Source organism: Scardinius erythrophthalmus, assembly GCF_964197995.2.
Source record: "Scardinius erythrophthalmus genome assembly, chromosome: 4".
Lineage (NCBI taxonomy): Eukaryota > Metazoa > Chordata > Actinopteri > Cypriniformes > Leuciscidae > Scardinius > Scardinius erythrophthalmus.
Genome location: NC_138224.1, coordinates 52,469,505 through 52,611,477, shown reverse-complemented (window position 1 = coordinate 52,611,477; position 141,973 = coordinate 52,469,505). Strand labels below are relative to the sequence as shown.

At 39.0% G+C, this 141,973-nt stretch overlaps 1 protein-coding gene across 1 annotated transcript; it reads left to right on the top strand.

Annotated features, from left to right (window-relative positions):
- The first annotated feature begins 20,721 nt into the window (after positions 1-20,721).
- On the top strand, positions 20,722-115,711 carry LOC308689950 (protein NLRC3-like). Its single transcript, XM_081364084.1, has 9 exons — positions 20,722-20,818; positions 49,743-50,040; positions 55,843-55,986; positions 56,166-56,216; positions 61,350-63,147; positions 70,671-70,844; positions 70,946-71,119; positions 71,224-71,397; positions 114,954-115,711. The coding sequence occupies exons 2-9, from the start codon at positions 49,773-49,775 to the stop codon at positions 115,144-115,146; spliced, it is 2,976 nt and encodes a 991-aa protein (XP_081220210.1). The 5' UTR covers positions 20,722-20,818; positions 49,743-49,772; the 3' UTR covers positions 115,147-115,711.
- The last annotated feature ends 26,262 nt before the right edge of the window (positions 115,712-141,973 follow it).

Genomic DNA, 141,973 nt, shown 5'->3' with positions numbered 1-141,973 from the left:
GCATAACTATGATCCAGCATTATATTGTGCCGTACAGTTCAGCCTTTCAGATGTGCCGGGGCCGTGACCAGCGCCTCTCACTGATGTCCTTGTCCACTTCAGCTGGTCTCAGTCAGCCGGCTCTGCACGAACACGCGTTGATGATGACACGTGTTGAGGTAGGCTAGTGCTTTTGGTCCCTCTTTGCTATTATAGTTTTTCAAGATGGCGGAACGACATGGAAGCCTCCATGGACTTACCCGCCCCATGTAAATAAAGATAAGAAATTAAGTCAGATCATTGGCAGAGGTCATTTTACACCAATGAAAAGACAATGATTTTAGCTAATAAAATACATTTAAAAAACTACTGTACATTTAATTTCAGATGTTTAAATGACAAAATACCATTCAAAATACCATTCAATCAACTGAGTCAATCTACACATGAGAGACCTTCAAAAGTCATAACTTCAGGGGTCAACAGCTTAGGGTCAGTTGGCGAAAACACTACATGTGTAAAAATCAAATACTGTATTACACTTTTCAAAGGATAATCTAGCTTTAAAGTTAGAATAAAAAGTAAAAATCCAAACATATCTTCATACCTGCTGTGTTCTGACACAAGGCCATTCACTTGTTCTTTTTGTTTTATAAATGTATTTTATTAGCTAAAATCATTGTCTTTTCATTGGTGTAAAATGACCTCTGCCAATGATCAATTATACTTTAGGTCACCGTTAAACAAAATCATTACAGTAATCTTCTAAAAGATAAATAGAAGATGTGTATGTATTCAAACTTTAAAGATTTAATTTAAACAATGTTTTGATCATTGATTAAACTTTTACGATTATGATTTGAAATAAATTTAGTATGAACAAAATGTTGGCTCTGGAAAGGCGTTAGCAGACTAACATGACATACGCTCTGACACGATGCACAGAGGCTCGGTCTGTCACCCGATATCCTGAAGCTATCATTATTGTCAAGTAACTTCTTTCTCTGAAGACGTAGCGCTGATCGGAAGGGCCTTATAAGCAGCCTATCAGTGGGACAGTCTGAGGGTTTCTAAATGTTTTCATGGTTGCTCTCTCTGAAGATAGGCCTATGTGGTCATTTTCTCACAGATACAACTTAAGGAATTATTGAACATTTCACAGGCGTGAGATGACTTGTGACGCTTCAAATGTCAAATTATTTTACATACCCATAATAAAAAAAAAACATACTTTAAGTTCAAGTCAAGTTTTTCCACAGACCATCGTTGTAGAATATTTGTTTTTATTAAGACTTTTAATAATGTATTTAAAACATCTGTTATTTTTAAAAGATATCATTTAAACTTTTAAGATTTTACTTTGAAGTAAATTCAGCACAACATTCACAATGTCTCATCCCATCACTGAATACACTCCTCTGAGTCAGAGACGCTGGTGTGAGAGAGAACCACTCTGTGATTTATGTTAACTCTCTTAAGAGCTTCTTGAACATGTAAGTTCAAGAGTTGCAACTCTCTAAACATGTAAGATGAATTTTATGTATTCATCTAAAACTAAAATAATTCGTTTCAGTAGATTTTTTAGTAAGATATTTATTTTATATTATTGTATATTATATTATTTGTGTGAGATATACAACATTATTATCACTTTCACTGTGCTCAGGAATGTGGATGGGGGATCCTGTTTCAGATGTCAGAGCTCACATGTGAAGGGGGCGCACACACACACACACACACACACACACACACACACACGTCTATATTACTAACGGGACTATTGCTCTACACTGGCCAAGAGGGGACTAGTGTTTCTAGCTATTTTGAAGAAACAAAAATGACATACAAAATTTTCTTTTAAGCTCTTTTTTTCGTAATATAACTTCAAATAGGTTTTTTTTTTTTTTTTTTTTTTTTTACATGCCAAGTGGGGACCTGAAACTCTGAACGATCTCTACCTATACAAGAGGGGACTCTATAGCCTGCAATGGAAATGTGTGTGTGTGTGTGTGTGTGTGTGTGTGTGTGTGTGTGTGTGTGTGTGTGTGTGTGTGAACAGTGAAGTGAACTGGCAGTGAAGTCTGTCTTCATTATGTAACTATATATATATCAGTTATCAAAAATTTTCAAATTTGAATTTTTTTAGGAAAGACCATTTAAATCTACAACGGGGTAAAAAATACAGACGGCCCGGCAGCAACAGTTTAAAAGCAGAGGTGAGAATATCCTCTTATCATTCATAATATTATTTTTCTTATTTAACGCTCTCTCTTCATAGATACTTTCTATGCTTGGTTATGCAGTCCCTAACAATTTACTTGTTACTAATTTTCTTAATAATTTCTTCTGTACCTCAGTAGCAGTTCCATACCAACAAATAATACAGAATATCATAACACTTTCGATGAAATCACTATCAGACATCAGAAGCTTTATGTTGTGGACATTACAGGAAAGTTATTGCTTTAAGAAATTAATTCTCTGTTGTGGCCTATTAATTAAGTTTCCTTTGTCTCTAGGATGTTGATGTACAGAGATATTCAGTGTTTGAAATATCGCTCAATTTAAATGCAACCAAACATGTGTCGCTCGTTACCATCCAAAAGTGGACCTTTCTTGAAGATCTAATTCAAAACTGTTGAGTTGACTTGCTTCATCTGGTCATTTTGAAGAAACAAAAATGAAATACACAATTTTCTTTTAAGGTCTTTTTTCATAATATAACTTCAAATATGCAACAACGACAACAAAAAAACCTTAAACATGCCAAGATGGAATCTCAACTCTGAACGATCTCTCCCTATACAAGTGGGGACTCACAATAGGCTGCAATGGAACTGTGTGTGTGAACAGTTAAGTCTGTCTTTATTTTGTAACTATATATATATATATATATATATATATATATATATATATATATATATATATATATATATATATATACACACTGTAAAAAGGTTGCTGTAAATTTTACAGTAACTTACTGGCAGCTGGATGACAGTATCATTACTGTAATTTAATTTACCATAATAATAATGTATACTGTATTAATTTTTACAGTACGAGGACCGTATTTTTATTTACAGTATTAGAATTGATTTCATATTACAGAATTAGACTTTTTTGTAGATTTGAGTTTAGCTTAATTTACTTTATTATTACAAAATTAATTTAATTTTAATCTACATGTCACAGGTAAGGTTGCAATAAAGTTGATGAAATGGATCTAATCGCAGCAGTAAAAGTTTAATTTAACATAGAACTCAAAATACTCCGAAAACAAAACCAAACAAAGAGTTTAAAAAGACAAACCAATTAATGAAATTAACAACAGGTGTAACTGATGTTTAACGAATGAAAAACCACTACAGCACTGTAAACTATACGTTTTTTACCCCCCAAAAATTGTCATTAAAATATGCTGTTTCACTGTTTAACCGTTTCATTGTTTAACATTTACTTTAAAAAGTACATTCTACAAATGTGTTTGAATTCATCCCGTGTATTTGTAACATGGCTAAAACATGGCATGTCCAGCTGATCTGTGATTTTGATAGGGATTTGGTGCCATCAGCTTTATTCTCAGAATGCATGGAAGGCATTTTCTGCCAAATTTAAATAAATAAATTAAATGATTAAAATGAAAATTAAAACCAGATTAACAATTTCATTACAGAAAACAGTCCGCAAAAAATGTGATTGAGAATTGAGAATGAAATTAAATGATTTCATTTTCACAGCATTATCCCTGTCAAATTGAAAAATAAAATGCAATTGGTGATTTCACATTTCATTTCCACTACAGTCTCGAGGCAAGACTGCCAATATTAAAATGAAAAGCCAAACATGAAAAAGAAACTACAAATACAGTTTTTACAATGCTCTTTAGTAACGCTCACGCAATAATAGTGACACAATTCAAATACAAATGTAAATTTTCGTTTTCATTTTAATTCCTCTTTTATTTCACAGTTTTCATTTTCGTTTTCATTTTCAAAGACAACCTGCATGCAAATTATATGTTAATGAGTGGGTGTGGCTTATTCTAGCAACGGCGCTGAGACACGCCTTCTACAGCGTAGAGGCTTCGGCGTAGGTCCGACGCAGAAATGTAAAACAGGCTTAAGTCATCGTCCCGTGTGCATGAGTTGAATGTGTGAAACGAAATTATTTAAATGTGATTATATTGTAATCGAGACGACGAGATATGGCGAAATCTGTTAGTGTGCTTTTGCGGGAAGCTGCCGCAGCATTAGAACATGGAAACAACCAGCCTGACCATGTTAGTTATGATGTTAGACTAGACCATAATCGACGATAAGGTTCATTCATGTATTAGGCTGTTTTGGAAATTCAACTATTTGGGTGTACAGAAGTCTTAGTAACACAATTTCTACAACAATTATAGCCAGACATTAATACCCAATGGCTTTAACCGAGGACCTCGGCCAATGTTTCATATTCGCGTCGTGCCTAACAACGCCTTTCAGCCGTGACTTATTCAGAGACAGTATCAGGACAGCCTGTATCTGTCTGCTGTTTAACTGTTACGTGTCTTTTGGTTATTTTACGTTTGTGTACAAAAAGAATCACAATGCTGATTTTTCATTTCCAGTAACAACTTCTGGATGAGATCGAGAAAGTGAGTGTACCTGCATTTACAGTAGGCTAGCATTTTCCTTCAGGTCAGTCCTATATTCATAATAAAAAATCTGTTTGAATGTCAGGTGTGATATCTTGTACTTTTAACAGTTAATAGGGGCTGTCCGTGCCTGTAGTCATGTCAGTTGCGTCTTTCTTCTCCGTGATCACAAGTTTGAGTCATTTCAAAAGTCTTCTCTACTGACTGACTCACTCATTAAGACAGTCTTTGTCTCAATCTAATGGAGAACTAATGTAACTTCTTCTTTTGCTTTATGGTCAGGGACTATTTTTTTTCTCCAGCGGAAGGAATTGGCTTTTAGTGATTCATTTTACTTCATGAAAGTTGCATAGATACATATGTTTCGGGATTAATATTTGTATTGCGTGGTAACCGTTTTATAAAAGCAATAAGGTACTCTACGCTAGTGCTGTATCATCTGAATAAGTCACGGCTGAAGGGCGTTGTTAGGCACGACGCAAATATGAAACATTGGCCGAGGTCCTCGGTTAAAGCCATTGGGTATTAATGTCTGGCTATAATTGTTGTAGAAATTGTGTTACTAAGACTTCTGTACACCCAAATAGTTGAATTTCCAAAACAGCCTAATACATGAATGAACCTCATCGTCGATTATGGTCTAGTCTGAGTCTAACATCATAACTAACATGGTCAGGCTGGTTGTTTCCATGTTCTAATGCTGCGGCAGATTTCGCCATATCTCGTCGTCTCGATTACAATATAATCACATTTAAATAATTTTGTTTCACACATTCAACTCATGCACACGGGACGATGACTTAGCTTTACAGAAGGCATGTCTCAGCGCCGTTACTAGAATAAGCCACACCCACTCATTAAAATATAATTTGCATGCAGGTTGTCTTTGAAAATGAAAACGAAAATGAAAACTGTGAAATAAAAGAGGAATTAAAATGAAAACGAAAATTTACATTTGTATTTGAATTGTGTCACTATTATTGCGTGAGCGTTACTAAAGAGCATTGTAAAAACTGTATTTGTAGTTTCTTTTTCACGTTTGGCTTTTCATTTTAATATTGGCAGTCTTGCCTCGAGACTGTAGTGGAAATGAAATGTGAAATCACCAATTGCATTTTATTTTTCAATTTTACAGGGATAATGCTGTGAAAATGAAATCATTTAATTTCATTCTCAATTTTGTCACATTTTTTGCGGACTGTTTTCTGTAATGAAATTGTTAATCTGGTTTTAATTTTCATTTTAATCATTTAATTTATTTATTTAAATTTGGCAGAAAATGCCTTCCATAAGAATGAACCTGCAAGCACAAGAAAAAACACATTTATCAAACCACTGCTTTCCCAACAGTCATAACATGGTGCTGTATGCACTTTGATGTTAATAAAAGCAATATGTACTATATAAATAATTAATTAATTGTACATTGTAGACAGATTATAAATAGATTAGACAGATTATAATGGAACTTTGTGAGGTTGCAATTAAAACGAGGGACACTTTTTTAGTGATTATAAAGGGGCAGCTCTTTGCGTGTGTAACGGTCACCAGCTGGAGTGCCCTTGAGAGCCACCAGAGGGCACTCCACATAAGACTATTATCACTCACAAACTACATTTCCCATAACTCACTGCCCGGACTCATCATCACTTATCACTGATCACATTCACCTGTACCTCATTCACTGATTGCATTCACCTGTCTCATCATCCTGTTAGTCTCAGTCTATTTATACCATGTTCATTCATTCACTCACCGCGAAGTCTTGTTTAAAGGGGGGGTACCATGGTGTTTCATGTATTCAGAGTTGTTTACAGTGTTAAAGAGATGGATTCTCATGTAAAACATGGGCAAAGTTTAAAAAAAATATTTTGGACGAATAACAGAGAATTTCTGTGCTGAAAATCTTACTTCCGGGTTGGTACAAGTTTCGGCTGTGGGTTATTTTATCGTGGATCTAATGACGTAGATAAGAGTGGAACTCCTTATATGAGCATTTCTCTCGGAAAAGCTCGCCCGCGCGCACGTCGACCAGAGGAGAGCGAGACCGCGCACATCAACGCGCTTCAACAGGAAATCATCGGCAGCCAGCGCTGCATAGGATTTGTTCAAGAATGTCTCCAAAAAAGTGTGTATTTGGATGTGAGGGAAAGCTTACCGTGTCCAGCTTTCCAAAGAACCCAGTGTTACAAGAACAGTGGATGCCGTTTGTTTTTCCGGGGCAGCAACGGTGTAGGAAGTGCGGTTGTGTGTTCTGGCCATTTCAGTGACGAATGTTTTATTAACAAGGCTCAGGTCAACGCTGGATTTGCAAATCGTTTGCTATTAAAACGTGGAGTGGTCCCAGTGATAAAAGACCCCATTCATGTAAGTACAACTGGATCAGATTTCTGTCTTTTGCTGGAAATCAAGCACTACCGCTTGACTCTATAGCTCCGCCTCCAGGACTTCGGCTTTTTCCGGAGAGAATCGGAAAGCTGTATTTTTCTTTTATAAATATAATAAAACTAAACACTTTTTTGAGATATTAAGGATGCACTACTACTCTATAGGTACTCAAGATTAACATGAGATTAGGTGAAACTGTGCATGTTATGTACCCTTTAAGTGTTACACTGCATTTCTGAGCATTCTCCTGGTTTTCTTGTCTCTTGGTTTTGGATATCTTGCCCTGTTCCCTGGATTACTCTCTTGCCTCTGGTCCCTGCCTGTTTTGTTTGTTTGTTTCTTTGTTTTGACTGCCTGTCTGTGTATGACTCTTGCCTGTACATTGGATTATGCCTCTGGATTGCCCCACTCAATAAAGTTGCGTTTGGATCTAAACCTTTGTGTCTCGGAACAGATCGTGACAGCGTGCTTTCTGCCATGCCAAATCAAACATCCAGTACCCTATTCTTGCTTTTCTGTTAAAATTAACAGTGGTTTGTTAATTTAGATAATTTATTGGGAATGTTTATGCTGGGATGTGTTGTGTGTAGGCCACTGGTTCTCAAACTTTTTAGAGTTGTACCCCCTGAGGCTTTTAACATCCATCTGCGTAACCCCTCTCTGCAGTCACACCTTTTTCAGTAAGGGACAATATTTTCTCCTAATATTAGCTTTTATTACATTTACAAATACCTTTATAAAATAAATAACGCTTTAAATAAACAACAATAAAAAATTCAATAGAGAAATATGCAATGATGGTAAAAACGAAGTGATGCTTTAAATATTAAATTAAAACCGCCAGTAGGTGGCGAGGAGTCACTGTCTTTATGAGTGAGGCATTCATTCATTCAGTAAGGAAGCAAATGGCTCTAATTATGAATGATTATGAATCATTGAATTATTGGCTCATAATTTATTCAAAGCCGCAGATTCATTCTTTTTTCATTTTTTTTTTTACACATTTTAGCAATTTAAAAATGTTTAAATTGTAAATGTTGGCTCTCGCTAGATGCCGCGGCAACCCGGTTGGGAAACACAACTCAACATCATTGTTGGTCAATATCATAATGGATTTGAATTAGCCCCTCCTTGAACTGCCACCTTACCGTGGTGGAGGGGTTTGAGTACCCGAATGACCCTAGGAGCTATGTTGTCTGGGGCTATATGCCCCTGGTAGGGTCTCCCAAGGCAAACAGGTCCTAGGCGACGAGTCAGACTAAGAGCGGTTCAAAACCCCTTATGATGCCAAATAGAAAGAGGACCGTGACGTCGCCCGGTATGGCGCAGCCGGGGCCCCACTGTGGAGCCAGGCCCGGGGTTGGGGCTCGTATGCGAGCGGCTGGTGGTCGGGCCTCCCCCCATGGGGTCCGGCCGGGCTCAGCCCGAAGGAGCGACGTGGGGCCGCCCTAAGGGGCCGGTGCTAAGTGGATCGGGCGGCAGTCGAAGGTGGGGGCCTAGACAACCCGATCCCTGGACGCGGAATCTAGCTCTAGGGACATGGAATGTCACCTCTCTGGCGGGGAAGGAGCCTGAGGTTGTGCGTGAGGTTGAGAGATTCCGACTAGAGATAGTTGGGATCACCTCTACGCACGGCTTGGGCTCTGGAACCACACTCCTCGAGAGAGGATGGACTCTTCACCACTCTGGAGTTGCCCATGGTGAGAGGCGGCGGGCTGGTGTGGGTTTGCTTATAGCCCCCCAGCTCAGCCGCCATGTGTTGGAGTTCACCCCGGTGAACGAGAGGGTCGCTTCCCTGCGCCTTCGGGTCGGGGATAGGTCTCTCACTGTCGTTTGTGCTTACGGGCCGAACGGCAGTGCAGAGTACCCGGCCTTCTTGGAGTCTCTGGGAGGGGTGCTGGAAAGTGCTCCGACTGGGGACTCCATCGTTCTACTGGGGGACTTCAACGCCCACGTGGGCAGCGACAGTAACACCTGGAGGGGCGTGATTGGGAGGAACGGCCCCCCTGATCTGAACCCGAGTGGTGTTCTGTTATTGGACTTCTGTGCTAGTTACAGCTTGTCCATAACAAACACCATGTTCAAGCATAAGGGTGTCCATCAGTGCACATGGCACCAGGACACCCTAGGCCGGAGGTCGATGATCGACTTTGTAGTCGTTTTATCCGACCTCCGGCCGTATGTCTTGGACACTCGGGTGAAGAGAGGGGCGGAGCTGTCAACTGATCACCACCTGGTGGTGAGTTGGATCCGATGGCGGGGGAGGAAGCTGGACAGACTCGGCAGACCCAAACGTACTGTGAGGGTCTGTTGGGAACGCTTGGCCGAATCCCCTGTCAGAGAGATCTTCAACTCCCACCTCCGGCAGAGCTTCGACCAGATCCCGAGGGAGGCTGGAGATATTGAGTCCGAGTGGACCATGTTCTCCACCTCCATTGTCAACGCGGCCACTCGGAGCTGTGGCCGCAAGGTCTCCGGTGCCTGTCGAGGCGGCAATCCCCGAACCCGGTGGTGGACACCGGAAGTAAGGGATGCCGTCAAGCTGAAGAAGGAGTCCTATCGGGCCTGGTTGGCTTGTGGGACTCCTGAGGCAGCTGATGGGTACCGACGGACCAAGCGGACTGCAGCCCGGGTGGTTGTGGAGGCAAAAACTCGGGCCTGGGAGGAGTTCGGTGAGGCCATGGAGAAGGACTATCGGTCGGCCTCGAAGAGATTCTGGCAAACCGTCCGGCGCCTCAGGAGGGGGAAGCAGTGCCCTACCAATGCTGTTTACAGTGGAGGTGGGGAGCTGTTGACCTCGACTGGGGATATCACCGGACGGTGGAAGGAATACTTCGAGGATCTCCTCAATCCCGCCGTCACGTCTTCCATTGAGGAAGCAGAGGCTGAGGGCTCGGAGGCGGACTCGTCCATCACCCAAGCTGCAGTCACCGAGGTAGTCAAGAAACTCCTCGGTGGCAAGGCACCGGGGGTGGATGAGATCCGCCCTGAGTACCTCAAGTCTCTGGATGTTGTGGGGCTGTCTTGGCTGACACGCCTCTGCAGCATCGCGTGGCGGTCGGGGACAGTACCTTTGGACTGGCAGACCGGGGTTGTGGTCCCTCTTTTCAAGAAGGGGGATCGGAGGGTGTGCTCCAACTATAGGGGGATCACACTTCTCAGCCTCCCTGGGAAAGTCTATGCCAGGGTACTGGAGAGGAGAATCCGGCCGATGGTAGAACCTCGGATTCAGGAGGAACAGTGTGGTTTTCGTCCCGGTCGTGGAACACTGGACCAGCTCTATACCCTCTACAGGGTGCTGGAGGGTTCATGGGAGTTTGCCCAACCAATCCACATGTGTTTTGTGGATTTGGAGAAGGCATTCGACTGTGTCCCTCGCGGCGGCCTGTGGAGGGTGCTCCGGGAGTATGGGGTCCGGGGCCCTTTGCTAAGGGCTATCCGGTCCCTGTATGACCGGAGCAGGAGCTTGGTTCGTATTTCCAGCAGTAAGTCAGACTTGTTCCCGGTGCGTGTTGGACTCCGGCAGGGCTGCCCTTTGTCACCGGTTCTGTTCATAATTTTTATGGACAGAATTTCTAGGCGCAGCCAGGGGCCGGAGGGGGTCAGGTTTGGGGACCACACGATTTCATCTCTGCTCTTTGCGGATGATGTGGTCGTGTTGGCCTCATCAAACCAGGACCTCCAGCATGCACTGGGACGGTTTGCAGCCGAGTGTGAAGCGGCCGGGATGAGAATCAGCACCTCCAAATCCGAGGCCATGGTCCTCAGTCGGAAAAGGGTGGCTTGCCCGCTTCAGGTTGGTGGAGAGTTCCTGCCTCAAGTGGAGGAGTTCAAGTATCTCGGGGTCTTGTTCACGAGTGAGGGAAGGATGGAACGGGAGATTGACAGACGAATCGGTGCAGCTTCTGCAGTAATGCGGTCGCTGTACCGGTCTGTCGTGGTGAAGAAGGAGCTGAGCCGCAAGGCGAAGCTCTCGATTTACCGGTCAATCTACGTTCCTACTCTCACCTATGGTCATGAGCTTTGGGTCATGACCGAAAGGACAAGATCCCGGATACAAACGGCCGAAATGAGCTTTCTCCGCAGGGTGGCTGGGCGCTCCCTTAGAGATAGGGTGAGAAGCTCGGTTACTCGGGAGGAGCTCAGAGTAGAGCCGCTGCTCCTCCACATCGAGAGGGGTCAGTTGAGGTGGCTCGGGCATCTTTTCCGGATGCCTCCTGGACGCCTTCCTGGGAAGGTGTTCCGGGCATGTCCCACCGGGAGGAGACCCCGGGGAAGACCTAGGACACGCTGGAGAGACTATGTCTCCCGGCTGGCCTGGGAACGCCTCGGTGTCCCCCCGGAAGAGCTGGAGGAAGTGTCGAGGGAGAGGGAAGTCTGGGCATCCCTGCTTAGACTGCTGCCCCCGCGACCCGGCCCCGGATAAGCAGTAGAAGATGGATGGATGGATGGATGGATTTGAATTAATTTATGATTACCTCTGAATGAACTCCAGCGTATTCATTGCCTCTTCCTGGCACTGCACATTGAATACATAGTAGCAGCCAAACAAGATGGCTAATGCAGATTGAAAATCTGTCAGCTCTTGTTGCTCCATGATGACTCCTGCCCTCCATTGTCAGCATCCATGTTTTAGCAATGAAAACACAATCTCCTGTAACAGACACCATCATAGCAGCTTTTTTTTAGTAAGGGTAGGGGGAAATCTATTGTTTACAAATAATGATTCTTGAGGCAAAATGATTTTCTAATTGTCACCATTAATATATATATATATATATATATATATATATATATATATATATATATATATATATATATATATATATATATATATATTTAAATGCTTTAAAATAAAATAAAAAGTTCTTCTTCCGCAGTAGCAATCTGTATGGTGTGTTCAATTTAGTAGTGATTGCCCTTATTCACAGACTTTGGAACTTTTCACACAGAACATTTTTCATTCCACTGCACTTCTTTTCCACTGATTTTGTGAGAAAACGTGCTAGAGAAAGACATATTTGACTACTGCACTCACGTCCTTTGCAGTGTCTCACGTCCTTTGCGGTGTCTCACACACGTGTCAAATTAAAATTATTTTATTGAATTGATCAAAGGTGACAATAAAAACATTGCTATAAAAGATTATTTCAAATGCATACTGTTCTTTTGAATCTTAAAAAAACATCTATCACTTTCTCAACGCAAATAAAAAAGCAGCATAACTGTTTTCAACATCGATAATAATCAGAAATGTTGCTTGAGTAGCAAGTCAACATATTACAAAGATTTCTGAAGTATCAAGTGATACTGAAGAATGGAGTAATGATAAAAGGTATACATTACATTTTAAAATATATTTAAATACAAAACAGTTATTTTAAATTGCAATCATATTATATTCATATTATATATTATATCATATAGACTGTGTTTCTGATCAAATAAATGCAGCCTAAAAGATTTAGGATAAGAGCTTGTGATGTACAGCCTGGTTGGATTGGCTGCTGCCTAAAATAATTAAACATTATTTACCACTTTATTTACAAAATATTAATCTTCAACGTGTTCATGAGAGCACCGTGACGCATACATGTTGTGTTGATGATATTTCTCGTATCATTTATACGCCAAAAAGAGTTTTTGCGTACATATGATACGCAGTTTTAGCATGCATATGATACACACTTTATGGCGTGTAATACACACGCACTCCACACCCCTAATCCTACCCAAGGGGTTTACAGTGCATACCATTTGCACGCAAAAACTCTTTTTGGGCGTATAAATGATACGAGAAATATCATTCGTGCTATAGATATGCACTTTCATGAGATCGTGTTGGCATCTTCCTTCTCTTTGAAGTAATTGTAGATGCAACACCATAGTCGACATCTTCTTTACCAGCTTGGTTGATGTCTTTCAGGACTGTCCTGACATCCTTTTTCCACCTTGAAAGTTGACTTTCAAAAAAATGAAGCACCTTTTTTCCTTTTCTGTTGAGAGATTCTGTGAGCCTAGTGTTAACATCAATCCCAGTCAGAGTGTTGAAATGGGCACACAAAAATCTCTTCATGAACAGGAATGGCCACTGGTCTTTGAGTTCATCAGTGCTGGGTGGGGGGTTGTTATTGATGGCATATAGCGCTGAAAAGCATATGTTGTCTTCATCCATTCTTCCACCTGTCCACGCCAGGCCCGCAAAGGTTGTACCATGTGAGGGAGTTCTCCCCTCCCCTCCTATAGAGTTGGTTGGGTCCATAGTCCGTCTTTTCCAAAACGTTTTCTCAGGTAGGCTACTGCGGCACCGCCGGCGCCTACCGATAGCTGGGCCGGCCCTACCGTAACGCGTCAGGGAGGATGGATGGGAGGAAGAGGCCAGGAGGTATGGAAGCTTTTTTTAAGCCACAGAATAAAACATTTTAAAAGATAATTGCGACTTTTTGTCTCACAATTGTGAGTTTACATCTCGCAATTCTGACTTTATTTCTCAGAATTGCGAGATATAAAGTCAAAATTGCGTGAAATAAAGTCGCAATTGCGTGTTATAAAGTCAGAATTGCGAGATATAAAGTCAGAATTGCGTGATATAAAGTTGCAATTGTGTGTTATAAAGTCAGAATTGCGAGATATAAATTCAGAATTGTGTGAAATAAAGTCGCAATTGCTTCTTATAAAGTCAGAATTGCAAGATATAAAGTCAGAACTGCGTGAAATAAAGTCGCAATTGCTTATTAAGTCAGAACTGCAAGATATATAGTCAGAATTGTGTGATATAAATTCGCAATTGTGTGTTATAAATTCAGAATTGTGTGAAATAAAGTCGCAATTGCTTATAAAGTCAGAACTGCAAGATATATAGTCAGAATTGTGTGAAATAAAGTCGCAATTGTGTGTTATAAATTCAGAATTGTGTGAAATAAAGTCGCAATTGTGTGTTATAAATTCAGAATTGTGTGAAATAAAGTCGCAATTGCTTATTAAGTCAGAACTGCAAGATATATAGTCAGAATTGTGTGAAATAAAGTCGCAATTGCTTATAAAGTCAGAACTGCAAGATATATAGTCAGAATTGTGTGAAATAAAGTCGCAATTGCTTATTAAGTCAGAACTGCAAGATATATAGTCAGAATTGTGTGAAATAAAGTCGCAATTGCTTAAGTCAGAACTGCAAGATATATAGTCAGAATTGTGTGAAATAAAGTCAGAATTGCGAGATATAAAGTCAGAATTGTGTGAAATAAAGTCGCAATTGCTTCTTATAAAGTCAGAATTGCAAGATATAAATTCAGGACTGCGTGAAATAAAGTTGCAGTTGCTTATAAAGTCAGTTCAAGATATAGAGTCAGAATTGTGATATAAAGTCGCGTTATAAAGTCAGAATTGCGAAATATAAAGTCAGAATTGTGTGAAATAAAGTCGTAATTGCTTCTTATAAAGTCTAAGTGAATTATTATTTAACTTTTACATTATTTGTTAACCCATGGTATTAATACAAACTACACAATAATACGAGCTGAACTGTTGCTTCATTTATCCAATTTAGAAAAAGTGCTAATTTGGAATTCCACCATGGAAAAAGTGGGCCGGTCTTGGGCCTGAAACTCCCGGGCTGAAAAGTGGCCCCACTCCGGCCCTGGTCCACGCTCTGCTGCTCGGCAAGGATCCATAACCACAGCCAATCAGATCTCTTTCCATTGTTACATCCGCAAAGCTTTTAGGATATTTTTCCATGATTCTTCTTGCAATTTCTGAACACTGGCTTCTACTAGGGTTCAAGCATACCTTTTGAATTGAGTCTACAATAGTTCTCACCATAACTAAAAGCTCCTGCTTCCTGGGTCGCTTGCCTTGTGCAACACACTGGCGCAAATTTGGAGGCATCTTCTCCCACGGTACTTCATATGATGAGACCCAGTCAGAGACTTGAACAGGGACATGGGCTGCTTGGCCTGAAGATGAAGAACCTTTTGGACAGTTGGATAGCTGGCCAGATGTATAGTCTTCATGGCCTGTGTGATGAATTAAAACATCTTTATTGTATTATTGGAGACCATTGTTTGAGCCAAGTCACAATATGTAATCTTTAGAAACCCAAAGCTGAAAAACTATTTATTATCCACTACATATCTTTACAAAAAGTATACACTATACTGTCCACAGGTGCATGTGAATACATTACAAAAAAATGTCATTATGAAATGTTTTTAAAGTTGGCTAGATCAATATTTTTTTATATTAATAATGGATGATATAACTTGTGATTAAAAAATAATACACACATTTTTAATATTTATGTTTGTTTTGTTGTCAAACTCAACACATGCAATATATACAGGTGCTGGTCATGTAATTAGAATATCATCAAAAAGTTGATTTATTTAAGTAATTCCGTTAAAAAAGTGAAACTTGTATATTATATAGACTCATTACATGCAAAGTGAGATATCTCAAGCCTTTATTTGTTATAATTTTGATGATTATGACTTACAGCTTATGAAAACCACAAAATCAAAATCTCAGAAAATTTGAATATTACATGAAATCACACAGTAATTACACAGTAATCCCATGGTCATTGAACCAGGTTTTGGTTCTTTTGGCAGTGTGGGCTGGTACAAATCCTGCTGGAAAATGAAGGAAGCATGAAGTGCTCTGAACATGTCCTGGTAGACGGCTGCGTTGACTCTGGATTTAATAAAGCACAGTGGACCAAAGTCCTCTTTTCTGATGAGAGCAAATTTTGCATCTCATTTGGAAACCAAGGTCCCAGAGTCTGGAGGAAGAATGGAGAGGCACACAATCCAAGATGCTTGAAGTCCAGTGTGACGTTTCCACAGTCTGTGTTGGTTTGGGGAGCCATGTCATCGGCTGGTGTTGGTCCACTGTGCTGTCCACTCAACGCAGCCGTCTACCAGGACATTTCCAGAGCACTTCATGCTTCCTTCAGCAGACAAGCTTTACGGAGATGCTGACTTATTTCCAGCAGGATTTGCACCGGCCCACACTGCCAAAATAACCAAAACCTGGTTCAATGACCATGGGATTACTGTGTAATTACTGTGTGATTTCATGTGTAATATTCTAATTTTCTGAGATTTTGATTTTGTGGTTTTCACAAACTGTAAGCCATAATCATCAAAATTATAACAAATCAAGGCTTGAGATATCTCACTTTGCATGTAATGAGTCTATATAATATACAAGTTTCACTTTTTTAATGGAATTACTGAAATAAATCAACTTTTTGATGATATTCTAATTATATGACCAGCACCTGTATATATTTGTCTAATCACTGTTATCAACAAAATCCCCCAAAATATTGGGATACCATTTTGTGTCAATATCTAACACCACCACTACTTTATCCAAACTCCTAAAATACCTTTGTCAGAACTGAATATTAAAATATTACAGGGCTCAATGCTAAGGATTTTTTCTACTTTTCTATGGTGGGGCCAGTGTTTAAAATGTTACTTGCCCTGACAAAATTTTCACTGGTCCCACCACAAAAAAAAGTAACATAAATAAAATAGGCCTAGTTATTGTTTTAGTTGTTTTTGATCCATGTAACCTTAATAAATAAGGTTATGACACCAAAACTTGCTAGTCTAACTCTGCTAGTCTAAAATGTGAAAAATGGTTAAGGACAGTCAGTAATAAAATAAAATAAGAACAAATAATCAGATTATGAGCAATAGCACAAATAAATACACAAGATCAAACAGGAAAAAAACAGTTCTCTTCAGATTTTTCTTGTAGGTCTAAACTAGATTCTCAGGTACAGAAATAGTAATCAACTGTAAAATATCACTGCATAGTCTTCACTGTATAACTATAGATTAACCCTTATTAAAATGATTCAAGCAGTGAGCGATTTTATTGTCTTTTGTTTGATTAACATAAAAACAGACAACAGCAGGAATATTAGGCTACTGTCACTTTTTATGAGCTGCAAGGATCCAATATACTGTTACACATGCATTTCCCAAATGGGAGTCCTGGGTCACATACATGGAAGTGTTTTATGATATTAAACACAGAGTCAAATTAATGCCATGAACATCAGCTAACTGAGGACTCCTGGTAAGCTCAATAACAGAGTTCTTGTAACTGTGCGTGGAAGGCCTAATTCTGTTGGAGAATTTTTAAAAGTTTCTCTGTCTATAACACAGTAGCGACAGAAATGTTTACTTCTACTGAAGTTCTCTGTGAAGCCACCAATCATGTGTGACCCAAGATTATCTCCAGCTATTGCAAGCACTGCCCCTTGTATTATTTGACCACTGTCCAGCTCAACTCCTGCCTCTTCAAGATCCCTCAAATCTCTTACATGTGGACCAAACACTTTCTCCTGCCCCAAAAAACGCAAATCGTCCTCCTTACAAAGCAAAACAAGCTGTATGGGGTCTATAGATGACCTTGTATGAGGAGAGATTTCTGACAGCGACATGTAAACAGCGAGTTGCTTGTGCTTTTTTCTCCCTGATCCAAGGGGATTCACCACTTCAAATGAATCCTGGTAAAGGATAATGGAGAATGAGGACATACACTGCTGAAAAATTTCCTTTTCTTTAAAAATCCTGCCATGTCTTAACATCCTCCAGTAAATGTGGGTCATCTGATCTGTCATCTTTGCATCAATGTACTGTGCTTTGACTGACTCATGGCTCAAAAGTGCTTTGAGGGTCTCCTTTACTGGAACATACTGCAAAAAGCAGTCCTTTCCTTTGGAATTTTTACCTAGATACACCTGTTCAGGTGCCACATAATTAAAATTTCTCTTGAAATATGTCTTCCGAGTGTCATCAGACCTAAATACTCCCTCATTATACAACCTCAGAAGATTACTCTTATTAAGACCAGCTATGATGTTATCAATATCCGGTGATGGCATATTTTGCTTTCTTAATTCATCTCTCAGTTTTGAAAAAATATGTTGCATGTTGCATGTTGCTGTCATGCATCACCTGAAATTCATCAATTAAAATTTGGATAGTGGTGGCTGGTAGCAACATTTTAGCTTGCATCCTCAAATAGAAGAGTGGCAAATTTGTCAAAAATGTGTCTTTATCATTGCAATTATCATCAACCTCAAAATGCACAAGACTGTCATCATGGATGTCACGGTCATGTCTACAGTTTGATGCATCAGCATCTATTATTACAGGGTTCTCCAAAGATTCTCTGTGTTTTCTGCTAATGTGAGATGTGAAAGTTGATTTTACAAGAAAATGTTTTTCACAGTTGGGAAAGGGGCAGGTAACTTTTTTCCCATCTCGTATATGCCATTTTAAATGGTCGCAGAAGCTATATGAAAATTTGGGGATGTATGCTCGCATCCCGCAACCTGACAAATCACAGCATCCGTTTGAGCAGGTCTGCAGTGAACCTTATTTGGTTGTGTGTGCTTACGACACATGTGTGACTTTAGTGCAGACAGAGTCTGAAAACTACAAGGACAAGTCGGCAAACCACAGTTGAACCTAAAATTAGCCAGGTTCCTATGCATTATGATATGGTGGTAAAATCTGTAATGCATTCGCACAGATAACTTGCAGTGTTTGCATACAAACTGCACAACCATCTTGACTGCTGCTTTTTTAAACAGTCTGTTAAAGATAGAAATGCCAGTTTTCAGATAATGTTAACGTTTTAATATAAGAGTCAACGTTGGTATAATCACCAGCTTCTCCTCATTGAATTGATGTTAGCTTACCAGTTTTCTCGGTGTCACTAACTATTAGTCAATGTAAACTTTATTCACCCCGTTGAAGTCATCACAATGATGACGGCAGTCATGTAACATTACCTCACGCCTTGACAAACAGGCAGAAAAAAAGTCTCTTGACGACAGGAATATTGTCCTCGCATTTGCTTAACAACTCACTCAATTTGCAGCACTGGTTCGTGTTAGGTTGCTGTTAATAAGTGAATGCATTTGCAAATATCTCGGTTTTACATAAAATAATTACAGAAACAATACTAACCTTTTTGTTGAGTCTTTCCTCAGTTGTCCCAATCAATCGAAAAAAAAAACTTGAAAAGAAGTCTCCATTGTCATTGGTCAGTTTTTCGCGGGCATTGTCGCTACTGTAAATCGATTTACAGTAGAGAATAATTACAGTACTAAACATATATTTTCCCATAATACTTTGCTATTTACAGTATTATACTGTTGGCACATTTAACAGTATTATATTGTACATATTACAGTATAATACTGTTCAAATTACAAAAATCCATTACAGTGTATAGTTTAGTTTAATTACGGTTATAACGTATTTGTCATCTGCTTGTATGTATCCACTATTAATAGCCTACAAGTCTGCTGTTTCGGACCAGGTCCGAATGATGATCAAAAATATAGCGATGATTTTAATAAAGTTTATTGTACATCACACAAAAGATGAAGCGTCAGTTTTACTCCAGAAAATCACCGTAAGAGCTGAGTAAACACAGTATAAGAAGTCCGCAAGAACATATATGAATTTAGGTAGAGTTGAGGGAGCATTTCTTTGAAAACAAAATAATTCCACCTCGTCTTCAGCGGCTGCCTCAGATTTCAGGAGTAAATAGAGAGAGCTATGTGGATTAATACATCCAGCCACACAACACCTAAGCTTGGGAGACATTCTCGTCAGTGCAGCGATGGCGGATGTGTACAACTCGCTGTGAACTCGATCAGGGCGGGTCTATGTTGAAACGGCAGTGTCTGTCAACACTCGTGGGCGGGGCCTGTGCTGTAGTGATGTCACTAAAGCCGCATGCTGAAAACAGGTCGTTGGGAGACACTGCTGATGATTTATGGGGATTAATAAAAAAGGAGTGAGTGGATTTTTATCACTATTGGGTGGTTGTGTACACACACTGCCAACACACATGTCCAAACAGCATGCAAAAGTGAATTTTGCATAATAGGTCCTCTTTAACTTGACTTATAATATTATGGCTTATAATATTTCTGGATTTAATTGAAGTTTGAGAGTGCTACTTCTCTTGAGTTTATAGAAAGCAGAAGACTTTACTGACTGACTGAATTCACAATCTCTCTACTTGCTATAGGTGGGGATTTCAGTGTTGTGATTGACAGCGCTCTTGATAAATGTCCACAGGCCGACTCTCATCACTTAATTCAGAATATAAACCATTCCTGGAGAGACTTGATGTGACTGATGTCTGGAGATGGATGGGGTTTATTTGTTGTTGATATCTGAGGTAAAGCTGTGGTAAAGTATGCAAACATCACGTCAGCGTCACTACGGGAAGCAGAAAGTGTCTTCAGACTTCACGTCTCTGTTTTCAGCGACTCTCGCCGATCGGTTACATCAGCCGATGTCCAACACACCTAACATGACACATTCACAAGAGGAGCACATGGCAAGAACACATGAGGGAAAAGGGAATCACATGACAGGAACCTTAATTATAGGTAAATTACAAAATTAAAGACATGAAACGTGAAAGTGAAAACAAAACCCAAACCAGCGTGACTTTTTTTCTTCAATTATCTACAGTCTTCTGCAATGCCCTCCAAATCTCGTGAAGCCTGACACTGTGCACTTGGAGAACCAAATAAGAGACACAGAGACCAGATTGCTGCGGAGTTGTTTCTCAGTTTAATACAGTTGGACAGAGGATACATGTGTCAATACATGTGTTAGCCTGTTTTCTGCTTGTGTCAAAGTTGCAGGCAGGAAAACCATAAAGAGGAAGAGAAAGCGTAGACAGCGCACAGAATGCAAACTCAAACAGGGTGACAGAGAGCCAACACAGATTTAACACTGGCACAAATATCACATCACGGTAAGTCTTCAGGAATTAATCTTCAGGATTATAATGATATCGAGCTCTAGGGATTCTGCTTTTAGTTTAGATTAATTTACAGACTCTTTACAATCTGAAATATACAGAGGTGGAAAGTAAACATGTAAATGTTCAACACTTCCGCTCTTCTGTAGGCCAGGCGTTGGTTCACAGACGATCAGCTTTAGTGAGAAGATCGATTATGACAAACAGATGTATTTTTGATGGCTACAGAAAATCTATACTCTCCAATTAAAGTGTGTCTGGATTGTGATATTTAAAGGAAGAAATCCGAATAAATAATATGATCAATTATTTACTGTTTTTATTTCACCTCTGTGAAAATACTCAATAATAATAATAATAAACTAGATTAAAAAGTTCGTCGAGACAAACTTTAAGATGGCTTGAGAAAGTTTGGACCAGAAAGTTTGAAGAAGTTTATAGTTTGAAGTAGTTTAAAGTTTGAAGTTGTTAAGTTGGTGTTCTGGGTGGTTGCTATGGTGTTCTGGGTGGTTGCTATGGTGTTACTAGGCGGTTGCTATGGTGTTTTGGGTGGTTGCTATGGTATTACTAGGCAGTTGCTATGGTGTTCTGGGCGTTTGCTAAGGTATTTTGGGTGGTTGCAAGGGTGTTGCTATTGCTTGGGTGTCCCTATTTTCCTGAACTGCTTTTACATGCCCTTCACTCAAAGCATTCCTGATTTTGGATCCTCCTCCTTCCTAAAGTTATGTTCAGCCCACGCATCACACAGTGTTTGTGCCGCATTGACATTGAGCAGATGTTTTAAAAGAGTAATTAAATGTTGGTCAAACCGTGACTACAGTTGCTATGTCAGTGTTGTTTAATGAGGAAGAGGTTTTGTTGGACACTGACATTTCCAAATTTAAAAAATGTGTCAAAAAGTTACAAAAGTGTCAAAGACGAATCCCATGAGCTGTTCTTCTCAGTCAGATGATGGGTTGATGAACACGAAGAGTCTGAAAGTGATGTTAGTGGAAACGCACAGATGGATGTGGAGAGTGCTTACTCTTTCACCAAAATTCAGTCCTTTTTACAAAGAGCCAAAGGCTTGAGATCAGTTAAAGTTGAGTTTTTCTCAGATCTAAAGTTGTTCCTTGATTGAATGCATGCCAATCAAAAACAGACGTGACACAAATAACACGTTTGAAAAATGATTACTGACTTTAATGCATTTAATTGATATATTAAATATCCCAAAATTAGGCTATTTATTTAGGATTTTGTGTCTCGATTAATCTGTCAGACACTAAACATGGCATCTCCTTTCATAGTTATGCTGACGATACCCAAGTCTATTTGCCTCTGGGATCAAATAACATGGGTTTAGATACTCTGCTGGCTTGTCTAGCAGAGGTAAAGGCCTGGATGTCCCTAAATTTTCTTCACCTTAATAAAGGCAAAACTGATATCATAGTTTTTGAACCATCAGAAGCTGCTAGCTCCCTTTGCTCAAATTTTGGCTCCTTATCTCCATGTGTGAAATCATTAGTGAAGAATCTGGGCGTGGTTTTCGATAGTGCTCTCAAATTTGACAAACAGATTAGTACGGTAGTCAAAACCAGTTTTTTTCATCCCAGAGTCCAGGCCAAAGTTAAATAATTTCTTTCTTTTAAGGACTTTGAAAGAGTGATTCATGCTTTTATTTCGACAAGGCTTGACTATTGTAATTCCCTGTATTTGGGCACTAACCAAGCAACTCTTAACCGTCTGCAAATGGTGCAGAATGCAGTTGCTAGGCTCCTTACTGGTGTGTGCAAACGAGAGCACATTACCCCTGTTCTTAAATCTCTGCATTGGCTCCCAATCCGTTACAGAATTGATTTTAAAGTTTTGATGCTGGTTTTTAAATCCTTGAATGGATTGGCTCCTGTATAAGTTTCTGATTTACTTTCCATCCACAATCCTGGAAGGTCTCTTAGGTCATCCAACCAGAGACTGTTAAATGTTCCGCGGGTCAGATTAAAAACGAGAGGAGATCGAGCTTTTGCCGTTGCTGTACCAAAACTTTGGAACAGCATACCTGTTTTTATTAGAAATGCCACTACACTACATGAGTTTAAAGCTAAACTCAAAACCTATCATTTTTTTTTGGCTTATAATTGTAGCTGATTTGTGCGGTGTCTGGTATGTTCTGTGTTTTTGTCTTGTATTTTATGTTGTAAATGGTGTTAATTCCAATGTTATGTGCAATAATGTACAGCACCTTGGTCAACAACCGTTGTTTTTAGTGGTGCTATATAAATAAAGTTGAGTTGAGTTATTAAAGATTTTAAGAACTATATAAAAACTCCATAGTAACCATCTTTGACAACTACCAACCACCTTGTAACACCATAGCAACTACCAAAAATACCTTAGCAACCACCCTGAACACCCTAGCAACATCTAGAAACGCTCTAGTAACCACCAAAAATACCCTAGCAGCCTCCCAGAACACCCTAGCAACTGCCTAGCAACCACCCAGAACACCTAGCAACCGCCTAGCAACCACCCACAATACCCTAGCAACTGTCTAGCAACGCCCTAGCAACCACCCAGAATACCCTAGCAACCGCTTAGCAACCACCCAGAATACCTTGGAAACCGCCCAGAACACCATAGCAACCGCCTAGTAAAACCCTAGCAACCGTGCCGAATTTTGCCACTGCATGCACCACTCACATTTTCTTCAGGAAATGTACATTCTAGTTTTCGAGTGAGAGAGACGAAAACTGTGTAATTTCAGTGGTCCTCTCTGTGTTGTTTGAGGATGCCACAGTCGTCATGGCAACTCCCAACTCCCAACTGTCACTCCGAATTCAGAAAATGCAAATGTCCAGTGCAAACTCATTATAATTAAAGTAGTTTAAATAAAACATACATAAACTATATATAAATTGAAATAGACATAAATAAATACAAAATAATATATATATATATATATATATATATATACAGGGCTGGACTGGGACAAAAAATCGGCCCTGGCATTTTGGCCCATACTGGCCCACGGCCACTAGGCCTACATATGATCAAAAACATAATGTACTCCTTTTCCTTAAAACCACTAATGCCATGTATTGAGTGAGTAGGAACGAGCGAGAGTTAATATATGAAATAACCAAAAAAAGTCATTTATTAAAACAAGCATTAAAAAAAACTATACTCCACAGTGATGAATCCTAAAACAAGCTATAAGATGCACTGACATAGCAATACCAGTGTTTCTCACAGGTTTTTTGTAAAACTGTGGTGGATGGTCCTCAGGTTCTCTAGGGGGGTTCGGGGGCATGCTCCCCCGGAAGAAAATTTTGTGCATTTTAATGTTAAATTCTTCAATCTGGTGCACTTTGAGAGTTCAAAATTAAAAGCTCTAACCCATATTCAGTGTGCAAATTGAACAAAGAAAAACTCAATCCTCTTTTAGTTAGTGTCTGTCTACATTGCACTAATAATAGTTATAATATTAATCCCATGGCAGTAATAGCCATATATTGTAAAACAAATGCACTGAGAAATAAAGGAAACTTTCATAATTCGTTTTGTACTTTTATTTTGATGGAAACTGCATCGAGCTTTTATTTTGGCGGAACAAAATCAAAATTGATTTTGGTTTACAAACGCGTCTCATTACAATTCTAGTCAAATTCGGTAATCGTTTAGGCGGCAGGTATAAGGCTTTTGCGGCGCTGCCTGTCACTTTAGGGGATTTTTTTCTCGATTGATTACATTCACTTATTCTCACCAAGAAAGTTATTTTGACAATTGTGTGTGAATTTATCTATTCGGGCGCAAAGAAGATGCAAAAGATAACTCACGCACTGTTTCATGCGCACGAAAACTAATCAAGTTATTTTAAATAGCAGTGAGATTATACAGTGGCAGCACTGATCTGATGTATATAAATGTCATTTATATAGATCAGTGAAAGGTGGCCTATTACAGCTGCAATTTCTTTAACTTTGAAACAAAACAATGTTTTTTGCCGGCCTTCCAGCAAATAATTCATTTATTTTCATTTATTTGGTGGTGGAATCTGTCTCAAGTGCTTGTCGTTTTTTCTCTCTCAACTTCTCGGTCCTTCCTTTACGTTTAGATATTTTGTATCGTTGCACATCATCACATGAATTCGCTCAAGTTGTAAAGCGGCCGCTTTGCAAGTCTGTAACTTGATTCTGATTGGCCAATGCTCAGTGAACGTGCTCAGCACACGTTTAACCTACCTGTCAGTCTCGCAGCTCGCATTAGCTTCATGCGGCCAATGAGAGAGGCACATAAGCCCGGAATTGGACTATACAACAATATACTTACGAATATATTGACGATTAATATTGATTTAAAAACAAAATACATCACGCACGGCACCGGCCCACACAAACCGCGGCCCACCGGGAATCTCCCGGTAGTCCCGATGGCCAGTACATGCCTGTATATATATTACTACACTTAAATACACTACACTAATATATATATAACACTTAAATATTTTTGTGACCCAAATATACAGAAATGGTGGCCATCTTGAAAATGGTCGCCATCTTGAATTTTTGAGTGGCACACATCTTTTTCCATGATAATGTTCCTTGAAGAATATTTGTACCAAATTTCATGATAGCATCGCCATTTGAAAAAAATATTAAAGATTCAAGAAAAATGGCGGCCATCTTGAAAAATGGTTGCCATCTTGAATTTTTGAGGGACAAGCACCATTTTCCAAAAAAACATTCTGAAGAGAGTATTTTCACAAAATGTTATGCCTACATCACTGTTTGAACGATTGACATAATGAGCATTTGACAGAAATAGCGGCCATCTTAAAAAAATGGCCGCCATGTTGAATTTTTGGGTGGCCAACGCCTTTTTCCCAAAAAGTGACCCTTAGAGAGTATCTGTGCCAAATTTCATGCTTTTATACCAATTTGAACGATTCTCTTGAAATATGTCATTAATCTGCTGCACTAAGGGGGATATGAGGGAGGAAAGCACGGTAATTTGAAAATATTACAAGTTTTCTACTGATACAAAGCTTAATTCTTAATCCTGAAGTATCCCTTTAAAGTGCTCATATTATACTTTTTGTTTTTTTCCCTTTCCTTTATTGTGTTATCTTTTTTTGTGCATGTTATAGGTTTACAAAGTGAAAAAGCCCAAAGTCCACCCCAAAGGGACTTACCATGTCCCACAGAAAACACTGTTCACCATCTGCTCTATTGTAGTCCAGCCTTTACTTCAGAGACAAATGTGCTCACTTTGTAACACGTTATAATGCTCGCCTAGCTGCAAAACATAATGTTGTATGTAACTTTGAAATGTGTTTTACCTATTTTGATACCAATGTGAATCAGCAAAAATGGAAATGTCACTTTTTTAGAATATTCTATTTTAAAGATCATTTATAAAATCCACAAAAGTTTACGAGTGTTTATTTTAAGTGTTTTATTCTTGTTTTGCATATTCACATTTTTATAAATGCCACCTCTGATGCAGATTCTGTTTTCTCTGCAGTGGGAAAAAAATATTTTTTGTTGATACTAGTCAATTTGATTGGTAAAAGCCATGTAGTGACTTAAAATGTATAGAATTTGACATAAAAGATGACAGTTAGGGGGAAATTACCTTTATAAATGTAAAAAAAAAAAAAATGCAATGAGAATCAATTTAAGATTATTGGTTCAGAATAAATGACTTTTACAACATAAAAATTGAACACTTTACTGAAGTAGTTAGTTATTGCACCACCACAGGATTTTATAAGGGTAGAGATTTTATTATAATATTAGGTCAATGTAGCTTACATGAGTGAGTCGCTCGTTGTGTGAGGAGAGTGAGTCGCTCGTTGTGTGAAGAGAGTGAGTCGCCCGTTGTGTGAGGAGAGTGAGTCGCTCGTTGTGTGAGGAGAGTGAGTCGCTCGTTGTGTGAGGAGAGTGAGTCGCCAGCTGAGGAGAGTGAGTCGCTCGTTGTGTTCGGAGAGTGAGTCGCTCGTTGTGTGAGGAGAGTGAGTCACCAGCTGAGGAGAGTGTGTCGCCAGCTGAGGAGAGTGAGTCGCTTGTTGTGTGAGGAGAGTGAGTCACCAGCTGAGGAGAGTGAGTCGCTAGAGTGTGAGGAGAGTGAGTCGCCAGCTGAGGAGAGTGAGTCGCTTGTTGTGTGAGGAGAGTGAGTCACCAGCTGAGGAGAGTGAGTCGCTAGAGTGTGAGGAGAGTGAGTCGCTCGTTGTGTGAGGAGAGTGAGTCGCTGCGTGAGGAAAGTGAGTCGCTCGTTGTGTGAGGAGAGTGAGTCGCTCATTGTGTGAGGAGAGTGAGTCGCCAGCTGAGGAGAGTGAGCCGCTCGTTGTGTGAGGAGAGTGAGTCGCTCGTTGTGTGAGGAGAGTGAGTCGCCAGCTGAGGAGAGTGAGCCGCTCGTTGTGTGAGGAGAGTGAGTCACTGTGTGAGGAGAGTGAGTCGCCAGCTGAGGAGAGTGAGTCGCTAGTGTGTGAGGAGAGTGAGTCGCTCGTTGTGTGAGGAGAGTGAGTCGCTCGTTGTGTGAGGAGAGTGAGTCGCCAGCTGAGGAGAGTGAGTCGCTCGTTGTGTGAGGAGAGTGAGTCGCTGTGTGAGGAGAGTGAGTCGCCAGCTGAGGAGAGTGAGTCGCTCGTTGTGTGAGGAGAGTGAGTCGCTGCGTGAGGAAAGTGAGTCGCTCGTTGTGTGAGGAGAGTGAGTCGCTCATTGTGTGAGGAGAGTGAGTCGCCAGCTGAGGAGAGTGAGCCGCTCGTTGTGTGAGGAGAGTGAGTCGCTCGTTGTGTGAGGAGAGTGAGTCGCCAGCTGAGGAGAGTGAGCCGCTCATTGTGTGAGGAGAGTGAGTCACTGTGTGAGGAGAGTGAGTCGCCAGCTGAGGAGAGTGAGTCGCTAGTGTGTGAGGAGAGTGAGTCGCTCGTTGTGTGAGGAGAGTGAGTCGCTCGTTGTGTGAGGAGAGTGAGTCGCCAGCTGAGGAGAGTGAGTCGCTCGTTGTGTGAGGAGAGTGAGTCGCTGTGTGAGGAGAGTGAGTCGCCAGCTGAGGAGAGTGAGTCGCTCGTTGTGTGAGGAGAGTGAGTCGCCAGCTGAGGAGAGTGAGTCGCTCGTTGTGTGAGGAGAGTGAGTCGCTGCGTCAGGAAAGTGAGTCGCCAGCTGAGGAGAGTGAGTCGCTCGTTGTGTGAGGAGAGTGAGTCGCCAGCTGAGGAGAGTGTGTCGCCAGCTGAGGAGAGTGAGTCGCTCGTTGTGTGAGGAGAGTGAGTCGCCAGCTGAGGAGAGTGAGTCGCTCGTTGTGTGAGGAAAGTGAGTCGCTCGCTGTGTGAGGAAAGTGAGTCGCTCGTTGTGTGAGGAGAGTGAGTCGCTCGTTGTGTGAGGAGAGTGAGTCGCTCGTTGTGTGAGGAGAGTGAGTCGCTCGTTGTGTGAGGAGAGTGAGTCGCCAGCTGAGGAGAGTGTGTCGCCAGCTGAGGAGAGTCGTTGTGTGAGGAGAGTGAGTCGCTGCGTGAGGAGAGTGAGTCGCTCGTTGTGTGAGGAGAGTGAGTCGCTCGTTGTGTGAGGAGAGTGAGTCGCTCGTTGTGTGAGGAGAGTGAGTCGCCAGCTGAGGAGAGTGAGTCGCTCGTTGTGTGAGGAGAGTGAGTCGCTGCGTGAGGAGAGTGAGTCGCCAGCTGAGGAGAGTGAGTCGCTAGTGTGTGAGGAGAGTGTGTCGCCAGCTGAGGAGAGTGAGTCGCTCGTTGTGTGAGGAGAGTGAGTCACTGTGTGAGGAGAGTGAGTCGCCAGCTGAGGAGAGTGAGTCGCTCGTTGTGTGAGGAGAGTGAGTCGCTGCGTGAGGAAAGTGAGTCGCTCGTTGTGTGAGGAGAGTGAGTCGCTGCGTGAGGAAAGTGAGTCGCTCGTTGTGTGAGGAGAGTGAGTCGCTCGTTGTGTGAGGAGAGTGAGTCGCTCGTTGTGTGAGGAGAGTGAGTCGCCAGCTGAGGAGAGTGTGTCGCCAGCTGAGGAGAGTGAGTCGCTAGTGTGTGAGGAGAGTGAGTCGCCAGCTGAGGAGAGTGAGTCGCTAGTGTGTGAGGAGAGTGAGTCGCTCGTTGTGTGAGGAGAGTGAGTCGCCAGCTGAGGAGAATGTGTCGCCAGCTGAGGAGAGTGAGTCGCTAGTGTGTGAGGAGAGTGAGTCGCTCGTTGTGTGAGGAGAGTGAGTCGCTCGTTGTGTGAGGAGAGTGAGTCGCCAGCTGAGGAGAGTGAGTCGCTCGTTGTGTGAGGAGAGTGAGTCGCTCGTTGTGTGAGGAGAGTGAGTCACCAGCTGAGGAGAGTGTGTCGCCAGCTGAGAAGAGTGAGTCGCTCGTTGTGTGAGGAGAGTGAGTCACCAGCTGAGGAGAGTGTGTCGCCAGCTGAGGAGAGTGAGTCGCTAGAGTGTGAGGAGAGTGAGTCGCCAGCTGAGGAGAGTGAGTCGCTCGTTGTGTGAGGAGAGTGAGTCGCTGCGTGAGGAAAGTGAGTCGCTCGTTGTGTGAGGAGAGTGAGTCGCTGCGTGAGGAAAGTGAGTCGCTCGTTGTGTGAGGAGAGTGAGTCGCTGCGTGAGGAAAGTGGACGACGCTTTGCTGGAGACCTAGCCTGACTTCGTCATACTCATATTCTAGTCAGAATGTGAGTCTGATACTGCTCCATAGAGATTTGATTATGGGGCGTGTCTCAACCGAACCAGGAAAAAAACAAAAAACTCTGCACTCAATTGGATAGACCTACAACCAATCAGAGCAATGGAGTAAATGACGCATGTTCTTCATTCATATTTTCAACCAACAAAATGTTGCGGCTTTCTGTTCCTCTTTTAAAATGAATGCGCTGTGGTCTGTGGATATCTTCTATAACAGACGCGATGGCGGAATCTACACATGATGTTTCATAAACAAAGTTCGGGAGGAGCACAATCCAATATCAACTTGTCATCAAACAATACCATGTCTAACGTTACCCTATATCAGCATGAGGAAGCATATTCACTCTGTCAACTTACCTAACACTCCTTGACAGTTTTTCAGCATCCCTCCACCACCCCGAATCCTCACTCTTGTCTTGTTCTCTCACAACCAGGAATACGGGGGGAGTATGGCTACCGAGCCCACAGCCCTCTCCTCGGACAGCACGTCATATACGCATATCTGACTTATTTGTGTGAACTCGTGAAATCTCATATATACGCATTTATTCTATCTGACTTATTTGTAAGTGTGAACTCGTGAAATCTCAATTATCCAGCTGCACTCGTCTTTGTTGTAAACTAATTCAAATCAAGCGCTCTTTGGTGACGTGAGTGATTACGTAACCGCAGATCATCTGTCCATCAACGATTAAAGCCCGCCCTGGCAATTTGATTGGCTCGGCCTTTTGGGAGGCTAATTACTCCTCAACGGATCGAGTCCAGACCGAACTTCCCGACCAAAAAATGTTTTTAATGTAAAAACATTAAACGGGCTTAATGTAGGCGCGTTGCGCGTGGGAAGCGCGCTCATAATCCGCCGGCACGACCACAACATTGCCCAACATCAAATGGCAAACGTAATGCAAGCGGAACGAATCTGCTTGTTATTGTGTGGTTGAAGGACCGTTTATCAGTTTGGACCAGTGCACCGCGAGCCGATCTTGATCAAGTGACACTGTTACTACACAGCGCTAATAAGAGATCCAGGAAAGAAAGCATTTGAATTCGCCACAGAAGTAATAACATCGCTGCGAGATCTAGTGAGAAACATTGACATTTCTCCGTTACGGAGAACAACGGAGAACGGATCAAACAGCGCTGACGTGGAAACCAGGAAGAAACATTGTGCCATGAATGAACTATCCAGTGTCCACAGATCTGCTAGCCTAGAAATCTAGACGCACCCTAGCGGCAGCAAAATGTATTTTGCAGCCAGGGTAGTCTAGCAACTCTCCATTGACTTTTGAGCTGCAAAAACCTAAATTGGGTCAAGTCAAGTCAAGTTTATTTATATAGCGCTTTTCACAACATAGGTTGTATCAAAGCAGCTTCACAGTAATAAATTAAAACAATACATCAATGTTTGTTTCTAGTGGAACGTCCATGTTTGGTAATGCTGATCAATAGTATCGTTGATTGATTAGTTAAATTAAATATCCCCAAATATCCCCAACTGAGCAAGCCAAAGGCAACAGTGGCAAGGAACCGAAAAACTCCATCAAGTGACCTAATGGAGAAAAAAAACCTTGGGAGAACCCAGGCTCAGTCGGGGGCCAGTTCTCCTCTGGCGTTTATGAACTAGAGACCGGATTTAACTGTAAGATTAAAAGTATTATATGAATGCCTGGCTGAAGAGATGCGTCTTTAATCTAGTTTTAAACTGGGAGAGCGAGTCTGAGCAACGAACAGTATCCGGAAGACTATTCCAGAGTTTTGGAGCTAAATGTGAAAATGCTCTCCCTCCTTTGGTGGATCTGGATATCCTAGGTATGACCAAAAGCCTCGAATTTAGTGACCTTAAAGAGCGCGATGGATTATAGGGCGATAGAAGATCGGTTAAATAGACTGGAGCTAAGCCGTTTAGGGCTTTATAAGTCAGTAGCAATACCTTGTAATTAATACGGGACTTTATAGGTAACCAATGTAGTGATGATAAAATTGGTGTTATTTGATCGTATTTTCTTGATCTAGTTAGAACTCTAGCGGCAGCATTTTGGACTAACTGTAGCTTGTTTATTGAGGATGCAGGACAACCAGCTAATAAAGCATTACAGTAATCTAGCCTCGAGGTCATGAATGCATGAACTAACTTTTCTGCATCAGAAACAGATAGCATATTACGTAGCTTAGCAATGTTTCTAAGGTGGAAAAAGGCTGTTTTTGTAACATATGAAATATGATTTTCAAAAGACAGGTTGCAGTCTAGTATAACACCCAGGTCTTTTACTGTAGAGGATGAAGTAACAGGACATCCTACTATGTTAAAGTTGTATTGTGAGAGGTTTTGTGGGTGGTTTTTTGAACCGATAAGTATTACCTCTGTTGGGTCAGGTCAATCACATCGTGTATAGAGTAGGCGGGGCGGGCTTAACATAATGACGACAGAGTTGCGACGGTTCCCTGGCTTGAAAACAAAGAATGGCTGCTGGCGAACAGTCTTTCGAGTCGGCTTTGGCCGCGACTCTGAGTACTTGGAGTTAAGTTTTTCTTTGAGAAAAGAGCAAAGAACAGCACTTAAGTCATTCTTAAAAAAGGAAGATGTGTTTGTAGTTTTGCTGGTGTTACACCAGATTCTGTGACCATCATAATATGTGACCGTAGTGGGCGCGGTTGTCTCTGGGCTGCGTGATCTACGCAAACAGCGTAACTTCTGACTATAAGCCAAAGGTGAAGTATTTACGACACGTTTGTTTAGAAATGCTTTTTTTGCCTGTCAGATATGGCAAAAGGTGAATCTATCATCTAACATTAGCTCAGCTGTTGGGAAAACGCTCTGGTTGGTTGAAGCGCTGTCCTATTGCGTGCAGAGGGAATTTGAAAGACAGCCGTTTATCCCGCCCCTCAGATTGAGCCGTGTCTATGGTGAGTTGCCAGACCTAACATCTTGATGTAGGTCTGGCTTGCCAGGCTACAGATCTGCAACATTCACCATGGATTTACTGTAGTAACACTAACTGCAACCATGTAAGTTTGGCAGTAATAGTAGGCTATAATGCCTTCAAGTAACATTACGTCGGTTTTATTTTGACAATATGAATAAAATTGCTGCCCTCAAATGTTAATCTGAACTAAAATAAACCTTTGTTTATAACTACTACAATATTACATTTAATTTTTTCCAGGAGCTGTTTTGTTTTATATGCTCTTAAGAAGAGTCAATTATAGCTCTAGAATTGCTCAAAGTAAAAAAATATCATACTTTATGATGTTATGATAAAAAATAATAATAAAAAAAATTAAATCAAGGAAATTTCTCTGGCATTTCTTTTTTTTTGCTGTATCAAAAACGTCCCGAACCGTGACAAGTGTATCGTATCGAACCGAACCGTGAATTTTGTGAACCGTTACACCCCTAATATCTATACATTGACACTAACCAAATTCATGTGATATACATCTTTAAATCACCCACATTCCAGCATTTTATATAACCAATTCGATTGAACACATATAACAAAGAAATCACAAAAACAATTCATAACCATACCTGCATGCATGAGTTGAAAAATGCAGTGATTATTTGTTGCATTAAAAGTAGTGCGTTTAATCAGCCTTCTCCTGTCAAACATTTGAACATAGAAAAGATATCAGCAGACACGCTTCACAGGCCAACTTTCACACTAACATACAACACAACGTGATACTGCATTCACTCGGTTAAACTTTCACTTATGCAGGAAAAACATCTTTAAGAGGGAAGATCACATACTTGTGCATACTCATTTACATTTTAACGAAACCAATCACTTAATTAGTGATTATTTATACTTGATGGCTGCTCTGTTAAGTCTTCGTCGTCGGTTAGGAACCTGGGTGTGCTCTTTGATACTAATCTTTCATTTGAAAGTCATGTGTCTAGTATCTGTAAAACCGCATTTTTCCATCTTAAAAATATATCTAAATTACGCCATATGCTCTCAATGACAAATGCGGAACAATTAGTTAATGCGTTCATGACCTCAAGGCTAGATTATTGTAATGCTCTACTGGGTGGTTGCCCTGCACGCTTAATAAACAAACTATAGCTAGTTCAAAACGCAGCAGCTCGAGTTCTTACCAGAACCAGGAAGTATGACCATATTAGCCCTGTTCTGTCAACACTGCACTGGCTCCCTATTAAACATCGTATTAATTTTAAAATATTGCTGATTACTTACAAAGCACTAAATGGTTTAGCTCCACAGTACTTGAGCGAGCTCTTAACGCATTATAGTCCTTCACGTCTATTGCGATCTCAAAATTCTGGCCAGTTAATAATACCTAGAATATCAAAATCGACTGCTGGCGGTAGATCCTTTTCCTATTTAGCACCAAAACTTTGGAATAGTCTTCCTAACATTGTCCGGGAAGCAGACACACTCTGTCAGTTCAAAGCCAGATTAAAGACACATCTCTTTGACCTAGCATTCACATAACACATTATAAACTTCTATAATTCAATGTTAGGCTGCATAGATCAGGTCAGCCGGAACCGGGAACACTTCCCATAAATCCTGATGTACTCGTTACATCATAAGAAGAATGGCATCTACACTAATATCAGTCTCTCTGTTTATCCCGAGGTTTTCCTACAGCCTGCCGGATCCAGGCCGTATCCGGATCTGACGAAGGACCTTCGCCTGGACCCGATGTCATAGCGGGGTGCTAAAGTGCCAACTAGTTTCTCCTTATGGAGGATCCCTTTCCCACTCTACAGATAAAGCGTTGTCAGGAAAATTCGATTCACGTATCTACCCCGAAGTGATAAAATTGTATCAAAATGTTAAGGCCAGACAAGTAGTTTTTAAAGGCTTGGTTTGTAGGGAATTACAAACCTGTGCACATATATTCAAATGCGCACACCAATAGACTGAACTCATAATATGCATGTGCACGCCATCAGCGTTCTCACAGGTTTCGCATTTAAAGTCTGTGTAGAGTTTCCTGTTAAAACGGTGTCGTGTTAGTGGCCCCTAAGTTAACAACTAATGATCGTTGCGATGGAAGTGAATCAATCAAATTAACTTTAGCTGGACAATAACTTAATTCAAGAACTGCTAAAAACTGCATTCAAAAAATCTCTGTTACTTTAAACTATCCTTGTATCTCTGTAAAGCCGCTTTGGAACAATCTACATTGTTAAAAGCGCTATATAAATGAAGATGACTGACTTGACTTGACTACACGATTGTCATGGCCAAAATAATTAATGATAAAAATATATTGCAATATCTATAGAAATCTTGAAGAAATATAATGCTTTCAGTCAAAGAGCCTTTATTTTCTTTATTTTGGTTAATGAATCTCAAAATTGCATACAAAGGGAAATGCTAACCATTTTAGCTTAGCACTAGCAGTGCTGCCAACTTTGAGTTTAGCTTGCTGTGGGGATTATGGAGCGGTATTTATTGTTTGAATTTTGTAATAAAATTGACAGAATTTGAAGCTGAGACTTTTTCATATCAGAGTAATCTGCTCTTGTCTGTTAGAATCAGTGTCTTTGCTCTGTGATTTTTCACTGCGTGAGAATATGGTTGTGTAACGCAAGTAAGTGTGAGAACAGTGTCAATAGCTTGAGTCTTGCACTGAATGTCTGAGAGTTGGCAGCACTGGCACTAGTCTAGACTTGTAAGTAAGTTTTTCTCCCCGAATCATGGAAGCAAACACGTTATTTTGCGAAGAGATCTCTAATTTCTAGGGCTGGGACGATACATCTATCTCCCGATTCGATACTATCACGATACTTGGGTGCAGATATGATGTATTGTGATTTTTTTAACAATTGTGATTCTACAAGTATTGCGCTTCGATTTTGCAACATATTGCAATTTTTTTTTAACACTAGACCATGGGGAAAAGTTAAATCATACACTTATACAGACCGTACATGATGTATAAGATGAGTCATATTTACTAAAACAAATCATCACATCTTTCTGACTTTTATTTCAGGACTATCATACAATACTACAGTCTCTTGAATAAATGATTTAACAATTTTTAACAGTCACTTAGTGGCGAAACAATGTAATCGATAAATACGTTATTTTAAGTACCAAGTTTCTATCAAAAGCTGATTTTGATCGCTATCGTAGACTTTAAACTTTTATCCAAGTACTTCTATCATAATTTGAACTATTGCATCACAGAAATAATGATACTATGAGGCTGAAAAGACTGTTTGTGAAGCGCTTTCAGGACGACTCTCTCCGGGTCAGCGGCAGCGCCAACACAGATCTGAATGTTGTGATATGATTTTGTCAAAGTTTAATTGACAAATAATTAAATTGACAATCCAGACTGATTGAAAGATTGCGAGTGTGTTTGATGGAGATCAGTCTTTTAAAGATGAATGGTGCAGCTCTACTGTCTTATCTCTCTCTCTGCATATGAGCAGCGCGAGGGCTTTCAGTGCGTTGAGTCTCGCGTCTCTTCCACGCGTCCACTTGTGATGTTACGTCACTCAACACTCAAAGATAACAACACATTTCATCCTCTGTTCAGAATATCAATTCTGAAAAAAAAAAAAAAAGATTTTAGAATCATTAAAAAAGAAATCGTGATAGCTAGGTGAATAGATTTTTTCTCCCAGCCCTAATAAAAACAAAAGCAAGGCATCACTATTGTTATTGCTCATTCTTCTTCTTCTTCACAAAAGTTTTTCCTGCAGCTTTTGTCACAGACCCACGAATGAGGCGTCAAAACATGCGGATTATTGAGGAGAGGTGTGCTATGACTTTTAGTTGCGATCAGGGGCGAAAAAGTCGCAGAAAAAGTCCCATAGACTTTGCATTGCGACAAACTTTGACGAGTCATAGCTCAGAGCGAGGATTTCGCAGAAACGTGTGATTTACCACATTTGAAGAGGCTGGCAGGCTCTAAGAACCAGTGGCGGCTGCTGGTCTTTCAAAGAGGGGAAGCTCATTTTCGGCCTACATCATAAAATTTTTACATTTATTTATACGTAAATGCTGCCCTACGTTCCTTTTCAAGAAAATGCTCTGTGACCCTGTCGTACCAACTAGGCGTCTTTTCCAGTGACTTGACCAGTGTCCTCTCAATGGCCAGCAGAGTTAGGTATAATTGTATAAATATAATAATATAATAAAGGTATAAATAATAATATATTAAAGTATAATAATACTACTAATAATAATATTTTTTGAATTATTTTAATAATTATTTTTTAATTATTACTACTAATAATATAAAAATATAATAAGTAATAATATAATAAAGATATAAATATATAATTGTGTGAAATGTATTATGAAAATTGGCAAGCAATTTCGAAAAGCGAATACCAAGAAATAGGTTGCTGCAGTTTGTCTTTCGACTATACTTCCAAAATCCGCGATGGGACTGAGCTCGAATAGCTTCAGCGTCAGCAACTTTGATGAGTCGTTCATGAACGATCCGTTCATTGTGTCTGTCACGTGACAAATGAACCAAAGACTCGGAAGGTAAAGTAATTATTATTTTTGATGGCATTATAATGATTTCTTAATTCAGAATATGATCAAGATTGCGTTGGTGGATGTGTTCAGGGAATTTGCCTGTTAAAAGTATAATATTTAAAGCCCCTTAAATGAACGAAATGACTCGAAAAAAGATTCGTTCATTTTGATTAACAAGATCGAAGAAAGTCAGTAAAATGATCCGAACTTCCCATCACTATTGTATGAAATAGCTGTCAATCAAAAGGAGACGCAGCCTTTCGACAGACCCTCCAATCATCAGGCAGAAGCCCGGAGGCCAGGCCAGCCCACTCCTCATTCACTGCAGAGACGCTGAGCGTCTGTGGGCGGGACATAATCGCAGCATTTATCCAATGACCGTCTAGTTTGAAGCACTGAAAAAAAACTGTTCAAAGCAGCTCCATTGAAGTCAGTGGACGCTGGGCTTCAACAGGGAAATACACTGTGACGCTACGGGAATGATGAGAAGGAAATCGAGTCAGCCGACCTGCTATATGCACTGATTCTGAACGAACTAGTCTTTGAGATTAACGTGTTCTAATGCATTTTTAGTCAATAAAATGTTAACACAATAGTATATATTTAACCATTATTTTTTTGACATTATAGGGGAAGCCGAGCTTCCCTTGCAGTCTCATGGCTCGTTTCCACTGAGCGGTACGGTACGGTAGGCAATTTTTTGCGTTTTCCACTGTCAAAACCGTACCGTACCACTTTTTAGGTACCCTTCCGTTGGGGTACCTAGCACAGTGGTACGGTACTAAAGGGTGGAGCTAGACTCACTGCAGAACGTTGATTGGTTGACAGTATCGTCACTTGTGCGTGCTACAAGGGGAATGACAACATAAAAGCCCATTTTTTAATATACAGTTGAAATATAATACTACTGTTTTTGCATCATGAAATGTAGTTTTAAGAGTTTTTCAGGCGAGAATGTAGTTGTTTAAAGCTCAAATCTGTGGTTTATTTTTAAAGATTTATGAAAATTTTATCCAGGTTGTGAGATCCAGACGATCACCGGGCGCTCGGCGCTCATGTTCTCCGCCTGGAACAGCTTTTCCTCGGCTAGTCGTTCTGACGTTTGCCGCGGACTCTGGCGTCTCTGTAGTGGTTAAACATGAGATATAATTCGTCTTGTGTAGACCTAACGGTCGATCTTTGATCTCGTGAATCTATAATTTGTTCCCTGGCCAATCGTGTTGGCTGAGGGCTAAGTTAAGTTTCATAACTTTATAAGCTATTTAACTTTACCCTTGTATGGTTAGACTAGAGCACTGACTTTGTATGTTTGACTGAATTGTTTGCTTTATTTGTATAGCTTCTTGTACATTTTACTTATACTTTTATAATGGCTAATATTGATAAAACTGAAATTTAACAAAAAGAGTTTTGTCATTTTAAATTTTAATACAACGAAGATGATCTGCAACATCTGTTGTTTAGTACATATTGCCTGGACCATATTAAAATGTTTAATATTTTTATATTATATTTAAACGAAAAGAGGCTGGGTTGTTTTTTATATTTTGTTTTGTTATAAATAGGCTAACGTTATATGCAGTGAATATAATCAATACGCGTTGCCTGAACCACATTTGTGTGGCTATAATGTTTAAGATTTCTTTAAATGAAAACGAAAAGAGGCAGTGTGGTGTTTTATAACATATTTCGTTTTATTGTTGCCAAAAATATACATACAGAGATAACCGGAGTAGCAGAGCGAGCTGAGTGACGCGCGCTGTTCCATCTGCAGAATAACCGGACTTGTGATAAACACTCTGAGAAGCAAGAACAAGATCTGCTGTGTGTCATCCATTGTTGTTTATGTTGCTTTCTTCGCGAGCAAATGACGTCGATCGCTTCTTTCCAGCATAGGCTACACCACGCCTATCAAGTAAGGGTAGGCTACTGTTGGCAGTGGAAACGCTAGCTGATTCATGGTTTACCGACCCGACCCGAACCCTACCGTACTGTACTGTACCGTACCGCTCAGTGGAAACAAGCCATTAAAGAAATCCCCACTGGTAAGAACAAGAGCAGGAGCTGCCCAAAAGTTGCCCCATAGACATACTATGGCGAAGGTCGGCCCATGAATCGCATGTGTTTCTCCTACTATGGTAAATTGCATAGGGATTTTGTATTGATCATAACTCTGGATCACAGTGTCATAGAGACAAGGGGGCAGGCTCATTTTACTTAGACAACCAATCAGTCTCTCAAGATCATTGTGAAGCTATCAAGCCACGCCCTAGAAACCATTTAGAGCACCTTAGCAACAAGGTCCATAGACTTCCATTGAAAGATATCAAAGGGATATCTTTGTATATAAGTGTCTTAGAAAAATGAGGGTGGTCTTGTTTGACTCGGGGCAGCAAACAGCCAATCATGAATCACCTCAAAACTTCCAGCCCCACCCTAGCAACCATTGTCGAGCACCTTAGCAACCAAATTCCAAAGAGGGACATCTTCCATTCTGAATGTCACAGAGGCATGGGAGTTATATCATTCATACTGACAAGCAGCCTTTTGGAGTTTCATCATTTGCAGCTCCCAAGCAACTACATAGCAATCAAACAGAGTACCCTAGCAACCGTTTAGCAAGACCTATATCTCTGCAAAATGAAATCATGGTAAACTATGATAATCATGTTAGCATCATGCTAGCAATATGCTAATCATAATTAGCATGTTGCTAGTGTAACTGGTCTTTATTGTCCCTCTGCGTTGTGTTGTGTTGTTAATAAAACTCGTGCTTCAATAATCAGGTCCAAGTAATTTTATTCTCCTGAAAAACATCGTGTAACCAGGGTGAGTGAGTCAAAATAATTCAGCCTGCGTCACACCACTCTGGCGCGCTGGCCTTGCACACGTGAACTGATAGCTATGACACAGTTTAACAAATTCACAAAATAAACGTTTCAAATGAATTCATTCTCTCATATCAAAAATAGAACAATTTACCTGAAAAACATCGTGTAACCAGGGTGAGTGAGTCAAAATAATTCAGCCTGCGTCACACCACTCTGGCGCTATAATAAGACACATTTTTCACTCTTCGCTAATATATAACACTCTTCTTGGTCTCAAAATAAGTAGGCTATTGCTCATGATATATCACACATATAATTGACAGATAATTTACAGACAGAATTACAGAGCTCTCAATCACACGACTTACCGCTGGCCTTGCACACGTGAACTGATAGCTGCGACACAGGGTGCACACAGCACAGAGAACCAGCCAGCCAATAGGAAACCCTGTTGACCCTTATTCTATCCAATCATCTTTCAGTGTGAATATTTAACAGATCATTATTAGCAAGTGGAGACACACACACACAATATATATAACTCCGTTACATTCTCCCCTTCTGAACTCCACTTGCAAATAAACAAAAATAAAATATCATGGCATAATACATCACCCACGACTAATCAGGTAACACTCAGGTACAAAGAACATCAGTAATCATAACAGATCTATGTATACTTATACACTTGTAAAATAACAAAAAAAACAAAAAAATTGGAATGCAATGCAAATACATCTCACAGAGAAAAAAAAATGTAGATGAGTATTCCAGTTCATAGACTATTCTTACGAAGAATTAGAGGAAGGAAAGGTTAGCTACGCCCCTCCAAACTCATAGGTCAACATGCCTGTTACATGTTTAGTACACTCACTCAACATATATACATTCCTTTCAATGACATCTCGGTATACCGACTAAATATAGTCGCAACTCAACCACAAAAGAAAAAGAAAACAAACAGAAGAAAATAGATTAGATCCACATAGGCGCATTAACCTGGTTATCTATTCTTTGTACTTGCATTGTTTCAATAAGCCTTACGACTGGTCTGATAAACCTTCCCGCTCTTGATCTGACTGAAGTCATCAACCCTCCAACATCATTTTGGTTAACTGATTGAACTGTTACTACAGTAGCTACATCACTTTGACAGTCAACGTCTGAAGACAGCTGGTCCAATGCAGTCAAATTTGAATTAATGTCCAGATCAATTTCATCATCAGCTGAATGTGGAAGTATAACAGAGTCCTCTAACCCACCCAATACCACTGAGTCACTGGAACCATCATGACTTCCAATCCTTTCTTGTCTACCAACCTCTTCTTCCAACATTTCTGGCCCCTTTTCAGAACCACTTGAACTGTCAAGCTCTGAAACCCATACCACAGTTCTCTCACCAGCTGCAGGCTGAGGCAAGTGATCTAGAGTCTGGGTTTCTTCACTCCCAACACACCCTTCCGCACTCAAAGGTCCCTCTGCAACCTCATCGGGAAGAGGCAGAAAATTAACAGGCATTATCAAGTTGCGGTGAACAATCTTCACTTGGCCTGTGGAAGAATTCTCAATTTTGAAAGTATTGGTTTCAGCATTCTTGTCAACTACAATGTATAGACTGCTCTCCCAGCGGTCGGACAATTTTCGTTTCCCACGCTCTCCCTTGTTCGCCAACAGGACCCTATCCCCGACATCTACGGGAGCACCCTTAACCTTTCTGTTATACAGAGCAGCATGTCGTTTCAGCTGTTTTCCTGCAGTCATTCCCGCAATTGTCACCGCTTGTTTGAGGTCTTTTAACAAATCCCTAACGTACTCATCATAGTCAACTATGTCATTGTCACGCAAAACTGACCCAAAAACCACATCAACAGGTAGTCTTGGAGTCCTGCCAAACATCAGTTGAAAAGGCGCATATCCAGTCGTTTCATGAATTGTACAATTGTACGCAAATGTCAGTGACTTCAACTTTCTAGGCCACCTTTGCTTCGCTGTAGGGGGGAGAGCTCGAATCATGTTACCGAGAGTCCTATTAAATCTTTCCACCCCTCCATTGCCCATTGGGTGATACGGAGTGGTGTGTGACTTTTCCACACCTGCAACAGACAATAGCTCAGAAATCAAAGCACTTTCAAAATTTGCTCCTTGATCGGAGTGAATTCGTTTGGGGAAACCATATATACAAAAAAAATTGTCCCATAACTGTTTGGCAACAGCTTTGGCTGACTGATTTGGGCAATGAAAAGCGTGTGCCAACTTTGTAAAATGATCAGTGACAACAAGAACATCCACTGACTTGTTCCTGCTGTCCTCAGCTGACCAAAAGTCAACACACACAAGCTCCAAGGGATCAGATGTGACAATGTTTTCAAGAGGGGCTCTAGCTTCTGGCTCAGGGGATTTGCCATAGACACATCTCCTACAACATTTAACATAATCTCTCACATCCTTCTCAAGTTTATGCCAAAAAAAACGTTGTCTCGCCAGATACAATGTCCTTTGTTGGCCCTGATGACCAGCATCATCATGAACCCCCCTCAAAACTGTCCCCACCAACAGTTTCGGAACGACATACTGGAAAGTCTTTTTCTTTGACACTACATCCCTTGAAACTCTGTAAAGAATCCCTGCTCTCATCTCAAACTTACTCCAGGATCTAAGCAGCCTCACCACTTCCACTAGCTCCCGTTTACACTCACGATTAGACGGTTTCTTACCCCTCTCAACATAGAAAATCACTCTAGCCAATATGTTGTCAGTCTGCTGCTTCTCAGCCAACTCTTCGTAAGACAGGCCCTTCAGTTTTGGTTGATCTGTGGGAACAACATGATGAATCAACTGTGGTAACAAAAGGTCACACTGTGGTGTAACCAAATGAGACCTCTTTGCCTCCATGACCGCTGACACTTCCATTGCGGACCAAAAACTAGATGACCCATTTACAGCTGTTTGAGAATTAACTGCCAACATGCCATGACTTGGCTCAATGCCAGACTCCATGCCAGGTTCAAAAGGGTGTGCGGACCATCTGAAAACTTCTTGAACCTGCTCTCCTTGGACTGCTGATGCTTCCTTCAACAGTGAGTTATAAGGTACCCTAGTAAGACGATGCAAGGCGCTCTGCTTCACAAATGGCTCTCTGCTAAGAGCATCCGCCACAACATTCCTTGAACCAGGTATGTACCTAATATCGAACTGATATGGAGCCAACTTGGCAACCCACCTATGCTCGCAAGCATCCAGTTTCGGCTTTGTCAAAATATATGTCAGTGGGTTGTTATCAGTCCATACTGTGAAGGGCCGACCTCTTAACCAGTGACTGAATTTGTCACATACCGCCCACTTCAATGCAAAAAATTCTAGCCGATGTGCTGGATATTTCGACTGAGCGAACGAAAGTGACTTACTGGCGAAATAAACTGGCTTTGCTGTACCCCCCTCCTCTGGCACTTGTGAAAGTACAGCACCCAGGCCACTACTGGAAGCATCCACCGAAACTAAAAATGGCCTGTTGAAATCCGGATGAGCCAATAAAACACTGTCAATCAGGGCCTGTTTAAGACGACTAAATGCCTGCCTACAATCGTCAGTCCAATCCTCTGCAGTGAGTGTTCTTTTCAACGTGGTCTTCCTACCCTTTTTTCTTCTCTGAGCCTTAGGACCCGCAATCAACTGAAAAAGTGGCCTTGCAATTACTGAACACTGTTCTATAAACTGCTGGTAATATACAACCATCCCAAGAAAAGAACGTATCTTCTGTTGAGATGGGACACCAGTGTTTCCATCCATAAGGTCTGACTCAGTCATTTCAATAATCACCTTGATTTTATCAGGGTCTGAAGCCACCCCTGCCTCGCTGACCACATGACCAAGGAACTTAACTGACCGTTGCAAAAAATGACATTTCTTTGGAGCTAATTTCAAATTATGAGATTTCAGGCGCTCAAAAACCAACTCCAATCTCTTCAATCCCAACTCTTCATTTGGGGCAAAAACAAGCACATCATCCAAGTAACAGAGAAGACTCAGGAAATTCTGATCTCCAAAAATTCCAAGCATCATTCTCATAAAAGTCGCCGGACTGTTACAAAGGCTCTGAGGAAGGCGATTATACTCATATAGCCCAAAAGGAGATGTGAAAGCAGTGTATTTGCGGTCTTCCTTATGTACTGCAACGTTGTAGTAACCAGATGTCAGATCCATAGTAGAAAAGAAAACATTTCCACCCAGCGCAGCTAAAGCGTCGGCTTGATGAGGCAGTGGATGGGCATCCTTTATTGTTCGAGCATTGAGCCACCTAAAATCAGTACAGAGTCTCAAATCTCCATTTCTCTTCCAAACAATCACCAGAGGGGAAGCATACTCACTACTGGATCTTCTGATAATTTCCCTCTCCTCCATTTCATCCAAAGCTTGCCTGAGCTTATCATACTGATTAGGCGGAAGTCGTCTGTACAGAAGTCTAAATGGATGTTCATCACTGAGCCTTATCCGATGTACATAACCCTCAGCCTTGCCACAATCAAGTCTGTGTCTAGAGAAGATACATTTGTACTTTGCAAGTAGATCAACAAGTTTTTCCTTCCATTCTGAAGACAACTGACAAGAACTCAAATCAACATCTGCAAGTCCCAGGTTCATTAACCTATCACTGAACTCACAGCCTTCCTTGGGTGCACTGATATCCGACAAACTGTCAGCACTTGAATTGTCAGGAAACTCTACATTGTTTGTATGTTGTTTGATTGTGTATGGCAACCCTATGTTTGTGACACTCGCATCAGGATCAAAATCCTCCAATGCCAAACACGGATAAATGTCAGCCAATTTTGCATTACGTCTGAGAGTAACGGACACCGGTGAAGGGTTAATTACTTTAACAGGCACCCATCCATCGGCCCACAACCTCGCCACTGTGCGACCAATAAGGATATTTCTGGGCCTTGAGTGAGCACTGCACGGCTCTGCAATGATGGCACTGCCAGCTGACAAATTGTTTAGATTAGAGAGTTTTGTCCAGACTAAATGTTCCTGTAAAGGTTCAAGTGTGACCGAGTTCTTCAGTTTAACCGTTCCAACCTTCTCAGGGACAACTGTTCCATTCCACCTCTCAACGTTAGCCAGCAACTGAATAAGATTGCTATCCTCAGAATTCGTATCGACATTGGACCTCATTTTCTCCATTAATCCTCCATGCTTTTTCAACTCTTTGATTAGGTGTTTTATCACGTTACTGCCCACAATGAGGTCATCAACCTGGCCGTCTACAACTAAGGTAGGAACCTGAACAGTACACCCATAAACAGTCATGTTTAAGTCACACATACCGATCGGTTTTGTTTTTGACCCACCACAGCCGACCAGTACTACATCAGATGGCGACACCGAACCATTCAAGGCTATACCAGCATCCTTCAATTTAGACACAGCCACAGAACTCAAAGTGCAAGCCATAGAACCACAATCAATCATACCTTTAACAATCACTGTGTTCTCCAGCAAAACGTCAGTATAAAACAATCCCTCATGCATCGACAGTTTTTGTGTGTTTTGCACTATGACAGTCACGTTTTGGTCGATTTCCTCACATACAGTAGAGTACAATGATTTGAGATCGACATCATATACTTGGGGAGTTTCATAAGGCCCATCATTCCCCCCCACCGCATGCGGGCCTTTCAGTTTCCCTGCTGGCCAGGGGGGCATGCTGCAGACGCAGCCCCAACACCACCCTCAGTAACAGCATTTGGGCACTCAAAACGTGTGTGATTTGGGGCATAGCATTCAAAACAGAGCCCTTTTGCCCGACAATGGTTAGAGGTGGAATGGTTAAGGTCCCCACAAACTCTACACGCACCCCGTCCATCCCCTCTATATCTGGCCCTTGGTCGCACAGAGTTTTCAGCAGGTTTTGTTGGACCACTCGGAACTTTTTCCAACACATGTTCCAGTCGTGTAATTAGGCGCTCTAAGGTTTCAACAGAACTGCAAGCAAAAGACTGCTGAACTTGAGGAGCGTTACATTTAATTGCTGCCACCTCATAATCGCTAGCCACGTCGTGAACAGAAGGTAAGGTTTGCATTGTGGTTTCCTGCTTCTGAGCTAAGCATGACAACTGATTTCGTGTATATCTGGTTTCCCTCTGAAATTCATCCAACCTTTCTTGCACTTCAGCAGCTGTCCAGTGTTGCTGAGGTTTACATCTGAAAATCAGCTGCAACTGGGGGTCTGGGCAATGTCTGATGAACATGACAGTCACCTCCTGAGATGGATTATCAAGCTTTTTTCCTTGTCTTTTCAAACAGTCATCTGCTACATCAATTGCCCTATTGAGCCTTATCCAATAGTCAAACGAGCTCTCCCCTTTAAGCGGCAAGGTGGCATAAAAATCAGCCAAGGGCATGGCAGAGTACACTGCGTCACCGAAATGTTGCTTCAGGATGTCAAAAACAGGTCCAGGGCCAATACTCAAGTCAGTATTTTCATAGTTGCGTAGGGCTATTTTAACGACATCTCGAGCCCTTCCCATTAATCGGCTCAGAACTTCTTCAGCCTGACATTCTTGACTATACTCACGTTTACGCAAGTATACCGACATCAATTCCACCCATTCATAAATCGTACATTTATCAGAACCATCCCCACGATAGTAAGCTGGCTCTTTAACATCAGACTGTAATACCAGCTTCAAATTTTGCATGTCAGAGGGTCCACTGCTGCCAGCGTGTCCTGATCTAGATCCCGCCCCACACCCCGTTACTCTGGATTCCAGACAGGATACAATATTCTCACTGATAGATTGACCTATTTGTTTTACCACATTGGCCAACATATCCATCGGAATACTACCCTCTGCAGATGAAGTCCTTAACTCATTCACATCTGTCCCAGTAATCTCATGCTGATCAATTTGACCTGTTTCCCCACAATGTTCATAGGCTACCCGTGGTGTGGAAGTCAGTGGGTAGCCGGAAATCCCCCTACCTACAGAAAATGTTACATCTGTCTGATACACACCTCTTCCTCTTCCCAGACCTGGTGTGTTAAATTTCTTCATTTTCTGTTACTCTATTGAACCCCCGCAAAAAAAAAAAAAAGTGTAAAAAAAAAGAAAAACACTAAAATAAGAGTAACATCCAAAACAGAAAATAGTTCAGATAATATGCATAATTTTTTTTTTACCAGTTTCAAATTATTATTATTATTTTATTTTTTTAATCAGTTTCAATCGTTTTTTTTTTTTTCTGTTTCAATTTTTTTTTTTTTTTTTTTTTTTTTTTTTCAGAGTTTCAATCCATTAATTTTACTCAGTTCTGTGTTCATATATTCGCGTGCAGTATTGTAAGCAACCACCTCGTCTTCACTTCCGAGCTCCGCCTCGCGCTGACGCTCTGAAAGTCTGCTCCGCAACGATGACCAGAGTTTCGCCTCTCGCGGTATTCCTCCGCCGTCCGCTGTGCACCAAATGCCTGGATGTCCGCCTGGCGTCACAAGGTCGACGCAGATGCTCGGAAGGCCGATCACGGCACCAATGTAACTGGTCTTTATTGTCCCTCTGCGTTGTGTTGTGTTGTTAATAAAACTCGTGCTTCAATAATCAGGTCCAAGTAATTTTATTCTCCTGAAAAACATCGTGTAACCAGGGTGAGTGAGTCAAAATAATTCAGCCTGCGTCACACCACTCTGGCGCGCTGGCCTTGCACACGTGAACTGATAGCTATGACACAGTTTAACAAATTCACAAAATAAACGTTTCAAATGAATTCATTCTCTCATATCAAAAATAGAACAATTTACCTGAAAAACATCGTGTAACCAGGGTGAGTGAGTCAAAATAATTCAGCCTGCGTCACACCACTCTGGCGCTATAATAAGACACATTTTTCACTCTTCACTAATATATAACACTCTTCTTGGTCTCAAAATAAGTAGGCTATTGCTCATGATATATCACACATATAATTGACAGATAATTTACAGACAGAATTACAGAGCTCTCAATCACACGACTTACCGCTGGCCTTGCACACGTGAACTGATAGCTGCGACACAGGGTGCACACAGCACAGAGAACCAGCCAGCCAATAGGAAACCCTGTTGACCCTTATTCTATCCAATCATCTTTCAGTGTGAATATTTAACAGATCATTATTAGCAAGTGGAGACACACACACACAATATATATAACTCCGTTACATTAGCATCATGCTAACATGGTTTACCATAGTTTACGATGAATTCCCATAACTTACCATAATTTACCACGTTCTAGCATGATTTACTTTGATTCTAGCATAATTTGCCATAGTTTACCATGATTTACCATGTTGTAGCATAATTTACCATGAATTATCATGGAACGTCCTGATTGCGTATGCAACCCATCATTCCCTGAAGGAGGGAACGGAGGACGTAGTCCCTTTGCCACTATAGTTGGACCACCACTGACTCCAAGTTACGCTCGGCTCCTCAGCGAAAAACAGATGGTGTTTGCATCCACTACCGTATTTATACCTGCCTCGTGGGGCGGAGCGCGTGATGAAAATTCAAGTCGCCATTGCGCGCATTGGCTCGTTCAAGCATGCTCGAAGAAGATAGGCTCCCTAGCCCCCATTCAGTCGATGTCGACTACGTCCTCTGTTTCTTCCTTCAGGGAACGGTGGTGGGTTGCATAAGCAACCAGGACGTTTCATTTAGTGTTTGAGTCATACAATAATAATATGACAGACATTGCTCTGTTTAATGTTGATTAAGTGGGTATATTCTCACAGGATTTTCTTTGTAAAACAAGTTATATTGCAGTTGAAGAAAGAAAAGCGAAAGATTTGAAATTTCATGTGATTTATATCTGTTGTCAATTCAGATGAAGTGAATGTGAATGAGTGACAAGTTCTCTGCATTATGCAGGTTTTTCTTTCTTCTTCTTCTTGTTTCCTGTTGATGTGTACTTCTTGAGTTGACCGTGGATGAGTGACTGGCGAGCCAACAGTGCCTAGTTAATGTCACAACGCGTCTTTCTCTGGAGCGAGCTCAGTATCCTTAATCAAACAGATAAGAGAATACAACACGCCATACACTTCAGATACCTGGAGTGAAACTGAGTTTAAAACTACCCGGGTAGTAAATCTTTCTTCTGTCACGTGACTACTTCTGCTTCTATTTTTTTTTCTACTTCAATATTTCTTTCCTGGAAGGATCAGACTTTATGAAAGAAAAAAGAAGATAAATAAGAACACAAGGAAAATACTTTCTGAACTGTGTTTGGGGAACCATTTATTTTATTTGTCATACCAAACAGGCCTGATGATTGTATTTTGTTGTTGTTGTTCTATCAATTGTATGTTTACAAACTGGTACCAATACAAAATGTTTTCTTTATTTGACAAGTGGTAATTGCTGTCTCAAATCCTCCTTACGAACTTAGACGTAACTTTACTGTAATGCTACTGTGCCCATTCAACCTCAGTTAATTTAGTTAATTTTGATACACGGGTTACAGAAGGATATGCTAAACATGTTGCATGAGGTGCAAGTAACAATAAGAGGAGAAGATGACATGACTCACTGAGTTTTTTGGCTGATCCTACTCACCTAAGTTGTTTAATGGACTTGTAAAGGGCGCGTGAGAGAAAAATAAATAAATAAAGAGCGCACGGATGGCACGCTAACAGGCTAGCGAATTACTAGTGTGTTGTGCTAGCAATAACGATTTAGATTGAAGTAAGCGATGTCAGAATAATATGTGATGTTGAGTAAGTTATATTTAGCAGTATAAACAACAAGGAATGATAGTAAATAATGATTCAAAACAGAAAGGTATACAAAGCTTACAGACGCAAACCAACACAACAGCAGCAGAAGCAACGAGGCAGACAGGAGCAATCGATCAGCGAACCCAATCACAGCTTCATTTCATAACCCAAAATACATTTGAGTGCTTATGTCCAAATGTTAGGAGTGAAACTACTTCAGATCTTTTTCTTTTTGTCCTGCAGCTGTGAATCTGTGTGAATCAGTGAAGGACAATGGCGTCTGTTGAAGATCTGCTTGAGAAATCACTGAATGAACTGGTAGAAGCTGAATGGAAGAAGTTTAAGTGGCACTTACAGAATGATCATGAGTGTATAACAAAGAAAGACATGGAGAAAGCAGATATCTTAGACACAGTGGATAAGATGGCAGCATGTTTTGGGCCAGAAGAAGCTGTGAAGATCACAGTGGAGATCCTGAGGAAGATAAACCAGAACAATCTGGCTAAGCAACTGGAGAACAAACACAAGCAACACAAGCAAGGTAAGGTTTAATTCACTGTGACTGTAATGTAGGTGACAAGCCACATGAAGACATCTGTCGCTGTTGGAGGAGCTCATTCAAAAGAAATATATGTGTACTTCCTGTACATGGAAACAAGAAAGTATAAAAGCAAACAGGGCCAAGAACAGCAACAGATGTTATACAAGTACATTTAATAGAACAGTGTCTGATTTTACAAAATGGTTAAATGGTTTACAATGGTCTAAAAACCTTAATCAAAACTTCTGCTAGCAACTAGAACATTGACGTAAAATTGCGGGTGTGTATTTGCTGCCTTTGTAGCACCTCTCAGCGGTAAATCACAGACTTTGAAAAGTGTCAGTTTATTCTCTATTGCCTAATCAGCCGTGGCTTATTGAGAACTGGTAGCAGATCAATTCAAGTGAAACATTGTAGTTAAACGAACTCATAATACTGTATTACAGTACAAATTTAGAACTAAAGAAATGTAGGCTTCTATTATCGCATCAAATTTTAGCAAAGTAGGCTAATCGTTAACATTGTGTGCCCAGATGTTCTATAGCTAGAAAGGCTATGCATGTCAAGGTTATGCATCTTATACTTTGTGTTATTTTAATTTGTTAGTAGGCCTAGATTTATGAACTGGAACAGTGAAATAATTTAAAATAAATGATCGTAAAATTACTTGCTAACCGATGTTAGTCGGCAGCATTTGTGTTTTAGGATTAATTAAGAATTAAATGGGCTTATTGTAGGTTGTTATGATTTGCATTATTTTCTTTAATAAATAATGAAAACATTTCAACAAAAAACATTGCAATAGAAAAATGTCACATCTATGAGGCTTTGTGCAGCCTAAGCATAAAGCGTTAAACTCATGCTCATATGACAGTGTTCAGACGATAGCTGGGTGGTCAACGCTTTAACATGTGTCTCTCGGTGCTTCAAATGTTCTGACTTGATAAAACTGTATATTTCACTGCGTGTCATCCACACCAATTACAAAAAATAACTGTTACAAATTATTTAGCCTTTGTTACTTCAAAGGTTACTACTTGAATTCACTTTACAATAAACCGATAAACAATAAAACAAGGTTGATCGCGAATTAAAGAGCTCTGTGTCTGCTGCTCACTCGCATTCATTTCTAGTTGGCATGAGCGCGTTTCGTCAACAGTTCAGTTAGTAGTTATGATGATGTCATTCAGCTTGTGTCAAAATGATTTATGACCACATCGATGTCCAAACAACGTATGAATGGGTATTGCAAAAATGCAGTTGGTTAAAAAAAAACATCTCAGAGTGTTTCCTGAAGAGTTTCTCTCTCACATCATTGTTTGACTAGCCTGGTTAAAACCAGACCATTCTCAGTAGTAACTGAGTTATGGTCTGGCAAAGCTTCATTAATAACTCATTTCCAAAGGGGCGTCACCAACGGACGTTGCTCAAATGCCTCTGGGCGCAATTGGATAGACCTAAAACCAATCAGGGGTGTGCGTTTCCCAAAACCATAGTTGCTAACTGAGTTAGCAACTTTGTTGGTTGCAATGCAATTTCCCATTGCCAACCAACTAAGTTGCTAACAGGTTAGCAACTATGGTTTTGGGAAACGCACCCCTGAGCGATCGTCATCGCGTAAAGCCATATGCTGTGTCCCAATTCGCCTAAGTTACACTACGCCATAAAAGTATGTACTCTTTTTGTGAAGAAAAGGTATTTACTTTTGAATGTGTAGCAAAAAAGTAGTCAAGCTTTGGGACGTCGCTCAAATGCCTCTGGGTGCAATTGGATAGACCTAAAACCAATCAGAGCAATCGTCATCGTGTAAAGCCCCCCTCAACGTTATTGATTGGTGCCTCGATTTGGACGGATTAGAAATCGGCTTGAATGGGCTCTTTGCCAGACTACTTGCAGAGCAAATCTAAATTTGCCGGAAGTTGTCAGGGTTTTCCCAGGCTAGTGTTTGACAGTCTCTGTGTCAGAAGGGAGTTTGAGTTCAGTGATCAGGATGAGACATTGTGAATGTTTTGTTAGTGTTGAATTTATTTCAAAGTACAATCTTAAAAGTTATTTATAGTTAAACGTTTAAATTATGTATTTTAAAAATAAAAGATGGTTTAAATAATCCATTCAATTTAATTGAAAGTCTTAATAAAAACAAATATTCTACATCGGTGGTCTGTGGAAAAACTTGACTTGAACTTAAAGTATATTTTTTTATTAGAGCTCATGTAAAAAACTTTTTTGTTGTTGTTTTTTTTTAATATGAAGTGTCACACGTCATCTCACACATGTGAAATGTTCAATATATCCTTATTTAAGAAATTCTGAGAAAGACAAAGCGCAACATTTAGAACCTGTAATGCCTCAGGCCTTTATTAATATTAATAAATAAAATATGGTATATTTAAAGTTTGAAAATTACTTCCATAATATTTTCTTTTAGTAAAGCAATGCCTGGATCATAAAACACACAAAGTTTTGCGTTGTTTGTGAGACCTCGCAAAGATTACACCAATATTAGCTTTCTCGAACATTGCATGTTTGCACTATTCCTGAAACTTAGTAATCAACATGCATTTCTGTAGGACTGTCAAAAGAAAAATCATTTGGTTTAGTTGTATTTTAAAACACTGCTTTTTCTTAAAAACGTTGTGTCAGACGTATTTGGCAGCATGATTATCTTGTTTCATTGTGTATTACGTCCATATTTATCAGGCTGATATTTGTAGAAATAAGAAAAGTAAATTTATAAAACAAAAAGGATCAGTTAATGGCTTTGTGTCAGAACACAACAGGTATGAAGATATGTTTGGTTTTAACTTTTTATTCTAACTTTAAAGCTAGAGTATCCTTTGAAAAGTGTAATACAGTATTTGATTTTGGGGACATCAGAAATGACTAATTTCTGAGCGCTTTATTAAACAGAAATTTGCTGTTGGTGTATTAGCCTAAAACAACACACTCGCCAGATTGTTTATCTAAATAGCCCTATGTTGTTAGAAATTACTGTTTACCAGGTATGCGGCGCATCCCATGCAACAAGAGATTAACACGGTTGCCAAATTGCTTTATGTTACTCTTACTCTCGCATCAGCTGTTGAGTAAACAGTAGGGGTGTACGATACACTTGTGTCATGGTTCGGTTTGGTACATTTTTGATACAGCAAAAAGAAAGAAATGCCAGAGAAATTTCCTTGATTTAATTTTTTTTATTCTTTTCTTTTTTTTTTTTATTAAAACTGACATAATAAAGTATGATATTTTTTTACTTTGAGCAATTCTGGAGCTACACTGCAAAAAATGCTTTTCTTACTTAGCATTTTTGTTTTGTTTCCAGTCCAAATATCTAAAAATTCTTAAATCAAGAAGCATTTACTAGAGAAGTAAAATGACATAAGAAATTCTGTTTTGTTTTAAGATAAAAAGAAAGTAATTAAGTAATTTTTGCTTAAAACAAGCCAAATTATCTGCCAATGGGGTAAGCAAAAATTACTTAAATTACTTTCTTTTTATCTTAAAACAAAACAGAATTTCTTATGTCATTTTACTTCTCTAGTAAATGCTTCTTGATTTAAGAATTTTTTGATATTTGGACTGGAAACAAAACAAAAATACTAAGTAAGAAAAGCATTTTTTGCAGTGTATAATTGACTCTTCTTAGGAGCATATAAAACAAAACAGCTCCTTGGAAAAAATATTGTAGTATTGAGTAAACAGGTTTAGTCATGGCACAATGTTTCTTCCTGGTTTCCACGTCAGCGCTGTTTGATCCATTAATAACGGAGAAATGTGAATGTTTCTCACTAGATCTTTCTCATTTATCGCAGCGATGTTATTACTTCTGTGGCGAATTCAAATGCTTTCTTTATTGGATCTCTTATTAGCGCTGTGTAGTAACAGTGTCGCTTGATCAAGATCGGCTCGCGCTGCACTGGTCCAAACTGATAAACGGTCCTTCAACCACACAATAACGAGCAGTTTCGTTCCGCTTGCATTACGTTTGCCATTTGATGTTGGGCAATGTTGTGGTCGCGCCGGCGTCTCTTCATTATGAGCGTGCTTGCCACGAGCAACCCGCCTACATTTGAAATTTCAAAATACCCCCCCCCCCCAAACAAAAACTCTCCGGTTCTACGCGATTCACGTAAATGACCCAATTGACCAAGAAAACGGCGATTGTCGCCGAAAAGCGACAAGTTTGCAGGTATGGTTTTACGGCCCTGACAAGAACGTTGGTCTCCTCGGGTGTGAACCGCTCTTGGCAAATCCGCCGTTATAATAGCAATCCGTCATGGAACAAGCGCGTCTGCTCTTAAAGGGAATGTGAGATGATGCTCTGATTGGTTTATTTCACGTTACGCCCAAACCACACCTATGAGTAATGAAGCTACTTCAGACCAACCCATTTTAGATTTGCGTTGGGCGCAAGAGTCATTTATCCCGCCGGTATAATAGCAACAGTGCCCAAGACCCGCCCACAAAGTTACTTGCATTTCGCGATTGATATTTGCGCTTCAGATCGTTCAAATAGGGCCCTTAATTTTTTTTTACATCCCCCCAATCCAATCCAATCCAACCAAAATTTAAGCAAAATCATTTATCTCATACAGAAGTCTTCTAGAAGATAAATAGAAAATACAATTTTGATCAAACTTGAAAGATTTGATTTAAACAGTCTTTTAATTTTAAAAGATCTAATTTAAACTTTTAAGATTATGCTTTTAAATGAATTTAGTGTGAATAAACCTCTGGAGCGCAGACTAGCTTTACTGTGACATTGTGTTCCGAGGCTTGTCTGGTCTGTAACTCCTCTCGTCTCTGTGAGCGTCTGAAGCTTCAGTTCACACTGTGGTTTATCACTGGAGGATCTGGGAGTGTCTTGCTTATGACAACTTCAACTTTTTGGATTCTTTTTTTATTTTTATCATTGCATAAAGAACTACTTCTTCAGCTCTCTGAAAATGTAAGGTGTTTTTATATTTATATGTATTTATTCATTTTTAACCAACATATTTGTATAACTAAAATAACTTTAAACTGTTTTTGTAACATTTGTTATTATTCAATGGGTTATATATATTTTATTTATAATCATTTAATTTAAAATAGAGAGAACTTCCTTTTTATAGAACCCGTGTGTGTGTGTGTGTGTGTGTGTGTGTGTGTGTGTTGCGAGAGAGAGAAAAGAAATGTCACTCCGTTTGCGAATTTGCTTTGTTTTGTAAATATAATGAAGCAGTTTACAACTGCAGGGCATCCAAAGAATGCAGAGTGTGTGTCCTTAGAAAACTGATGTGGGGAGCGCAGTGTTTCCCCATGGGAGTGTGTTCTGTGCAGTCTCACACCTGTGTCTCTGTCTCTCTATCTCTCTAAGAAACTCTCAGGAGATTTTCAGCTTAAAACATTTTGTAAACCATATCACTGGACACATTTCCAATGCTAAGCTCTTTATCTCGCTGAACATGCAAGCTGTTTTATTTATTCATAATATCCATAAATAACTGTTTCAATTGCTTCTCTAAACTTAGCAAGATATTTATTTTTATATCGAGTGATATATTCATTTCATTTATACACTTTTAAAAGAACAGAATGTTTTTCATCTTTAGTTAGTGTGAAATCTTATGAAATATGTGTGTGTTTGTGTGTGTGTGTGTGTGTGTGTGTGTGGGGGGGGGGGGGGGGATATAATAATAAATAAATAATTTTTGACACATGCTATATCATAATCACTACTAGCAGTGTTGATGTGTACTCACTGGAAATGTTTAAGTTGTGATTTAAGCGATGTAATTAATCTTTCTATCTCTATTCCAGGCCAGATGAGCAGCAATGCTCACACTGGAGTCAGTGTTGATGAGAAAGCTGGAACAGGAGCATCTGTAAATGCTCCTGTACTCACTGATAACACCATCACAGCCCCAGTGACCTTCAACAACAGCTTAAACACTGCAGGACATGGTAATATAGTATATATATATATATATATATAATGACTATAATACAATTCATATAATGAAAATGTAATATAATAAATTGTAATGTTTATAAAGACACAATAACTGTGCTTTCTGAGACACACTGCTTATTAACAATCATGTATGAAATAATGCTTCAACTCATTTTCTCTTTCCTCACAGAGCCACAAAAAACCTTAGCGACGGAGACACCAGAGAAACAGTTAGAACAAGGTACAACCATCATTTCTTCATTATAGAGGAGTAGTGATATGATCCACTTACTGTCAAAATGATTGATGGCCCTCTAATTGATTGATGGGTTGACCTTTTGCCCTTGCCCTGACCTTGCCCTAGTGTTGACCTGCCCCTAGTGGTGACCTTACCCTCTCGCTGACATTGTCACCTTTGACCTTGTATCCTACGGGGTTTGGAAATGACCTATGACCGTTGATTAATTGGTAAATGGGATTATTTATGACCTCGTGAGTATAAGGGGGTTCATTGTTTAATATTTGAACTTTGGCCCGGTTATAAAGGCAGAGTATAAGGGGATTCATTGTTTAATATCTGAGCTTTGAGATAATGGAAGTGATGAACGGTTATTTTTGAGCTCTGACATCAGGATGTGTGTGATATACTAATGGAAGTTATTAGGGATTATTAACATATACTTTTAAAGAACAGCATGTTTTTCAACTTTAGTTAGTTTAATATATACAGCATTATTAGAAAACCTCTTTTCTCACTTCCACTGTCCCTAGCAATCCCCCTGCGCTCTGGAATGTGGAGGGTGGATGGGAGGGAGGGAGCTCCATGCTGATGCTTGCATGTGACACACATCCTGATATATATAACCCTAATAATGTCCATTAGTATGTCACACACATCCTGATGTCAGAGCTAAAAAATAACCCTCATAACTTCCATTATATCAAAGTTCAAATATTAATCAATGGAAGCCCTATACTCACAAGGTCATAAATAATCCTATATCCAATTAATCAACGGTCAAAGGTCATTTCCACCCCTGTAGGATACAAGGTCAAAGGTGACAATGTCAGCGAGAGGGTAAGGTCACCACTAGGGCAGGTCAACACTAGGGCAAGGTCAGGGCAAGTGGAGGGGCAAGGGCAAAAGGTCAACCCATCAATCAATTAGAGGGCCATCAATCATTTTGACAGTAGGTGGATCATAATTCTACTATTAGTGTACCACATAAAAGTCAAAGAAAGTATAACACAAATATGACAATCACAGATAGCAAAAGTGGGGAACTAGTGAATAGGTTAAATCAGGTTTTTTTTCACGTTTTGAGGGGAATAGTGAGGATACTAACTTTGACATCAACTAATAACTTCTCCATCAAAGAGGCTGATGTAAAGAAAATGTTTCAGAGTTGCAATACACATAAGAGTCCTGACAGCATCTGTGGACGAGTGTTAAAAAACTGTGCTGAGCAACTATCAACGGTTTTTACTCTGTTATTCCAAAGATCTTTAGACCAACACATAGTACCAACTATATGGAGAACTTCAACTATTATACCTTTTCCTAAAATCAATAAACCATTGGAACTTAGTGACTCTCAGCCAATTGCACTGACGTCTTTGGTGTTTAAAAGCTTTGAAAGGCTTGTTAAAAGGTATGTAGTGTCAAAAACGCAATATATACACTCAAAAAAATACTCTTTAAAATAACTTAAATTATGGACAGTGGTTCCACACAAGCAAATTATTTTTTTATTAACATTAGTGGATTTTTTTAACCTATGTAAGCTCCTTGTGCTGTGACAACACAACTGAATGAGAAAGAATTTATGTGAAAAAGTAATCAATGGAATTGCTTCCCTGTAACTTAAACCGGTTAAGTTTAGTGAACATGCTTTAGTTTATTTAAAACTGCACTGATAAATAAAGTGTGATGGATGTACTTGATTTCTCAATTGAACTTCTAGACCAGGGGTCGGCAATTAACTTTGGCCGCGGGCCAATTTTTCTTTTAGCCAGTAGATGGCGGGCCAGCTACACGGAGTAGCCCTATGGATACAAATTAGATAGCTACTCTTAATGAATACTCTTAACGTCTACATTGCATATATCAATGAAATCATTTTAAACAGATCAAGTACTATTGTGTTAACATATTACAGCTATTTTAATAAAGGTGTGAATAGCAATACAATGCCTAATTTGCTTACAGTCCGACTTTTGAACTTTATTCCTTTTTTATTATTATTATTTATTCGGGACACACTGTCACACACACATACACACCTATGGTTTAAGGAGGTCTGCGCGGGACTGTTTTTTTTTTCCTTCTTTTCGTCCCGCTCCCACAAGGTTCAATTCAGCAATTAAAATACACCCGCATTATTTCCCGACCTGACGGGTCCGCAAAATTTAGATCTAGTTTCCAGAATCTCACATTCAAATGTCTCTAACGGAAATTTGAGAGATTAAGTAGCAGCCTATAACAATTATAAATGCTTGTGTTCGTGTCAACATAAAATATTATTTTAACATTGTAGGCTACTGTCAGTGTCAGCAGAGAAAAAAATGTCACAGAAAAAAATAATGAAATATAAATAAATTAAATAGGACAAAGCCTATCACTCAAATTGTTAAGCAACATAAACGAAAACCATATTGCCCTACTGACAAATGAAGCATGCTATTTTCTGCCAACTATTTCAAACATCCTTGCAAAAAAATAATGTTGTTTATTATTTATTAACAATGGTTTCAGTACCAAACAGCTCCTCAGAGCTAGGAGCCTACAGGTGGTCAGAATGAAGTGCGGATACGCTGTCAAAAGATGTCGGGAGTGGGCTATTGTCAGTCAGACCGCCCGCTCCGTCCAAAGTATAGGTACAGAGTTCCGACCGCTACCGTCTTTATATTTTAAAATTGAATCCCGCGCCGCATGATTCATGCGCGTTTTACACAGTATGCGGCGGTGAAATCGCCGCGCGGCTACAGCTTTTCTCAAGTAGCCTAGTGGAAGAGTTTTGTGCAGCATTTAGTGCAAATATTTTTTATCAGGTAGGCTAATACATATTATTTATCAGTGTGTTATAGGCCTACCCGAGTAAATAATAAGTAACGAATGATACACGGGGCCTATTTGTAAACCGTTATTGTAAAATAAAAATAGGCTGAAAAAAAAAAAAAAAAAAAAAAAAAACGGACTTCCAAAATAATCCGGCGGGCCAGAAAATATTGCTGGCGGGCCAGTTTTGGCCCGCGGGCCGCCTATTGCCGACCCCTGTTCTAGACTATAGCTAGCTATTAACTAATAACAACACTTATTAACATCTTAAATGCTAAGATTGATATACTCCTTCAACCACAGGAGCAAAACTTATATGAATCAGTCCACAGCCTGACCAAATACTCCACTCTTCTCCACAATGGTAACCCACTGTAATTAAAATGGTTCTAATTATTCCAATGTAATTGAACATTAAACACAATTACACACTATCAAGTCTTCCTCTTTTAACACTTAATTTCAACATTTATTCTCTCTTAATTCAGCTATATGCAAAGCATGCTGGGAACTAAGCCTCGCCCAGTTTCAGTTAATGCAACACAAATCATTCATGTAATCCAACACAAACGTATTAAGTAAACTTACATTTTACATATATTTAAGCAGATTGAACACAATCAAATTAAGTTATTAGACAAAATGTATAGCAATTGTGTTGCAAGCTCATTTTAATGAAGCAATTTGAACAAGCAGCCAAAATTGTTTTTTTCTGTGCAATATATTAAAAGCATCCCAGAACACTTTCCAAAATACTAACAGAAATGAAAGACTGCGCCTTTAGATTAACTTTATATTTTCTAGCTCTGATGCCATGCACCTTGCCACCTTTTTCACACGCCGTCTTCATCCAATACGTTGGAAATCGTCAATCCATTTTTTAATCGCAAAATTAAACCCTTTACATTAGTTTAACGATCGATAATTAAGTATAGTGTAAAATTATAATTAATTAAACGCAATACAATAGTGTTTTGGTGGTAAAAGAAATATATGTGTGTTACTTTAACAAAAAAATATTTGGGTAAAAAGAACAGTGCCACAAAACCATTTTTTTGAGTGTATTGGATGCTTTGCAATTTGCATATCAGACAAACAAGGGAGTGGATGATGCAATTTTAACATTGTTGCATATTGTTTACTCGCATCTTGAAGGTTCCAAAAATCATGTGAAAATCCTATTTGCTGCCTTTTCCTCAGCTTTTAATAACATATCGCCATCTGTGTTAGTCGAAAGATTAGCCACAGAGTTTAATCTAGATGGAGGATTGATTCTGTGGTTGCAGGACTTTTTAAGAAACAGAGTACAGCGAGTGAGTGTGGGTGGATCACTGTCGGAGAAACAAATTACTAATGTTGGATCCTCTCACCCCTACTGTTTATATTGTACACAAACAACTGTAAAAGTGCCCATTCAGGGAGATATCTTATCAAATTTGCAGATGATACTGCATTAGTTAGTCTCCTTCAGGGGGATGAGGACAGTCATGGACCTGTTTTAAATGAATTTATTTGTTGTTGTGTCAAACCTTAAGTTAAATATTTCAAAAACAACGGAGATGTGTATTGATTTTAGGAAGGAATCTTCAGTGAGTGTGACGACTGTTAAAGGGGAGCCAATTCAGAGTGTTAATGAGTATAAATATCTTGGGTTTGTCCTTGATCATAAACTGAGGTGGGATAAATGGACTGAAGCTGTGAACAAAAAAGGACAGCAACTATACTTCCTTAGAAAGAGGTTGTTATTTAATGTAAGCGTCTCAATCCTAAGAGTGAAATGTGCTGTATAAATAAACTTGCCTTGCCTTGCCTATACAGCCACTCTGGAGAAAACAGTGATGTCATCGTCCAGCTCAGTTCAGTTCTTATATAATGGTGTCAATGCAGGCAGATCAGTAATATTGTTGAATATTAATCCTAATAACCCTAACCTAAGCCTACTACAGTACAGACTACATGTCTAGTTTGGTGTGTTAGATGTCAATGTTTAATCAAAAGGCTTTTAATAATGCCCGTCAGCATGACCTGAAGTTATTCAGGAATTTAAAAACTGAAAACAACTGCATTCAAGTCAGCATTAGTCAAAGTGTCTCCATCAACATATATGTTGTCAACTTCAGAATACTGTAAGATGTTGATGAAAACACAATTTCAGGACAAAGTGTGATTAATTTGAATACAGAAGAAGTGTAGTTTTATCATTATTTTTGTAATTGGAATTGCAGACAAGGTTACAAATTACAAATAGGTTTTATTAAGACTTTATGAAAAACACAATCACTTATTTTATGCTGTATTGTCCCCTCCTTCTTAAAGGCTCAACTGCAGACGATAGAGAAGCTACTCTTCATGAATACACAGAGACCAGCTGTAGACTGAAGGACAAATTAAAACGGGACTACAAGCAGATATTGGTTGGTAATTCAGAGACGGGTCATCAGGAATACCTGAACGATATCTACACTGATTTATATGTGGTGGAGAATGAGACTGGAGGAAGAGTGAACGAGCATGAGGTGAGACAGATTGAATCAAATCACAACCGACTGACTGCCAAGGAGAAGCCAATCAAGTGTAATGACATGTTTAAAGGAAACACAAAGGTACTGATGATGGGGATCGCAGGGGTAGGAAAAACTGTCTCTGTCAATAAATTCATCTTTGACTGGGCTGAAGGAAAAGATAATCAGGATATAACCTTCATTTTTCCACTGCCATTCCGTGAGCTAAACCTGATTACAGAGAACTGCAGTCTCATGGAACTGCTTCACGAACACTTCTTTAGTGAGGATAAAGAACGGCCTTCTCTTCCTAAAGGTGACCGTAAGGTCTTGTTTATTTTTGATGGACTGGATGAATGTCGCTTCCCTTTGAGATTTAGAGAGGGTGGCAGATTTACAGATGTTCACAAAAAAACAACAGTGAGTAAGATAATAACAAGCCTCATCAAGGCACATCTGGTTCCCTCTGCTCTCATTTGGATCACATCCAGACCAGCAGCAGCCAGTCTGATACCCCGAAGATACATTGATCAAGTGACAGAGGTGCGAGGATTTAACAATGAGCAAAAAGAGCAATACTTCAAAAATAACAGCAGTCCTGAGGTTGCTGAGAACCTCATCAGTCACATCAAGAAATCCAGGAGTCTGTACATCATGTGCCACATCCCCGTCTTCTGCTGGATCTCTCTTATTGTTCTTCAGCCTCTACTTGGTCGAGAGAGCAACGAAAAAACTCCCACAACTCTCACAGGGATGTACACAAGCTTCTTAATTTCTCAGCAGCAACAGATGAAAGAAAAATACAACCGTGATAACCTTGAATCTAAAGACAATGCAATGTCTTTTGATCAGATTATTCTGAAGCTTGGGGAACTGGCCTTTCAACAGCTGGAGAAAGGAAACCTGATTTTCTACAAAGAAGATCTTGAGAAGTGTGGACTAGATGTCAGTGAAGTTTCAGTGTACTCTGGGTTATGCACTCGAATGTTTCAGGAGGAAAGGGCTTTTTCAGACACACACATTTACAGCTTCGTACACCTCAGCGTACAGGAATGCCTCGCTGCTCTCTATGTGTTTTTTGTTAACAAAGACAAGAATGCAAACCCATTTTTCCCATTCTGGAAAAAAATGAAACAGAAACTCTCCACAAAGCCACTGTTTCAGCTTCATAAGGCTGCAGTCAACAAGGCTTTAGAAAGCAAGAACGGACACCTGGACCTTTTCCTCCGGTTCCTTCTGGGTCTCTCACTGGAGTCCAATCAGAGTGACCTGAAGGAACTACTGCCAGGACTGGAACTCAAAACAGAGAACGTTAAAGACATTGTTGACTATATCAAAAAGAAAATAGAGAAGGAGAAATCAGTAGAACGGACCATCAATCTCTTCCACTGCCTGAGTGAACTGAAAGATGACTTTGTGGAGGAAATCCAGAAGAATCTGAGCTCAGGAAATCTCTCAGCACAGAATCTGTCCTCTGCTCAATGGTCTGGTCTGGTGTTTGTGCTCCTGATGTCAGAAGAGACTCAAGAGAAGTTTGAACTGCAGAAATACAGAAGATCTGATGAAGCAGTGATGAGACTGCTGCCAGTGATCAAAAACACCAGAAGAGCACTGTAGGAGGCTTCTTTACTATAATTTATATACACTGTTAGTCATTTTAATTGGTCTTAATGTTACACAGGTAATTTGCTGGCCAAGACTCTTCAGAAAAAAAAGAATAAATATAAATGTATCAATGATCAGTGTGATGATATTAAATACCAAAGTAACACCATTATCAGGCAGGTTGGGTCAGGGATCGGACAAAACTCAGCAACCTGAGTTTTAACCCATTTTAATATTACTAATTTTATCACAAATTAAAGAAACTGAAAATACTGGTTTTGATTTTATAAAGATATATTTTTTTTAACTTTGGATTTTTTTTAATCTTTACTAGGGATGTACCGATACCACATTTCCCAGAACAAGTTCGATTCAAATACTTTCTGGTACTTGGCGATACAGAGTACAGATACCGATACCTGTATTTTCATTGCATTTGTCATTTTTTTATGTATTGGGTAGAGAAACCAAAATAACATAAATCATATGAGTTGGCTTAATTAGTTTAACAAATATATATTTCCTTCAGTTATTTCCATGCTTAAGCCTGTTAAAATGTATTGTATGATCTTCTATTACTCTCAATGTTTATTCTATTGCTCTATCATATTTTATCTATCATTTAACAGCACAGCACATATTTAGAGCTGCTCCAGCAGGGCTCAGTGCTGAGGATTGGGTCAGCGGTAAAAATAGATACCAGTAAAATATCACAATTTTGATACTACAGCAAAAACAACCTGCCTAATTAATGTCAATGTAAAACATTATTAAAGGATTAGTTCACTTTCAAAAAAAATTTTGCTAATAATTTACTCACCCTGATGTCATCCAAGATATCCATGTCTTTCTTTCTTCAGTTGAAAAGAAATTAAGATTCTTGAGGAAAACATTCCAGGATTTTTCTCCATAATGGAATTCAATGGCAACCAACTATACCAATGTTCAAAGAAGGTTCAAATATCCGTCTCAATGCAGCTTCAAAGTCTCTACACGATCCCAGTCAAGAAATAAGGGTCTTATCTTGCGAAACGATCGGTCATTTTCTTAAAAAAAAAAAAAAAAAAAAAATATATATATATATATATATATATAAATATATATATATATTTATATTAGGGCTAGGAATCGATTAAAAAATTTAATTAATTAATTGCACAATTTGCTGTAATTAATTGCAATTAATTGCATTTCCTCCAAGCTTGTAATCATCAATAATTCAACTTAGAATCACCTAATTAAGTGAAACACCAGAAAAAAAGGAACAGATAATAGCCCTATATTAAAATAATATTAAACATCAATATATCAATGTATTATTATTTTTCAATAATCAATCAACATAATCAATTTAAGATTTTTTTTTCTTTTTTTTTTTTACTAATTATAAAAATAAACTATAGTCCTACAAAGCTACCAGAGCATGTGATCAGAGCAGGTCATTTTAAAGGGATAGTTCACCCAAAAATGAAAATTCTGTGATCATTTACGCTCCCTCAAGTTGTTCCAAACCTGTATGACTTTCTTTCTTCTGCTGAACACAAAAGAAGATATTTTGAAGAAAGTCGGTAACCAAACGATTGATGGACCCCATTGACTTTCATAGTAGGAAAAAAAATACTATGGATGTCAATGGGGACCAGCAACTGTTTAATTACCAACCTTCTTTAAAATATCTTCTTTTGTGTTTAGCAGAAGAAAGGAAATCAAACAGGTTTGGAACAACTTGAGGGAGACTAAATGATGACAGAATTTTCATTTTTGGGTGAACTATCCCTTTAACATTGTTGCCCAGAATGACTATACCAGCTCAGCAAAAAGAAGTCTACAGAGAAATTTCACCTTATTTGAGCGGACTTTGCTTTTCCAGTGCTTAATCGGTACATGATTGGAGCGTTTTGGGCCGTTAACGACAGAGCAGAACGTGCAGCCCAAACACGGAGTCGAACATTGAGCAGAGAGCGCAGCGCGCCGACACACACACACACACACACACACACACAGACACACGGAACGGAGAGTGCGGCGGCGCACACGGAGCGGAAAAGACCCGCTCATGAAAGCTACGCGAGAATGAAACCTGATCCCCATTTTTTCGGCTTTTCAATAGCAGCTGCAACAGGAATCATTAAAACGAGGGGGAAAAAGTGCTGCGTTAAATGCGTTTTTTTTTTTTTACGCATTAAACATCTCAAATTAATCGCAAAGATTAACGCGTTAATTCCCCCAGCCCTAATATATATATATATATATTAGTGGTGGGCCGTTATCGGCGTTAACGCGCTGCGTTAACGCGAGACTCTTATCGCGCGATAAAAAAAATATCGCCGTTAATCTATTCCCCAAGTTGGGTTGGGAGATGATGACGCAATCTACCCGCGGCCGCGAGGTAAACCCGGCTGCAACGCATATTCGTCGTCATCTTAAGTAAACACGGCTGAAACGAAAGTGAAAGCTGCAACATCCATTATTTGGACTTGGTTCGGATTTAAGCCGTCCGACAAACAGCAGCAAACTATAGACAGAGTGTGTGGAGTAACGGTTCGGCAAGTTAACACACGACTAATCCGTTCTACCACCTCAAATTCAAAACGAAACATGATATCACTGAATACCAGCGCGCGCGTATAATTCTCATTCCAATATATCTTAGTGGTGTAACGTCAACACATAATCTCTGTCTACGCCCGATTTTAAGAATCGTTGTTGTGTTTCTTTTTAACTGAAAAGACATCAGTTAGACAATATTATCACTTTAAATTTGGGGTTTCATAAGCTCAAAGCTATAATAAACATTAGACCTACTTAAGTCTCTGCAGCTAGTGTACTTAAATTTTATTTATCTGCAAAATTATGTTGTATACTCACAGTTTTGCACAATATATGTTCTCAAAACTACATATACCCTTTAAAAAAAATACATTTAGCAGTTGTTTAGCAGGGTCTGTGTAACCTGTTCTGAAATAGTTTTATTATAATATACTGTATATCGTTATCGCAAGAGGCTGCAATGTATATCACAATATAGATTTTAGGCCATATCGCCCATCCCTAATTGATAGCCTATAGTAGTTGATAATAACATAGGCCTACCTAATGTTGCCTATGGACGGTAACAGTACAGTAGTAACCTTTTACAGTCTATGAGTAGAACAGCTTTCTCAAGCAGTTTGTGATGCATTTTGGAAACAGGAGATGAGCCCCTGGTCTAATGCGCCACCTGGCTTGAGAAACCCGTTCTTTTATAGTCATTATTTGGGTAGCACACATATTCTGAATGCCTTTGGCAGAATTCAAATGAGCCATTTTAATCTAGATTAATCTAGATTAATTTCAAAATTAATCTAGATTAATCTAGATTAAAAAAATTAATCTATGCCCACCTCTAATATATATATATATGTATATATATATATATATATATATATATATATATATATATTGTCACATCCACCGTCTGTCTTCCTCATCTGTGTGTGCACTACACTTCCCATCATCCTCCTTGGCACATCTGCACACATTCAGCCATCATCATCATCACCTGCACTACCTCGTTAACTAGCCATATATATTCAGCACTCTCCCTTCACTCCTCGTCTGGTCTTGTCAATATGTCTACTCTTGACACAGACTCTCTCCAATACTTACCTGTATTCCTATTCCTAATTTCATCTGAAATTCAACTTACTGTTTACTCATCTGTTTCGCTATACCGATCCATTCTGCAAATTAAAGCATTTAACTTACCATTCTGTCTGCTATGTCTATGTCAATCCTGACATATATATATATATATATATATATATATATATATATATATATATATATATATATATATATATATATTTATGAACCGGAGTAAACAGACAAATAACTTGATGTGACGCGTGACCTTTCCAATGCATCTCAGAGATGGTACACGATGAGCATTTGTGGTTAAAATATATATACACATTATATATATTTATATATATTTATAAGTATATATATTTTAGAAAATAACATTGTTTCGTTAGATAAGACCCTTATTTCTCCACTGGGATCGTGTTGAGACTTTGAAGCTGCATTGAGATGGATATTTGAACCTTCAAACCGTTGGTTGCCTTTGAAGTCCATTATATGGAGAAAAATCCTGGAATGTTTTCCTCAAAACCCTTAATTTATTTTCGACTGAAGAAACAAAGACATGGATATCTTGGATGACATCAGGATGAGTAAATTATCAGCAAAAATTTTTTTGAAAGTGAACTAATCCTTTAAGGACAAGTAAGCAGACAATAATAAAATAAGAACAAATAATCAAATTACAAATAGCACAAAAAGAACAAAGAAAGGCCACAAATGAAATAAACAGTGTTTTAGAGTTTTTCAGGTAGGCTAGGTCAATAGTTTTCAGGTACAGACATTTAAATAAAGCAATCAAATGTGAAATAACACTGCTTTTTTATTGCTGTATACATTAAATATAGATGGATCTTTACAAAGTTACAAAAGGTATTCATTCTAGAGCAGTGAGTGATTTATTTGTTCTTTATTGTTTGATTAACATTAAAACACACCAGAAAGTTTATTAGACTGCTGCACCTTTATGACCGAATGCACAGATTCCATATGAATATACTATCTACGTTCACTTGAGATATAACTGACTATGTTTACTAGGATACTCACCAAGACGGGCGTTTTTACATAATTTTGTGTGAATTCATCCGTACAAGCACAAGACGTGAAAGAGAATTCAATTCAGTATTCACGCGTTGTCTGAGACAGCAGCAAACAGTGTTAACCCCCTGGGGTCGACAATCGCGCCGGCGCGATAGACTTGCTTTTTTCAGTTCAGTTCAAAAGAAATTAATTTTGCTCTGTGGACTTTGATATTACAAGCAAGTTTCATACATCAATCGATTCTGTTAAATGTGTATTATTTTTGTGTATACTCACAATAAAAACAAAGTGTTGTGCTTTTTGCCAAATAAAGAAAAATAAACGTGATGCGAGTTCTGCCTTCTCTCTGTCAGTGAAGACCATTCTGAAACGCGTCCGAAAATGAACTGTAACTCAGCGAATACTCAGTCAAACAGGCATACAGACACACAGGCATGAAGCTTGAATTATCTTCTTTTAAATGGGTAATTTATATAAAAAACAAATATTCTCATCTTGTGAAATCTGTATTAAAAGAGAGTGATTCCAGTCGAGCTCATTAGAGCTAATTCAAATGTAATGTGACTCCGCCCACGGAGAGCGTGTGCTATTCAAACGCAAATTACTGAGGCAATCCAAGCAAACCTGTGAATGCCCCATATCAGCTCGAGAAAACACAAGTTTAATCATATGTTGTTTACACCATCTGGCAGCGCTGTGAGGAATAATAATAATGGAAAATCTACCTCAGAGTGTGGGTATTGCAGGAGAGAGGATCCGAATATGTAGTAAGTTTTTTTTCCTTCTCAAGTTAATCGCGTTTCTGTGAATGAATGAACGGCAGCCGCAGAGATGCGCGCTGTTTATCACAGCTCGCAAAAAGACAGTTTAAATTTAAATTGCGTCTCTGTGTGAATGAATGTTTCGGTTTTAACAAACTGTATTGCTATACTGAGTAAAAATCGACTGAAATATGTTGAAATAAAATGTATTTTTATAAGCAACGTATTAAACTGCAAATTAACATTTATATTTCTTATAATAAAAATGAAAGACCTATGTTACAGACATATGAAAGACAACATTTCGTTGATTAGTTTTGGATAGATTATACATTTTTACTGTAAAATATCTGCCACCTCAAATAAGCTTTTGTTTGCCAATATTTGCTCATGTTAAATATAGTATGTTTTGTCAAAAATAAAGTTATCAAATAATCAATCAAATCCTTAACTTTGAAATATGTATGATAAAATGTATACTTTAGTTTTTACAAAGAAAGATTACACTTGAACTGTTGTTGTAATTGTAACCTTTTTAATAAAAAAATATATTTACAAGGTATGTAAACAAACTATTAAAAGGTAAATATAAGCCTATAAAATTATTTCTTTAAATAATTTTTATTGTGTTTTATTAGTGACAAATTTGGGGAGAGGATAAATATTCCAAAACTGAAAATACAGTATGAGAATTAACTGCACAATTACTAGACATGTTTTCCTTGGATATTATAGGCCAAATTGCAAGCACAATATGTGGAAAAATAAAAAAGAATTGAGATGCTTCCAACTGTTGCTCTTGCATTCTTGTGGCTCAGTGACTCACCTGAATGAATGGCTAATTAAGTATGCAGGCCCCACTGTCTCTTAAGGTGTGAACCACTAAATATGCATGATCGTTGACGCCCACTCGTCATATTGCCTTTCCAAACAGAAAGTGCTTTGCAAAATTCAAATGTATTGTGTTATGTGAATGATAAGGCAGGGTGATTTTCACATCATTTTGAAGAAAAAACACTAGGTGATGACAGTTTTTAGTTTTTTCAATGACCACGCATAAACATTATTCTCTCAAAAATGCAGACATGTACATTCTTGTTGCTCACATATTATGGTAGCCCTGTTTGTGCTAAATAGTGTGTAATTTTTTTTTGCCATTAATATGTTTATAAGCAACTAAAAAAAAGCACAAGTGTCAGGGCATGTCAGAACATCTCAAGGACCCCAAAAACACCTTAGACCCCAGAGGGTTAAGTGCGTACGCTTTGGATGTTTGCGTTCATGAAAAGTCTTGACTTGCAAACGTCCTGTAATAATTTCCGGAACCACTTGTTATACATAAAGCAGCTAACAGTTCATGTTTTATTTAAATATCCGATTTAGTTTTAATCCATGACATGTGTGCTGAGTGAACAATCAGCAATCAAGAGCATGCAACAGAAGTGCATCCCTATTGCTTCCATCACTTTAGTCAAAGGTTTTTCCAAATTATTATAAACCCTACCTAAGAAGAATTACTATTGCATTATTTTTGTTTTCTTCTCTCCACAGGCTTCATAGCTGTAATCTCACTGCTCAGTGTTGTGAGAGTTTGTCTTCAGCTCTACAATCCTCAAACATCTTTCTGAGAGAGCTGGACCTGAGTAACAATGATCTGAAGGATTCTGGAGTGAAGCTTCTTTCTGATGGACTGAAGAGTCCAAACTCTCAGCTGGAGACACTGAGGTTTGAGTTCAAATACTTTATTTTTTAACAATAAGTTAATTATTAAATATCCCACTGCTAAGATTTATTCTGTATGCAATTACATTGTGTTTTTCTTCTTCAGATTTCCCACATGTAATCTCACTGCTCAGTGTTGTGAGAGTTTGTCTTCAGCGCTACAATCTTCAAACTCCTTTCTGAAAGAGCTGGACATGAGTAACAATGACCTGCAGGATTCTGGAGTGAAGCTTCTTTCTGATGGACTGAAGAGTCCAAACTGTCAGCTGAAGATACTGAGGTTAGAGTTAAAATACTTTATTTTTTAACAATAAGTTAATTATTAAATATCTCACTGCTAAGATTTATTCTGTATGCAATTACATTGTGTTTTTCTTCTTCAGATTTCCCACATGTAATCTCACTGCTCAGTGTTGTGAGAGTTTGTCTTCAGCGCTACAATCTTCAAACTCCTTTCTGAAAGAGCTGGACCTGAGTAACAATGACCTGCAGGATTCTGGAGTGAAGCTTCTTTCTGATGGACTGAAGAGTCCAAACTGTCAGCTGAAGATACTGAGGTTTGAGTTAAAATACTTTATTTTTTAACAATAAGTTAATTATTAAATATCTCACTGCTAAGATTTATTCTGTTTGCAATTACATTGTTTTTCTTCTTCAGATTTCCCACATGTAATCTCACTACTCAGTGTTGTGAGAGTTTGTCGACAGTTCTTCAATCCTCAAACATCTTTCTGAAAGAGCTGGACCTGAGTAACAATGACCTGCAGGATTCTGGAGTGAAGCTTCTCTCTGATGGACTGAAGAGTCCAAACTGTCAGCTGGAAATACTAAGGTTTGAGTTCAAATACTTTATTTTTTAACAATAAGTTAATTATTAAATATCCCAACGTCTAAGATTTATTCTGTATGCAATTACATTGTGTTTTTCTTCTTCAGATTTCCCACATGTAATCTCACTACTCAGTGTTGTGAGAGTTTGTCTTCAGCACTACAATCCTCAAACTGTGTCCTGAGAGAGCTGGACCTGAGTAACAATGACCTGCAGGATTCAGGAGTGAAGCTTCTTTCTGATGGACTAAAGAGTCCAAACTGTCAGCTGAAGATACTGAGGTAAATGTTTGTAAAATAATTAATGAAATACTATCACAATAAATGATTTTGTCAAAGAATGTGGCATCTGCTCTCAGTGGAATACAAGAACAAGAGACAAAAACACCATTTGCAGGAATGGGATTTTTTCCATATTGATAGAGATATCCGTATTGTCAAAGTTGAGAAGTATGACCCACGTTTTTCAAATACATCCATTTCATGCATGGTTTGCTTCTGATAGCACTAGCGAAGGCTAGTGGTACCATCTAGTGGCTGTGTATGGGACACCATGAACATCTCAGCCAGGGTTCAAAATTTACACCACATGCCAAATGACAATTTTATGAAACAATGATACCCACAAGTTGGCTAGCAATCTCTTCCTAAATTCTAGGAAGCAAGCAAGCAAATTTATTTATATAGCACAATTCATACATTGACGCAATTCAATGTGCTTTACAAAAAAGAAATAATAACATTTATAATAATACAAGATACAAAAGAATACATATAATTTTTTTTAAAAAACGTAGGAAGCTGTAAGGTTGAACAGTGTGATTAAGTATAAGTTCTCAGTCATAAGCATGTGAAAAAAGAAATGTTTTTAATCTAGATTTAAATATCCATACGTATGGGGCACGCCTAAGATCTTCTGGTAGTTTGTTCCAGTTGTGTACAGCATAAGTGTTAAACGCAGCTTCTCCATGTTTAGTTCGGATTCTGGGCTCAACTAGCTGACCTGTGTTCATAGATCTAAGAGCCCTGCTCGGTTTATATTCTTCAAACAAATCAGAAATATACTCAGGTCCTAAACCAGGGCTATTCAATTAGTTTCATTCGAGGGCCGCATTATCAAATCGAAAAGTTGAGGTGGGCCGGTGGGTTGGTTTGGGGGTTTAGCTTATTTATTGAAACATAACAGTTTCAATAAATAAGTTAAAGTAACCCTAAAAAAGTGTGGTATTTACTTGGAAATGTGGTACCCAACAGAATGCAAATATATAAAACCATAATAAATAAAAACTTGATAATTTACAGCTGTGTAAGAACAATGGGTCGTACATTAATATTAATATTAGCTCAAATGATCTATAGGGAATTTTAATAATTAATCATGAATATGATTAATATTTTGTATGTTACAGTTACATTAATTTATCGCAGCTGAACTAGATTGATATATGAACGATTACCATAACGGGTTATGGTTCGTCATTAATACATCAATTGTTCTTATTTCAGCTCGAAGTTATGGGATAACTTTAATGGAATTAATTTAGTTATCAAACAATCTGTTTGTCCAGCGAACAGATTGTACGTAAGATTAAATTAACTCTCAAGGAAAATTATCCTTCTTACAAACACGAGAAAGAGTATCTTTTCCAGGCCTTGAAAAGACACTCTCGGTGTCTGTAGACTAAAATTAGGTTACTTAAATCGTAGCCTACCAAGATAAAGCATATAGCTAAGATCGAACATTTCAGGGACTAAGTAACATGGGCAATTAAATCAGAGTCAGTCAATGGCATATGGAATTTAATAATTGGACCAATACATCGAACTAAGGAATATATCAAACTACACAATACACACGGATTATATGTCTATGTACATCAAATACAGTTAAACAATACAAGATAACGAATAACGAAAATGAGAGAGAGAGAGATAGATAGATAGAGAGAGAGAGATCGGAAGATGCGAGAGATGGAGAGAAGGATGGGGGACGAGATCGGAAGTGAAAGCAAAAATCTGCGATCAGAGATCGCAGTTGGCTATGGCAAAATCACAGACAGTAACCCTTAAGACACAACAAAGAAATCACATCATAAGTTCAATTCAATAATCGATACTTGCATGGCATATGGTTCTCTTTGTATGAGGTGTGTAGGACCGCAGGGTTCTGCGTGTCTTTAAAAGCAGCGCGAGTCGTCTGAGGGGAGGCGTGCGCGTGCTGTCTTCCGGCGCGCGTGCGAGCGCGGGAGCTTCAAAGAGTTGCCGGGAATGATTCAGGCTAAGTTCATTCAGCTCGTGAATGAACAGAGGCGAAGAGGAAAACGAAACTAGACTATAGAAAAACATAAAAGAAATAAATAAAAAGAAAAGAGAAGCAGGCCGAAGCCGGTCCGGACTTGGGTTTTGGAGGAGGAAGGAGAGAGAGAGCAGAGAGGATTTTCTGAGTCGGTCTTTTATGGACAATATGGGTTGACGCCTCTGTTCGCGCGAACAACCAATGAACGTCCAAAGGTCTGAAGCGGGAAAAATGTCTTTGTCCCTGGGGCCACGCCCACTCGGATGAGTCATGAGGAGATGAGCTTTGAGCTGTTCGGCTCCCGAAATATGAAAAAGTGTAAAATAATGCACATTACTTCATTCTGCTATCGAAATTCGACTCTGTTAGATTGAGAGAATTTCAACGATATCACACACGTCATATGAAGATTAAGAAAATCAAGTTACATAAGATATGCATATTTACAAGCATTTTAAAGTTCGTTACATGTCTAGAAATAAGATTTACCCAAAATGTGTTGTACCCTATAGGGTACAAATGGATATGAAGCTTGAGGAACTAAACACGGTACACACCTGATTTGTCTAACCTTATTACCAAAGTTTACCAGAATACACAAACTACACCACGTAAAAGAAAAATTATGAGATGGGAAATTACATCCATGTTTACATTTCTTCGGTGGTTATGCATATAGAAAATTTAGGATTTAAGTAGAAAATGTAGGATTTAAGTAGGAGTAAAGATTACCACGTTAATTCTGCTCCACTCCTAAAAAACCCAGTTGACATTCCATTAGGCAATAAAACAGCAAAGTGGGGGGAAGGCAATTGCCAGAGAATATTGTTGAACATTCTCTAACTAAAACACTATTGATTAAAGAATACATTTCAAAACCACACCTCTATTATAAAGCCAAACTAAATCACACATGCCTAATGTAATTGTACATAAATTAAAGTATATTCTATCCTAATTTAAACACAAAGGGATGTTTGTGTGTGTTTGTGTGTGTGTAGAAAGTTTCAAGTTTCGTTATCTCTCTGTGGTCCAGAGAGGGGAAAGGGGGGGTTCGGAATGTCTCTGAGGTGAAATTAGTGTCGTAAAAGTCAATTGGCCGACTAGCTGGAGCCAAAGCCTGATTTGCACTCACGAGTTCAAAGTGCACCAGCTTTTGTATTCAGGAAGAAATGTTTTTAGCAACACAGAGTATTTGAATTTGTTAATTCAAACCAACGACGAATGATTCGATAGCCAATGTTGTTACAGCTGTGTACAACTATTTTCATTGGAACAAATAAATTATTTATACAAACTTATAGCTGTTGGTGAGAAATAATAATTATTTTATTTATAATAGTTATGCTTAAATGAAAATATTCTGACAGTGACACTTGTTAACCACAGGCTACTCGCTCCCACTGTATAAAAAATGCCTAAACACAAGTTAAAACTATACGCACCTTTACAAAGAAACTGACATAATTTCATAACAAACATTAATTATATATTCCTCTACCTACCTAATAAATCTAATGCAATATAAATCACTATATTTACTATTATACTACATAATATTATAGTATATATATTTACTATATTTATTTATTACTGCATAGTATTCAATATAAATATTGCAAATTTCTGCCCAACCATGGTAAATTACTACAGTACATTCATGGTAAATGTTTGTAAGGGTGATTAGGGGATTTCAAGTATTCTAATTCCGTTCATGCCACAATGTTTCTCCTGCTTTCCTCATCAGTCTTGTTGGGAATGTTGAGGCTGTTTCATCCGATTTAATAGTTAAATCATCGAGTTATTTGTGGTTTGTAACAGAGAGGTTTCTGTCGAACTGAAACGCTTCCCACTGGTTGTCGCAACGCTGTTTAATATAGTGTCCGGGACCCGGGAGTAAACGCAACTCCGTGCTGGGCCGTGTTGAAACAACTAGTGAAACAACTGAAAACATCGCTATTTGTTGTTACTGTCCTGACCGAGAAACCGCTTCAGATGATTCAGTGACAGAGCGGTCCGAATGAATCCGAATAGTTTTAGACCGTTATGCAAGCGCGTTTAGAACCGAACCAAAATAATGATTCATTCACGAATGATTGGTACGTTAGCCTATCGCTGGTTCAGTCGACATAAATTCGGGACACATATAATAACTGCTAAAACGTTTCTCATGTCAGTCGGAGCGAGTATCAAACTGAATTAGCCGCACCGCCAGGAAAAGAGGAGGAGGGAGGTTGGTGCCGTCGGGCTGCATGGAGATGATTGGCGGGCCGCATTTGGCCCGCGGGCCGCCAATTGAATAGCCCTGTCCTAAACCATTCAACTAAAAGCACCACTTTGAAATCTATTCTGTAACTGATTGGAAGCCAATGCAAAGTTTTAAAGGTCCCATATTATGCCCCTTTTCACAAGATGTAAAATAAGTCTCTGATGTCCCCAGAGTGTGTATGTGAAGTTTCAGCTCAAAATATCCAACAGATCATTTTTTACAGCATGTTTAAATTGTCATTTTTGGGGGCTCAGAAAAACGCGCTGTTTTAGTGTGTGCCCTTTAAATGCAAATAAGCTGCTGCTGGACGGCACAGGGGGCGGAGCTTCATGAGCTTGCGCACAGTCTCTCAGGACAATTTCATCTCACGGAATGATGATAATATCAGAAACTCTCAGTAACAGTGTTCATTTCGAGTCTGACAATAATGCCTACAGAGTCAGAGTGCTGTATAGAGATGGAACGGGTATAGTTTAGTAGTTTAATTACGGTTATTATAACGTATTTGTCATCTGCTTGTATGTATCAATAGCCTAACTTACAAGTCTGCTGTTTCGGACCAGGTCCGAATGATGATCAAACATATACTGATGAGTTTAACCCTCTGAGGTCGACAAACGCGCGGGCGCGTTTTGCTGGATTTTCTCCACATTGTAGCACTATAAACTTAAATTACTCAGTCATTTATAGTCATACAGAAAAAAGAAATATAAAAAAAGAATCTGTGATATTTCTCCTTTTGTATGTGTCCACTTACAATCAAACCAAAACATTGTGCTTTTGTAAAATAAAGAAAATAAACAGGGTGTGCGTTCTGCCTCTCCGTCGCGGTGAACTTTTTTTTCTTGAGCACGTCTATAAACTGAAACAAAACTCAGCGAATACTTGTCACACATTTATGAGCCATATACCTTTATAAACATTTAAGTGTGTACTTTTAAATGATCGGATTCAAAACGAAAACAAATATTCTCTGTTTAAGTAATTTGTATAAAACCAACAAGATGTCCAGCTTCTCAAACGCTTCCTAATTATTTTTAATTCGGCCACGCCCACTCGCGCAAAAGAGATTCACATGCAAATCTCCACATGGAACGCGGACTCGCTCATTACCTCATCCATGACCTCAACAACAAAACACTTCACTTTTCGTCGAGTTTGAAAGACGTGCGAGCTTACATTGGATTTAGGCTACCTCAGAAGAAGAAGAAGAACGCGATATGAAGACAAGAAAGATAAGGTAAGAAATTCTTAGTTTGTTATTGTTGCATAAATGTCACGTTGCAGTTGAACTGTTGCTAGATATATGGGGAATATTATAATATTTAGACCCGTGTTTACTGTTACTGTGTTTGTGGATATCTGCTCAAACGCATTATGGTAACCATAATGTTTTATATTTGAGCGCGATCGCGTTTGAATGTATCATATTTTTGATAGCGATCGCGTTTGAATGTATCATATTTTCCTGCGCGATCGCGTTTGAATGTACACATCATATTTTGGATGAAAGCAAAACGCACCAAACGGCTTCATGTTTTTATTATTATCTCATTTCATATCATCATAACGGATGGAAACATTTGAAGGAACATGATAATCAATATATTTTTCTCTAGCTTAGTTGTTACTGAAATCTTTTTGAAAATATATATAGGCTGCTATATTGTTATTATTTTATGCAGCACTGCGCATAGCCTATACCTACAAGGCACAACAAACCTGGTGTTCATTATATAATATATTGTTGGAAACATTTGTGTGAGTGTGTGTGTGTATTCTGTGAATTTTAAAAAGCAATTTTAACAAGAAAAATCTAAAATGTATTCCCAAAATCGTGCAGGCCTTTCTCTTGATATCAGTATGTTCATTTTTTTTTTTTTTTTTTTTTTTCAGGGCCTAGATGCCACTGAGTCCTGCTGACTTCAACGTTCACAGTACATGTCTCTGCACATGAACATGGTACTTTTTTGTTGTGTATCTTTGGATTATGTTGTGTTGTAAATAAATCCAAACAATTTTAAAAGCCATTCTTTTTTAAATCTCCTCATTCTTTGTGCAAGGGTGGTCAGAATGATGGGCCCTGATAAGCTCCTAATAGGGCCATTAGGGAGGTTCTTTGTCTTTCTCAGGTGTGGAAAGCTTTCATATTAATGAGATGATCCGCCCCTTCGCATATTGCTTTATCACACAAAACACGTCGTAAAATTTTTAAATCAATATATTGTCTTCTCTGAACGAGCAGTCAGGGTGATTCTCACATAGTTTTAGAGCAAATATTCTAGGCTACGTCATACAATTTTCAAAAGTCTTGTGAAGAAATAATCAGTATGGGTTTCATGACCTTATTTCAGTGAGAATTTATTTTTGTATTTTCACAAACCACGCATAAATGTCATTATCTCAAAACTACAAACTTTTACATACATGCTGCTGATATATTATTGTAGCAGAGTTTGTGCTGAATACAGTGTAATTAGACTTTAGCCATGAAAATGTCACAAGTAACAGAAATAACCACAAATGTCAGAGCATGTCAGAACACCTCCAGGGCCCAGAAAACAGCTCAGACCTCAGAGGGTTAATAAAGTTTATTGTACATCACACAAAAGATGACGCGTCAGTTTTACTTCAGAAAATCACCGTAAGAGCTGAGTAAACACAGTAAGTTATAAGAAGTGCGCAAGTACATAAACAAATTTCGGTAGAGTTGAGGGAGCATTCCTGTGGGCGGAGGTTAGTCAAAAAACTGTTCTACTGACGTCATTAAAGAGGGATGTAGTCCAAACGGGCCGTTCGATGTAGGCGACTTCTGTTAAATAAAATATCTCGCTTGGCATTGAACTTTGAGCTTTATAATTTTACAGATATTATTTATACTCTAACAACAACATTACACACTAACTAAAGTTTGAAACATGGGATCATGAAGAACGGGCCTTTAAGAACCGGAGTAATGTGCTCTGTTCTGTTAGTCCTGGTTAACATTCTAGCAGCAGCATTCTGAATAAGCTGCAGCTGTTTTACAGTCTTTTTTGGGAGTACAGTTACAATAGTCAACCCTACTAGAGATAAAAGCATGGATGAGCTTCTCTTGGTCTTTTTTTAGACATCAAGCCTTTAATTCTAGAAATATTTTTTAAATGATGGAATGCTGTTTTGGTGACCGCTTTGATATGACTGTTAAATGTAAGATCTGAATCTATCACAACAGATTCTATCAATACTAGCAATAAATGTTTGAGACAATTGGATATGGCTTAGTATGAATATAAACATGGCCGGATTTACCTCATATTGTGACATAGGCAAAATCAAATTGGGGCCCTCCACACCGCATGACCAAAACTGCTACTTTGAAAGGAAATGGGGGAAAAAACACTTTAAAAAAACAATTAAACACTGTGATGTCAAATGTGATATTGTGGCTTTATATGTGATCATATTACTTGCATGTGTCACTATAAACTTTACCAAAATCAAGCTCAAATGAAGTTGGCAAGTTTTTGTCCAGTGAATGTTGTGTTTTTTCGTCATTAGAACGGCTGTATCTGAGGCAGTCAGTCCGTCACACTTTCATCAGCTTTAAGGTAATGAAGATTATTGTAGCTATGTGGTCGCTTGATTTTTTCCTGTTTTTCATGATAGAGATTTGACGGAGTTAAGAGGTTTAACTGACAGTGTTAAGTAGGTTTCTGGACTGTATTGACTGGTTCAGATCATCACGGGGCATCGGTAAGAGTGCACAAAAGTCCAAAAGTCCAATCACTGTTTTTTATCGTAGGTTCAAGTCATCAACATACTTAGTGCGGTGCATGAAAAGATGCATGTGATATTAACCCTCTGGAGTCTGAGCTGTTTTCTGGGCCCTGGAGGTGTTCTGACATGCTCTGACATTTGTGCTTTTTTCAGTTATTTATAAACATGTTAATGGCAAAGGTGTAAATTCACTCTATATAGCACAAACAGGGCTACCAAAATATCTGATCAACATGCATGTATATGTTTTAATTTTTAAGAGAATAATGTTTATGCGTGGTTATTGGAAAAAATAAAAATGAAAGTTGCAGAAATAAGGCCACAAAACACATACTAAATATGTGGCAATAAGACTTTTGACTAAAGGATATCATCGCCTATAGTTTTTTCTTCAAAATTATGTGAAAATAGTCTTGCTTTATCGTTCACATAAAACCATACATTGATTTAAATTGATGTAAAACAGGTTTTGCTTGGAAAGCCAATATGCGAGAGGGGCGTGAACGAGGAGTGGTTTTCACCTGAATTACCACCCACTCTGCATAATGATGAGCCATTCACTCAGGTGTGACAACTGACTGAGCCACAATGCAAGGACCATTTAAGATTTTGCTTACATCTATCTTGTAAATATGTTTTGCTATTTTATTAAAAAGGTTACAATTACAACAATAATTACAATTTCAACAATATTTCAAGTGTACTCTTTCTTTGTAAAAAAAAGATTATAGGCCTACATTTTATCTATGTATTCATTACTTTGAATATAGCCAACATTGGAACAGCTAACATCTTAGTTGATGACTTTATTTTTGACAAAAATAGTAGGCTATTTTATATATAGAAATTGCTAAACAAAAGCTTATTTGACGAGGCAGTATATTCTACAGTAAAAACTGTACCCAAATCTACTAAACAAAATGTTGTCTTTCATATTTCACCTGACTGTAACGTTGTTTTCATGAAATACGCTTACACACGCTTAAAATAATGATAATTAAGTGTAAAGATAGGTATTACTGAAAATATTTGGTGTTTGGGGTGAGGATTGGGGTTGATCCATTTATAAAGTAGCTGTTTTTTATTTATTTTTCTGATGTGCACAAATAAGCGACAGGTATCATAAGATTTTCTTCTCCATGTTCCTTTTTTTCTATTCTTTTATTCGTTCATGCATGTAATAATGAATGAATGAATGAATGAATTTATGTATGACTTGTGCAATAAATAAAAAAATAAATAAAAAAATACGATAGGCTATTGACTCGCGATCTTCGCAGTAGGCTAGTGAACGCACCGGAGAAACGCACATTTATTAGGCTACATAGTTTTTTTTGTTTTGGATGGTTTTGTTTAGAACCAGCTGTAAATGTAAATATATTTCACATTTTTTAGACATGTGAGGCGAGTAGGCTACGGTCTGGTTGATGATCTCCAGTTCAAGCACCTTATGTTGTGATTGCTAGCATATATTTACTTTAAATCCAGGAAATTTGTTAATGAAAAAAATATTACAATTAAGATACAATTGATACAAAACGAAATTCGTTTTAAAGAAAGGATTTGTACTTTCTGTTTTGAGGTATCTGTGAATGTTTGAAAGTCAACTGTCACGTAATATTGTTTTTTGCCAGCTGTGGTAAACAGCGCGCATCTATGCCCTTCATTCATTCATAAACAGAAACCTGAGAAGGAAAAACTTACTAGTATTCCTCAGCTCGTATTCCTCGTATTCCTCATTATTCCTCACAGCGCTGCGTTGTAAACAAGTAATGTTCTGAATAAACTGGTGTTTTGGTTTTCTTGTGCTTGTGGGCGTTCACAGGATTGCTTGGATTACCTCAGCCATTTGCGTTTGAATAGCGTGCGCTCTCTGTGGGCGGAGTCACGTTACATTTGAATTAGCTCTAATGAGGTCGACTGGAATCGCTCTCTCTCTCATCTTGTGAAATACAGATTTCACAAGATGAGAATATTTGTTTTTTATATAAATTACTTCATTAAAAAGTAGAGAATTCAAGCTTCATGCCTGTGTGTCTGAATGCCTGTTTGACTGAGTATTCGCTAAGCTACAGTTCATTTTCGGACGCGTTTCAGAATGGACTACACGGACAGAGAGAAGGCAGAACTCGCTTCGTGTTTATTTTTCTTTATTTGGCAAAAAGCACAACACTTTGTTTTTATTGTGAGTATACACAAAAATAATACACATTTAACAGAATCGATTGATGTATGAAACTTGTTTTGTAAAATCAAAGTCAAAAGAGAATTTCGGGTCTCAATCAACTCATAAGGAAAAAAATCGAGCAGATCACGCCGGCGTGATCTCAGACCCCTGAGGGTTAAGGGTGTGTGAGTGTGGTTTCTATAATAAAAACAGAAATATAAATAATCAGTTTACAGTAATAAATGATAAACATTTCACTCAAAAAGAATAAACGCGTGAGGGTACATGGCTATAAATGTAAACAATTGACTATTTATATACACCCCAGCTAACACAGTTACGTTGTGAAGACGTAACCGGACCGGACCATATTCGTCGTAGCGACGTGCCACATAACGTTCCAGCAACGTAACTTTGTGATTCCTGTATTCGTCGTGGCGACGTTATAGTGGAACGTCGCAAGAACGTGATGAGTACGTCTTTATGACCAAACTGGCACGTTGCGAGGACGTAACATTAAAGGACCATATAAGTCGTTGCGACGTGCCACATAACGTTCCAGCAACGTAACTTTGTGATTCCTGTATTCGTCATGGCGACGTTATAGTGGTACGTCGCTGGAACGTGGCAGGTACTTCCTAACGACCAAAATACCACGTCCGCATTTATTTTTAATATACTTCTCACCTTTAGTCCTGGGAATTAAGATGTGCTTGATCATAACCTTGAAATCCACATTGAACTGATAAATTCAAACATTTCATTCTCTGTAAAACCTTATAAATTCTAATAGGGAATTGTGTAGTTTTCTGTTAATACATTTAGGGATCAATACAGATAATGGAAACCAATACAAACCCCTATTAAATTCTAAATAGAAAATGCCCCAAAACCACACTGCATTAATTTATTAATCAGCATTTATTCAGTGTTTCTTTGTACAAACTAAGCCAATACATTTTGAACATTAACGATTTTTTAACCATGTTAACAAGTAATGAGTACATAAATGTAAAATCAATTAATTAAAGGAGAACTCCGGTCAATTTTAACATTGAGCTCATTTTTTTGTAAATTTGGAGTGCTGTCAGTACAGAGAACAACGACAAAAATCGGTGTTGCCTACACTGTGTTATCCTCTTTTTAAAATTTGCACCCTGTTGACTTCAATGGGGCAAGTTTTAAACCTGCTTTTAGCCTCTTAACATCCTTGATGTGTCATTACAAGTGCACAGGTCATGTGAGTGATTCCTTCAGAGTGATCACGGGTGAATCTGACTGCAGTAGATGTGAAAGATATTAATAAATATGATGTTTATTCAGCCAGCGCACATACCTGTATTTTCTTCCTGTTTTCGGTCGAAGCCCAGAGTAATCGATTGTCGAGTTCACACGCATAGGTTTAGTTACCTATGATCACGCGCGTGAACTCGACAATCGATTACTTTGGACTTCAACCGAAAACAGGAAGAAAATACAGGTATGTGCGCTGGCTGAATAAACATCATATTTATTAATATCTTTCACATCTACTGCAGTCAGATTGACCCGTGATCACTCTGAAGGAATCACTCACATTAGCTGTGCACTTGTAATGACACATCAAGGATGTTAAGAGGCTAAAAGCAGGTTTAAATATTGCCCCATTGAAGTCAACAGGGTGCAAATTTTAAAAATAGAATAACTCGGTGTAGGCAACACCGATTTTTGTCGTTGTTCTCTGTATTGACAGCACTCCAAATTTACAAAAAAATGAGCTCAATGTTAAAATTGACCGGAGTTCTCCTTTAAGCAAAAAACATAATCAATGAATAATGTAACCAACTATTAAAATGTTTTATTCTTTTTACTGAAAAAAAAGTGTTTGCTATTCTTATTGATACTGCTCTCTATAACTGCTCGCGGAAAAACAATAAAGACCTTAAAAAAAAGAAATGAAAAGATTCAAAATTTTCTTTATTATTAATTTTATTTGCAGAAATAGGTTCAATTGTTTCCTCTAGTGTCCTATGAGGCACCTGCTACAAATGTCTGGTGGTGATGTGCTTCATTGCTTCACTACCAGTAGCTAAACCTGAACAATGCGACAATTATCAAAGTCTATAGTCCTTGAGCTTCTCTGAAGACAAATAAAAAAAAAATAAAAATAAAAACATATCGTTCATAAAGAGTAAAGATATGTAAAAGGAACAATATAGATGTCTAGCATTTTTCCTATTATTTCACCCACCAAAATATACATAAAGAGTTTTTTGTTCATGAAAATGAGCATGATGACTGCGTCCCAGCTGTGGAAACCGCTCTTTCAGACAGTGTTGAGGAGGCAGAAGGAGATGATGGAGAGCTGTGGGAGAAGAGGAAGAGTTTCTTTCTTACCCCACCAGCAGAGGGCAGGGTCTTTTGAGACAAGGAGAGGAGGATGGTCTCTGTTATCTAACTTACGTATTCCTCCTCCTCCTCCTCTTCCTTATCCCGAGCTGCACTGTCACCTCATCGTCCTTCTTAAGGTAGCTAAAAACAGAGGAGTACTTTATTAATGTTGCTAATCTACGGCTTTTAATGCAGTTTTTCGAAAATACAGTAAAAACAGTAATATTGTGAATATCATTCAAATGTAAAATAGCTGTTTTCTATTTTAATGTATTTTAAAATCTAATTTATTCCTGTGATCAAAGCTGAATTTTCAGCATCATTACTCCAGTCTTCAGTGTCACATGATCCTTCAGAAATCAGTAATATGATGATTTGATGCTCAAGAAACATTTATGATTATTATCAGTGTTGAAAACAGTTGTGCTGCTTAAGATTTTTTGTGTTAACCATGATGCCCTTTTCAGGATTCTTTGATCAATATAAAGTTCAAAGAAAAGTTTGAAAGTTAAATCTTATAACATTATAAAAGTCTTTACTGTCACTTTTGATCAATTTAATCCATTCTTGCTATTAATGTCTTCCAAAATCTTACTGACCCCTAACATTTGAATTGTGTACACAAAAACATGAAGCAGCATAACTGTTTTCAACATATTAGATAATAATCAGAAAAATGTATTGAGCATCAAATCATATTAGAGTGATTTCTGATGGATCATGTCACTGAAGACTGGAGTAATGATGCTGAAAATTCAGTGACGTCATCGATTAACAGCACATACATTTATGTTAAATATCAGTTTAAATAAATTAGTCAACTTCCAATCACCCATTGAACTGCCAGCAAAGCCTTTACAAAACTATCATAACCTCTTATCTACACAAAGATGTGATTATAAGCAGTATAATATAGCAGTGCCTCTTCTGAAAACGGTTGAGATGCTAACGGACTTTTTTGAAGACACTAAACCATTTCTATATATATATATATTCAACAGATGTGTGTCAATACCACGTAAGAAAAGTGTCAGGAACAGTTGTGTATATTATGTGTGTGATTTTAGAGACTAAACTCACCTGAAAGCAATCGAAAACAACAGCAAGAGAGGGAGCTTCGCTGCTTATCAGGCATGTCGCTGCGCCGTTTCCATGGCAACTCTGCGCCGCTCCAGGGTTTGAAACGGTTTGAAAGCTAACCCGCACGCTCATAAAACACGTCAGTCACGCAGCATTTACATAAATAAACATCTAGAATTAACATTAACAGAAGTAACATTACATAAATACAAATCTCATGAATTTAAAACTCATTTTGAAGTTCTTCAAGTTTGAAGTTCAGTTTGAAGATTTTTTTTTATTGTTGTTTTTACGAACACCCAACCTCCTTAATAATAATAATAATAATAATAATAATAATAGCAATAATAACAATTATATACAACGTTATGACAACGTTGTGAGGACGTCGTGGTAAAGTTCCATTTTTTAGAATCTTGGCTAACGTTCCAGAAACGTTGTGGGCATGTCCTCAAAAGACGTCGCTGGTTTATCCCATGGAGAACGTTGTAGAGACGTGGTCCACTGGTCTCCAGATAACTTTCCAGATAATTTCAATTATATAAATAAATGCATTACAAATATTATCCTAGTGATACTATGCCATTTGGATATTATATGGAACATTTATTTAATTCATCAAAGATTTTATTAAGTTATCTGGTGACCAGTTGACCACGTCTCTACAACGTTCTCCATGGGATAAACTAGCGACGTCTTTTGAGGACGTGCCCACCACGTTTCTGGAACGTTAGCCAAGATTCTAAAAAATGGAACTTTACCACGACGTCCTCACAACGTTGTCATAAAGTAATGTCACGCTGACCAAATGACGACTAACTGACGACGTCGTCACAACGTACTGTGTTAGCTGGGACGTGACTATCGTCTTATAACCATATCTCAATCCAGTGTAATCTTCACAATTCACATAATTATGGCTTAATAACATCTGTAAAGTGTAAACACTAAAGTAAACATATGGAAAATATGAGTCTTTATCGTTATTTCACTTATACAGCGCGCATCGGAACACACGTGCAAAGATAATGCACACAGTCATACCGCTAACATTAGCTTCACGGAAATCCGAAAACACTCAACATCAGAACGTTTCAACACATAATACAACAAATAGCAATATAAACAAGAAGACGGTATATGTGGAAAATAATCTTACTTTCAAAGTTATGCACACTCATCTATGGCTTGAATACACACGAGCCCTCCACAGCTTTCAAGCGAAACATAACCAGTTGCGTCAAACTCTGGGGGCGGGACTAAGTTACGACTGTCAATAATTCACAACCCACCAATAAGAATTAACTTACTGAGCCTTTTCAACAGACAGTTTAAGGAGGCAATGGAGTTACGAAAATTGGTCACAAGCTCTTTTTAATACCTCTTATTGGTTAAATATTTGCAAACCCACAGACAGACTAAAGGTATACAAATTGCAATGATTTATGTTAAAAAGGACAATATTTTAAATTGTATTAACTTATAAAGTAATTGTCTTATATAGTTTTGGCATTAGAGTGAAATAATAATAATAAAAAATATATATTTCTCCCCATTGTATTTGGGGAGATTCTTGCATTCACGTGAATGTGAAAGCAACACAGACTTGGGTGCGTGCTTGTTCAGGAAGTTTTAGCTGATGACAATGTATTTAGTAAAACACATGTTGGGGCTGATAGTATTGATTATTTACCTTGAATACGGGCGAGAGTGAGCCTGCAGTGTATTCGCACATAGGCAATCAGGGCAGCAAATTAATGGCAATCCACTAGGGATGGGCATTTTTCAAAAAAATTGTATTCAAATTTTTGGGCTCATAAAAAAACAAATATTTAAATATTCATTTATTTAAATGTAGTTTAACAAGAAAGATAATATTTTTAAAACTTTTTCAGAAAGTTTTAAAAAAGATTAAAATGTAATTTAACTGACGTTAAATTACGTTTTAATATTTTTTAACCTTTCTGAAAAAGTTTATGATTAGCAAATATGCACACAACAAGTTTACATCAGGCACGTGCAGAGGTATGGCTCAACCTGCCCTTTTTGCCCTTACACTCCGAAGTGCCCTTTTTTGGTGTTTTTTGTTTTGTTTTGTTTTTTCAATAAATCGTACTCGGTTACCTAACGTAACCTCGGTTCTCTCTAGAAGAGGGAACGAGTATTGCGCAAGTTGCTTACGCTACGGGTAAAGTTGTCTTTTCTCGAGATCTAAAGCCAAAAAATTATCCTTAATTTTGTATTTATTGTCAACGCAGTGCGGCAGACAGCAGACCATAGCAGGCTGTACGAGCGTGCTTATTGGCTGTCCTGCGGCAACTGCAGCAGCCTACCAGTGAGCCCCGCGTGATGTTGTGCCCTCCACGCACCTAGCCCGCCAGAATGGGCGTGGCTAGCGTGTATAAAAGAGGGGCTCACAGGCTGTAATTCTGGTTTTCATAGACTGAAGCGAATAAGCTCATGGCGCGACACGGCAGGTTACGCAATACTCATTCCCTCTTCTAGAGAGAACCGAGGTTACGTTAGGTAACCGAGTACGTTCTCTTACGAGAGGTTCTCTCGTATTGCGTAAGTTACTTACGCTACGGGAACCCCTTGTCAACGCCGTGCGCGCCAAGCATCAATGCATGAGTCCCAGGGAAACCTGGGGAAAAAACATGCGAGAACAGGTGGCCAGCAACGCGGGCCAGCACATGTCATAAGCACTTCATAAGGGTACAAAGCGGCTCTGCCGGTCTGTGTATAAACCCGAGAAGAGTGCGGCCAGCAACGCGGGCCAGCACAGTACATAGGCACATATAGAGACTTTTATCCCTAGTGCAGCTTACCAGAAAAGCTAGAAGTACACGAGAGTAGTCCGCGCATGAACGAAAGGGCAGAGCATACAACTCGCTTAGACTGATAACAGTTTAGCCTGCAAGGTGGGGACTTCCAGATTATAGAATCTCACGAATGTAGAGGGGGAGGCCCAGCCTGCCGTCATACATATGTCGTGAATAGAAATCCCGCTAGACCAAGCCCACGATGAGGCCATGCCTCTAGTGGAATGGGCTTTGATGCCCATAGGGCACTGCAGGTGTTTGGACGCATATGCAGCTGCAATAGCGTCCCCTATCCATCTGTTCCGAGGCAGCGAGACCCTTGGTGCGCCCACCAAACGAAACGAAAAGCTGCTCGGAGCACCTAAAGGCGGCGGAGCGTGTGATGTAAATTCTCAGCGCCCTGACGGGGCAAAGGAGAATATCACTATCATCACTATCGGATGTTGGCAGAGCCGACAGGGAGATGATCTGCGCCCTAAAGGGAGTGCCAATCGCTTTTGGGACGTAACCGTGTCTCGGCTTGAGAATGACTTTAGAGTCGTTAGGTCCGAACTCGAGACACACGGGGCTGACAGACAGCGCGTGTAAGTCCCCTATGCGTTTCACTGATGCCAGAGCTATCAGAAAAGCGGTTTTGAGCGAAAGGAATTTTAGATCCACGGAATCTAACGGTTCAAAGGGAAAAGCTTTTAGGGCTTCTAAGACCAAAGAAAGATCCCAGATCAGAACCGAGGGGGGTCGCGGGGGCTTCATCCTCCTGGCTCCTCTGAGGAAGCGGATGATGAGCTCATTTCTTCCTATTGCATGGCTATAGCCGCAACATATACCTTGAGAGTGGAGGGGGACCTGCCCTTGTCCAACAGCTCTTGTAGGAAGGAAAGCACCCGCGAGACCCCGCATGTGCGTGGATTAAGGCTCCTAGTAGCGCACCATTTAGTGAACACTGACCATTTAGACGCGTAGAGTCTTCTCGTGGAAGGGGCTCTAGACTGCATGATCGTGTTTATGACCCCTTCTGGCAGATCAGCGGGTATCCATTGATTATCCACGCATGCAGAAACCACTGCTCTGGATGGGGATGCCAGATCGATCCGCCGGCTTGAGAGAGGAGATCTCTCCTCACCGGGATCGGCCATGCGACAGCCTCACTAGCTCTGGGTACCAGATTTGGTTCTCCCATCGCGGGGCTATGAGGAGCACAGAGTGGCGCGTTTCCCTGATTCTCTTTAATACCTGTGGTAACAGAGAGATTGGGGGAAAAGCATACAGCAGGAGGCTGGGCCAGGTTTGGGCCAGCGCGTCCTCGCTCTTTGAGAAAAACCTCGGGCAATGAGCGTTGTCTCTCGACGCAAATAAGTCGACTTCCGCCTTGCCGAACAGGCGCCACAGTAGCTGGACTGTCTGAGGGTGCAGGGACCATTCTCCCAGGGGAATGTTGTCTCTGGACAGTCTGTCTGGACCGACATTCAGGTGGCCAGGCACGTGTGCGGCTCTCAGCGAGCGCAACGAGTGATGAGCCCACACTAGAAGGTGTTTCGTCAGATTGCAGAGATTTCTGGATCTGACACCGCCCTGTCGATTCACATAGGACACCACAGACATGTTGTCCGAGCGGACTAGCACGTGGTGATCCCGTATATGTGGGAGGAAGTGTTTGAGCGCGTTCTCGACTGCTATCATCTCCAAACAGTTTATATGGAGACATTTCTCCCGATCTGACCACAGGCCAAAGACCGGTTTGCCCTCAAACAGAGCGCCCCAACCTAAGTTGGATGCATCCGTCGAGATAACTTTGCAGTGTGAGATGGCTCCCATTGTCACTCCCCGCTGGTACCAGTCGGCCGCTAACCAGGGTCTCAGTGCTGAAACGCAGCTCTGAGTCACTCTGATTCGGATGCCGCCGGACGCCCATGCTCTGTGAGGCACACGAGCATTCAACCAGCGCTGTAGAGGGCGCATATGTAGTAGACCCAGCTGAAGCACTGCTGCAGCTGATGCCATACAACCCAGCATCCTCTGAAATGTTCTCAGGGGTGCGGTGCTGCCCATCTGGAAAGACGCGGCCAGGTGTTGGATACGGCGCGCGCGCTGTACCGACAGCCGGGCCGTCATTGCCACAGAGTCCAGTTCCAAACCCAGAAAAGAGGTTGACTGACTGGGCAGTAATGAGCTCTTGGTCCAATTGACCGTGAGACCCAGGCTTTCCAGGTGGCTGAGAAGCACTGATCTGTGAGAGAGAAGTTCCTCTTCTGATTGTGCTAGAATCAGCCAATCGTCTAGATAGTTCAAAATTTGCATGCCCTGACCTCTCAGGGGAGCGAGAGCCGCGTTCATGCACTTTGTGAATGTACGGGGTGCTAAAGACAGGCCGAACGGCAGGACGGTGCACTGATACACCTGACCGTCGAAGGCGAATCTCAATAATGGCCTGTGACGGGGTATTATCTGGATCTGAAAGTAAGCGTCTTTCAGATCGAGGGAAATAAACCAGTCTCTCGGGCGAATTTGTCTGGTTGTGAGCATTTTGAACGGTCTCCTCATAAGAGCTTTGTTCAAATATCTCAGATCTAAAATTGGTCTGAGAGCTCCGTCCTTCTTGGGGAGGAAATAACGGCTGTAAAAACCTGCCTCGCTCAGAGAAGGGTGTACCGGTTCTATAGCCCCTTTGCACAGCAGCTTCGCTATTTCTGCACGAAGTAGGTGTGCTACCTCCCCATTCACTCTCGTCTCGGTTCGCGCTCGAAAGCGCGGGGGACGGCGAGCGAACTGCAGTGAATAGCCCTCTCTTACTGTGCTCAGCACCCATTCTGACACGCCTGGAATAGCTTCCCATGCTTTCGCATGTACAGCTAATGGCAGAATGACCTCAGGGTTGACAGAACGGACCCCTGAGGGTACCGAGAGAGAAAGGGCACCGTATGATGAGGTGTACTCCGATCTCCCTCGGAGGGGGCCACCCTCAGAGTCCTGACATTTATGGCGTCAGGACTTATCCTTTTTAGACGCGGCCTTCTTAGCGATAATGACTGTCCTCAGATCAGCCCTATCGCGAGAAGGCCGCGCCTGAGAGCGCCCTGTCTCGTCCCTCCAATTTCTCTGAGGGGGGGCACGAGACATGACGCTCTGCTTTTGTTGCGCTCTTTTCGAGGAGCTACTCGACAGCTGGGGCTGCCCTTTACGTTCAGCAGCCCCGGGAATCTTGACCTTCAGGGGGATACATTTTTGAAATGCCGCCGCCTGCTTTTTCTCCTCCTGGAACCTCTCAATGACAGTATTGACTGCATCACTGAAGAGGCCCGAAGGAGAAAGCGGAGCATCTAAAAGAAATTATTTTTCTTTCTCTTTCATTTGTGTCTGGTTCAACCATAAATGCCTCTCCGTGGCCACCAGGGCTGCCATAGACCGGCCAATATATCTTGCCGTCTCCTTGGTGGCCCGGAGAGAAAGATCTGCTGCCTGACGCAGTTCCCAGAGTTGGGAATAAAATGTCATCATTCAGTAACTGTTCTGTTGGCGTCCCGCAAGGCTCAGTCTTAGGCCCTTTGTTATTCAGTCTATATGTTAACGACCTACCACTAGCATGTCCTCAAGTTGACACCCAAATGTATGCAGATGACACAGTCATTCTGGCACATGGAAGAGACAGATATGAAGTGGCAACCAAATTAACAGCAGCAATGACAAAAATTGCCACCTGGCTCTCTGAGTCTTGCATGACACTAAACGTCAGTAAAACTGCGTGTATGTATTTTTATATAAGGAAAAATGAAAATCAGCCAGATGTCGTTGTAAATGGGGAAAAAATCCAGATTGTGTCACACTTTAAATATCTGGGAGTTACTCTTGATTCACAGTTGTCTTTTAAGAAACATATAAAGCAGGTTTGTAATACTGTTAAATTTAATTTAAGAAATTTTAGACACATTCGTAATCAGTTACCTCTAGATGCTGCCAAATTGTATATGCACTCAATGATTTTCTCACATTTTACATACTGCATCACAAGTTGGTCACAAACCGGAAAAACAATACTTGCTCCACTACAAACGCTATATAAACAAACTCTCAAAGTATTAGTTAAAAAGCCATCAGGTTATCATTACTGCAATATCATTCAAAAGCACAAACTCTTGACTTTTGAAAATTTTATGCGCTTTGCCAATGTTTGTTTAGTGTACAGAGTAATTAATAATCTGGCTGCGCCCCCATTAGAGGAGTTCATATTATTGCTCTCAGATAGTCGGAGAACAACCAGGGCGACCAGTAGAGGTCACTGTGCCGTACAGCGCAGACGTACTGAGTTTGGCAGATCAGCCTTCTCTATCAGAGCCTCTAAGTACTGGAACTCAGTCCCAAATGAGATTAGAGACATCAGTACATTTACTTGTTTTAAATATAAAATAAAATTATGGCTAAAATCTATACAATCATATACCCATTAATCATAAACTCAAAAAACTAATTTTTTGTCGTATCCTAACATTGTATAGTTGTGTCTATAAATATTGCACTTTATTTTGTTCTGTTGTTTTGTTTTATTGTGTTTTTAAGAATGTGAAACTTTGTTGTCTGAAAGGCTACTTGCGTGATGACGTTTTATGGTATATTTATATGTGTTTGTTGGATTGTTAATTGTATGTTACCTCTTCCTGCCCAGGGACTACGGATGAAATTTAGCTTGTAGCTAATTCTGGTATGGCTGAGTGCCATGCACTGTCCCTGTTAAATAAACAAATAAATAAATAAATAAATAAATAAATCTTCCAACAGGTCAGCTTGGTATGCTTGTAATATTGACACTGTGTGTAAACATGCTGCTGCCTGACCTGCCGCCGAGTATGCCTTCCCCACCAGTGATGATGTATTTTTAAGAGGTCTGGTGGGGAGAGCCGGTGCCTTAAATGACGATGCCAAATCGGGAGAGAGATAGCTCGCAAGCGTCTCCTCCACCCTCGGCATCGACACATAACCAAATGACTTAGCTCTCATAATATTAGCGTAGGCATTTGAATGATTGGTGTAAACTCTAGATGAAGCTGGTCTAGCCCAGGACTTCGACACCTCAGTGTGAAGGTCTGGGAAGAACGGCAGACACCGGCGTGAAGGCTGAGCGCGAGATGGCAGAAATCTCTCATGTAATTTGCTTTTATGACGAGACTCCTGCCTATCTAATGGCCACTTGATGCTGAGCTTTTCAACAGCACGAATTAAAACATCAAACAGCTCCTCTTCAGCTGGAGAATGAAATGACGAGTCTCCAATCTCCTCTGTCTCAACACTTTCAACATCCAGTTCCTCAGAACTGGATAGAAGAAATTCTTGCGCCCCCCCTCCGGGCAGAAGTAACCGCAGCGCGTGCTTCTGCACCGGGTATAGAGGCGCTGGATCTCGCCGGTGAAGGATTAGATAGGGCGGGGCCCGTCTCAATCCCCTCGGTGAGATCCATTTGCGAACCCCACGACTGACATCACCGCTCTGCCTCGACAGAAGCGGGACCTGAGCCGCGGGGAGCGCGCAGCGAACCGCCCTCCTCAAAGAGCGATCGCCGCGAGCGCAGCGTCTGTAATGGAAGACGCTCGCAATGCTCACAATCAGCCCCCTCGAGAGCTGACTGGGCATGCTGCACTCCTAAACAAGCAACACATAGTTGGTGTGAATCCCCGCCTGTGATGTATCGAGTACAGGGGGAAACACACTTCCTATAGTGCTGCTCGCTCGTCACATTTTCTTGGCTCATTTTTTTTTTAATATATATATATATATATATATATATATATAGGGATATATATAGTGAAAACTCCTGCTTAGTAACAGACAAACACGAAATAGACAGATTTCAAACACACACAGAGCGCTGCTGAAGTAACAGAAGATGTCTCGCTTGTGATTCTGGGGTGCTTTATAGTTTCCTGGTCGATGACGTCACTCGCTGTGACGCTCAGTCTCGTCATTGGACTGATTTCGTTCATGCTCTACGCTGGAGGCGTTCCCACTGCGATTACACGCAGCGGTAGTTCCTAAAGGGGAACTGAAGCTCCGCAGCAGCCAGACAGCAGCTGAATGAAGTTTTGCAAGGGTAAACAAATATGTTGTTGTTTAAATAAGTACTAAAACACTATGTCTATAAAGGCTCATATTTTATTTATTTGATGTCTGACTGAGACATATGGGACCTGAGAGAGAGGTCTAGCATTTGCCATCTAGTCATAGCCAACACATAGCCTACACTTAAATAGCCTGTACATACAGTAGCGTTTATTTCATCATTTATAAAATTAGACTTTGGCCAAATGTATTTTACAACAGGAAAAACTGAGCGCCCATATAGCTACAACAAACTAGTTTGTTACCTGTTGATGAAAATGTAATGTGATGTCGCGGGCGCCATTTTAATGATGGACAAAATGCACATTTTCTGGTCAAAAACCCTGTAACTGCATTTGAGTTAGACTTTTGTAAAATGTTAACAATATATTGATTGATAAGTTATAGGCCTACAACAACATAAAATTTTTCACCATGGGAAAATCATAAGCACAGGTGCGCCCCCGCGCTGTTTCGTACTGGAACTTACACAAAGTGACTGAGTGATCCTCGTCACCTAGGTAACATATTTCTAAGAAATTTCTCCTTTGCTTTATGACTGCTGATACACTCAGTTTATTAACATTTAATCATGTAATGATAATAATATTAAATTATGGTTAATTTAAGGCTTTTAATATGCACGTATTCGCTATCTAATTTTTGAATCTATAGTATTCTATACTCTCCGCTCGTCTTCACATGTATAAATATGGTAAAACATGTTTTTTTAGGACCTTAGTGCTTTAGAGCTAAAGAAGCCCTGAAACCCTGTATATCTATATTATCTATATTATTATTATGGTTGTTATTAATAGTGAATAAATCTAAAGCTTTTGAGACTATTATTTTGTGTTATAGAATTTGTCATGAAGATGTGACCATTTCTTCTTTTTATGTAAGCTTACTAAATAATCTTAATATAAAAAAGGGAGGAGGGCTGCCCTTTTTCAGTTTCAACACATTAAACAATGTGTGTAAACACAACATACACAGAACCAGGGTTCTCAAGTTTTATCAAAAGCTTGGAGTGAGATCACATGTGGTTGGGGGAGGAGCCTAATGGAGCCCCGCCCCACCTGTCCCCGCCCCCCAATTTTACCCATTGTTCATAATTAACCAGCACAAATTGAAATTATAACAATTGGTAAATCTAATAAATGACAGAGCAATTCATCACATCAAATATACTCTTTAATTTTATATTTCAAAATTACAAATAAGTTATACAAAAATTACAAAAATATAATAAATTGCTCCAAACAGTTTGGAAAAACAAATATTTTTGCATTTTTGAATGTGTCTAGTCGAAACGGTATAATGATTTATTGTGTACTGGGACATTGTGAACAAATGACATATTAGAGTATTATTAAGGTGGGTGTGTGTACACAAGAGTTATGAAATGTGTTTTGTGTTGTAAGTGTTTGAAAAATACAAATGCAATGGCAATGATTAATGTATGCTATGACAGGATATATATTACCCAGAGCACTCTGCTTTAATACGTATGTAGCCTTAATGTAACTAGAAATACTATTAATACAGTATAATATTTCATTTAAAATAAAATAAAATAAATACATTTAAATTTATTTAAAATAAAATGAAGAAATACATCTTCATTCCTTCCCATACCCACTAACATTTCCCTTAGTTTCAGATAACGTAAGCTAGCCAAACTGAGCCAAAGCTTCTGGCCTGGTTGCAAAGTAGTTGTAGAGTTTTTGACTGCATCAATAATAATGTATACGATGGGCTATATATTAAATGTTCTAGCCTAAAAATGTTAGACGAGCTTTCTTCCGACTTACCTTCTCCACGTGTGTTCGCGCGATGTTGTTGGTTACCTAGTAACGAACGTACGGTGGCCGAGAATGTTCCGTCAACTTCCGTGTGTTCGCGCATCTATGTATGCTGCCTATTAACGAACGCAATCTGGCCGAGATACGTGCTGGCGGCAGGAAACTTCACTTTGTGTGCCCGCGCCTCGTATACAACGTTATATATAAAGCTTGTAGGACAACTTGGTTGACATTGCCTTTTCAGCGTGAGAAATACACGGTGTGGCGTGTGAGCATGTGAACTGGTTGAATTGCGTGTGTCTCACGGCCAATGCGTGAGACTTGAGAACCCTGCAGAACAAAAAACATTAAAGCTGAAGCAGAGTGAAAGGAAAAAAACGCTAATAAAGCTGACAGTGCCAGTTATTGTAGAGAACACTCGGATCAGCATATTATTTTTGTTTTTTTATTCTTTCACATTTTCATGTTGAGGAATAAAAAAAAAAAAGAGTATCCACATGCATGAAAGTAGGCTCCTTAGTCTGATAAATATAAAGCCAGGCGCAGACTAAATGTGCTCCGTTGACAGACTATGCAGGGACACAGATAACGTGTGCTTTGCAAAGTTTCTTACAGCGCTTTGTGTTTTCTGTTCTTAAACCTGTCTCCCTCAACGAAACATAAAGGAAGCATATGTCTCGATCATTTTGCTATCAGATAAGTTCTCTTCTCTGTACAGCTGTAGTAATGAATGTAGTGATGCACAGCTGTCTTTCCTCATTCGACTGGAGCTTGGATTTCATGTGATTTCATGGTGGTGATATTTATGATTACTCAGTTTCACCCGACAATGTTTCTGCACGACATGTTGATGTAAGAACTGATTTTCCAGCTTAGGCAAAAGCTGAGATAAAACTCACCCTGCAATAAAGCAATAAAACGCACCCTGGACAGAAGATCGCAAAGAAAGAGCAAGACATTGTCCTGTCCAAACTTTTCTTCTTCCTTATCTCTGCATCCCCCTCTCCCTCCTCCCTTCCTCCCCCCCTGAGTCAAGTCACTAAAAGTTCACTAAGAATGTCTATATATCACATATGATGTATCTTGTGAATCTATTGGTTTTCCTTTTCATGTTTGGTATCATTTTAAATGTCTCGATTGGTAAAATGGTAAAATTTCATTGCAGTCATTGGTATTATGAGAAAGATTGAGAACTTAGGAGAATCCTGTTCTCCTCTTTGGGTGATGTCTCCTCAAGATATCTGATAATTCTCCCCTCTCCCCCGAAACCAGGTGCTACCCCCTGGGGTACATGAATTGACCTAAAACAACTCTAAAAAATATTTGTACAAGCCTTTTGTTCTGCTCTGGGTATTTAAGGCGAGGTGACAGAGCAGTCTTTGGGAATCTGTAACCAGGAAAACCCCCATGCAGTGCTGTGTCAGTGTTTTCTCAAGTCTTACACTTGGAACACACTCACACACCACTGTGTGTCTCTGTCAGGAATGCATTGCTTACTTTTAGAGTCATCTTTGAGTAATTGATGTCATGTATTTATTATTTCTGAATTGGCTTTTAATCACTTGTGTAATTGCCATGATACATTTTACCTAACAAATAAATGTTACATCTTGATTTATTCTGCATTATTCTGAAATCATTCTTCCTAGTAGATTAATGTGTAGTCTGGTGTTTCCACAAAACTATTCCAGGATAGATCAAACCGAAGGCACTAATGAATGGAGCATGGGGCACATCATTAAGGAGACCTTCCGATTTCTGACTGTCACTGACTTAGCATGTGAAAGCACGCAACTATTAAAGAAATTACACCTTTTGTTATTGTAACGGTCACCAGCTGGAGTGCCCTTGAGAGCCACCAGAGGGCACTCCACATAAGACTATCATATTCACTCACAGACTACATTTCCCATCCTGCATCTACCTGGACTGATTACTTCATACACCTGCACTGCATTATTCACCTGCACTGTTCCTGATTACAGTCACACCTGATCCTCATTCTATGGACTATTTATGTCTCACACATTCTCACCCTCACTGCGAAGTCTTGTTTTACTGTGGTGAACTTTACTGAGCGTTTATTCCCGTGGACTGTCTGTTTGTGTTTGACCTTGCCTGTTTCTGGATTTCTCCCTGTCTGCTGCCTGTGTTACCACTGCCTTGATCTCTGTCTCCGATTGTTTGCTGCCTGCCTTGACCTTTTGCCTGGTATTACTACGATTTAGCCCTGTCTTCACTGCTGTATCTGCTGGTTCTGACCATTGCCTGTTTGATTACTCTGATCATTAAATCACACTGCATATGGATCTCTCTGACTCGGATGCTTCACAACAGAAGACTTCGCCACACCCAGATCCAGCAGCTATGACCTCCAGAAATCTCGCCAGATCTTCCCAGCATGAGCCGGGAGTTCGCTGGACAGATCGCGGCCTTGGCCCTGGATAGCCTCGATCTGTTCCGGTACACCTGGGGGTTTGTTCCTCTCGCTGCCTCTTGCTCTCTGGGTGATGAAGCAATTAAGTTGTGTTACCGGCTGGGGGCTAAGGAGGTCGACCCTAGGGAGCTCCCCGATCTCTCTGGTCTGGATTGGAGAGAGGCACTCTCCAGATGTCTGGAGAGCTTCCTTCCGTGGCACGCCATGTCACCATCTGCACTTCATGCCAGTCCAGCTGAGCCTGCACTTCACGCCAAATCTGCCGAAGCCAAGGCAATATGCGCCATGCCCGCCGCCCCTGAGACTGAGAGCGTCATGCCCGCCGCGCCTGAGACAGCAAGCGACATTCCCGCTAAGCTAGAGCCTTCACCGCTGGTCTCGTCCAGCACAGAGCCTTCACCGCTGGTCCCGTCCAGCACAGAGCCTTCACTGCTGGTCCCGTCCAGCAAAGAGCCCTCTTCATCGCTGGTTCCGCCCAGCTCAAAGCCCTCTTCGCCGCTGGTTCCGTCCAGTTCAGAGCCCTCTTCATCGCTGGTCCTGTCCAGCTCAAAGCCCTCTTCATCACTGGTCCTAACCAGCTCAGAGTCCTCTTCGCCGCTGGTCCTACCCAGCTCAAAGCCCTCGCCGCCGCTGGTCCCGTCAAGCTCAGAGATGCTTCACTTCCTGCCTGCCGATCCAGAGACTGTTCACGTCAGTCCTGCCGAGCCAGAGCCAGAGCTTCACGTCACTTCTGCCGATCCAGAGACTGAGCTTCACGTCACTTCTGCAGACCCAGAGACTGAGCTTCACGTCACTTCTGCCGATCCAGAGACTGAGCTTCATGTCACGTCAGCCAATCCAGAGACTGAGCTTCATGTCACGTCCGCCCGTCAAGTGTCTCGTCCCGCCAAGACTGAATCTGTTCCTGAGCCTGAATCTGATCCTCTTCCTCTTTCCATGCCTGTGTCTTCGGACAAGATGGCCGACTCCACGCCTGTGTCTTCGGACAAGATGGCCGACTCCACGCCTGTGTCTTCAGACAAGATGGCCGACTCCACGCCTGTGTCTTCGGGACAAGATGGCCGACTCCACGCCTGTGTCTTCGGACAAGATGGCCGAAACCACGCCTGTGTCTTCGGACAAGATGGCCGAAACCACGCCTGTGTCTTCGGACAAGATGGCCGAAACCACGCCTGTGTCTTCGGACAAGATGGCCGAAACCACGCCTGTGTCTTCGGACAAGATGGCCGAAACCACGCCTGTGTCTTCGGACAAGATGGCCACCGCCGAGCCAGTGTCTCAGGACAAGATGGTCTCCGCCGAGCCAGTGTCTCAGGACAAGATGGTCTCCGCCGAGCCAGTGTCTTCGGACAAGATGGCCGCCGCTGAGCCGGTGTCTGTTCCTGAGCCGGTGTCTGTTCCTGTTCCTGAGCCGGTGTCTGTTCCTGTACCATGGTCGCCTCCCTGGCCGCCTGAAGGGTCGTCTCCTCCCTGGCCGCCTGAAGGGTCGTCTCTACCCTGGCCGCCTGAAGGGTCGTCTCCTTCCTGGCCGCCTGCACAGCCTGCTCCGCCCTGGCCGCCTGCACAGCCTGCTGCGCCCTGGCCGCCTGCACAGCCTGCTCCGCCCTGGCCTTCCGCCCTGCCGGAGTCTTCAGGTCCTCTTCCGCTGCACGGGCCTGGCCCTCCATCCCGCCCCCGGGTCCGCCTCCGCTCCACCTCCCTCCTAGACAGTTTTAGGAGCGTCTGGAATCCGCTCCTTAAAGGGGGGGCTATGTAACGGTCACCAGCTGGAGTGCCCTTGAGAGCCACCAGAGGGCACTCCACATAAGACTATCATATTCACTCACAGACTACATTTCCCATCCTGCATCTACCTGGACTGATTACTTCATACACCTGCACTGCATTATTCACCTGCACTGTTCCTGATTACAGTCACACCTGATCCTCATTCTATGGACTATTTATGTCTCACACATTCTCACCCTCACTGCGAAGTCTTGTTTTACTGTGGTGAACTTTACTGAGCGTTTATTCCCGTGGACTGTCTGTTTGTGTTTGACCTTGCCTTCTCCCTGTCTGCTGCCTGCCTGTGTTACCACTGCCTTGATCTCTGTCTCTGATTGTTTGCTGCCTGCCTTGACCTTTTGCCTGGTATTACTACGATTTAGCCCTGTCTTCACTGCTGTATCTGCTGGTTCTGACCATTGCCTGTTTGATTACTCTGATCATTAAATCACACTGCATATGGATCTCTCTGACTTGGATGCTTCACAACAGTTATGAGTAAGCATAGAGCGACCGCTTAAGGGTAAAATAGTTGCACTGCACCCTCTGACTACTTCAGAACTGGCTACAATGGTGATCGTGGATGCACATTCGTGACGGGGTCCATAATGAATGAATAATGAATGAAGCGATACAGGGTCCATAATGAATTAATAATTGAAAATATGGGATATCCAGAATAATCAAAGATCTAAATTAAATCATAATCAATATTTATGATTATTTTCTAATAAGAAACACAATCTAAATTTGATTATCATTTGAAATTGGAGTCAGATTAAGCATAGAGCTAAAGTAATATTGAAACTAAATTCTAATAAATTAAGTGAACTTCACTGGAGCGCTGAAAAGACACACATGCATTATCCCTTCGCCCACACCATTGGACTCCGTCTTTGTGCCATTGGGTGGTCTTTACAAAGATCCATTTGATCAAAAGTTATTCCATTTTATAAGGTCATTTAGTAAAATCATTCTGATCAAAGTTAGCTGTGCCTAGAGGCAGACGACAATCTGTGATTGTTAGGGTTCTTCCATAAAATTTACAGGAGACATCCATATTCAGCATAGTGTCATTTTATTGACTGCAACACTTACTGACTAAACATTGTGCAGAAGAAACAGAGAAAAAGAAAAAAAGCACTGATTAATAAATGGGACATCAGCACATTACTTAGTTCTGGGTCCCTATTAAAGGGCACCTATTATGCAAAATTCACTTTTACATGGTGTTTGAACATAAAAGTGTGTTGGCAGTGTGTGAGCAAAACCACCCTAGAATGATAAAAATCCACCCAGTGTTTTTTTTACAATCTCAATAAATCATAAGCACTGTCTCAGAATGAGCTGTTCTCAGATTTGGCGCAATGTGACGTAGAATTGAGCAGGGCCCTCCCACGACTGTTGAGTGACACTTCAGTTTAAGCCTAGACCCGCCCTGAGTGAGCTGGACACAGAGTCCGCCATTGTTCGACGCTTGAGCAGCTGTAGACAAGAATGTCTCCTAAGCGATTGAGGTGTGTTGTTGATGGATGTAAGAATGAACATAGCAGTTGTGGAATAACAAATTTAAAGAATCTATTTCAGATAATATGCTTCCTTACATAAACATCATGGTGAAGAATTCTGATTTTAGCATTTGAGATTTTAATTTAGATTCCAATATAAACTGAGAAAGTTTAGCAGCCGTTATGATGATTATATCAAGAGATTCCTGCCAGTCCTGTTCTCTAAATGAGTCAATTGCTGGGACTCTCACCCTCACCCTTTGTCTTTATGCATTTCCTGACCATTAAGCTCAATGTACAGCTGTGCTTTTGTCTCTGTGATCATGTGAAGGTATGGGTGATACTGTCAGGCTGATTGGATCATTTGAATGATAGTGTTATGCTGATTGGGTCTGTTTCTATTGAGTAAGCCAGATAACCTGCCAAACTGGTTTTCACTTGATAGAATCAAATCATCCCTATGCTTTGTCTTGATTTGTCTCCACCTCCAAAAGTCCCTCCTCCTAAAATCCCTATAAGATACCATGTAAAGTTAAATTAGTTAGATCATGTTGGAAGTACTACAGCAACGTACAGCTGAGTTCTCAATAAAGAATAACTTCCGTTGAACGCGATCCCAACTGTCTCCTGGTCTCTGCTTTGAAGAAAGAAAAACTTTACAACACAGTCTTCATTTACTCCCGTTGTTACTCAAGGATGGATCTGTACTGTTTGTGATCAAGCTTACACTCTCCGGAGCAACCAGGCCTAACGTGACTGGACACGGAAGAAATGAAAGTGCGAGCGCGCTCTTTATGACAGCTCTTCAAGTCATTTTACGGATATAAGGTTTACCAGTTTATTTAGCACCCACTGAAAAGGTGTGTATATTTGTTTACTGTTAGTTGTAACGAGTGTTTTGTGTACTTCGCTGTGTATGTTGTTGATAATGAAAGGAAGAGAGAGAGACAGAGTTTATGGATAAGACTTTAATGCGCACTTCTTATACTGTGTTTATTCAGCTCTTACAGTGATTCTCTGGAGTAAAACTAACGCTCATCTTTTGTGTGATGTACAATAAACTTCACTGAACTCGTCAGTATATTTTGGTCATCATTCGGACGGGTTTTGCTACAGCAGGATTGTATTAATAGTGGATAAAAGCAGATGACAATTAATTATAACCATAATTAAATTAAACCTGTTCTATGTACATACAGCATATATTCTCTGGCTCTGTGGGCATTATTGTCTGACTCCGAGTCGAAATGAACACCGCAACTGAGAGTTTCTGTTCTGATATTATCAGATGAGATTGTCCTGACTGAAGCGCGAGCTCGTGAGGCTCCGCCCCCTGGGCAGGCAGCAGCAGTTAATTTGCATTTAAAGGGCACACACTAAAACAGCGCGTTTTTCTGAGCCCCAAAAAATTACAATTTAAACATGCTGTAAAAAATGATCTGTTGGGTATTTTGAGCTAAAACTTCACATACATACTCTGGGGACATCAGAGACTTATTTTACATCTTGTGAAAAGAGTCATAATAGGTGCCCTTTAATTGTGTGAAAACGCCCTCACACTCGAGCAGCTCATGATCCTGTTTTCAGTGCTTCAGAGTCAGGATTATCATGGTGAGGAGTTAATGAAAATCTGTTTCCATATCCCCTCACTCTTCCTAATCTGCCACCAAACATTCACCATGTTCTTTAGGCCCCGTTTACACGTACATGGTTATTTTGAAAAATGGAGACATTTCCCTTCGTTTGCGCTCTTCGTTTACACGCAAACGGAGGATTCGCCAATGAAACCTATTCTTTCTAAAAACTCAAGGGCTTGAGCTTCTCGTTACACTGCCACCTACAGGTTTGGCATGCTCTTGACAGCATATACACAGGTTCGTGTGCACAATGTTATTTTTGAAAACGAAGAGGGGTGAAATGTCCGTTTATGAAAATAGCCAACCACTCGTAAACGTAGCCTTAGAATAACGTTGCCTCTAATTAGGCCTGTAATTTTAGAAGGTGACTGTCACGGCCAGCTCGTTCCCGACGGTAACATAAAGAGGATTACACATACAAGCAAGCGTTTGCATTGCAAGATTATTTATTAAGGAAAAAATTATCTGTTACAGAAATATAACACAATGTCTAGGGATTTAAAGGTGCTCTAAGCGATGCCGGGAGACGTAACTTCTTGTTGACATTCAAATTGTTGTCAAACAAAACGGAGGCTAGCTAGACCCTCCCTCCTCCTCATCCCGTCTCCTCCCTCCTCCCCTCCCTTCCGGCATAAAGGAAAGTCCAAATAGTCACTACAAGTTAAGTTTTACTGATACTTCATTCAATGTGTAATGTCACAGTTAGATAAATGCTTTTATATACTGCAAAACAGAATGCAGAAAAGAGAAACATTAAAAAAAATTCGACACCTGAAGTTATAACTATATCTCCCATTGTCCTTGTCCCTCTTCTTTGCAATTTGTTCATCGGAACGTCGTCTCTTTGGTCGTGTGTCGGCCATTAATTCAAACTTCCCTCTTCATGCTTCTCTCTCCTCCACACCCCCTTCATGTGTACGCGCACTAACCACCCAAACCCCGCCCTCAAATACTTCTTGTCGGTTATTGGCTGGAACTCTGTTTGTTGTGTTTCTTGGTGCGGGTGTGCCCAGTTTGTTTTTCTTGCCGTTTGTGGAGCCTGTGGTGTCTACAGAGACCGCGTTTTTTTTACAGTGTGTTCAGGGGACAGGCAGCTTGCGGCTAGTGAGGAGATGTTTGCTGTATGTGACAAAAAATGTTTTGGCCTAAAAAACGTGTGGCATCGCTTAGAGCACCTTTAAATAAACAAGAGAAAATAATAGTCCAATGGGTCAATAAATGTTGGTAAATAAAAGACAAACAAAAGGAGAACAAATTGGACTTCTCTGGAGAACTAAGTTCCACCCATAAATTATCCAATTAACAGTGACTTCACAGTCGAATGAAATACTGCCACCATCAGGTAGAGAATAAAAAGACAGGGTCGTAAAAGTATATATATACACTATATATCAAGTTGTATAGCGGAATCCCATTCAATGTCGCTGGCTCACACCCAATCCATATGGAATCCGGATTGTTTATGAACCATTCCAAAAGAAATCTAGACTGAGCAGTCAGCAGATATGTTGAAAAGCACAGAGCTGCCAGGTTGCCTGCTTTGACAGGGTAACACAACACACTATACTGCAGCCTGGGTCTTTTCTTTGCCCATATGAATTAAATTATTGAGCTAATTAAATTGGCTCTGATAGGAAGCATTTGAAATATATAGAGAAGACGTGGAAGAATATTAATTTAGATTTAAATTTAATTAAATGATAAAGGCAGGCTGCACCATGTCTGCTGTTTATGTTTCACTGATTGTAAAAGGGGGACAAATTTTAAACTATATAGCTCTGATAATTGACGAGAAATCTTTAAACTTAAATAGGAGAACAATGTTGTGGACCAATGGAACGGTTGCAATATATTAGGGTCTGTTCTATATGCACTATTAAGAGGCATAACTTCACTTTTTGAAAAGTTTATCTTATATCTGGGAAAACAAACTATACTCACTAATCAGTCTTATCTGCTTAGGAATGGATTGCTTGGGGGATTCCAGATACAACAAGAAATCATCAGCATTTAAAGTAATGTACTCGTTTTGTTTTAGCCAGGTTTCTGTCAAACACAGCACATCTAGATTATAGTCTGTAATCATAACATTAACAATAAGTGCTTTTGAAGTAAGGGATCTAATATTCAGCAACCCAAGCTTTATCATTTGCTCATTTGTATTATATCTGTTTTTTATTTGTTGAACATCAATTAAATTTGTACCCTTAGATGGGTTTGGAAGTTTTTTGTATGTCCTAATTCGGGGAACAGACACAGTCTCTTTATGATGATATCTAGGTGAAAGAGGCTCTATGTGATGGGATTTATCTGACCTTGGTGACGTGAGACAGCTAGCAGATGGTCGGTTAAGCCAGTCTGTCTGCTTCTTGACCTGAGCCCCAAGTCATGTTTGAGCTCTAAGACTATGTGCCATATTACTAGAGAGAAGAGCAGCACCATCCCAGGAGGGATGAATACCATCTCTTTTCAACAGGTCAGGTCTGCCCCAAAAACTTTTCCAATTGTCTATGAATTCTATATTATTTTGCGGACACCACTTAGACAAGCAGACATTGAGTGAGGACAATCTACTAAGTATCTCATCACTCCTGCGAACAGGAAGGGGGCCAGAGCAAATTACAGTGCATGACATCGTACTTATGAGTTTGCACACCTCTTTAACATTAATTTTGGTGATCTCCGACTGGCGGAGTCGAACATCATTAGTGCCGACGTGAATAATAATCTTAGAAAATTTACGATTAGCATTAGCCAGCACTTTTAAATTTGCTTTGATGTCAGGCGCTCTGGCTCCTGGCAAACATGTGACTATGGTGGCCTGGTGTCTCTATTTTCACGTTCCGTGTAATAGAATCACCAATAATTAGGGCACATTCAACAGGATTCTCAGTGGGTGTTTCACTGAGTGGGAGAATCTGTTCGAAGTTGTAATCGGAACGGAAGAATGGTGTTTTGTCCCGCGACTACAGCGTCTCACCGTCACCCAGTTGCCCTGCTACACGGGCTCTACTTCAGCCGGAACCGAACAATGTAAAGAGTTCACTAAGCTAGTCGCATCCAAAGCATCTAAAGCCCTTGCACTCTTACAATCAACCTTGATTAAAGCTTGGATGCGTGTCTCAAGTTCTGAAATCTTCCCCGTCAGCTTTACTATCTCCCTGCATTTATCACATGTAAATCCTGTGCTGACAGAGAAGGATATTCTAAACATGTTGCATGAGGTGCAAGTAACAATAAGAGGAGAAGATGACATGACTTACCATGTTTGTTGACTGATCCTACTCACCTAAGTTGTTTGATGGACTCGTAAAAGGCGCGAGAGAAAAATAAATAAATAAAGAGCGCACGGATGACACGCTAACAGGCTAGCGAATTACTAGAGTGTTGTGTTAGTAATAATGATTTAGATTGAAGCTAGCAATGTCAGGTTAACCTTCTGGGGTCTGAGGTGTTTTTGGGGTCCTTGAGATGTTTTGACATGCCCTGACATTTGTGCTTTTTTCAGTTGCTTATAAACATATTAATGGCAAAGGTGCAATTACACTCTATTTAGCACAAACATGGCTACCATAATATGTGAGCAACATATACGTTCATGTTTGTATTTTTGAGAGAATAATGTTTATGCATGGTTATTGAAAAAACGAAAAACTAAAGTTTCTGAAATAAGGCCACAAAACACATACTAAATATGTGTCAATAAGACTTTTGACTAATGGATGTTGTCGCCTAGAGTTTTTTTCTTCAAAATGATCTGAAAATCATCCTGCCTAATCTTTCACATCAAACAATACATTGATTTAAACTTTGTAAGTCAGTTTTTTTTGTCAGAAGAGGTTTATGTATGGGAGTGGTAATGGCCTATCAATATTAATGAGATTCAGACCAGGGGTGTGACATAGACACTCCCCCAATGGCTAATGGGCCATCAAGTGAGGCAGCCTGAACAAAGAACAAAGAATGAGAGGAGATTCAAAGGTTTTGTTTTTCAATCTGTGGAGGAACTAAATGTTCTAAATTTGCTCTAAGCAAATCAAATGTGAGCAAAATAAAAAAATAATCTGTCGGCTATAAACAAAGCAATTGTGAGCGATACATAAACAAAAGTAAAGGCAGGTAGGCTATCTCACAGAAGCAAATCAAATGTGAGCAAAATAAATAATCAAAATTGTTGATTGCAATCAAAATTGTATTCAAAGAATCCTGAAAAAAACGTATCATTGGTTATAAAAATATATTAAGCAGCACAATGGTTTCCAACTTTGATTAAAAAAATAAAATAATAATCATATCAGAATGATATATATATATTCTACCAAATTGGTTCACAGTTAGAAGCATCTCAATTTTTTTTATTTTCCCACAAATTGTGCTTGCAAAATATCCAAGGAAAACATGTCTAGTAATTGTGCAGTTAATTCTCATACTGTATTTTCAGTTTTAGAATATGTATCCTCTCCCCAAATTTGTCAGTAATAAAACACAATAAAAATTATTTAAAGAAAAAGCTTATATTTACCTTTTAATAGTTTGTTTACATATACCTTGTAAATATATTTTTTATTAAAAAGGTTACAATTACAACAATTCAAATGTAATCTTTCTTTGTAAAAACTAAAGTATACATTTTAACATACATATTTCAAAGTTAAGGATTCATTACTTTGAATATAGCCTAGGCTACATTGGAAAAAACACTAATAACATATTATTTGATGACTTTATTTTTGACAAAACATACTTTAACATATGAGCAAAAATTGGCAAACAAAAGCTTATTTGAGGTGGCAGATATTTTACAGTAAAAATGTATAATCTATCCAAAACTAGTCAACGAAATGTTGTATTTCATATGTCTGTAACATAGGTCTTTCATTTTTATTATAAGGAATATAAAAGCGGATCATTCATTCACACACAAACGCGATTCACTTGAGAATGAAAAAAACTTACTACAGTATTCCTCAGCTCAGCTGCATCCCTTGCTCCTCAAAATACCAGCACTTCTGAGGTACATTTTCCATTATTATTATTACGATAGTATTATTCCTCACAGCGCTGCGAGACGGTGTAAACAAGTACAATGTGTTTTCTCGAGCTAATATGGGGGCGTTCACAGTTTGCATGGATTGCCTCAGATCATTTGCTTTTGAATAGCGTGTGCTCTCCGTGGGCGGGGTCAAATTAATGAGCTGAGATGAGAACGACTGACATCTCTCTCTTTTCATACAGATTACATAAACTGAGAATATTTGTTTTTTTATATAAATTACTTCATTCAAAAGAAGAGAATTCAAGCTTCATGCCTGTGTGTCTGTATGCCTGTTTGACTGAGTATTTGCTGAGTTATGGTTCATTTTCGGACGCGTTTCAGAATTGACTTCACTGACAGAGAGAAAGCAGAACTCGCATCATGTTTATTTTTCTTTATTTGGCAAAAAGCACAACACTTTGTTTTTATTGTGAGTATACACAAAAATAATACACACTTAACAGGAGAGATTGATGTATGAAACTGGTTTGTAACATCAAAGTTAACAGAGTATTTAGAGTCTCCTTTGCACTGATAAGGAAAAAAGCGAGCATATCCGGCGTGATTGCCGACCTCAGAGGGTTATTGTGTGATGCTGAGTATGTCACAGGCTGGCTCATGGCCTGTGGCAAAAATGAGGGGACACAAACAAGAAGTATAGGCCAATCAAAAAGGTTGTCTTTATTGTAAATCAAAACTATTAACTTTAAACAAAGAAAAGGAAATGAGGTGTGGGAATGTCATAATGTAAGGTGTATGTAAAATGCATGGATGCGTGAATCTGTGTGTGTACATGACTGAGTGGAAAAACTAAGACATAACTACAAAGGAACAAACAAAACAGGATCATACCTGGAGGAGCAGAGAGAGAGAGAGAGTGGTTAGTGAAGCAGTTTAAATACCCTGAGCCCCGGTGGCTTCAATCACTAACGACCCTCCTTTGCCTGCAGGAGGAACCGCCCCTGCAAGGCAGAGGAGTGGCCGTGACAAGTAAGTTATATTTATCAGTATAGTAAATAATGATTCTAAACAGAAATAAATATGAAGCTTACAGACGCAAACCAATGCAACAGCAGCAGAAGCGACGAGGCAAACAGGAGCAATCGATTTTAGCAATTGCATTTTCCAAGACAAGTTAACTTGAGAGCTCTGTCCTGAGATCCAGGCAGATATTTCTTAAAATTATTAAATTGTAAAACTGGAATTTATTTTTTAATGTGGTCAGCATTTCGTGGGCCACATTTGCATCCCTGACGGGCCGCATGCGGTTGAGAACCACTGATATAGAGATACCAGGATCCACGGAAAGTCACTAAATCCGTATAAGTATGTGATGGGGAGCCGCCTCAAGAAGAAATGACATCCAAAAAGGCCGCCACCTCCTTTGGGTCCTTAACCCCCTGGGGTCGACAATCGCGCCGGCGCGATAGGCTCGCTTTTTTTCAGTTCAGTTCAAAAGAAATTAATTTTGCTCTGTGGACTTTGATATTACAAGCAAGTTTCATACATCAATCGATTCTGTTAAATGTGTATTATTTTTGTGTATACTCACAATAAAAACAAAGTGTTGCGCTTTTTGCCAAATAAAGAAAAATAAACGTGATGCGAGTTCTGCCTTCTCTCTGTCAGTGAAGACCATTCTGAAACGTGTCCGAAAATGAACTGTAACTCAGTGAATACTCAGTCAAACAGGCATACAGACACACAGGCATGAAGCTTGAATTATCTTCTTTTAAATGAGGTAATTTATATAAAAAACAAATATTCTCATCTTGTGAAATCTGTATTAAAAGAGAGCGATTCCAGTCGAGCTCATTAGAGCTAATTCAAATGTAATGTGACTCCGCCCACGGAGAGCGCGTGCTATTCAAACGCAAATTACTGAGGCAATCCAAGCAAACCTGTGAACGCCCCCATATCAGCTCGAGAAAACACAAGTTTAATCATATCATCGTAACCTACGTGTTTACACCATCTGGCAGCGCTGTGAGGAATAATAATAATGGAAAATCTACCTCAGAGTGCGGGTATTGCAGGAGAGAGGATCCGGATATGTAGTAAGTTTTTTTTCCTTCTCAAGTTAATCGCGTTTCTGTGAATGAATGAACGGCAGCTTCAGAGATGCGCGCTGTTTATCACAGCTCGCAAAAAGACAGTTTAAATTTGAATTGCGTCTCTGTGTGAATGAATGATGATGTTTTAGCAAACTGTATTGCTATACTGAGTTGAGTAAAAATCGACAGAAATATGTTGAAATAAAATGTAGGCTATTTGTATAAGCAACGTACTAAACTGAGAATTAACATTTATATGCCCTAATATTTCATAAAAACAACGTTACAGTCAGGTGTTTCTGTTTGTGAATGAATGTTTCGGTTTTAGCAAACTGTATTGCTATACTGAGTAAAAATCGACTGAAATATGTTGAAATAAAATGTATTTGTATAAGCAACGTATTAAACTGCAAATTAACATTTATATTTCTTATAATAAAAATGAAAGACCTATGTTACAGACATATGAAAGACAACATTTTGTTGATTAGTTTTGGATAGATTATACATTTTTACTGTAAAATATCTGCCACCTCAAATAAGCTTTTGTTTGCCAATATTTGCTCATGTTAAATATAGTATGTTTTGTCAAAAATAAAGTTATCAAATAATAAATCAAATCCTTAACTTTGAAATATGTATGATAAAATGTATACTTTAGTTTTTACAAAGAAAGATTACACTTGAATTGTTGTTGTAATTGTAACCTTTTTAATAAAAAAATATATTTACAAGGTAGATGTAAACAAACTATTAAAAGGTAAATATAAGCCTTTTCTTTAAATAATTTTTATTGTGTTTTATTAGTGACAAATTTGGGGAGAGGATAAATATTCCAAAACTGAAAATACAGTATGAGAATTAACTGCACAATTACTAGACATGTTTTCCTTGGATATTATAGGCCAAATTGCAAGCACAATATGTGGAAAAATAAAAAAGAATTGAGATGCTTCCAACTGTTGCTCTTGCATTCTTGTGGCTCAGTGACTCACCTGAATGAATGGCTAATTAAGTATGCAGGCCCCATTGTCTCTTCAGGTGTGAACCACTAAATATGCATGATCGTTGACGCCCACTCCGCATATTGCCTTTCCAAACAGAAAGTGCTTTGCAAAATTCAAATCAATGTATTGTGTTATGTGAATGATAAGGCAGGGTGATTTTCACATCATTTTGAAGAAAAAACACTAGGTGATGACATCCATTAGACAAAAGTCTTATTGGCACATATTTAGAATGTGTTTTATGGCCTTATTTCAGAAACTTTAGTTTTTAGTTTTTTCAATAACCACGCATAAACATTATTCTCTCAAAAATGCAGACATGTACATTCTTGTTGCTCACATATTATGGTAGCCCTGTTTGTGCTAAATAGTGTGTAATTTTTTTTTGCCATTAATATGTTTATAAGCAACTGAAAAAAGCACAAATGTCAGGGCATCTCAGAACATCTCAAGGACCCCAAAAACACCTTAGACCCCAGAGGGTTAACCCTCTGGCGACCAAAAACGCACCCGCGCGTTTTGCTAGTTTTTTTTTTTTAGCAATGAAAAATAAACACTAAATGCTCTGTTAATTTTGATCTTTCATTTTCGTGTAATACATCAATCGATCCTGTTCAGTTTCTATTTTTTTTCTGTATACTCACAATAAAAATAAAGTGTTTTGCTTTTTGACAAATAAAGAAAAATTAACATGATGCGATCTCTGCCTTCTCTCTGTCAGTAAACTCCCATTTGAAACGCGTTCGAAAATGATCTATAACTCCGCGAAAATTCAGTCAAACAGGCAAACAGACCCACGGGCATAAAGCTTGAGATCGCATCTTTTAAATGAAGTAATTTATATAAAAAACAAATATTCTCAGCTTCTGTAATCTGTATAAAAAGAGAGCGACTCCAGTCGAGCTCATTACGAGATCATTCAAAAGTAATGTGACCACTCCCCGGAGAGCGTGTGCTATTCAAACACAAATTCTGAGAACCATTTCAGAGCTGTGAAACGCCCACATCAGCTGTAAACAAAGCGTCGCGAGTGAGACATATATAGCCTACCTTATGGAGAAAAGATTCCTCAGAACAGTGCTGATATGAGGAGCAATATCTCCTGATATGAGGAGCAGATCCCGCTGAGTAGTGAGGTAGGCTGTTTTCTTTTCTCAATGTTGATGTGGAATAACGTTATGGAATAACGTTAGTGTAGGCCTATGTAAACCGCAAAAATATGAATCGCATTTCTATAATATGACTCGCCTTTCTGTGAGATGAATGAAGGGTACATATTTGTAAAGACTGTTTAGCCTAAATAGGAATCGCGCGTCTGTGTGTGAAAGAATAAACTGCTTTGCTATAGCCTACTGAGATGAGTAAAAATCGACTGGAATATGTTGAAATAAAATGTATTTGTATAAGAAACGTATTAAACTGCAAATTAGCATTTATATGCCCTAATATTTCATAAAAACAACGTTACAGTCAGGCGAAGTATGAAAGACAACATTTTGTTGACTATTTGGGTACAGTTTTTAGGCTACTGTAGAATATACTGCCACATCAAATAAGCTTTGGTTTAGCAATTTCTGCTCATATCTAACGTATATATAAAATACTATTTTTGTCAAAAATAAAGTCATAGACTAAGATGTTAGATGTTCCAATGTTGGCTATATTCAAACTAATGAATACATATGATAAAATGTAGGCCTATAATTTTTTTTTTTTTTTTTTTTAACAAAGAAAGAGAACACTTGATATTATTGATTATGATTATGATATTATTGATACACTTGATAACACTTGATATGATAAATATTGTTGAAATTGTAATTATTGTTGTAATTTTTAATATTTTTAACATTTTTAATAAAATAGCAAAACATATTTACAAGAGAGATGTAAGCGAAATCTTAAATGGTCAATATGAGTCTAAATACATCTTTTGTCCTTGCATTGTGGCTCAGTCAGTGTCACACCTGAATGAATGGCTCATTAGGCAGAGTCATTATGCAGAGTGGGTGGGACATTGTAATCTAAGGTGTAAACTACTCCTCCTTCACGCCCCCCCTCGCATAAGCAAAACCTGTTTTACACCATTTAAATCAATGTATTTTTTTTTGTGAACGATAAAGCAAGACTATTTTCACATCATTTTGAAGCTAGAACTCAAAGGGACAACATCCATTAGTCAAAAGTCTTGTGGACACATATTTAATATGTGTTTTGTGGTCTTAATTCAGCAACTTTCATTTTTATTTTTTCCAATAACCACGCATAAACATTATTCTCTTAAAAATACAAACATCTACATACACGTTGCTCGCATATTATGGTAGCCCTGTTTGTGCTATATAGAGTGAATTTACACCTTAGCCATTAACATGTTTATAAATAACTGAAAAAAGCACAAATGTCAAGGCATGTCAGAACATCTCAAGGACCCCAAAAACAGCTTGGTCCCCAGAGGGTTAAACAACCTTTCTCACCTGTCCACTTTAATCCTAAGAATTGCCGGGTAGAACATAGTAAAGGCAATTCATTTCTCCTTGAGCCGTTGTTTAACTTGAAAAACTCTTGCCTCTTCCTCACCACTACTGTGGAAAAATCCTCAAACAACATGATGCTGGCTCCGTTGTACTCCAGGTTGTGCACTTTCCTTGCAGCCTGCTTAATCCGGGCTCTGTGCTGCTAATAATGAAATTTCACAATGACAGCACAAGGACGTTGATCCGTTGGCGGTCGGCACGAGGGGACCCGATAGCATATGTCAGTTTTAACTAATCCCCCTTGAAACAACTGAATTGTAAGATCTCAGGTAACCAGGACTGATAAAAGGCAGCCAGGTTGCTACTCTCGCATCCTTCTGGGGGACCGATAATCCGAACATTGTACCACCAGTTCCTATTCTCAACATCGTCAATTTTCTCCACAGCGGATTCCAGCTTGTTCTCTTAACTCTGTAAACCTTGCACCTTGTGAAGTCATAGCAACCTCCATGCCTGAGACTCGGCAATCTATTTCGTCAAATCGCATGTCCAACCACACCAGTTTCGAGGAACAGACGTCGAGCCTCTGCACAACTCAATCTATTTTCCTGTCGAGTGAAGTTTCAACCTCTTTAAGGACTTCCGTTGTAATCCTTTTGAGCAGGTTGTCAATCTCGAAGTCGAAGCAAGTTTCCAGTATGTTCAATGCGTTTAAACTGTTTTGATTAATACATTTTAGACATTTACTTTTCCCCCTTAAAACCTTGGCAAAAGTTTGGTTATGTTTTTTAACTTTGTCAACATAATTAAAAATTTAATAAGCTGTTCCTGAAAAGATATTGCAATATTGATAAAACAAAATAAATGTTTAGTTTGACAGTTTTACAAACCATGCATTGTGTTTCCACCTTTAAAATAATTGGTTTATTTAGAGTCGGAGGGACTGTCAGCCACGTCCAAAAGTGAGTAACTTTAGTAAATTGTGGATCAGTGCTGATTCAAGACACAAACTGTTTTGATTGATTCAGTCCAATTTGGTGAAGTGGTTCGACCTGTTAAAAAAAAAAAAAAAAAAAGGTTCAAAAGAAAGATTTGTTAACGAACCAGAGATCACTAGTCACTACTTGTGTTTTATTGTCATTAGCTCCTTGTAGTTTTCTGCTAAAACTATTTTTTTTCACACAGTTACAAATAATAGCTAATGAATGGCTGAGGTAGGTATAAATGTGCAAGTCATGAGGACTGTTGCTGTGTGTTTTTATAGATTGACTGGCTGTATGGTGAAAGAGGAAGGATGTGGTTATGTGTCTTCAGCTCTGAGTTCAAACCCCTTACACCTGAAAGAGCTGTATTTGAGCTACAATCACCCAGGAGATTCAGGAGTCAAGGAGCTCTCTGAAAAACTGGAGGATCCAAACTGCACACTGGAAAAACTCAAGTATGTGAAGCAGGAATAGTTTTGATTAAACCACTCCAAAAACAGCATTACCATATTCACTTATTACAAACTAGTTTGACTTTAATTCTTTCATACATTTACAAAAGTTCCAATTGATAATTAATAGAGGTTTAGCTCTAGTTATACTATTGAATGCTTCATTCTGATTGGTTGATGAATGTGTGTAATTATTGTCCAGTAAACCCAGAGCTAAAGTAGTTCCAGTCATGTCTTGACCACATTACAGTTCCATATAGCTTTGTCAAATCATTTCAGTAATGTCGATCTTCACCTTACTTTATATTCAACAATTGTTTCCCTTTCAAGAAGAGGGCAGAGCCTCACGAGCTCATGCTCCGGTGGCAACAAACAGGACAATCTCACACAATAAAATGTTAGAATCTGTACTAGCGGTGTTCAGTTCGAACTGGTGTCTGACAATAATGCCTACATAAAAATATAATATATGCTGCATGGAGATAGCGCAGGTATAGTTTAGTTTAATTACAGTTATAACTTATTGTAACGTAGGGATCCACTGGAGGCAAGTTTGTAGAACCCAAGTGCAGTTTATTTAAAGATCCAAAACATAAAACAAAGACGTGGCATGGCAAAACATGAAACATAGGACTTCAACAACAGCGGTTACACAAACAAAATACAAGACAAAGACACATGACAAACATGAGGGCTTAAAGGGGCATTATGCAAGTCTGAGTGTTTTTTCTCTACGAGCTCCCCCTAGTGTCTGGTAGTATAATGCTTTCAAACACTCTGTCGTAAAAACGAACTGTTGTTCCTCCCCCCTCGCCACGAGCAACCCAGCTGATCAGCTGTCAACCCAGCTGAGCAGAGGAACCGGCTATTTCAAAACCAGTTATGTTTATCGTGGCAAGTAAAGCAATATTTTCTTTCCAACTGATGGCGATTTTTTTTTTTTATTGTGTTGTCATGCATACTAGTATTTTTACCGGGAACGAACGATATGAACGAGGCGAACTGCTTTCGTGTTTGTTTGTTTGTTTTTGGGAGAATGGGCATGAGCATAAAAAAAAAAAAAAAATATATATATATATATATATATCGGAGGCTAATATTTGTCTAAAGTTATATTAGCAAGGTCAAGTCAAGTCAAGTCAAGTCATCTTCATTTATATAGCGCTTTTAACAATGTAGATTGTCTCAAAGCAGCTTTACAGAGATAAGCGTATAATTTAAGGTAACAGAGATTGTTTCGGCTTTACAGCAGAGTTAAGTTATTTTCCATCTAAAGTTAGTTTTAATTGATTTGCTTCCGTCGCAATGATCATTTGTTATTAAATTAGGGGCCGCTAAGATGACACCATTCTCTCTACACAGACTTTAAATGCGAACCTGTGAGAAACGCTGATGGCGTTCACATGCGCATTAAGAATGGGTTCTATAGTTATGTGCGTTTGAATATACGCAGGTTTGGAATTCCCTACAAGCCAAGCCTAAACAAAATACTTGTCTTTCCTTATAAATTTTGATAAGGAATTTTATTTTATTTGTTGCTTTGGGGTAGGACCGCGAGACGAATTTTCCCGACAACGCCTTATCTGTAGAGTGGTAGTGGGATCCTCCATAGGGAGAGACTAGTTGGCACTTCAGCACTGCGTTGTCATCGGTCCAGGCGAAGGTCCTTCGTCAGATCTGGATACGGCCTGGATCCGGCAGGCTGCAGGAAAACCTCGGGATAAACACAGACACTAAAATTAGCGTAGATGCCATTCTTCTCATGATGTAACGAGTACATCAGGATTTTTGGGAAGTGTTCCCGGTTCCGGCTGACCTACTATATGCAGCCTAACATTAAATTATAGAAGTCTATAATGTATTATGTGAAAGCTAGGTCAAAGAGATGTGTCTTTAATCTGGCTTTGAACTGACAGAGTGTGTCTGCTTCCCGGACAATGGTAGGAAGACTGTTCCAGAGTTTTGGTGCTAAATAGGAAAAGGATCTACCGCCAGCAGTCGATTTTGATATTCTAGGTATTATCAACTGGCCGGAATTTTGAGATCGCAATAGACGTGAAGGACTATAATTCGTTAAGAGCTCGCTCAAGTACTGCGGAGCTAAACCATTCAGTGCTTTGTAAGTAATCAGCAATATTTTAAAATGTATGCGATGTTTAATAGGGAGCCAGTGCAGTGTTGACAGAACTGGGCTAATATGGTCATACTTCCTGGTTCTGGTAAGAACTCGAGCTGCTGCGTTTTGGACCAGCTGTAGTTTGTTTATTAAGCGTGCAGGGCAACCACCCAGTAGAGCATTACAATAATCTAGCCTTGGGGTCATGAACGCATGAACTAATTGTTCTGCATTTGTCAATGAGAGCATATGGCGTAATTTAGATATATTTTTAAGATGGAAAAATGCAGTTTTACAGATACTAGACACGTGACTTTCAAATGAAAGATTGGTATCAAAGAGCACACCCAGGTTCCTAACCGACGACGAAGACTTAACAGAGCAGCCATCAAGTGTTAGACAGTATTCTAGGTTATTACGTGAGGACGTTTTTTGTCCAATAATTAGAATCTCTGTTTTTTCAGAATTTAGAAGTAGGAAATTACAAGTCATCCAATTTTTTATATCAGCTATGCATTCCGTTAATTTTGTGAATTGATAAGTTTCGTTAGGTTTTGAAGAAATATAGAGCTGAGTATCATCGGCATAACAGTGAAAGCTAATGCCATGTTTCCTAATGATATCTCCTAAGGGTAGCATGTACAGAGTGAACAGCAGCGGTCCTAGTACTGAGCCTTGTGGTACGCCATACTGAACTTGTGATCGATGAGACATCTCATCATTTACTGCTACAAACTGATAACGGTCAGATAAGTATGATTTAAACCATGCTAGTGCATTTCCCGTAATAACATAATGTTCTAATCTATTTAAAAGAACGTTGTGGTCGATGGTGTCAAATGCAGCACTAAGATCGAGTAACACTAATAGAGAGATACAACCACGATCGGATGATAAGAGCAAATCATTTGTGACTCTAACGAGAGCTGTTTCGGTACTATGGTACGGTCTAAATCCTGACTGGAAATCCTCGCAGATATCATTTCTTTCAAGAAAGGAACACAGTTGTGAGGATACTGCCTTTTCTAATATCTTTGACAGAAAAGGTAGATTCGAGATCGGCCTGTAATTGACTAATTCTGAAGGATCAAGTTGCGTTTTTTTAACAAGCGGTTTAATCATAGCCAGTTTAAAGTTTTTTGGTACGTATCCTAGAGACAAAGACGAATTAATGATATTAAAGGGGCACCAGGCAACTCTTGAGTGTTTTTTCTCTACGAAGCTCCCCCTAGTGTCTGGTAGTAAATGCTTTCATACACTCTGTCGTAAAAACGAACTGTTGTCCCTCCCTCCCCCCTCGCCACGAGCAACCCAGCTGATCAGCTGTCAACCCAGCTGAGCAGAGGAACCGGCTATTTCAAAGCCAGTTATGTCTACCGAGGCAAGTAAAGCAATATTTTCTTTCCAACTGATGGCGATTTTTTTATTTTTTATTGTGTTGTCATGCATACTAGTATTTTTACCGGGAACGAACGATATGAACGAGGCGAACTACTGCTTTCGTGTTTGTTTGTTTTTGGGAGAGTGGGCATGAGCATAAAATATATATATATCGGAGGCTAATATTTGTCTAAAGTTATATTAGCAAGGTCTATAAGTTCATCTGGTAGAATGATGGTTTACCTTTGCTTGTCTAAGAAAACATCCGAACGTTTTTTCTAGCTCGATCATGATATGTGCAACATGTTTATTGCCTATTATCAGACGCGTTGACTTGGTGACATAAAATAAAAGTGTAAGTTACACAAATAAAACCGACAGAGGAACGGCCACACAACTACAGAAATCAAACGTGTTTGCTAATGACAATGCCTAACATCAAAGTTATAGTATCTAGCGTAACGTTTCTAGTAAGCCCGTAACAGACAGCGATCATAATAAAAACCTTTACAGACAATAGCAAACATCCTGAGGTCACAATTACTTGAAATTTAAATATTAAACACAGTTTATTCCAAAGATACTTACAAGTGCAACAGCAATAAGGCCAGGTCAGCATCCGTTTTGCAGGCTTCTGTTTCTCTCAGTTCTCACCAAGCGGTCCGATATTTAACTTTACTCGAGTCTGACTTATTGCTCGGTCAGTCTCCCGTTTCCTCTTTCGTTGGTCCTCCGACAAAGATTTCCTAGCTTTCTGCTTCTTTTTACAGGCTCAGCCATAACTAAATCTATCGTTGCCCTTTGCTTAGCTAGCTGGTGCTTGAATGGGGGCGTGTACGTGTGCAGTGCCGTCAAGCAATTCGTTACATCGCGAGACCTGATATCACGCGAGACTTCCTGACACTGACCCGCGTCCCAAAGTTGCAAGTGAGTTTTTTCCGCTCTCGGGCACCAGGGGGGTGCGAAACCACCACCATTCAACCCGAAATAAGTAATATAACCATTCCACTGACTCCGAAGCTGTTCAGTTAAGGTTAAAAAGTTACCTAGTGTCCCTTTAAATGACAAGACAAGACTAATGACAAGACAAGGGACACCTGTGAACAATGATAGACAATTAACCAATGACAACATGACACATCAGACAAGGGAACACATGGCAGGATCACATGACTAACAAGGAATCACATGACAAGGACATGAAACATGACTGAAATGAAACAAAACCAAAACAAGACTTGACAGATTTGTAAAAATAAATCTGTCACCTTGCTTTAATCCACTACAAGCCTGTTGTAGCCAGGGCTGGCGCGTCCATATAGGCGAACTAGGCAATTGCCTAGAGCGGCACTTTTGAAAGGGCGGCAAAATGTGTGCCAATCGGGAATGAACAATTCACAAAATAGGATATATGATTTGCTGAGCTGCCACTGCCCCAGCTGACAGGTTGCACAGACACAACAGATAGCGGCAGCTCAACTAATGTCCTGGTTGCGTATGCAACCCACCGCTCCCTGAAGGAGGGAACGGAGGACGTAGTCGATGTCGACTGAATGGGATCACACTAGGGAGCCTGTCTTCTTCGAGATCAACCGACAGTGACGGCAGAGCTCCTCCTCCAAAAACAATCTTGGAGTTCCCTGTCATCCAGCGGGGCCCGGTGGCAACAAGCCACAAACTCACCCACATAGTCCTCTATGGGGCGGCCATCCTGGAAGATGGAGCAGAGTTTAGTTACTGGGTCCATGTTTTGGTGTAGTATTCTGTAACGAATGAATCCTCTGGAGGCAAGATGGAGCGGACCCAAATGCAACTTTAATAATAATAAACAAAATCAAACATAAAGACTGTAAACTGGTAACTCAAAACAAGAACCTGGACAAGGCATAAACACAACTAGAAACATTCAATACTAGACAAAGGCTGCGTCCGAAACCCCGTACTCAATGAGTAGGTACTTAATTTCAATGAGTACTTACTTAACGAGCGCTAAAAGAGTAGGTACTTTATAGCCAAATCTCGTTGAGTATGAATGCGAACCGGACATCTGCCATGTTGACGTTATCATGTGACCTACGACGCATTATCACACGCGCAACAACTTAAAATATTTGAACGACACGTTTAATTCATATATCTGTAAATATTGATATTGATTAAACTTGCTCATTTTGAAGAAACTGCTGCCCATTTATTTTGTGAATACATTTAGGGTTGATTAAAGTTCTTATATTTAACCCTACTAATGTGACCCACCGTTTTATCCTTACAATATTATTTATTTTTATTACGAAATCCCAAAATGTTCATCTCTTGAATGTTGTTAATTTCTTTATTTTATATCCAAACATTTTTATCCACAAGCAAAAGTGGCTAACTGCTTTATGTTTTCCTCTTTTTCTTGTTGAATTTAACTCTCGTTTCATCCCTCAGGCCTAGGCCTATAAATATATATATTTTTTAAATGCATTTTTAAATGTATTATAATGAATTATTTAAGAAAAAATATATTAAAATATTCAACCTTGTACTAGGTTCTTTTTTCCTGTGTAAAAAATCTCATATTATGTATGCAAACCCATGATATATATATATATATATATATATATATATATATACACCTCATAACATCAGTAACTCAACAGCCCTACCTAGAACGGGTTTCCTCAGCTTTTGTAATGTCTGCACAAAGGGCAGCTGTGCAAAGATTCGCCTTTGGGGAAAACTGTTGATTTTATACTCAAAAAAATTTAAGTATCATTAATATTAAAAATTAATATTACCCCAGAATGAATTGCATTGATATCCCACCCCAAAACATACAATAATAACAATGATAAATGCTGACCAATACTTAATTATATTACTTTTTACTGAAAATATTCAATTCAATAAAACAAACAAAATGTAATGTATGTCATATGACATAGCTATGCAGGACTGAATACACTCTACATGTGTATATAGTGAACATATCTGCATTTGCATTCAAACAATTAAATAAAGCATTAATTAAATAATTATATTGTATTTACTGACAACAATGAGAAATATTAATAAATTAGTAAAAGAATGAATGAAAGTCACCATCACACAATAAACAAATGCATATACAAGTCAACACATGAAACAAAGCTTTATTCAAACTACAATCATGTATGTAGGCTGAAGGCGCTGAGGTTGTTGCGTGTTGTGTTGTGCTTCACAATCTGAGGCAATAAGGGCAGGTGGAGTGATGGAGGGACTCGTAAGGGCTGGTCTCGTAAGGGCAGGTGGAGTGATGGAGGGACTCGTAAGGGCTGGTCTCGTAAGGGCAGGTGGAGTGATGGAGGGACTCGTCCATGGCACCATCTCCAGGATTCAGCTCTGGGCTCCTCATCCTCAGCACTCACACCAGCCTGCTGACATTTCAGATTCTACAAAATGCACAAACATAACACAAAAGCAGTCATTTTAAGTCATTTGACAAGATTCACATTACCTCTGTGATTTATGAGCTTGTTTTAACTTTTTATCCAACATAAATGTTCCTCAATTTATCAACAGTACTAATGGACAAATAAAATAGATAACTTATGTTTAGTTACTTTATAGATTTGTTCTACATAATAGCACACATTCATCACTCAGATGTCTACGGTATTTTGTGTTGTGATGTGCTCTTCTGCAATACTTACTGAAGATTTTCCTGTCAGATGTAAATGTACATTTAAAATAAGCGTCTTTAGGATGTATATGGTTTATGTAAATCCACTTTAGAGACGTAACTTACGTGTCCTTACTGGAGCTCGCCTGTTAGCTAACGTTATACATAATAAAACGTGTTTTTACAGCAAAATCATAACTATACTATACTGTGTAACGTATTTGGGTGATTCTTCAATTGGGGGCTATTTTGCCATCTTACATTTTGATGAATGAAATTTGGTTGAATTTTGTTAGAATTATGTCAAGACAATGTTTACATGCTTTGATGTAAAGATATAATAATGACCGCGACTGAGCTTAAATATAATTTGAGTATTTTATATCTATTTGCCAACTGGCACTGCAAAACGTCATTCCCATCACAACATCAAAAAGTCTCATAATGCAAAGAATGTATCAAGGAGATCATTTAAACTCATTTATCTTGCAAACATTATTAACCTTCAACAATACGTATAAAAAAACAAAATGTTTCCATTCAGCGAATTACATATATTTTCTTGTTCTTACCATCAAAATGTGTTTTTCTGTGTTCATCAAAGCACACTTTTGTTTAATTTCTGGAAAATTAATTTTAGATGTTTTTTCTTTGAATAGGTGGATGAGTATTTCATTAGGCTTTTCATTTAGTACCTCAAGATTGAACATAAAACAGTTTTAAAGGTATATTTCTTGTAAATTAAGCAACGTGGCGGTAATGACATACTGTTTTGGTAATGACATAGTGTTTTGGTAATGACATAAATGAAAAGTGCACTGATACATAAAGCAAATTTAAAGGCTTAAATAATGATTTCTGGTGAGTGTTGTTGAAAGAAATGGACAGATGTGAGGAGATATATATAAATATGACAACCATTAACTTGAACGTGTTTATTTCAATCATGAAGAAACCACACAATATTTTCTAGAGGATCAATTGTCACAATGGGATAAAACAGCATAAAAATATCCTTCATAAACATTTCATAACTATGACTATTACCATTAGGTGAAATACTATATGTTTGGGTTAAAAACTCATAAAAGTTGCATTGGGTTAAAACTAACAATGCATAATAAAATGTGTTTGCTTTCAAACATGTATTTGAACATTCAAAATGTGAATTAGAGATGATAAAGGGAGATGGATGGGATGTGGAGAGAAAGAGATACTGGGCCCTAGTTTAAATGACAGGCATAGTGTAGTCACTCAATGAGCAAAGTGTCAAAGAGCAATGCCATTGTGTGTCATGTGGGAGTATTGTGGTAACCCAATGTTTTTGCTTAGGATCTTGCTCATGGTATTAAAATAAGCTAATTTAATTTCATAAAGAATTGTCCTTGTTGTAAAATTAGGTTTTATTTAGAATTTAGACTTTGCACATGTCATTACCACATCACTTGTCATTACCATCACAACAAGTTTTGTGTTGGTAATGACGTGTTGCGGTAATGACATTTTTTTTTTTTTTTCAGGAAAAAAGATGCTAGGTCATGGATTTGCTAACATCACTCAGCAGCTAGTACAAAAAGAACTTTAAATACACATAAATCATGTGAATATATATATACATTTATCAAAATACTGCTGCTACAGCATTTATGGTAATGACGCTGAATAAGTCTACTCCATGATCAGAAGGAATTCATGATTAAATTACTTACTTTTTCAGACATCAAATATCACTGTTCTTTCATGGCTGACATGTGCTCCTCTGCTAGTCTTCATTTCCATGGTTACAGCATAAACAAGTCTTACCCTCAAAAATATCCTTGTTGTAATCATAGACTGTCGTGGTAATGACAGTATTGTTGTGGACAATACTAAATTGTTAAAAATATTCACAAATTCCACAGATATGAACCCGAATTATGCATCAAGTGCCTTTTTAAGTTATTTTTTAAACATATATTGTTATTTTTTTATGAACTGATAACATTTTATCACATTTTCAGAGCAGATAAGTTTTAAAGTCTGGGTTGGGGACAAGGCCTTAGTAGCCAAATGTTAGTGATGAAAACATTTTTAAAAATGGAAATCATACTGATTTTAGTGTATAACATTTTTTGGTGGTTCAATAAATATTATTTGAAATAACTAAACTATTTATTTTATAATATAGTATTTTTAACATGAATGTATAACCTGGGGACATAAAAGTTCCCCTAATTGAAGAATCACCCATTTACACCTTCAACAGTTTACTCTACAGTAGTTCAACACATGCAATTTTAACACAAGGACCCGTGTTTACTCACATTTGAAAGCACCCGCGTCGCTGATCTCTGCGATGTTTGATAATGACGTATCCTCTCGCGTGGCCTCCTGGGATAGAAAAGTATTCATCTTCGAGCTCTTCAAAATCTGTGTTGAAGCAGTAAGCCATCCGGGAACTTCTCGCCTACTCTTTTATGAGTACTGAGGTTTCGGACATACTACTCCGTTCACGTACTGTTTTCCCCTACTATATAGTAGGAAAGTAGGAATATTCGGACGCACTATAAGTATATGTACGCCCGAATCTCGCGATAATTAGTACGTCACTCTGGTAATTCTCGCCTACTCTTTTATGGATACTAAGGATTCGGACATACTTATTCGCTCGCCTACTGCTTTTTCCATACTATATAGTAGGGAAGTATGCGGTTTCGGACGCAGCCAAAGACACAGGGCAAACATGAGGGCTTAAATACACAAGACTAACGACAAGACAAGGGACACCTGTGAATAATAATCAGACGATTAACCAATGACAAGACACATGGAAGGATCACATGACAAGACGAGAACCAGGAACAAGAAACAAAACCCAGAATGTGACAACGGAGAGCGCGTGCTATTCAAACGCAAATGATCTGAGGCGATCCACGCAAACCTGTGAAACGCCCACAATCAGCTGGATAACACACATCGCGAGTTCACTTTCAGACTCATGTACTTTACGACGCTGTGACTAGGCCTGTCGCGATAGTCAAATCAATTAATCGCACGATTAAAAAAAATGAGCTCGATAATTTTTCCGGCCGCGATAATTCCATTTGCATGCTTGTTTGTTTTCCTTGTCTCTCTCTCTCTCTCTCTCTCTCTCTCTCTCCCTCTACCAAAGCGGCTGTTTACACCTGGCAACTTCATGCGTTTTCTCAGATGGGATAGCTATCCGATCGTGAAAAGACCAGGTGTAAATGCCCTCCGAAACGCATTCGAGACGGATTTGAATCCGACCGTTCAAGCCACTTCGGCCTCGTTTACACTGCAGGTCTTAATGCCCAATTCTGATTTGTTACCTTTATCCGATTTATTTGACCGTCCGTTTACACGTTCTTTCAACTGTGACCCATATCCAATTCATGTGTTTACACTTACCATACTATCTGAAACATTGCGCATGCTTAAAGGGTTAATTTCTCTTGCACAGATGGACGAACGCAAATATGATTGATGCCCTGCGATATATGCGAAGTTCGCTAAACATCACCATGATTATGAGGCGGAAGAAGACGACAAGTGCCATCATTGCAGCCTGCGCATGATTCAGTTATTGTGTGCGAGAGAGATCTCAGGACTGGTGTGAACATATTGTGTTAAATTTTAGGATGAGCAAGCCAACCTTTGAAATGTTGTGTCAGCGTTCACATTCCTCTCCTACGACGACACAACATTTCGTCGGGCCATCCATCCCTTTGCAGAAGCGCGTTGGCATCATTAAACAGCAGAGACGTTGCCTAATGCCTCAGAAAATCCGATCTGCCTGTTTACATGACAGTCGCATTGGCACATATCGGATTTATTTACACATATGAATGAGGCCTGAAACCGATCTCGAAATATCCGAATGCATGCGTTTTTTTCCTGTTTACACTGTCATAGAACGATCTGTGTCACATATGAGCAAAAAATCGGAATTGGGTCACATTTCACTGACAGTGTAAACGAGGCCTTCAGGAGGTGGTCTGGGCGCATTCCAGACAAAACAAGTGTAAATGCATCTTGTTGTTGAAACCACATATGTAAAGTGTACTCCTCCCAAAAATGCTAAAAAAATAAACGTGTGAGAGCGTGTTATAGGCTATATGTCATTTTATAGCCAGATATGACGACGCTACTGGAACACGCATCACCGCAGATGAGCAGCTGAGCTATTCATGCCAACGTGCAAACTATCGCAAATCAAAGTGAAAGTAAGTCGCAGATGCTTAACACACAAACATCATCATTAAAAGTAAATTCTTAAGAAACGAAATTATCTTACCAGGGGCCTCATTTATAAAACTGTGCGTAGGAACCTTACAAAAGTGTACGTGCGCCCGAAAGCCAACAATGGCGTACGCAAAAAAATATTCAGACTTATAAAACCGTGCGTACGCCAGAACCCGCGCAGAATTCACTTTATAAATCCCAGTCAGCGGAAGATTGTGCGTACATGCGTCTCCACCCGAAATAACCATATATGGAGCTTACAACGCCTAGTTTTACTATGCAGATCCTCATCTACATATCATTTACATATGATTATTCATCCACGTGATAACTTAAACGTTATCACGTCGATGAATTATCATATGCAAATGATATAAACGGTACAAGAAACATTACATTAATTCAAATCAAGTAGTTGTCTATCCTTGCCTTGTTTTTGAATAGCTTACATAAATCAACTAGTGTAAAATACATTTCAGATAAAGTTTTTCTCAATCTTTTCCACTTGCCGAATTGTATTTTTAATTGATTTATAATTTTAATGGAAACAGATAGGCCTTGGGCATTATTTGCACAAAACTATTTTCTCAGACAATCTGGTATTATCATGATAAGCAATTATCTCTGTGGTTAAAACATTAAAGCACGCCACAGGAAAAGTGTTCAAAAACAATTGCATCCACAACAAATATTTCTAATGATTGAATTTAAAAAAATGTTGTCACTTCAGTAATGATTTCATGTTTAAGTGTTTAACTCCATTAATTTGAATGGCATATTTAATATAAATGTTTATATCAGAAGTATTTTATTTATTTAAACTGTTATTTGCGTCAGTTTCACTAAACGGCTCAACACGCTCACTGCCGCGGACATTTAATAAGGAATGGATATTTGCTTCAAGTGACAGGCTTGGTGATTGAAATTGTATTTGTATAATCTTTCTGTATATGTTTCATTTTCTTTAGATTTTCTGTATAAAAGTGACCAAAAATACATTTAACTCCAGCTCACCATCGGTGTCGCCAAAGTGCTCCATCTCCAAAACGTTCGTACGCATGGGTCAGAGTTTGCGTGCAGGTGTGCAAATTTTCCCGTCAAGTTTTTCTTTATAAATCCCACCTTTTGCGCAGGAACTGGCGTACGCATGTTTTCAGCCCCGTTTTGTGCGTACGCAAGCTTTATAAATGAGGCCCCAGGGCTGTTACTGCTCTCTCTTATTGCTGTCTTTGATTTTGAAATTTTAGCTGATGATCAATAAAATGCAGCTCATATCTGTTGCTTTCGTGACGTGCACTCCATTAAATCTGCATATAGCACGGGAATTGAAGATCGGATTTAAATCCGTTTAGCAAAAACACATTTATGTGACCAGGTGTAAATGGAATCGTTTTGATAAATCAGATAGCTATCCGATCTGAGAAAACGCATGAAGTGGGCAGGTGTAAACAGCCCAGCGTGTAATAGTATTTTCAGTGCGTAGCATATACATGCAATAAAGTGCGTCTCCGTCTTCCCGACAGTACACAATCACTCGGGCGTTTAGTCGACAAAGTAACAGGAAGGAGGACAGTGCAAAATGGTGTGATATGGCCTGTTGAGGCTTTTTTTTTTTATTTGTTTACAAAGGTCCTAACTGGCAGTTTTGCCTGTTATGGAATGTATCACTATTTATGTCTGAGCCTAATGTTTAATATTTTTGAAGTGCAATTTGCTTACATCCATTTTATTTATTGTTTTGCTATTTATTCAAGTGAATTGTGTTGTTAACAGACACAGAGTCCATTGCTTTTATTGTTTTTGGTTGTTTTGTTCATTTTTTGTGGATATTTAAAATGTTTTCTGTTTTCAATGTTTAATATTCTTAAGGAATAAAAGTTTATAGATCTTTGAAAAGGTGTACCTGCATTATTATGCCATTATTATTATATTAGATGAAAATGGTCTCAGAACGACAATATTATCGTTTATCGCGATAATTTCTTGGACAATTTATCGTCCAGCAAAATTTGTTATCGTGACAGGCCTAGCTGTGAGGAATAATACTATCTTAATAATAATCCTGGAAAATTTACCTCAGAAGTGCTGGAAGTTTCATTTCGAGGAATTAATCGCACGATTAAAAAAAATGAGCTCGATAATTTTTCCGGCCGCGATAATTCCATTTGCATGCTTGTTTGTTTTCCTCATCTCTCTCTCTCTCTCTCTCTCTCTCTCTCTCTCTCTCTCTCTCTCTCTCTCTCTCTCTCTCTCTCTCTCTCTCTCTCTCTCTCTCTCTCTCCTCTACCAAAGCGGCTGTTTACACCTGGCAACTTCATGCGTTTTCTCAGATGGGATAGCTATTGATCGTGAAAAGACCAGGTGTAAATGCCCTCCGAAACGCATTCGAGACGGATTTGAATCCGACCGTTCAAGCCACTTCGGCCTCGTTTACACTGCAGGTCTTGATGCCCAATTCTGATTTGTTACCTTTATCCGATTTATTTGACCGTCCGTTTACACGTTCTTTCAACTGTGACCCATATCCAATTCATGTGTTTACACTTACCATACTATCTGAAACATCGCGCATGCTTAAAGGGTTAACTTCTCTTGCACAGATGGACGAACGCGAAATATGATTGATGCTCTGCGATATCGCGATAATTTATCGTCCAGCAAAATTTGTTATCGTGACAGGCCTAGCTGTGAGGAATAATACTATCTTAATAATAATCCTGGAAAATTTACCTCAGAAGTGCTGGAAGTTTCATTTCGAGGAGCAACAGATCCGGCCGAGGAATAGGTCAGTTCTATATTTGCTTTGTTCTAATCGCAAGTGTCAGTACACGCAAAAAGACTCTCCGATTTAAATATGAATCGCGTTTCTGTGTGTGAATGAATGAACGCACAGATGCGTGCTGTTGTGTAGCTACTACAGCTGGCACAAATACTGTTTAAAAATGAATCGCGTTTTTGTGTGTGAATGAATGAATAGCTTTTACCAAACTCTATTGCTATACTGAGATGAGTAAAAATCGACTTCAAAAATTGGATAGATGATAAAGTTTTTACTGTAAAATACTGCCACATCAAATAAGCTTATAATGTTGCCAATTTCTGATCATATGTTAAATATATACAGGCTATATTCAAACTAATGAATCCTTAACTTTGAAATAAATATGATAAAATGTATACTTTAATTTTTACAAAGAAAGATTACACTTGAAATATTGTTAAAATTTTAATTGTTGTAATTGTATAACCTTTTTAATAAAATAGCAATATATATATATATATATATATATATATATATATATATATATATATATATATATATATATATATATATCTTATATAAAATCTTAAAAGGTCAATATAAGCCTTATTTTTATTGTGTTTTATTAGTGACACATATGGGTAGAGAATATATTCCAAAACTTTCTGAAAATACAGTATGAGAACAATTAACTGCACAATTACTAGAAATGTTTACCTTGGATATTATAGAATTTGCAAGCACAATTTGTGAAAAAACAACAACAACAACAACAACAACTGTGTTTCCAACTGTGAACCAATTATATATATATATATATATATATATATATATATATATACTGTCCTTGCATTTTTTCTTGTGGCTCAGTCACACACCTGAATGAATGGCTCATTATGTATGCAGCCTCATTATGCGGGGGCATTGTCTCCTCAGGTGTGAATCACGCCCACTCGCATATTGCCTTTCCAAACAAAAAGTGTCTTACAGAATTTAAATCAATGTATTGTTTTATGTGAATGATTAGGGAGGATGATTTTCACATCATTTTGAAGAAAAAAACTCTAGGTGACAAAATGCATTATTCAGAAGTCTTATGGACACATATTTAGTGTTTGTTTTGTGGCCTTTTTTCAGAAACTTTCATTTTTAATTTTTTCAATAACCATGCATAAACATTATTCTTTCAAAAATACAAACATGTACATACATATTACTCACATATTATGGTAGCCCTGTTTGTGCTAAATAGAGTGTAATTACACCTTTGCCATTAATATGTTTATAAGCAACTGAAAAAAGCACAAATGTCAGGGCATGTCAAAACATCTCAAGGACCCCAAAAACACCTCAGAACCCAGAGGGTTAATCTCTCTCTTTCTGTTAGAGACATTTGAATGTGAGATTCTGGAAACGAGATCTAAATGTTGTGGACCCGTCAGGTCGGGAAATAAAGCGGGTGAACACAGAGTGTATTTTAAGCGGTTGCTGAATAAAACCTTGTGGAAGCGGGACAAAAAAAAAAAACTGTCCCGTGCAGACCTCCTTAAACCTTAGGTGTGTATGTGTGTGTCCCGAATAAATAATAATAATAAAAAAGGAATAAAATTCAAAAGTCAGACTGTAAGCGAATGAGGCATGATTGCTATTCACAGCTTTATTAAAATGGCTGTAATCTGTTACCACAATAGTACTTGATCTGTTTAAAATGATCTCATTGATATATGCCTAAGGTGTTAAATTAAAAATCAAAATTAAAATTTGTCTAATCCAGCAATTAATTATTTTTTTCAATTTTTTATCTGAGCACACAATCAGAAAATCAGAAAACGAGTCGTTATTCGTTTTTTCATTTTAGTTGAGGAAATAAATAATGGAAAAACAAGTTTTCATTTTTCATTAGGGCCCAAGCCCTGAAAGGGCGAAGAGCCCTATTGTTTCCGGTAGGATTATTTATTATTATTATTATTATTATTTTGTCAACCTTTTGGGCACTTTTGGGGCCCTTAACATGCTCAAAAACTCTTGAAATTTTGCACACACATCAGAACCTGCGGCCATCAGGGCCGGACTGAAGCTGGTACCCGGGCGTGGCACGGGGGCTCGACAGCGCCCCCTGGAATGGTGTCCGAAAACTTGGTCTATAAATCAAACACGCTTGCATATAATAATATGAAACTCAGTACACATATAGATCTCATCGGGCCGAACAACTTTCGTGCTCTAAGTTTTACACCAGCCCAACAGGAAGTCAACTATTATGGGTTGTTTGAAAAACGCATCCTCTGGAATTTGAAATACTCCTCCTAGAATATTCGTCCAATCACAACCAAACTCGGTGTGCATGAAGTCAAGACATTGAGGATGCTAAATTGCGGACGGATTTTTGATATCTCGAACGGTTTGGCTGTGGCGAGGAAACGAATTTATGGCGATTAATGGGACACAGGAAGTGTGTTATAACTTCTGCATACATTAACTGATCTTGATGAAACTTTCGCAGTGTGTTTGTTGTAAGAGGCCGATCACAAGGATGTGACTATTGTGAGTCAAAGTTATAGCGCCACCAACTGGCAGCAGGAAGTGTGTCACTTTCAAAATGCTTTGAAGTCACCCTCTTAATTTTACACGATTTGCTTCAAACTTTATGTGTATAATGTAAACACACGGCAGATGTAGACCTGTGAAAGGATTATTGATATCTTAGATACTGTTGCCGTGGCAACGCATCAAATTTTAATATTCTTTTCGGATGCGTTTGAGACTCTTAACATGCTTGAAATTGGATGAAACTCGACAGACACATAACACTTATTAGCCAGTAGACATGTGAAAAGTTTCAGAAACGGGCGTGGCAGGGGGCCTCAACAGCGCCCTCTTGAACAGGGTCTGAAAACTTGGTCCATATATCAAACACGCTTGCATGAATTAATATGAAACTCGGTACACATATAGATTTCATGGGGCCGAACAACTTTCCCTCTGTCAAGTTTCACGCCAGCCCAACAGGAAGTCGGCTATTATGGGTTGTTTGGAAAACGCTTGCTGTGGAATGTGATGTACTCCTCCTAGAGAATTCATTCAATCACCTCCAAACTCAGTCAGCATGAAGTCAAGACATTGAGGATGCTAAATTGCGAACGGATTTTTGATATCTCGAACGGTTTGGCTGTGGCGAGGAATCGAATTTATGGCGAGAAAAGAGAAACACGAAGTGGAATAACTTCTGCATACATTAACTGATCTTGATGAAACTTCAGCAGTGTGTTCGTGGTAAGAGGCCGATCAGATCGATGTAGCTATTGTGAGTCAAAGTTATAGCGCCACCAACTGGCAGCAGGAAGTGTGTCACTTTCAACATGCTTTTGACAAAAGTGGGGGGGTTAGTTTTAACTACAGTAAAGAAAAAATAGTTTGTATATTGTTCTCATCAAGCCGGACAACTTTCTAATTTACATTCAATAGCTCTGGCCATCAGGAAGTCAGATATTTTGGTCTGAATGTGATTTTTTTTGCTAAATCAGCCTCTGAATTTTTAGCCACTCCTCTTAAACTATTTATTTTATTCGTACCAAACTTTTTCAACATGATGAAACTACATTAAATATGCTAAATTGTGAATGGATAATAAATATCTTAAACGGTTTTGCTATGGCGAGGGATTAAAGTAATGTCCAAAAAGGAAACACTAAAAATCTTCTAAAAATGTAATTATATACCATTTATTTCTATATAAAAGTATACAAATATCGAACTAAACCCATTTTATTCTGTTTTTGCAATTCAAGAAGAATGAAAAAGTTAAAACAGGCTATTTAGTGCTATTTGGTTCAACAAAAAAGCAAACATAGGGCTATACTGCCCTCTTGTGTCCAAAAGGACATCAAAATAGTATATAAAACTTTTTACCAGGTAGGCCAATATTGTATTTAAATATACATTTATTAGGTATGTGTCTGAGGATATTTTCCCACCGGTTAATCGACGTGTGACACGAGTGGGTGCTTTTAAATCGCTAATATAATAGTGAAAGAAAAATAATGATAATGTTGCACACACAAATCACACACATGTGGGAAAGAATAAACAACACTAAACCGCCATTAGGTGTCGCCAGGCATCCATCTTAATAAGTGAGTCATTGATTCATTCGTTCAAACGATTCGTTCGAATGAGTCGATCATGATTAAGACAGATGTTTATGGATTGATCATTCAATCTTTGAGTCAACCGATTCGTTAAAAATGCTGAATCGTTCAGTTATGAGAAAACACGTGATAAGTGATGGTTCTGCCGTGATCTTTGTTTAACTATTTTCGCTGCTGAAACAGAACAAAAACAGTCAACATTGCATCTAAAATGTAAGTGACTTAATTGTAACTGTTTATTTGTATGAAATCTAGGGGTGGGAGAAAAAAAATATTCTTAGATGCATCGCGATGCGGACGTGGACGATTCTGAATCGATTCACAAATGTCAAAAAATCGATTCTCTAAAAAAAATTTTTTCTAATAACGTAATATTGACGGAAGGCAAAAGGCGGAACTCTAAGCGGACGTGCGTGCAGTCTGTGGCGCGCACATAACAGAGAAGTTTCTTCTGCTCACCAAGGCTGCATATATTTGATTAAAAATACAAACAAAAACAGTAATATTGTAAAATATTATTCCAATTTAAAACAGCTGCTTTCTATTTTAATATATTTTAAACTGTTATTTATTCCTGTGATCAAAGCTGAGTTTTCAGCATCATTACTCCAGTCGTCACTGTCACATGATCCTTCAGAAATTATTCTAATATGATGATTGATACTCAAGAAACATTCATTATTATTTTAAATGTCGAAAACAGTTGTGTACAGTCTTTGATGAATAGAAAGTTCAAAAGAACAGCATTTATCTGAAATCTAAAGCTTTTGTAACGTTAAACACTACCGCTCAAAAGTTTTGGGTTAGTAATAATTAAAATTGTATTTTTGGGGTAAATAAATAAAATAAATCAGTACTTTTATTTATGAAGGATGAGTTAAACTGATCAACAGTTACAGTAAAGACATTTATAATGTTAAAAATATATATATTTGAAATATATGCTGTTCTTTTGAACTAACATTCATCAAAGCATTTTGAAAAAAAAAATCTGTACACAACTGTTTTCAACATTGAAAATAATAATGAATATTTATTGAGCATCAATCATCATATTAGTATGATTTCTGAAGGATCATGTGACACTGAAACTGGAGTAATGATGCTGAAAACTCAACTTTGATCACAGAAATGAATTACTATGTAAAATATTTAAAAATTGAAAACAGCTGTTTTAAATTGGAATAATATTTCACAATATTACTGTTTTTGTTTGTATTTTTAATCAATAAATGCAGCCTTGGTGAGCAGAAGAGACTTCTCCTAAAAACATTAAAAATCTTACTGACCCCAAACTTTTGAACAATAATATATATATATATATATATATATATATATATATATATATATATATATATTTATATATATATATATACATATATATGTATGTGTGTGTATGTATGTATATATATATATATATATATATATATATATATATATATATATATATAAATATAGCTGCGAGCAGCGATGGAGGGCCCAAGCCGGCGGTACCGCCACCCCGGTGCCTTTAGGTAACTAAAGGCACCGGGGTTGCGGTGCCACCGGCTTGGGCCCGTAATCGCTGCTCGCAGCTATATTTATTATTATTATTATTATTTTGTCAACCTTTCGGCCACTTTTGGGGCCCTTAACATGCTCGAAAACTCTTGAAATTTTGCACACAGGTCAGAACCCGCGGCCATCAGGGCCGGACTGAAGCTGGTACCCGGGCGTGGCAGGGGGGCTCGACAGCGCCCCCTGGAACGGGATCCGAACACTTGTCCATAAATCAGACACGCTTGCATGTAATAATATGAAACTCGGTACACATATAGAACTCATCGGGCCGAACAACTTTCGTGCTCTAAGTTTTACGCCAGCCCAACAGGAAGTCGGCTATTTAGGGTTGTTTGGAAACGCATGCTGTGGAATTTAATGTACTCCTCCTAGAGAATTCATCCAATCTCCTCCAAACTCGGTCAGCATGAAGTCAAGACATTGAGGATGCTAAATTGCGGACGGATTTTTGATATCTCGAACGGTTTGGCCGTGGCGAGGAAACGAATTTATGGCGAAAAAATGAAACAGGAAGTGTGTTATAACTTCTGCATACATTAACTGATCTTGATGAAACTTCAGCAGTGTGTTCGTTGTAAGAGGCCAATCGCACAGATGTGACTATTGTGAGTCAAAGTTATAGCGCCACCAACAGGCAGCAGGAAGTACATCACTATTAAAATGCTTTGAAATCACTGTCTTATTTTTACCAGATTTGCTTCAAACTTTATGTGTACAATGTAGACACACGGCAGATGTAAACCTGTGAAAGGATTATTGATATCTTAGATACTGTTGCCGTGGCAACGCATCAAACTTTAATATTCTTTTTTTATGCTTTTGAGACTCTTAACATACTTGAAATTGCATGAAACTCGACAGACACATCACATTTATTATCCAGTAGACATGTGCAAAGTTTCAGAAACGGGCGTGGTGAGGGGCTCAGTAGCGCCACCTTTAGTCATAAGTGGGGGTGTTAGTTTTATCAACAGCAACAAAACTTGGTATGTGTATTGTTCTCATCAAGACGGACAACTTTCTAATTTACATGAACCATCTCTGACCAACAGGAAGAGAGATATTTTGGTTTGAATGTGGATTTTCTGAAGAATTTTCTCTCCCTCTCTGTGTCTGTGTGTGTGTGAGGGGAGGGGGGGATTTGACTATTGCTTTTATATTGTTAATCAAGGTTTCAGGGGCTTTTGGGGTCCTTAACGTGCTCAAAAACTCTTGAAACTTTGCACACAGGTCAGAACCCACGGCCATCAGGGCCGGGCTGAAGCTGGGACCCGGGCGTGGCAGGGGGGCTCAACAGCGCCCCCTTGAACGGGGTTCTAAAACTTGATCCATATATCAAACACGCTCGCATGAATTAATATGAAACTCGGTACACATATAGATCTCATCGGGCCGAACAACTTTACCCCGGTCAAGTTTTACGCCAGCCCAACAGGAAGTCAGCTATTATGGGTTGTTTGGAAAACGCTTGCTGTGGAATGTGAAATACTCCTCCTAGAAAATTCACCGTGCCCCCTTCAAACTCGGTGTGGATGTAGTCAAGACATTGAGGATGCTAAATTGCGGACGGATTTTTGATATCTCGAACGGTTTGGCTGTGGCGAGGAATAGAATTTATGGCGAGAAAAGAGAAACACGGAAGTGGAATAACTTCTGCATATATTAACTGATCTTGATGAAACTTCAGCAGTGTGTTCGTGGTAAGAGGCCGATCAGATGGATGTAGCTATTGTGAGTCAAAGTTATAGCGCCACCAACTGGCAGCAGGAAGTGTGTCACTTTCAACATGCTTTTGACAAAAGTGGGGGGGTTAGTTTTAACTACAGTAAAGAAAAAATAGTTTGTATATTGTTCTCATCAAGCCGGACAACTTTCTAATTTACATTCAATAGCTCTGGCCATCAGGAAGTCAGATATTTTGGTCTGAATGTGGATTTTTTTGCAAAATCAGCCTCTGAATTTTTAGCCACTCCTCTTAAACTATTTATTTTATTCGTACCAAACTTTTTCAACATGATGAAACTACATTAAATATGCTAAATTGTGAATGGATAATAAATATCTCAAACGGTTTTGCTATGGCGAGGGATTAAATAATGTCCAAAAAGGAAACACTAAAAATCTTCTAAAAATGTAATTATATACCATTTATTTCTATATAAAAGTATACAAATATCACAACTAAACCCATTTTATTCTGTTTTTGCAATTCAAGAAGAATGAAAAAGTTAAAACAGGCTATTTAGTGCTATTTGGTTCAACAAAAAAGCAAACATAGGGCTATACTGCCCTCTTGTGTCCAAAAGGACATCAAAATAGTATATAAAACTTTTTACCAGGTAGGCCAATATTGTATTTAAATATACATGTATTAGGTATGTGTCTGAGGATATTTTCCCACCGGTTAATCGACGTGTGACACGAGTGGGTGCTTTTAAATCGCTAATATAATAGTGTAAGAAAAATAATGATAATGTTGCACACACAAATCACACACATGTGGGAAAGAATGATGCTTTTAAACAACACTAAACCGCCATTAGGTGTCGCCAGGCATCCATCTTAATAAGCGAGTCATTGATTCATTCGTTCAAACGATTCGTTCGAATGAGTCGATCATGATTAAGACAGATGTTTATGGATTGATCATTCAATCTTTGAGTCAACCGATTCGTTAAAAATGCTGAATCGTTCAGTTATGAGAAAACACGTGATGCGTGATGGTTCTGCCGTGATCTTTGTTTAACTATTTTCGCTGCTGAAACAGAACAAAAACAGTCAACATTGCATCTAAAATGTAAGTGACTTAATTGTAACTGTTTATTAACCTGTTGTATGAAATCTAGGGGTGGGAGAAAAAATTTATTCTTAGATGCATCGCGATGCGGACGTGGACGATTCTGAATCGATTCACAAATGTCAAAAAATCGATTCTCTAAAAAAATATTTTTCTAATAACGTAATATTGACGGAAGGCAAAAGGCGGAACTCTAAGCGGACGTGCGTGCAGTCTGTGGCGCGCACATAACAGAGAAGTTTCTTCTGCTCACCAAGGCTGCATTTATTTGATTAAAAATACAAACAAAAACAGTAATATTGTAAAATATTATTCCAATTTAAAACAGCTGCTTTCTATTTTAATATATTTTAAACTGTTATTTATTCCTGTGATCAAAGCTGAGTTTTCAGCATCATTACTCCAGTCGTCACTGTCACATGATCCTTTAGAAATTATTCTAATATGATGATTGATACTCAAGAAACATTCATTATTATTTTAAATGTCGAAAACAGTTGTGTACAGTCTTTGATGAATAGAAAGTTCAAAAGAACAGCATTTATCTGAAATCTAAAGCTTTTGTAACGTTAAACACTACCGCTCAAAAGTTTTGGGTTAGTAATAATTAAAATTTTATTTTTTGGGGAAATAAATAAAATAAATCAGTACTTTTATTTATGAAGGATGAGTTAAACTGATCAACAGTTACAGTAAAGACATTTATAATGTTAAAAATATATATATTTGAAATATATGCTGTTCTTTTGAACTTTACATTCATCAAAGCATTTTGAAAAAAAAAAAATCTGTACACAACTGTTTTCAACATTGAAAATAATAATGAATATTTATTGAGCATCAATCATCATATTAGTATGATTTCTGAAGGATCATGTGACACTGAAGACTGGAGTAATGATGCTGAAAACTCAACTTTGATCACAGAAATGAATTACTATGTAAAATATTTAAAAAATGAAAACAGCTGTTTTAAATTGGAATAATATTTCACAATATTACTGTTTTTGTTTGTATTTTTAATCAATAAATGCAGCCTTGGTGAGCAGAAGAGACTTCTCCTAAAAACATTAAAAATCTTACTGACCCCAAACTTTTGAACAATAATATATATATATATATATATATATATATATATATATATATATATATATATATATATATATATATGTGTGTGTATGTATGTATGTATATATATATATATATATGTATGTATGTATATATATATATATATATATATGTATATGTATATATATATATATATATATATATATATATATATATATATATATATATATATATAATATAGCTGCGAGCAGCGATGGATGGCCAAAGCCGGCGGTACCGCCACCCCGGTGCCTTTAGGTAACTAAAGGCACCGGGGTTGCGGTGCCACCGGCTTGGGCCCGTAATCGCTGCTCGCAGCTATTTATTAGGGCCCAAGCCCTGAAAGGGCGAAGGCCCTATTGTTTCCGGTAGGATTATTTATTATTATTATTATTATTATTTTGTCAACCTTTCGGGCACTTTTGGGGCCCTTAACATGCTCAAAAACTCTTGAAATTTTGCACACACGTCAGAACCTGCGGCCATCAGGGCCGGACTGAAGCTGGTACCCGGGCGTGGCACGGGGGCTCAACAGCGCCCCCTGGAATGGTGTCTTAAAACTTGGTCCATAAATCAAACACGCTTGCATGTAATAATATGAAACTCAGTACACATATAGATCTCATCGGGCCGAACAACTTTCGTGCTCTAAGTTTTACACCAGCCCAACAGGAAGTCGGTTATTATACGTTGTTTGGAAAATGCATGCTGTGGAATTTGATGTACTCCTCCTAGGAAATTCATCCATTCGCCTCCAAACTCGGTGTGCATGAAGTCAAGACATTGAGGATGCTAAATTGCGGACGGATTTTTGATATCTCGAACGGTTTGGCCGTGGCGAGGAAACGAATTTATGGCGAGAAAATAGAAACAGGAAGTGTGTTATAACTTCAGCATACATTAACTGATCTTGATGAAACTTCAGCAGTGTGTTCGTGGTAAAAGGCCGATCACAATGATTTGACTATTGTGAGTCAAAGTTATAGCGCCACCAACTGGCAGCAGGAAGTGTGTCACTTTCAAAATGCTTTGAAGTCACCCTCTTATTTTTACCCGATTTGCTTCAAACTTTATGTGTATAATGAAAATACACGGCAGATGTAGACCTGTGAAAGGATTATTGATATCTTAGACACTGTTGCTGTGGCAACACATCAAACTTTAATATTCTTTTCGGATGCGTTTGAGACTCTTAGCATGCTTGAAATTGGATGAAACTCGACAGACACATAACACTTATTAGCCAGTAGACATGTGAAAAGTTTCAGAAACGGGCGTGGCAGGGGGGCTCAACAGCGCCCCCTTGAACGGGGTCTCAAAACTTGGTCCATATATCAAACACGCTTGCATGAATTAATATGAAACTCGGAACACATATAGATCTCATCGGGCCGAACAACTTTCCCTCTGTCCAGTTTCACGCCAGCCCAACAGGAAGTCGGCTATTATGGGTTGTTTGGAAAACGCTTGCTGTGGAATGTGAAATACTCCTCCTAGAAAATTCACCGTGTCCCCTCCAAACTCGGTGTGCATGTAGTCAAGACTTTGAGGATGCTAAATTGCGGACGGATTTTTGATATCTCGAACGGTTTGGCCGTGGCGAGGAATCGAATTTATGGCGAGAAAAGAGAATCACGAAGTGTAATAACTTCTGCATACATTAACTGATCTTGATGAAACTTCAGCAGTGTGTTCGTGGTAAGAGGCCGATGAGATGGATGTAACTATTGTGAGTCAAAGTTTATAGCGCCACCAACTGGCAGCAGGAAGTATGTCACTTTCAACATGCTTTTGACAAAAGTGGGGGGGTTAGTTTTAACTACAGTAAAAAAAACTCAGTTCATATATTGATCTCATCGACCCGGACAACTTTCTAATTTAAAGTCATTAGCTCTGACCATCAGGAAGTCAGATATTTTGGTCTGAATGTGGATTTTTTTGCAAAATCAGCCTCTTAATTTTTAGCCACCTTTATCTAAGTGGTTTATTTTATTCCCAACAAACATTTTCAACATGATAAAAATATATTAATGATGCTAAATTGTGAACGGATAATAAATATCTCAAACGGTTTTGCTATAGTGAGGGATTAAAGTAATGTCAAACAAGGAAATGCTAAAAGTCTCAATTATTCTAAAAATGTAATTATACACCATTTTTTACTATATAAAAGTATACAAATATCAGAACTTAACTCATTTTATTCTTTTTTTTCAATTTAAGAATGAAGTTTAAGTTTAAAAACTGCCAGAATGGTTGTTTAGTCTAAACAATAAATAAATAAAGTCAAACATAGTGCTATACTGCCCTCTTGTGTTCAAAATCAGGTAGCGTGTTCATTATAGCCTTAATAAAATATATTAATAAAATAGTCAACCTAACATATAAAATTTACAATGCTCTGTTTAAATAGTCAGTACTATAATTCGTACCATTCAATTGGTAAGCACCGCTCCACTGTGATGTTTCCAAGCACATTTTTGCGCGTGTGAATAGGAGAGAAGGGTCTGGCTGCAGACCTGCACTTGCACTCTGACTTGCACTCTCAGACCTGCACGCTCAGACACCAGCGCTTCCTCTGCAAGTGACGTCACTTGCAATCGACGCGTGTGGTTTGTGTCGGATTGAGAACAGCTCCCAATGTCGTTCAAAAATCGTTTCTGTTAGTATATACCATAAATATATATATATATATATATATATATATATATATATATATATATATATATATATATGGTCGCTGTCTGGCGGAAACCTCGTATGTTCAAAGTTTGTCAATTTAATATTTTTTCACAAATCGATGTTATTGGTCAGTCCCCACGTTCTGTTATTTTCACAAATTATTAACCAATCTAAAGTGTTGAAAATAGTTAGAGAGCAAATCTCTTAACTCCATTGGACACTTCAACTGTCTGAGAATCCTCATAACTCCACCTCTTCTTCACTCCGCGGCATTTTGTCTCCTCAGGATTGAAAGTCGCAGCGATTAAGAAATCCTCATCGAGCAACACGTAAAGCAAGATTTAACTCTGATTTTATCTGTGTTAAACTATGATATCAGTTATTGATGTATTTTAAATGTCTACTTATTA

What these genes read in the sequence shown, in the direction of transcription:
- LOC308689950 (XM_081364084.1), top strand. Translation starts at nt 49,773, where the DNA reads ATGGCGTCTGTTGAAGATCTGCTTGAGAAATCACTGAATGAACTGGTA. An exon ending in CTTAAACACTGCAGGACATG is followed by an intron (nt 55,987 to 56,165) that starts GTAATATAGTAT and finishes CTTTCCTCACAG; the next exon opens with AGCCACAAAAAACCTTAGCG. An exon ending in TGTCAGCTGAAGATACTGAG is followed by an intron (nt 70,845 to 70,945) that starts GTTTGAGTTAAA and finishes TTTCTTCTTCAG; the next exon opens with ATTTCCCACATGTAATCTCA.